The sequence below is a fragment of the Cuculus canorus genome, chromosome 1, assembly GCF_017976375.1.
Source record: "Cuculus canorus isolate bCucCan1 chromosome 1, bCucCan1.pri, whole genome shotgun sequence".
Taxonomy (NCBI): domain Eukaryota; kingdom Metazoa; phylum Chordata; class Aves; order Cuculiformes; family Cuculidae; genus Cuculus; species Cuculus canorus.
In genome coordinates, this window is record NC_071401.1 from 113708799 (window position 1) to 113830480 (window position 121682).

The window sequence follows — 121682 nt, forward strand, 5'->3', positions numbered from 1 at the left end:
TCTGTGGCAGAACGTGATTTTTTTTATTATTTTATTTTGTTGCTGTTTTTTAATATTACATTTTTGGACTAAAAGCCTTAGAGATTATGTTATTTCATAGCTCAGAAGTCACCAAATGCATGTGCTTGTTCAAGTTACTGGCAATTTTTGCAATTCCTGAATAGGAAGTGCCAATAATTCTATTATTGTTCTTCAAGTACAAAGCTCAGAGGTTCACATTGAAGTCTACTGTAGAAAAGCTAACAAATGTAAGTAAATCATATGAAAACTTAGCAAGCTATCACTCACATCTACAGGCATTCTGCCTACTTTTCATATTCTCCAAAATAATAATAATATTAAAATAATGACAATGTCATGATCAAGTTCACACTGACTAATCTTGGCTTTAATCCTTAAGCATTACTAGATGATGACTTAAGGAGTATACAATATACATGTTTTCAGGCGAAGACTGATTTTATCTTCTGCCGGTTTATTAAATTTTGGTTTATAATTCAATACATACAGGGTTTGGTTGAGTTTGTTTGTTTGTGTTAATTTTCTGAAATCTCCCTTCCCTCTTTATTCTCACCAAAAAGCAAGTAGCTTTTGCACTAAAGAAACCTGGGGAAAGAGACAGGTGTTAAATTCTAGGAAGGTCAAAAAGTCATTTTGTTATGAATCTGAAAGTAAGTCAGCATTTTTCTTTCATGCTGTATTGCGTGGCTGATACCTGAAGACAGCAAATTACACAGTAGCTATCCATTCAATATGTCCAAAAAGAAAAAAAAAATAGTTGCATACAGAAGTAAAGAGTTGGATCACCTAAGGAACCTGAATATATATTAGTCTATGGGACCTGATGAGACGCATCCCAGAGTCCTGAGGGAATGGGCAGATGTCATTGCCAAGCCACTGTCCATGATATTTGAACTGTCATGGCAGTCAGAAGAAGTCCCTGGTGACTGGAAGAAGGGTAACATTGTGCCCATTTTTAAAAAGGATAGAAAAGATGACCCTGAGAACTATTGACCTGTCAGCCTCACCTCTATGCCTGGGAAGATCATGGAACAGATCCCCCTAGAAGCTGTGCTAAAGCACATGGAGGGCAGGGAGGTGATTAACGGCAGCCAGCACAGCTTCACCGGGAACAAGTCCTGTATGACCAACTTAGTGGCTTTCTATGATGGGGTAACTGCAGCAGTGGACATGGGTAAACCAACGGATGTGATCTATCTAGACTTCTGTAAAGCCTTTGAAACGGTGCCGCACAACATCCTTCTCTCTAAATCGGAGAGATGTGGATTTGATGGATGGACGGTACAGTGGGTAAGAAACTTGTTGGATGATCATATTCAAAGAGGAGTGGTCAATGGTTCAAAGTCCATACAGAGGTCCATGATGAGTGGTGTCCCTCAGGGGTCTGTACAGGGACCGGTGCTGTTCAGTATCTCTATCGATGATATTGACAGAGAGACTGAGTGCACCCTCAGCAAGTCTGCGGATCACACCAAGCTGAGTTATGCAGTTGTCACACCGGAAGGATGGGATGTCATCCAGAGGGACCTGGACAGGCTGGAGAAGTGGGCCTGTGAGAACCTCATGAGGTTCAACAAAGCCAAGTGCAAGGTCCTGCACCTGGGTCATGGCGATCCCGATTTTCATTACACAATGAGGGATGATGTGATAGAGAGCAGCCCTGCAGAGAAGGACTTGGGGATGCTGGTCCATGAGAAGCTTGACATGAGCCGGCAATGTGCGCTCGCAGCCCAGAAGGCCAAACGTATCCTGGGCTGCATCAAAAGAAGTGTGGCCAGCAGGGCAAGGGAGGTGGTTCTGCCCCTCTATTCCTCTCTTGTGAGACCTCATCTGGAATACTGTGCCCAGTTCTGTAACTCTCAACGTAAGAAGGATATTTAACTGCTGGAACGGGTCCAGGGGAGGGCTACAAAGATGATCAGAGGGCTGGAGCACCTTACATATGAGGACAGGCTGAGAGAGTTGGGGTTGTTCAGCCCAGAGAAGAGAAGGCTCAGAGGAGATCTTATAGCAACCATCCAGCACCTGAAGGGGGCCCACAGGAAAGCTGCAGAGGGGCTATTCATAAAGGCCTGTAGTGATAGGACTAGGAGCAATGGCTATAAACTGGAGAGGGGCAGATTTAGACTAGACATTAGGAAGAATTTCTTCACGATGAGAGTGGTGAGGCACTGGCACAGGTTGCCCAGGGAAGTTGTGGGTGCCCCATCCCTGGAGGTGTTCAAGGCAGGTTGGATGGGGCCTTGGGCAGCCTGATCTAATGGGAGGTGTCCCTGCCGTGCCAGGGGGGTTTGAACCAGATGATCTTTAAAGTCCCTTCCAACCCTATCTATTCTATGATTCTGTGATTCAATGACATAAATATGTATAGTCAGTCATGCAAAAATCCTGATTAGCAGCTAAACATGCATATCCATTGGCTGTTAAAATATGTTCCAAGATCATGAAATTTTCCTAGACATTTGTATCTTGGCTGTATTTGTTAGCCCCAAAAAAACCTATCCTATACCAAATCCACCCAAAAATTTACTAGTAGAAATCAAAGTGCCCTAATCCCACAATAAATTTTTGAAGACTCTTGAGGCTGTGTTACCCAAACAATGCTTTAAAACCCTAGTAGAGGCCAACACAAAGACCCCACTACTGCTGAGTTGGGAATAAGTACATGAAATACACAGTAAATTTTAAGCTGAAGAATGAATCCAAGAAATCCACTAAATGCTTCACAAGTAGCAATTGCTGGCCTGCTCACTCTCTCTCTCTCTCTGGGTGCTATTATCTTTATTCTGCACCAGTCAAACTGTGCTAAAAGACACTAACCTTTTTGCTGCCCTGTATGGAAGAGATAGGATGAGTTACAAGATAGACTATGCAGATGGCCTGAAATAAGTGAAAGTGCACACCTAAGCTGACCAACGTTGTTGGAAGCGCAGACAGACAAAAGATCGGCTCCTTGGGTCACTTACAGACACTACAAAACAAGACTGATTTAGGTTTAAGTTATTTATTCATAGTTATGAAACAGTTCTTGATATCCATGCACTGAGTTTGATCCTGAAGTTGTTAGATTGGCACTGAAACCAAAATAATTTTGCTCCCTTCTTCCCTCAGTGGCTTACGGCAAGGAGAAACTTGAAGAGAGAATAGATATATCCAAAAGGAAATTCAATAACAACTTTTTTTGAAAGTTAGAGAAGAATTTGTGATGACAAGAAAAACCTCAAGGCTTATTTGAGGGAAAATCCTGGTCACAATTAAGATATTGGTGAAACTCTTAAGTACTCTATATATTTGCCCTTTCTGGTTTCTTGCACTCTTTCCCTCATTTTTAATTAACTGAGCATAAAAATGGTTAAAAGGAAAAAAAACTGAGGTTATTCTGTAAAATAACCCCCCCAAAACCACAAACACACATTCATTTTAAATTATATTTCCCAAAACCATAAAGCAATGGTTAAAAAATGTTCATGTGTATACTTTCAGGTGGACAAACTCTAGTGACATTTCCATTTTATAAATTAATCAGGATGAGTAGTTTCTATTAATAAATGTATATTTTGAGATGGAGATGAGAACAATCTTCTAGAAGACTGCAGACAGAACCTAAGTCAAAAGATGTTATTCCCAAGTGCAGCATCCAAACCACCTTCAAAGTCATTATGTACAGCTCTTACTAGTGCCTCAGTGCTTTTCTTTCATACAAAATAGTCGGAGAAGGAGTAGGAGGATGGTCAGAAGGAATAACATCCTTTTTTTTCCAACAGATAGCTGACATCTACCTTTGTAAGTACACTGTCTTAAAACATCTCAGTTAAGTCCTCACTAGGAAAGGACTGAGGGAGCTGCTTAAGGTCAGAAGTCATCCAGACTTCAGATCCAGAAATTGATACAAGCAACCTGCAAGACCTCAGCTCATCCCACCCTGAGACTCTCAGTAATACCCTGCTTGGCATCAGCCTCCCCAAGCAGGAAGCCCAGCTAGAGCTTTAAAGGGAAAAGCAAGGAAGAGCGGAGAGAGGATGCAGTAAGCAAAGAGAATGAAGCCTTACGTATTGTAATAGAATGCATCTTCCTTAAAAGAATCTTAAATCAACCTGAATTCCATTACAGTGAATGCAATCTGAACTATTACTTTTTGGTTTTTAAGTTGCCCCTCTAAGAACTGCAAGATCCTCTCCCTTCCCCAAAATAACCTTAACAGAACAGACATACCCTTTTTCCAGATAAACACAATTCATTGAAGGATCCATTTTTCTGCATTATATGTACAAGTGTGTATAATTACCTTCATTTAGCTTTTACTATATAGGTCATATTATGTAGGGCAAGTAACTCGTGAGCCAGATCACTGTGACTCCAGAGTTACTAGTAGGTGGTTTACCTGCAGCAATTCATTTTTCCAACAGCAAGCTCATCCCAAAGGTTTATCTGATAGATTGCTTAGGTTAAATTCCTGTACTTCATCTCATGTTAATGTACATGTTTGGGCATCAGTGTAGAAGGCCTCCCTATTTCCCATCAGCCCTGTCTTCTCAGTTTCCTTATGCCCTACATTGCCTTTGCTATGGAGGTAAAAAAATAGTGTCTTTCAAATACATTCATAGTGATTTTCAATTAGTGTGCCCTATTCTATCTCAGGCTTGGATATCAGCCACAGAAACTACAAGGGCTGACCTAGCGACCTTCAGCAGCTTTCCCATCAACACCAGCTAGGACAGGGATTTTGTCATTTTTTTTCTCCTGGAAGAAAAAAAATCTCAGAATACTACTATTAAACCCACAGAGCCTTGAATCGCTGTATAATAGAAGAATAATACAGGTATGTTGTGCTCATATTTTACCCTGTCACCACGTCAATGGGACTAAAATCATCAGTGAGCGTTTCCACTGCATCACAGTCAGAGAAAATCATTGGACATGTAAGAATTACATTTCACAGCCAATGATGAAGGAACTGTGTTCAGCTAATGTTTATTTGACAGACTCGCAGTTGAGGGTTCACCTCTGCAGTGCCTAACTACGCAGATTAGCAAGATACAAGTAAACATTTCTCTGCAGCTGCTCTTTATTTGCTGAGCAGGAACCACAGCAGGGTAAGGGTTTCTGGCATGACAGGCTATCTTGGGCTTTCAGTTTGACTCTCCACATGCCCTTCTTTGCCAGTGAACATGGAAACCTGAGGAGGCTGTGAGAAGAATGCTGTCCCCCGGTGAGGAGGCTTAGGAGGCTCCAAGTGTCCTTGCTCTGGTTGTCATTTAGGAGTTCTGTCTAATATTTCCAAAGACGAATATTTAATTTTTCTTCTCCGCTCCCTGGAAATTGTGTCAATCATCCACCTTTTCCCCCCCAAAGGAAAAACATCTCTGCCAGTTCTCTTCAGCGCTGAAAACTATGTTATCCACAGTTCATTGCTTTGCTTTGACACATTTAGGATTTTCCCCCAGAGAACTAGGTTTTCTTTAGGGGCAGAGGGAGAATCTCACTTATCATAATATCCAAACACAGCTTTCCTTTCACAGCTCCTTGGAAATACACAAGGAAGCAGCGCTGCTAGCATTACAGGCATTTACAAGTATGAAGAAAGTCTTAATAGGAAATTACAGACAGTAGCAAGGGTTTTTTTTTCCTCACCTAATTACCATTGAAGTGTTGATGAAGTTGTATGTCATTACCACCTTCCTCTACACTGACTCAGCTACTCTAGTACATCTTCAAAACACAAGTGTCCCAGTTACACTGTGTAAATGGCTTTGTTTAAATCTGTGTGCACTACAAACAGAAAACCATTTTCCTGTTACCACTTGTACGCCATCCATTTCCTGATTTCTACCTACACTACTAAAATTCACTTTTCCAGGCTACTAACACGATATCAGTAAAAACACCCAAAAACTGGCTAAGATGATAGGTCCCAAAATTCTCATGAACAACTGCTACTCTGATTAACATTTCACAACTTTCAGGCATGAATACAGAGTTATACACCATCTGTCGTAAAGATATGTGCATTTCAGCTGCTGTTTTCACAGCTTGTGCTTTAAACAGAAAAGCAATAAATGAAGGTCAGCATAGTTTTTAAGCGTCCTATAGGCATGCAAGTTTCAACTCTGATTTCTCTCACCTTCCTCACACACCAAGAAGTGATTCTCTGTCCTTTTTCAGTTTAGAAAGGAGAAGATTTTGATCTTGAGCGATACCATTTGTAATTAAAGTAACAAAGAGAGGAGACAAATAAAGGCACGTGAGCAGGAGAGAGAAAGACGGCACCAAGAGAGAGCATTTCCCATAGGTGGTACATAAGTTTTTTTCAGAAGAGTCAGTAGCACAAACATAAACAGGGACTATATTCATTTCCAAATAAAGCACATAAGCAAAAATGTCTCATGCTCAGCAATGCCACAGCAATTGCAGAAAACTCAACAGCCACTAGCTAACAAATCTGGAACTTAATTGCATTCAAAAGCACCACAGCAGCCTTTACTGTCATTACTTACAGGTATCTCTCACAGCACGTCCTCAGACCTCTCGAATTCAGAACACTTTAAAACACAATATTTCACAGTCATAATACAGCAGAATTAAGACTGCAAGATCAAGATTTATTTCTGTAATTTCAGAACAATTTCAGAATACCTTAGGTCAGTGCTACTAGCCACTTTTCAGGTTTGGGGGTTGTTTTGCAGAAAGAAGGAAAACAAAAGCTACTACAGCCGCTGACTGTCAAGCTTCTTCTCTTCAGGAAGAATATTAACAACAACAATGAAGACCAAGTCAGCAAGGAGGAAGTTCATAGTTCTATCCAGTATGGTCGTCAGCCTGTTGAGCTACGCTTCTAAGTTTCACTCCAATACCTCAGCACAAATGAGATCTAATTAGGATTTCTTTCCACCTCTAAAAATGACAAAACAGGATCCTTCTAGCAATAATCTCTTTCTATGGCCATTATTGCTGTCACCATATCAATTCTGGTTACCAGACCCACTAGACACCTGAAAAATCAATGAGCAAGTAGTGCAAGATGGCCAGTTCACACAGACTGCATTGGTAGCTATATGAGACACACAAAAACTTTCCTATCCATTGTTTTTTTTCCCAGTCTATGTACAATTCATATAAACCATGTAGGATGAGATTTTATACCACCTGAAGTGAGACTTGTGCCATGGGACAGGCTTTCGAGACTTCAGGCAGTGGTCATTCCTTACTTTTATTTTTATCCATGTCATCATATATTGCTATAAAACATTGCAAAAATAAGCCTTACATTCCTCTTCATCAGGAGGTCTCACCCACTTTTATCAACTCTCTCTGCGCCAGGGCAGGGGCCACGCTGGGGAATGACCAGGGCATCCTTCTGCTCAAAGAAAGGCTCACTCTATTCAAAAAGGTCATCGTCTGAAAAATTCAAAGCAAGCCTCAAGAAAATCCCCTTCCACTCTGGAAGACAGAAAGAGCTTGACCTTAATTATTGCTTAATTTTTGTATTACACTCCCATCATTCATTGCTATTGACAAGTCAGCTGTGATTAATCATACATGATTACATAAACTCAGACACTCCACAAAATAATAATTAGTAGATTAGCATATACATATAACTTTGCACTCTCAGAAACACTTTACAAACTAACTAATCAGTGTTTCTTAAACTCCTTTCACCTGCCTCTCACCTAGCTCCCTACTTTCACAATTTCCCCTCCTCTTTTGCTGAGCTCTTGTTTGCTTGTAGAGAAGCTCCTTTCTCTCCCAGCTGTAAAAAATCTGTATTCTGCCCTTTCAAACAACACCTTTCTCCCCATCTCACTCCCTCATCTTCTCTTTTCTTCTTTCACCCTCAGGCATCCTTGTTGCAATTAAAAAACCCAGCTGGAGCAGCTGGAAGAAGCCTAAATACCCTAATGAACAGTGAGGTGTAGCAAAAGAGATATTTATGACTTTATGTAGAGGTGAGCAACACAGGGAAAAGGAAATATGAATGATAATAGGGTAAAGTATGTTTGCCTAAAAATGAGGCCAGCAGAGAGATATGGAAAAGAAAGAACTAGGAGAAAAGAAAAAAAGGGCTATTCCCATTAACATTTGCCTTTTCTTATCAAGAAGGTTTCAGGTGTGGTGAGCTCTCTTGTTGCAAGCAGCTCACGGAGACACTGCATCATGTGAGCCCATAGCAAAGACCAGAAGCTGATTCTGACAGACATTTAAAATGCACACAAATTCAACCGCTCGGTTTCATTCTCTATAAAGTTCCAGACATCCACAGAATCTCAATGAGATGTGAATAAAATTCTGTTTGCATTGAAGAAGAAAGAAAGAGAAATTGTAAAGTAAATACCAAAGATTCAAAATAAGTCTTTTTTTTTATGTTCAGTATGAATTTTTTTAAAGAATTACAAAAATAGAAATTTCAAGGAGAGATAATCATTTAATTTTAAGGCAATACACACATAAAACAAGGCTGTTATAACTTACTTATTAATAAATTTTAAAGTAGCTATTTGGAAGTTTCTAAAAATCAGGAAAGTCAATTTGTCAAAAAGCCTGTCAAGCAACATGATAAGGAAGCTCTGTTGCACCAGCTCAGCTTTGATAACCTGATAGAAGTTATTGTACAACAGAGTAGAGATCCATAGGGAAAGAAAGTTCAGATGGTGATACCTGACCCCCAGTGCCTCCAAGGGGGTTCAGACAAAGTGGATCATTCTTGTTCGTGCTGCAATGGTTCTACATATCCAGGTGTGCTGTGGTCATGCACAGAGTACAGAATGGACTGTATTTCTTCCCTTGACAGATCTTTTTAGATGTAAAAGCTCGTCTTTTTAGAGAAAATTTCAGGGTTTCTGTGAGGTGTTGAAAACTGACCAGACACCTAAAGTAGGAATTTGCTTGTGCTTATACTACGTGCTTTTGATACCTAGTCCCTGACTGTCAGGTTTGAGGTAAGGAGTCTTCCCAAAGATGAGACTTAGTGGGGCCTTTTCCACAAGATACAGTATGATTTGATTTCCTAGGGTTGTCTGGGAATTTTACATAGGAAACCTTCCATTTTCCCAGGGACTAACAATATTAGTTGATGACATCCCTCTCCTCTGCTCTCATCCCATGGCAAAAGGCAGCTGTAGCTGTTGGTCCTTCCTATGATGCTTTGCATGTGTTATAGCATTTTGGAAAACATCTTGGAGCTCATGGAGAAGATACTCCACAGATGTTGTCAGAATAGGGAAAGAAAAAAAACAAGGGGTTAATATTTGTCAAGGGAAGGGAGACACTTTACAAATTCATTGCTATCTGTTGTTCCCAGGCATCAGGGTGATGTGCTTTGAACCTCTAGCATATTCGGCTCTGCTCATATCCTACTCACTTCTTGCCTTTTCAGAGGGCTCCCTTGGCGACACTGAAAGTCCCCAGCCCACTACGCTGTTCTTGCCCCTTGCCTTCTCAGGTAACTCCTCCAATGGCATTTGCTGCAGCTGGCTCATCACACATATCCCATCCAGCTGCCTGGAGGTCCTCAGACGTGGTTTAATGAGAAGGTGACCTGCTGCCTCATGACATCAGGGCAGCACGCCTGGTACCCTCCTGCTCTTCCACATGGGTCTTCGAGCTGGAGAAAAATCTTCAAAGACACGCACAGTGCAGACACGGACTGTACCATAGAGCACCATCTGCCTTGTTTGCCCAGTGTAATGCTGATCAAAAACTAACTTGTGGGATGGTCGTGCTAGGAATGACTTCTGTTTTGCTGGTGATGGGAAACAAAAAAACTATTGTGGTCAAACTGGCTCAATAAATTAAGTGCAGCAGAGCTAATGCAGGTGTGCTTTCTTGGCTAGGGCTTTACATGGGGCAGGCAAGGGACTCAAAGTGACTCTGAGGCAGGGATATTTGAGATTAGTGGTTTTACCTTCAGCAGAAAACTGATTATTTGGAATTAACGTTAATAAATCTAGCTCTCTTTTCCTATACTTAGTCTCCTTTCTCCCACCCCTTCCACAAAGACTCCCTGAACACCGCCGGCTGATTACAGCAGCCAGAAAGAAACAAACCTCTTTCCTTTTCTTTGTGTCACGTACATCCAGTGATACAAAACCTTTGTGTCTCTTGCCGTGGCTGACATGCCAGTCAGAGCTAGCAATCTTCACTTGGCAAGAATTTCCATGTGAAAGGAATATTTTGAAGAAAGCCTGTGGGCCAGAGCCAAGGTAAAAGCTCCTCACTCCCTCTAGCAAATGCTGCTTTTCCAGTGTGAAAGCGCAAGCCGCTGCCCTCTAAACCACTGTTCCCATGGATTTTCCCCAGGTTGGAGCCTGTCATCTTCACAGCAGGAGCAGGATGAGGGTTTTACAGCTGTATGGGGATCGCCAACAGCACAAACATTGTTTCTTCATGAAGGAAAACAGACTTCGGTCCAAGGTTTCAGGCAGCAACTTCTCTCTAATGTAAACAGTTCTCGGTCACTTTGCTCTACAGTATGTAAAGAGCCTTCAACGGGAGGAAATACCAGGTAGCAAGGGGTGACTTGGTCTAGCAGGGAGAAGTATAATCACATACAGTGGCTGGAAGTTAAATGCAGGTAATTCGAAATGAGAAGCAAGGTACACATTGTTAACAGTTACCCACTGAAATGAACTGCCAGGGGTGAAACTGGGCACTTTTTATTTGGTTTCTTTTGCTTAAATTTTTCATATCAAGGTTAGATGCCCTTCCCTGCATCAGAACTTATTGCACTTGGAAGAAAAGCAGACCTGAGTGAGACATGCCGACTTGCAAACAATCTTGCATGAGGTGAGCACTGCAAAAGAATGAAGCTTTGTGGAGCCAGGGTTTTAGAAGGAATATTAGAAATGACCGGTATTGGTACCACTACTCTTTCAACTTCAGCCATTAGTTGGATCTGGAGTCTTGCCAACAGCATCCCTCAGGAGGGGAAGCAGGCGATGGAGCTAGGAAAGTCTTTTTCCTAGCTTTTCCCTGAGCACAGGAGGAATCGCACAAGAGCAGGCACAGACTTTACTGGCAAGCCAAAGCCTTTCTCAGTCTTCTCAGCAACAAAAATCCTCCCTTGCCTTTCACTGCAAGTGTATGTCACAAGCATTACCATTAGCTTTCGTGCTGCTTCTTCAGTGCCTCAGACACTTGTTGCTCAAATATTCAATCACCTGTATCCCAGGCAACTCATCCCCAAGTTCGACTCCAGACTGCAGGGCAAAACTGCCTGGCTTTGGGGTCAGTAATTGTTGCTGTTTCAGTCATCTATTCCTTGAAGAATCGCAGTGGCTTCCTACTTTCACGTGGAGTGAGGAAAGGGAAGAGGGAATCATAGTCATCAGCTCCCGCAGGCTTTACCCACTGCAGCCAAACTGTGCACACGGTGCTGGTTTACAAGCTGGAGCGATGGCAGCTGGCAGGAGGTGGACAATTGCTATAAAAGCCTTGTGCATTTATTGAACTATGCGGGCAGGAGCAAACCCCACTAGGTGCCACTTCGACAAGCAGCTCTCTGCTAATGTCCCTGGAGGTGAGCTGTGCACACAAGAGAGCTGGGGAGGACTGTTCACAAAGGCTTGTAGTGATAGGGAGAGGGGGAACAGGTATAAACTGGAGAGGGGCTGATTTAGGCTTGACATAAGGAAGAATTTATTCACCATGAGAGTGGTGAGGCACTGGCACAGGTTGCCCAGGGAAGCTGTGGCTGCCCCATCCCTGGAGGTGTTCAAGGCCAGGTTGGATGGGGCCTTGGGCAGCCTGATCTGGTGGGAGGTGTCCCTGCCCATGGCAGGGGGGTTGGAACCGGATGATCTTTAAGGTCCCTTCCGACTCAAACAGCTGATTCTATGATCCTGGGCATAAGGTTGTCAGTGCTTTACTCTGTTTACTGGTTCTGTCACTCCGTGGCACATATCAGCTGGGAATCTTGCCCGTTCTTGCCTGGAGTTGACCTGATGCAGAAGGAGAGCGTCGGGCTGCTTTGGGCTGGGCTGATCACTGCAGAGAGGGCAGGCGGAGATGATGCTTACGCCTTCCAACGCTCTCTCCCATATCTGGGTCAAACAACGCCGCCAGCAGCAGCTTTAAGAGCAACAGCCCTTACACGGGGAATGAAAACACACATTACCGTTTCCTGCCCTTATTTACGGCATACAAGTTGGTTTAATCAATAAGCATAGGTGGCAGATGCTATAATTGTATCACAGACAAGGCTTTACTTGTAAACAAATACTTTATTTCCCAGGACCCGAGAGGAGGGACATGGCAGCGACCCCCCGGACCCCTTCGCGCCCAGCTCAAGCCTGCCCCTGCCAGGTCCAGCCCCACAGGGAGGCGGGGGGGGGGGTGCTGCCAGCGCCCATCCCCGCGGCATCGGGGCGCCGCTGAGCCTCCTGTCGCCGCCACCGTGGGGCAACAGCGCCGCGCCGCGGCCACCGCGCGCACTGCAGCGCACGGGGCGGGGGGGGTGCGGGATGGGGATCGCCCTAAAGCATCAGCCCTCGGGGAAGGTCGCTGCTGGAGTTTTAGAAAGCGAGCAGCCTTCACCAGGGCCGGGCAGCGGGAGGGAGCGATCCACCGTGTGCAGAGACAGGAGCTGGGACAGGGTGTATTTCCCACTGACATGCATATGGATACACTTACCTAGAAATTTTATGCATCTTCTGGTACTTTCCAAAGTCTAATTGTAATGTTATTACGTACCTCACAACAGTCAAAACTCTTGCTAACGTGGAGCTGGCTCCAGCTCTGACCTTGCATTTGAGATGGGGAAAGGCTGCAAACAGAGGTGATTGCAGAAGACAGGTCTGTTCAGCACAGATCACGCTAAACACAAGTTGTTCTCGTCTCCAAAGAATGAACAATGTCTGGGAAAACCATTTTAAAGCAAACACGCTATCAAAGGGAAATTCTGTCTAACTTTCAAAGAACACAATTACTTAGATGAAACTAAACTCTACTTTAGCTTAAATCAAAGTATTCCGCTTTTTGTAATAGTAACTACATCTTGTATCACTCCCTCTGCCTCGCTCCTCCTGCAAATCCTTCTTCTCATTCTCACTTCTTTGTTGGTTGGGGAAATGTGGAAGGGTCTTGTTTGCCAAGGGTTCACAGCTCTGACTGCAGCTTAACTACTGCAGCCTCTGGTTTTAGGGTAAACTTCAGTAAATTATAGTCATCAAAAAGTTGGGATAAGCTTCCCTTTTTCTAATTCACCGTCTGTTGAGAATGGGACTCTGAACTACCCCTCACTCCAAGGGGCATTTCTTTTCCTAACTTTAATGTTTCCATTGCAGTTTTGTAATACCGGTTGTTTTGTTGCAAATTATAGCTGAAAGGCTCTTTCCTGGAAAGAGATTCCCTTCTGTAGAGGAAATTTGGATTTGACAAGCTTTCTGCAGGCAATTACTTGGCCCATCCTCAAAGTGAACTTCTGCTGTGTGGTATGACATTGTTCTGTGCTGATGGTCATGAACTGTTAGTTCACTGGCCCTGAAAGAGATTATAAATTACCTTTAATATGTGTTATTGCTTGAATCAAGACTTCCATGCAGCGTCCTACCACTTGCGCTAAGGGATTCTTGCTTGTAGGGTTTTTTCTTACAGTCAAGTTAGCACAGATGTATACCATACAGAAACACTGCTGGCACACCACACATCGTGGTTTCTGTCTTCATAAAATTTGCCAGATAGAAGGCAATCACACACAAATACACACACCCCATTCAGGTATAACTCATTGCACGTACAAAAGCAGATTTCTCCGCTGTGATCCCTAGAAGCCCATGCCCTGTGCCTGTTCATGCCAGCATCGAGCCCAGCTCAGCGTGGTACCTGCCCTCCACCCTCTACCCTTCCCGCTCAGTTAGCAGATAAACAGGTACACCTCACCCTTCTAGTCCCTCTGCATCCTAGTCCCTTTACACTATCATCCAAAGTAATCATCACAGGCCTCCTTACCTCTGTGATGATCTCTTGAATTGCCTTTTGTCTCCAACAGCAAATCAACCTGCCCCTCACCTACTGAGGTCAGCTGCTTTCATATTGGGAAAAGAATAAAAAATGAACTCTTGGGAATAATAAAAAGTTCAGAAATCTTTCAAGCTCAAAAATAAATAACTAAAGGGAAGGAGGGAGGGAGAGTTTCATGCTTCTTTTGATTAATTCCCTTTCTTCCCACCCCCAAAGACAGTGTGGTAAATAAAATGAAGTACAGTCCTGACAGACACAAACCTTGACTGTCTGTTTATGAGTGCCAATATTCCAGCGGGACTATGCAAAATGAATCTGTCAGTGAATCAGAGCACATGTAACAGAGTGTGACGGTACATGCTTCACATTAAAAACAAATCCTTCAGAATGTGCAGAATACCCTAAATCTACATCTGCCACACTAGTTATTTCTATTATGTTCTTAAAATTCATCCTGAATTTTATTTTCCACATCTTGGAAGTGTTAGATCTGCAAAACAGTATTATAACTGCAGCTGTTGTGAAGTTCAGCTCTGCATAAGTATGTAGCTGAATGTTGGTTGGAATTCTGATTTTCACTTCTGAATATTTTTCCAACCATCCACTGGCAGCTACCCAGTCTGAGAAAACCACTGCTTTTGCCTACCATGATCACTGATACCTACCATATGTAAGGATGATCAGAAGATGCCATTTTATCATGCCTGACTCTCCGGAGCTCCATCATCATCTTTTCCTACTTTCCTCCTTCCAGTTCCTTAGCACCAACACCTTGTGATGCTGCTTCTACACCACCATTCCTTTGGCCTGAAGAGCCACATTCAATGCCACTGACACCATAGTCATTAAAATGAATTTCCAGCAGCAGAAAGAAGCCTAACACTGCCAGGCAAACGACAGTATTATTTTTTCATCTCTCTTGCTTCCATTACCACCTGCTGACAAAGGAAGAAGACTTGAAGAACGTTTATGCTGTACAGCGATTTACAGTTTAAATTTTGAGTAAGGTCTTTGATCATACCAGAATGCAGTCATCTGCATTACTGTGCAAATACAACACAAGCGAAACACATCCAATTTTAGGTTTAGTATCAGCTAATAACGCTACTGACTGATTTTTTTATTTTCATAATGAGTTGCAGCTACATTATACACAGTCACTTGCACTGGATTGCAGATTGATTTTCCAAGTGTCACTTTTCAATGTGAGAATTTTCTAAAAGCTCTCCTCACAGCAAAAGCCACATACTTTGTATCATCCTAATAGGATATTATCACAAATTTGTATTTACAATCCAAATATTAAAATATTTTCATTTTTCTTATCTGCACAAACATGAGTGCATGTTGAAGCACAACAAAAGCCAAACCCCTTTGCTGTTAAGAGCTACCTAATAAGACAGTTTTGTTCCCTCTGATCCCATTTTTACTTGGAAGTGGAGGAGAAAACGACTGAGCATTTCTTCTCTACTCCTACACATCAACAGAGCTGGAAGCTATCACCCTCCTCTGGTTGTACTGTGCCAATTGAAACAGAACAAAATGTTTTAGCTCAGCACTCCTGTTTTAGCTCAGCACTCCTAATTCTCAGCTCTTCCTACAGGACTTTGAAAAATCTGTTTTCTTGGAAAGCAGTTCAACCTTTTCCCACCCTCTCTTTGGAGCTAACAGAACCAGCCAAAGGCATCTGCACAACTTTGCCAGGTCTGAGCTGTGTTTCTGCAGAGCGTTCGAAGTCCTAACATAAAATAAAGCCTAAAAAAAAAGAAAATTAAAAAAAAAGAAGAAAAAAACCAAAACAAACCTACCCCTAACCTGTTGTTATGAATTCCAAAATCTTGGTTTATATAGCGATTAGAAATTATGAAAAAAGCTACATGGAAACAAATGCTGGAAAATACACTTTTCCCTGACTTCTCCGAAGCAAGGTCTCTAGTTCTTACTAATTTCATACATATATATTATATTTTTATATTACTGCAGTTTCTTCTCATGTATATATTAGAAGCAGGCAGACCTCCTTGGCCCCTACGGCTGCCCAGAGCTCAGAGCAGAGAGGACCATCCCCAGGGTCTCAGGCCCACTCTGGCTGGGTGGGTTACAGTAACCTCACAATTATGCTACCACTTTGTTCCCTTCAAGATATGTAGAGTGATCAACACCCTGACCAAGCAGCCTGCTTCCAGACAAAGCCTTGGGGTATATGGTATTCCAGCACCACCAGGAAAGGACACACGGGTTGCACTTATGTGCTCTTTCCTGCTATAGCAGCCGGGGAAGGAGGACTCCTTGCAATACCTATTGACAGTATCTGTACATTAACTATGAGAACAAGTGCAGTCAGACATAACCTTTGATCTAAAAACCAAGATAGCAATCACTAGTGCTATTGCAAGTGACAACATATTTCCCCCTCTACTTACCTCGAGTTTTGCAATATACCTCTGGATTTAAAACAAACAAACAAACAATAACAACAACAAAACAACCAAAAATCCCAAACACAAAACCAAAATAAAACCCTAATAAGCTTGCAATATTTAATCTGGCACTTTTCTTTTAGGACACCGCCTGGTGTGCACTCAGCAGCTGAGATATTCCACAGAGCACTAAATCTAGTGGATAGGAGAGTGTGTGATATGCAAGTCAATAAGAAAACCAGAGAGCAGGCCGTATATACATCCAAAGGAAAGAATGAATTGAAGAAAATGAGAATTTGAAATTAAAACATACTAAATACCATATCCTGAGGAGCACAAAGTTCATCTGATAACCTCCACCTGCAGAGATCAAACTACACTGTGAAAAGTAGTTACAACCAGAAATCCAACCTAGCAGCTGTACCCTTTTGGCCTGGGATCTGAAGGTGTACTTTTCTGACCCAATTTTCACTTCAAAAACTGTAAAACTACAAAAAGCATATTTCTATGGACACTCGTACATACAGCACTCACTTTTGTACCCGGCAGGTCTACTTAACCTAGTTTGGATTTTCTATATTAAAAATAGACATAAAAGATTTTATGTGTGACAGGTGACTTGAACAACCGCCATCTCCCACACAAAAGAATACTCCTGTATTATTATTTTTTTTCAAATGGATCCAGGACAGGTACGCAAGCTGTTTTCTTACCAGAGTGAACTTTGGTCCTTAGGGCAACAGAGGACTCTCCATGTTAATGATGTTGCACTATGCACCCAGTGCAGTGGGAGGAAGTACGGAGCCATCTTCCCTCTTAAGGGAACAGAAAGTTAGCTCAGAAAAGCAGAAACTTTCTTTAAACAACCACCGGGACTGGGACTACCATTTCCTCTCTGCACACTGAAAATGTCAGGAATTTGTCAACATGGACTGTATTACTAGCCTGTAGGGACACTGGAAGCAGAAGGGGTCTCTGTAAGTGAAGCAAAGAGCTCAGAATGTCAAGGTGAAAGGGTCAATCTGTCCTCCTTTGGTAGCTAAATCTTTCTTTTGTGTTGAGGAGAAAAAAACACCCATAGTAAGGGGAACTACCTGGATAAGTATCCACTATGAAAATTAAAGGGGTAAGAACTAGAAGAAAATAGAAGTAAAAGTAATCTTTTAAGCCTCTTCCCTAATTTTTAGGGCTTTAGTTACTGTAAGCGGATAGGAATTCTCTCCGGCCACAGGGTGTATGGGGCCAAGGGAAGCACACAATGGGATGGACCATGTGCTTTCTGATACAAAGCCCAGATTTATGGCACTCTGCCTACAAGTGAATTAGGCACAAGCAGCTGTCCCAGAACACTGCCCAGGTGACTGCACTACCTCCATGCAACTGCAACAGGGCATAGTTACTAATTAAACTTCCAAATGTGTAGAGTGCTTGTGCCTTCCAGGACACAAGAAATCACAACCTATTTCTCTGTGCAGCAGGAACAAATATATTAAAAGCAAGCTGCAGGATGCTTTTGCTTAGCAGCTTTCTACATGTGGAGTCACACATCCGAGAAATATGTTTCAGGATAACCAGACAGTCTTTCCTCTGCCCAGGGTTGTTAGAGGACAGGGTTGGTGGCATTTTCAAAGGAGCTGGAGAGCTGTTTCTTGTGCCACAGGACCACTGCAAGGAGTCATCTACAGACCAGTTTCTCCCTGTTGAGCTTTTAATTACTTGGAGCCTGCAGCCAGATATTTTCCATGGATTTAAAAAACTTACATACATGGTATTTAGCAGTGTCAGCTGGCTGCCAGAGTTTGTCAGCTATAGCTTGTGAGCATCCAACTTTCTTTAGGCTTGAATCAAAGCCCTCTGTTAGATATGTAAAAACATTAGCACAAACATGGTGTTCACACTCCCAGAGCAAAATTGCTCGTCGTTGGTTTTCCCTTATGCGAAAACTTCTAACAGTGTTATAACTAGAATGCTTTAGCAGAATATTTTTATGATCTAATTGTTTTATTGTCACCACTCTATGCCAGTGACACTGCTTATGCATGCTTGCCCTTGTTTACCAGCCAGCTGTAAACGGGTGTCACACAGGGCTGAAGCACGTGCTACATTGTCAGTCACTTTCTTCTCACTCAGTGCTGCAGCCCTCAGTGATCTCACGAGCCAGGCATCCTGGGCTCTGACTATAAAACATGAGAGAATCATAAGAAAATCCCAATTTGGGCCAATAATATGGGAGACTGACTAGCACTGAAATTCAGCTCACCTTGTGAAGAATTTGTTCCTCCAAAAGCCCTTGTCCTCACTATTAACCCTTCACTGACATCAAAGTAAATCTTATGTCACTCTCCTGCCCCCAGTAGAGTCCTTTTCCTTTATGTAAAGGGAAAGCAGCTGAAGACAGCTGAAAAGATGCTTTTGTGATTATTATAGTAGCTGCAAAGTCATATGCCCCATGGTAGCATTCAGCTCGATACCTACCAGTCTGTGTTGTGGGCTCAGCAGCACCAACACCTGTTTTAGTGTAGAAATAGGTTCGCAGGCAGCCAGGGGAGCTCACAGCACCTCAGCACAGACACATTTCAGAGAGTTGCAGCTGCAAGGGTCTGCAATGGGGGCAGCACCCTGGAAGACATGGGCGACCCATGGAAGGACACACATTGCTAGGGACATAGCTGGAGATATGCTTACAAGGAGATGCTCGATGCCAAAGGGAGTCACAGCTGAGGGGCACTTGCTGGGTAGGGACAACCCTGAGGGTACCAGAACCAGCATGCATGGGGGCAGAGACATCCTTGAGGCAACATGGCTCATTGGTCACCCATGCCAGGGAAGGGGTACCCCTCAGGGACTGAAGGTAACACATGGCAAAAGCAAGGGTAGGGGAGACCAGGAAGATGTTTGACTGAAGTTGACCCCGGAGAAGGGAAAGGAAATGGTTTTCTATAAATGTTCTTTTTTGTTTTCTTTCTTCTCAACCCTCAAATCAGCAATTAAATCTTTGTGTTAATTGGGAGCAAATTCAGTCACATAAAAATCCCTCAAGACAAATCCCCCAGTTTTGCCCTTGACACATAATCCCAAATTAAATTTGCCCTTACCTTAGAAGGCTTCCAGCTTATTTCATTGTATTGCATACAGATCTTTCACAGAGGTACAAATCTGACATACACAAAATAATAAACAAGGCCAGGCATCAACAGGGTAGGAGTATAAACCATTCCAACCTCACAATCCTTTATATTACCTTATTTGTCAGTAGCTAAGGTGCAATGGGTAAATTTAGTCCTTATAACCCCTCTAGCTGACGGCATAAAGGGCGCATACGTTTCATGGTGTCTGCCAAATGTGTAGCTAATAAGGATGCAAACACCACTATCTCCCATTGCAACAGGCCAGTACAGAGAACTTGTAGTTTGGTCACTGTCGTGCTGTCCCAGATGCAGTGCCACAGTGCTGTCCCAATACGTGCCACAGACAAAATGAAAATTGAATTGTAAATTGAAAATATTGAGATCCTTTTGGTGCCATAACAACTATTTCTAACAGCAGTGTTTAAAGTGTTGGCATCTCATAAGCTGAAGTTTCTAATTTCAGAAAAAAATGGCTATTTGTCTGTGCATTTCAGATGTATGTCAGCCAGCACGTAATCGAAGACAAGGTGTTTTTCTGTAACAAACCTCCATAATAAAAACACCAGGGTAAGATCCTAAAGTTCAACTCAATACATCACGCTAATCTTCGGAATGGGATTTTCTCGCCACTAATCTTGTTAGAGCTAGGGCACAGTGAAAAAATATCTAAACCCATAATTACTGAAGAGATATTAAAAGGATCCATTTATTTCAATTAAAAAATGCAAACTTTGAGAAGAACTCATTAATACTCAAAATCCAGCCATGCAATAAATAATACTAATGAACTGAGAAAAAGGAATGGATGAACAAGTACTGACATGGTGTCTTACACTTATTGCTGTTAAAGAGGAACTGACAATTATTCCATTCGAAATGTAATTTTAAGTAAGGGAAATGCTAGAAAGTGAGAGAAAGTCTAGTTAAAATATGTATGTACATATATACACACATTTTTAAAATGTATTACGATGAAAGCTAATTTAATTTAGTCCTGAGGAGGCTATAATACCATTTTCAACACCCTTAAGCTGTGTTTACATTAGCAAACAGTGCTGTGCAACAAGAGCGTGAAACAGCTGTTGCTGAGATGCTGCCAGCACACAAACTATCCATATGTTGAAGGCTTACTGCCAGGCTCGTCCTGAGGACTGCCTACCTCATGGTAAGCAGGATAACTTAGGTGCAGGGCTGGAGGATCTCTCTAGTTTGCTTTTGTCTCAAGGGAACTCAGCATGTTCCAAGGGTGCTTTGTAATGTGGATCAAAACACACTGAACATGTGTGTGGCAACAAACATGAAATTTTCTTTAAAAACAGCCTCCTGACTTGTACCAAAATGCTTCCTAAAATGGCAGCACTCAGAACACTATAGGCAGTTTATTCTAGGACAAAACCAGCTAGACACAGCAGAAATCAAGTGCAACACTCACTCACATTACCTAGATGATCTAATGACAACGAATCATAGAATCATAGAATAATTTGGGTTGGAAGGGACCTTAAAGATCATCTAGTTCCAACCCCCCTGCCATGGGAAGGGGTATGAGGGGTATCTAAACCAGCCTTTTTGGTACCAATGGGCTGTGATAGCTGTGAAGACAGAATACAAAAACATGGTTTTTTCCATATGCTTGTGAGCTTCTGCAGTTTGCTAAGAGGAAAAATCAAACACTTGGTTTGGTATTTTGGAATTACAATACAACTATTCAAATAGTGCACTTGCAGTTAGCCAGGCTCCTTCAATAATTTTCTTTAGGCTTCCAATGCAGACTGAGACAAAATCCACCACCACCACCACCTGTATGTTCACTGCTCCCCCTTAATTTCACTAGTATTTCACTGAAGGGAATTTCTGGTGCCTTAGTTGTGATACAAAGTGCAGATTCATGTCATGATGGGATCTGCACCAGTCACAGGACATGCTTTTTTTCAGCAGATTAAAGATTTTTATATTACAAGAGAAGACCTGGTCACACCCCGTTATCTCTTAAGAAGTAACTTGAGAGAGAGGAAGAAGCTGAAAATGCCAACATGCAAAAGAGATGGCATAAATAGAACAATTATCTACTATTATTTTTACCCAGGAGCTGCTTCCCATCCCCGTTTGTTTGTGTAGTTGAAAGGGTGTAGAATACCTAAGCCTCCTCAGACAAGTCACAATATATCTGAAGAATCAAAATGACTGTCCAGAAAGCTAAGATACTGTGATTCGATATGATAGATATGAAAGGCAAAGAGAACAAGTGGCAAAAACGTGGAAGATACTTTAAAAGAAAAGGAAAACTAGAAAACTCTTCTGTGACACAGCTAAATGGAAAGAAGCACCTCCTCACTGTTTTCCACCTGCTACGCACAAGTTTTACTTCATACTCCAGTTCTTACAGTAGAGCAAGCAGGAAGTTACTATTCCCTGGCTGCCACCTCTCCCGCTGGAGGATCCCTAGTCTGTTCACTCGTTCCTTGACTGAAAGTTGCTCCTGCCCATTATGAGGGACAGTAAGTGTATTCCTTCTATCTTTTGGGGTTCTCAGACACAAGCTATCAGGGTTATGGCAGAGTTTAGCAGCTCAGGAGGGAGAAAGCTCCGAGATAAAAGATGAACCTCTATTTTGTTTTGTTAAATCATGGTCAAGTTATTGAAAATCACCATTTCCTTTCTTTCAATAGTCTTGTGTGGGAAAATGCTGGCAAGTCACCAAAACTTCATCTAGATGAGAGGCTTCGGCTTTTACTAGTTTAAAAATGAGTGATTTACAGCAGTACATTACACAATGATGTTATTCCCATTGCAAGTATGCTCTCAGAGTGTAGAGAAGAGGATGGTGTGCATCAATTACATGTCCCTAACTCCTTCCAGCAGACACTTGCCTCTCCTAGAACCGGGGCCAACCAGACCAAAGAGCAGAAGGAAGGAACCGTCAGGCTCCACGTCATTGCCCTCTCCTTTCTAAATGCATAAACCTGCCTGGCAAGCTGCGCAACTTACCTGTATGAAAAACAACTACATTACTTCAACAGTTAATGACTTCTAGTGGCTTTCTCGATACATTTTACTGCAATTTTACAACTGAAGCCAGTACATATCGAACCGTTGCCTCTCTCCATAAATAAGATGGAAGTTTCTTACCACTCATTCTACTTTATGCAAAATGTGATAGGCTGGGCATGTCTAGCTTTTCTGTTCTACTATATTTATAATTTCTACTATATTTAATTTGGCTGTTTCATGGATATTTTCCATAAGGACTGAGAAACTTGGCTGAAAGGGAGGAAGGTACACTTGGAATACAACATGATGCAGAGGGGTATGGACTACCTCTGGATGAGGACAATCCTTCCCTCGTTGGGCCTGAGAGATGATTAAGATTTGCAGCTACAAAAAATACTGAGAAACAGCGACTGTGCTGTCTTCAGAATCCCAGCCACTGGAGCTAGGCATTCTGGATAAACAAACAGGGAAGCAGATGCCAAAAGAAAAGCATTTGTTAACAAATCAGCTGAAATTTTATTGCCAAGAAGTTGCCTTATCAGTGTAAAGTTTCCCTCTATGACTCTACTACAACAGGTTTCCTGAATATCACAGCTTGACATCACCGATGGACTGAAACATCCTTCAGATCCTTAGGATGGCTGTTCGATTGCCTTCAAGCCTTCCTTTTGATCAAGGCAAGGGAGCCATTGGCAATGTCAGGACATTTCATTGCCAGTAACGCTTTCTCCCATTTCCAGAGTTTCTCGAGTGCTTGTGCCTGCATCAGTGCAGTCTAATAAAGTGTGTGACTACAGACAAGCAATGAATCTGCCACCAGATGTCACCAAGAGGCCATTATGCCTGCTGAGACTAAACTCAGCCTCTGGATTTCCTGCAGACAGGACAGGGATGATGATAGCACTGTTATTACCCCTACAGTTACATGAGATCACTCCTTTCTACTACTAACAGCTGAAAATGAGTTTTAAAAAAGAGGACTCCTTGTAATCAGCTGGCATCACTGCGTATTCCAGGTTTACTCCCATGGCATACAGGCTAATTTACCTTTCCAGAGAGGAGTTAAATTTCACATCAGTCACAAACTGAAACTCAAAATGTCAGATTAAGGATTTTAACACCAATGCAAACGTTGTCAGTGCATATAAAATTCTACTATTTTAAAGTCTTCCCCTGCATGATTATCGAGGTGCTCCAACAAGCATTGCTGTAGTCACACCTATCAGTTGTCAGCTGCTTGTCCTCCAACTTTCATCTGTGTGGGCCACATAAATTGCCTTACTTATCCGTCTTTTATCATTTTTTCCTGATGGATAGACTAAATGAGTTTCTCTCTTTCCTGCCTTTGGCTACTCTATGTTCTATCTAGTACTAGTGTTTGCATTTCTAACTGCACTGTAAGTATGTCAGAGTTGTACAGAAATTAGGAGAGCCCTGTTTTCTGTGTTGGTGAATACCTCAGACTCTAAAACAGAGCCTGAAGGTTTGTAATGAAATACATCTGGAAAAATAGTTATTGACACCAGGTTCTGTTAATTCCAGGCTGTGGGAGAAAGGTAAAATTTAATTTAGGATTTCTACTTTGTTTCCTGAAAAAAATAGACTTTCAATGTGCATTAAGTCTTCAAAAACAAAATCCATTGAACACTGCAGTACACTGCGTGAGCTGAAAGTTGAAAGCTATGACTTTTGCTCTTTACTGAAGGCCTGTATTCCTCTTTTTACAGAACTTGATCACCTTGAAGAATTTACCCTTCTCAAACAGTTAGTGGAAAAAAAACCCCACAAGCTATCAAGATAGATATGGGATTGCAAGAAACAGCAAGCAATGCAAAAATAAGTGTTTCATGACAAGGGAACATGGAAAATTTCCTGCCATAATCAAAACAATTGGAAGAGTTAAAAAATAAAAGCAGAACAATAAAGAACTGCTGAAGTTCAGCACCTGGAATGGCCTATCTAGCTGCTTGCTTACACCATTCACGGCATTGGAAGTGACTCAACACTGCATTTCAAATAAGAGCATGTATTCAAGGAAACAACTAACAAGAACGTGGCATTACTTACCCATCTTTAGACTCCACTCTAATCTATGAATCTTCAAAACTAGTTTGTCAAAAGTACGTGACATTTGTCCAAAATAACTGGGAATTACAGAAAAATCAATATTCAAGCAAACATTCTTCTGCAGTTCTTCATACCTAACAGTTAAATCTGTGAAGTTGCCTCGGTTTAGTTTGAAGAGATCAAGAAATCAGTCACAAACTAGAAAAAATACTGCAGCAGGTGATGCCTGAAGACTGATACAAGAAAACACTGCAATTCCTAGTAATGTCATGCTGGCAAAGGAGCTGCATTTGCACATTTAATGTAGTATTAGATCTTCACATTTAATAAAAAATACAGTGACGTTAAAGATACAGTACTCTGCAATAATACTGTTGTCTGAAATGTCAGATTCCTCACCCAGCATGCAAAGAGCCAATCTCACATGCCAAGCTGGGACAGTGATTTTATTTCAGTATTGCGCAAAGCTGAGTGCTCAGTAGCTTTCTGCAAGTCAATCACCTCCAACCAGAGCCTCTGTGCTTAATTTATTACAGAAGTTGTGATGTGAATACATGCCAAGTACTTCCCTCTATAAATGATTGATTAGTGGTTTATATATAATTTTAATAAAGTTACATGTTTTGTACTGCGTATATTCAGTGAGTAGAGGTCTGCTTCTGGAGGCAGGCAGCCTTCTACCTGCAGGTGCGGTTTTGTATGTATAGGAGTATATAATGAGGTAGTTTGCCTAAGGAAACTTCACCTTTAAGTTTCCCTGCCAAGTCGGCAATCTCAATGACGAGGCCTGTAATATGTCCCCCTTTGGTCCAGATGTCCAAGATGTTCCTTATATCAGATCATGACTCCTTTGATCTTTTATAGTAGAAGTACAATTTCTACTGTTCTGTTTAATATAAACAAGTGTTAGTCCTTTACTAATTACTATCAACGTGTTCAGAGCAGTGCACGCTCTTTTGCAGCAATACAGTCTTGCTGCTGCAATAATTTTTCACATTTCCTAGCACTAGGATTTCTTCTGTCACCAGTTACTCCATGGCATCGCTCTGTAGGATGAACTTACTCTACTAGAGCATTGCATTACTATCTTTAAATCTGTTGCTCTCTTTAAACAATTATATAATTGATACAAAATCTGTTTCAACTACAGGCCACAAAACACATTTGACTTATGCAAATTATTTCAACCACCAAAAAAAGTTAGTAAAGATTTTAGAAATAAAGTCAAATTTATACTGTCTGAAAAGCATAAAATCCATGCCTATGAGGTGTACTGCGTTAAGAGTTTCCTACAGCCTTTTCTGAAAAAAAATACAGTACAAGCATCTGTAATGTAGTAATGTAGCAGAAGATGTGTTAGCATAGCTGGTTCTCCTGCAGACAACTGCCTAACCCCACCTCCTACAGCTGGTTTTACTTCTGATCCGCAAAGCCAAATATGACCAAAAATAGCTCTAAGAAGTGTCCTTGGCAGAATTTAGGTCCAACATACCGCTAGCTCCCCATTTCAAAATAACAGCTACTAATTAGGAGACTTATATACTTCTGAAGGCACCCAGACCCCCTAAGAGAACTAAAAGCTGCACTCACAGAGTGCTTAGCAGAGAAACTGTCATTTCTATCCTGCCTAATTTCCATTAAGATACACGAAGTGGACTGTAGATACACTGCAGCCAGTGTGAGAAACTCTACTGCTTGTGAACATTTGAGGTGAGAAAGCTATCACAATTCCGAACAAATTGTTTTTCTTCAATCCAGTGATTTAACAGCAGAGTTACTTCTGCAGCCACTACCAGAATATATTATAATAAATTTGTGAACTAATAAACTAAAGCTAATCTGAGATTTGAAACAGTCTTCCAGCAGCAATCAAGAATCCTCACCTTTTGAAATACTATCTGAAATAAGCATTGGGGTTTTTTTGTTCAGAGAACTGGATGTAGGACACAGTCAACCTGAGAGCTTGCTTAATGGTACATGCATTATGAAACATTAAGAAAAAGAGATAGTGAAGTCTGCAAAGACAATGTTCACCTACCTTTGCAATTTATGAGGAGAAAAAGATACAACCTGGCAAGTACTTTGATGATGACTAGTCATTAACCTTAAGATTCCCTCCTTAGATTACTAAGCAAGCAGGACCATAGATGAATAATATTAGACACCTCTTTTAAATTCCTAAATACAGTTAAAAATTTAATTTCATGGAGGAAGTGAGCATCCAAAGAAAACACACTTATTTGTTACTATGACAAGTTTTATAAGATAACATGAGGTTGAGCACTGATGGGTATATAGACCACAGACACAAGTCAGAACTTGTTTCATGCTCCATGAAAAGTAACCACAAGGGGACTTCACTACTTCTGCATAAGGAGTTAGCACAGAAAAGCAATACAGCATAACCTGCTGTAAGGTAACTGGCCTGCATGATCACAGAGGTTCTGCTCATATATTGCTTTAAGACAATCAAGCTTCCTACTTCAGAGAGAAAAAAATAAAATACATCCAGTGTGGTTGTTTAGAACAGAGGGTCACAATTTCCACTGTTTAACATTTATACAATTCTGCAAGTTCTGCCTGCTTTGTTGCAAGTCAGTATTTTACTTACTATCAAATTACTTGCCAGAGATCGATCTAGAAAATATAAATTTAGCTTTTCAGCTTAAGCAGTAGTGATAAGTATAAGAAATGTCACTGAAAATATTTGTCTTGAGCCTTGACTAAATAGTGATAGAGAGGAAAATTAACGAAAACAGTTTTAAATAACTTTTATTTTTGTTTAATTAATGCAACTAAAATAGACATTGTTTCCAAACAATGTAAACCAACTACAAGCTACTTCAGCTCTGAACAGCAGTGTCTAGAGGGAGTGATGAAATCAATTCCATCAATATTTCAAGTTTTTGGCTCTGCTCCGTTTAAACAAGTCCTAACTTTTTCCTTAAAGTCAAGGTTAAGCTAAAAGTATCTTCTCAAATTTACCTAGCACTTGGTGTTTTTCTTAAAAAAAAAAAAAATTAAAAAATTCTGAATGTGACAATTATTTGAAAACCAAATTCTGAATTTCCAGTAAGGATATATATTATAAACAATAATCAAAACACCTAAAACTTATCTGTGATATCCTATGGCACACTACTGCAGTGACGACCTCACAGCTCCCACGTGGCATAAAATGAACATGCTTTGCTAGATACACCACATATCAAGGAGCAGAAGCAGTGCCACCTCTCTGCCTCCCTTACAACCTGAGTGCAAACAGATCTGCTGGTGCTGACTGATCTGGCAGCAGCTTTCAAAACCCTGTTCTGCCTCCGTACAAGATGGAGAGATGTAAGAACCATTATGGAACTGGAATCCTTTTTTTCCAAGTGGAAATAAAATGCATTTAGAAGGGATGAATATGCTTTTTAAAGAGCGAATGCAGGCCTGGGAGAAAAAGAGGAAAATAGATCACAGGATAAAAAGTCATACCCATTAATAACTGCAAAACCACAGTTACTCACCATCAGCTGACCGTTGGTGCCTACCAAATACTCAGGTGGTGAGATTGTAAGTAGATACTGTCCCATTTCCTGCATTTAGCAGCAGCAGCCTGGGATAATTGCTGCGCAGCAGCTGCCATCAACTGCTCATCAACTGCTGGTACCACTTGCTCCTTAATAACTAGTTTGAAGTAACCCATAAGGACACATCAAAATTAGCTGCTGCAAAAGTCAATTATTCAACAGCTAATGATCAGTAATGGATGCAGATTCTTAACAAATTAACTGACAAATACCAACAGCAGCAACTGCACCAGCAGGTCAACAGTAAATCAAACAGCATCTACTCCAGTCTGCAGCTGAATAGGGATTTACACAGAGGTCACAAGGCTGTGACAATTTAACATCTTGTGTACTTTGTGTAGGAGATCTGAAGAAGTAAGAACAAGTTCTTAAGTACCAACCTTAGTAAAAAGCTGATTTGCCACAACACTCCTTGCAGACAATATTTTGAAGTGATCACACATAAACATTTTGAACGTAAGAATTAATGAAGGCTGTTATTTGATCATTTTCTTAATCCCACAGAAATCCAGTTTCTCACCAAAACAAGCAAATTTTCATCTTTCTTCCTCACATTGACACTAGCACTTGTGTGGCCAGCCTTCCGACAGAGCTGATCAGTCTGAAGCTTTTCTGACAAGTAGTTAGGTTTCATTGGGACCAGTCCCTCCTGTTCAGAGTTAGCAGAAGTAATAATGCTGACACAAGAAGGAAACCAGGACAGGTACCGAGTGGAGGGAGTGGACCACCCACACCACAGCAGCTTACAGGAGTAATGAAAACTACACCTTTAATTATGTTCATATTAAACACACTAACCAAAGTAATAGCTACGCTGCCAGTTAGAAAGTACAGTTCTGCAAATGACAAAATATTTAGTTGAATTACAGATGGTCATACTGAATGTTGAAAAGGTACCCATTCAGGCCTTCAGGTAGGCTTTTGTCCTCACCTGAACAGGAATGCAATTCTCAACACAACCAAGGAAACTGCTTCTTCCGAATTTGAAACTCAGACAGATTTTTATTTATTATACATGAGTAGCGTAAGAAGCTACAACTCAACTATTTATTGGGATAGAATATTCCAACACAGTATTTGAAATTTTGCTTAGAAATTATTTTAGAAATTTTTACAGTGAACTCAAGATGTAATGTCAATGTAATAAGCACTTCACCATAGATAAAATTCTTATTTTGAGAAAATATACAAAAATCACATCTTTTATATTAAAAACTCTGTTTTATGTACATACAAAATAATTATCAAAGCATTTGGTTCATACAGTGCTGCTGTAGCTCATGAAATCAACTACTTGATATAAGAGTCAGTGAGCCAGTGCTACAAATAGATGCCTGGGCAACCATCTCAAATTTGTCTACTTGAGGACACAAAACAACAGAGAATTTGTCTGTATTCATGACAAAGTTGGAACCATAAGGTAAAAGGAAAGGAAGCTATTAACCCAAAGACAAAGACTTCAACGATGCAAAGTTCCTTGCATTGTCCCCTTAAGCTACTTCTGTTATACAGTGAGGAACCACATTTAGAAGATAAATGGCAGCAGTTTGTATTTGTATTTGTATTATTATGTCTGTTCTCTCCAAAAACTCCCTACACTAGCAGATGGTTTTCTTGGGACTCACATGTCCATTTAGACACTTGCTAATCCCATTTCAAAAAGGCAGAAGAAATGACTTGGTGTTACAACTCAGATAAGAGTTTAAACTGATGAGGTGAAGAGAAGCAAGCTGAAAATTGTGAACTCCAAGTCATCTAGTTCATTACATACTGCTGCCAACCCATATTTAAATGTAACCACGTTTTAGGAAAGAATGATCAAACTAACTCCATTCACAATTACAGTACAAAATCTAAAGTCATTCTCTGAAATGTTTGTTGCTCTTGAAAGGGTACCCAAAAAGCATCACCTGTATTAACACTTTAGAATCTGTATCTCAGTTTGTCATCCAGCAGGTCTGGCTCAAAAAAGAGACATCACATGCCTCTAACTATTTCAATATTCAGCTATGCACTAAAAGAGGTGTGTTCCCCCAGTCACTCAGTTGTGAAAGAGTTGCTCAGAATTTCTGAGGTTCAAACAGTCAGTTCTTTCCCATCGTATAACGCTTGCAGTTGGTTTGCCTCGTATTTTAGGGACGGTTTTTCAATTTGCATCCCAGGACCCATAGCGTTCTGTCCAACTATTTTAAGATTCACAACTTTTATTTTCCAGGTATTCTCCCTAACAGGACAGCTAATAAGTCCAAAAATTTGTTCAAAGATGCCCAAACAAGTGTTGTCTCTATGTACTGTGCCAGCCACAGCCACCAGTACTAACCCATGGGGAGACATGGCACACTTCAGTCCATTGGAATGCAAATTAGGGTTGAATAGAATATATTCGTCTTTAACCAATGACAGCAGACGAAGGCTAACCATTTCTGCACCAACATATTCTTCCATGTTTTTTTCTAATGTGTTGTAACACAACTTCATTTTAGCATCCTCCCAGAAGTGCTGTGGTCCCCATCCTTCTTCAGATTTTACTCCCAAGGGATGTTGAGAATTCAGGAGTTCAAAGAACCATTGACAGAATTCTTCTCCTAGATTGTGAATGTGATCTTGTGGTGACTTTTGTCTCTCTCCATGACTCTGAAATCAAGCACATTTTTTTCTTAGAACTACTCAGCTTCAACATGCAAGATTACCACTTAGAACAATGTAATATCATGTAAATCCTTTATTTTTTTCAAACACTCTACACCTTCAAGTGTTCTGAGACACTGCCTGATGAAAAACTATAGAGTAAAATCTCATTTATTTTTAAGATCATGATTATCTAGAGAATCAGAGTAGGTTCTTTGAAATACAGTTAGAATAGTTCTTCAGTTTCATCTTGGTCTTCAAAACAAGAAGCATACAAATCCAACCTGAAAAGCTGATGTCACATTAAGGTATATGTCATGGCTTGGCCACTGCTGGCAACGAAGAACCAAATGGCTGCTCACTCATTGTACCCGCGCCAAGTGGGACAGGGAGTAGAATTAGGGGAAAAAAAAAGTAAAACTCATGGGTCAGGATAAGGACAGTTTAACAGGGCAGCAAAGAAAGAGAAAATACAACAATAATCTGCCCAAAATCCAACACCTGACATGCTACCAATCCAGAATTCCAAGCCATGCTCTGCAGCTGCACATCCAAACCTTGCTGTGAAACTCAGCCACAATTACTGCGTTGCCAACTGTGCCACAAACCGCATCATCTACCATGCCACGAATCATGTCGCAAACCCTGCCCCCCAGCCAACTACCCCCTTATAATCCCAGCATGATGTCATGGTATCCAATATCCCTTTGGCCAGTCTGGGTCAGTTGCCCAAGCTGTATCCCAGCTTCTTCTGAAAATTAACTCTATCCCAGCCAAACCCAGGACAATATATCAATTTACTAACAAGTGCTTATAAATAAGCAATTATGTTGACATGTGTCTGCTGCTTCGTGTTGCCTTCAGTCTCTTCTTTTTGGTAGCTTTTAATTTGGTGAATTGTATTGGTCTCCGCATCTTCATATAGCTGATAAGAACAAATAGGACTTGGTGGGAAGATATCTTTTGATTATGTACATTCCAATGCCCAAAGGTGACAGAATACTTCTGATTTATGGGGGTATTTTACCTGTGTCAGTGGAATATGCTAACAGAATGGACAACTAATCCAGGAAGAACTGAAATTCAAAGAATTAGTGTATTCCAGAACTTTTTCTCCCACATCACATGCCTGAATTTAGCCCTGGCAGTAGTAAGACTGCCAAAACCCATCCAAAAGTTGCTTGGTCACTTTTGTGAGTGATGTTTGTAGTCTTCACCATATTTCTAATAGGAAAAAAGCCCAAATCAAAGAAAATCATACCTTTGCTCCTCCAAACTAGACATAATCTCAGTTACTTTACTAATTGTATAACTGATCACTTAAAACGGACTGAGACAATAAGACATCAGGATAGGAGGGCTGCAGGGATTTTCACAGAGCAGCACAAGCTTACTCTGGGAATAAAGACAATGCCACTCAGTCTGCCAAAAAATCTTTCCTTCAAACTGTCATAATATCCTTTGTTCAACATTGACTCTGCTGAGAAAGTATTTTTAAGTAGTGAGACAAAGTACACATTGTTAGCAGACAGCCAAGCCTTCATAGAATAGTTTGAAAATGCTCAGTCAAAGTTTCTTGGACTTGTCTTAGAAGCCTTAGAGAAGAACAGACCAGTGAAAGAAAGCATGAAACTATCCATAACACTTCTTCCATTAATTGCTTATAGGTTATGGACAAGCCACTTGTGCCCTTTTTTTCCTTGTTTTACAGAAAATGACAAACACACACACTCCAAAAATACATCTAAGATGTAGGGGGATAAGAAATACTTCAAAGTAATTTTTAAGTTTAATGACTGGTTGCTGAAAATATGGTGGGTAAACAACAAAGTGGTGGGTATAAACTTCTGAAGCCAATTCACAGTAAGTAGCAAAAGCAAGTATTAGTGAGGAATCAGTAGTCGTGGTCTGAAAACCATATCAGAAGAGGGGACAAACTACTCCAAGTGCTATATCACTAAATATATAATGCAACAAAGTAAGCAGTTAAGATTTTTTTAGACACTATTATGGGTCTAGCTAAGAAAAAGATCTTTTCCTTGCAGCTGACTTCTTGGTATGTTTACAACTATGTGCAGAGAAAAGCAAAATTTAAGGACAAACATTTAGGGAACATGTTGCTTAGCAATTAGATATTTAAGACAGGTTTTAAAGTTGCTTATAAAAACACATTCGGTTTAGAGGACACTTCTGTGTCGCTGTAAAATGCAACAATCAGATGCTCAAGTAACAGTCCTGTGAGCCTACTTAACTTGTGCATACATAGTTTTTTTATCCTCTGCTTTCTTTTACAATAGGTAAGATTTTTCACTTAGGAAAAATAAACCAAACCTTCCAACGTAAAGATATATGACTTCCAGCTGTAAGGTGAAGCATTTTCTGAACAAGAACTAAACGTACAGTAATTGCATAGGGCTTCTCAGCATTTGGAACCTGACAACAAGACTTTTAGAAGTAAATTAAACATCACAAGTTTGCTAACAGTAAAGCCTAGTAAGTATTAAATTGAGTATGTATTACATAAATATTAAGTAATTAAGCGTGAAAAGTTTGGAGACTTTCAAGTAAAAATGTTCTATTTGTTTCACAATAAACTGTAATTAATTTCTAATTCTGTTACGTAGGTTCATGTTACCCATTTGTTCAAAACGGTAAGGGCCACCAGAATTAAGAGAAAACAAAGGCAAAGAAATATATAAGTGATAAATAAGCCAGTTGAATTTCTCACTCTTTGTGAATGTGTTTAAACTACTTTGGAGAATCTAATTTACTTACCTTCAATCATAAAACTTGGGGTAATATTTGGGAAGTGTCCCTTCTAGAGGAACCTTTTTCTTTTTTTCCCGAAGGATGCACACAAAAAAATTGTTTTGAAAACAATTCTCAGCTAAATTATAATTCTCATTCTATAATCCCCGAGAGAAAGCTCAACGCAACAGGTTATCAGCAGCTACAGAGCTCTAACAGTCCAGCTGGTGGGGCTGTTGCCCAGTAGGTCTCAGAAGTACAGCACTTAAGCAAGGTGGCTATTTAGAACTTCATGGTAAAGATCCAAGACTAATAAAACACTTGAAGTTCCTTACACCACAAGGATTTGCTAAATGGCAAGATTTTGAACTTCCAAATAACCTGTAATTGCCAAAATACATTTAGTTACACTGTATTAAGCGTAAAAGATATCAAGGAAAAAAATTACACAGACCTGGTGCTGCTATAAATGTTACATTTCAATATATATATAAAAATTCACTAAAATCCTTTCTGCACTCTAATTGCAAGAGTAAGAAGGAAACCAGTTTACAGAGAGTATTACTTTGATTGCACTGTCTCTAAATAGTGCAAGGCCACTTAATAAAGGCACTTTTCTCTCTGTTCCCTCCTTCCCACTCAACATTTTAGACCACAGTCCAACAAGCATTTTTACCCTATAATATACTATTGACAGATGTGCCATACCAATGGTATTGCTGATGTGGTTGAAGGATGACTATAAAACCCTGATTTATATCAAAAGTTTAAAAAATTACAAGGGGCTATGCAGGCTTTCTGTATTATTAACATTGTTTTCAGTTGTCCCTGAATCCACAGTATTAATTGTGCATAACTTCTATTTTAGCTTACAGTACAACTTGAAAACTAAAAGCGCAGGGAAGACCCCACACGTTAGAATTCGAATGCAGTAGGGTACTTCACAAGACAGAGCAGAAGATTGTGCTCTGCAAGTGATATGTTGGCACAGACACCTTTAAACGATGTACCTTTAAAAAAACAAACAAACAAAAAAACTCAAAAAAGGAAGCGTTAAAGACTTTCAGTACCTTCCTAAATACAGCTATCAGGCAGAATTTGGATGCACATTAGAGCATTTACACCGGTTATCTTGCAAAAGCAACACTAAGCATCCTCAAGTGTCTCAGAAAGCAGCACTCACCTCTGCATGCGTTTTTTTCTCTTCTGATTCTGAGGCACATGTTGGGAGCTTTCCACTCCAGTACAGCTTTACACAATCAATGAGTTGATGTTTCTCAGAGGAAGGAGGTACTGGAATTTCTTGTGCTGCCAAATACTTAAAAATTATCTCTCGATAGACTTTTCTGCGTTTCAAAAGTTCTTCTGCACTTTGGCTGTAAACCAAAATGGCATGAATGGCTTCTGCAAGCAAAGAAATTTAAGTTAGCAGTTGCTTCTCTCATGATTAAAACCCAAACCTACGCCATTTCTTGAGCTCCTGACCAGCACCACCAAATACAAAACAAAACAAACCTAAATGAAATGCAAAGACTTAATATGTTGTTTGCAAACTGAAATCCAACCTAATCATATTAGACACAACAAACACCCAAAGACTTGGGAACATATTTTTAAAAAGTACTGCTTTTACTGAAGACTTTGCTACCTTGTAATTCCTACTTCCAGCATCCATAACTGCTTAGAACTTATGTAATATTTCAGCTTGAAGAGAAGGATCCAACTTTTTTTTCCAAATGAAATTACTAATATTTTTCAAATATTTTCAAGCTGTTTAGTAACTCCGAGTACTTCAAGAAGTACAAAGATTCTTGCACACAACACATTTCACCAATACTTCCCGAGATGCAGCTAGCCTTAACTTCAACATAAGTTCATTTAACATTAAATCATTTAGGTCTTCCTGCTTCGTGTCACCACACAGCACTTTCACTTAGCAAAACCTGAGCTTGGTTTCATTTTCCATTTCAAAAGCTTTGGGATATTTCAAAATAAGCCATCCACGTCTCCTTGGAAGCAAGACTACACAGAGAAAGAAGAAACAGGCATATATTTTATAGTTCTTCTGAATATGGAATGTGGATTTTAATTTCTGTGTCAAATGGGTAGATCACACAATTCAGTCAGAGAACATACTGTTTGTTTGAAGAGCATGCAAGTTGTCAAAATTTTTCCATGAACAGAAAATTGACAGAAATGCAGACAGAGATAACTATGGTAATCTCTGATTCCTTGTATGATGAACAAGAACTCTAGTACCAGATGTCTGCAGTTTTTTTCAGAAAACACACAGTAGTGGAAGTGAGTTTCCATCTACGTTCCTGAAGACAGACAAAAATGGAATTAAATCTGTTTTATTTCCATGCCAATAAAATTACTACTCCCAGGTTTGTAAGAAAACACCATGTATCATCACACAACCATAGTGTGCACTGAAACGTAACATTAAAAAAAATCAGCTTCAAGGCTCTGTGACAAAATCAGGAAACAAAAAACTGAAATTCATTTCACTTTTAAAGTAGTTGCAGTAGCCAGTTCTCACCCGAACTAAGGTTGGGTACTTAACATGTTACCTATAAAAACTGTATGTTTAAAGAAGAAGAGGCTAATAACTGAACTAAAAATAAATAAATAAATAAATAAATAAATATTTAACATTTTAAATAAGCCTACAATCACTGTGAAAAGTAGATTAAAAAAGAAGCAAAAAGAAAAACTGCAGGCATAACACCTTTTTAAGAAATATGCTCAGCAAATCTTACAGGTTGGGCTTGTACCACACAAAACATGTTTTTGGATGAGTCTATTTCAGGGCAATATGCTGAGTGTCCTCAGGTAAGTCAGATACAAAATTAAGTTTTGTAAAACAAATCATAGAATCGTAGAATGCTTTAGATTGGAAGGGACCCTAAAGATCATCTAGTTCCAACCTCCCTACCATAGGCAGGGACACTTTCCCCTAGACCAGGCTGCTCAAAGTCTCATCCAACCTGGCCTTGAACAGCTCCAGGGATAGGGCATCCATGACTTCTCTGGTGCCACTGCCTCGCCACTCTCACAGTAAAAAATTTCTTTCTAATATCTAATCTAAATCTCCCCTCTTTCAGCTTAAACCGGTTCTCCCTCGTCCTGTTACGACACTCCTTGATAAAGAGCCGCTCCCCATCCTTCCTATAGCCCCCTTCAGGTACTGGAAGGTCGCTATAAGGTCTCCCAGGATTTTTCCCTTCTCCAGGCTTGACAACCCCAGCTTTCTCAGCCTGTCCTTGTTTGAGAGGTGCTCCAGCCCTCAGATCATCTTCGTGGCTCTCCTCTGGACCCGCTGTAACAGATCCATGTTCCTTCTGTGCTGGGGACCCTAGAATTGAACGCAGTACTCCAGGTGTGGTCCCACAACACAGTAGACAGGAAAAAAGTCAACTTCCTCTCCCTGCTGGTCTCAACACCTACAAACGATGGAGAATGGCGACATCTGAAAGTGCTGTGTTCTACAAAGAATATTTGATTTGTGGTTTAGCCTTTAAAAATCTGAAATTAAATGTCATTTAATGCAAACAGCAAGAGGCATGTGGATCTTAAATACAATTTTTAAACAATAACAGGGCATAGGAAACGCCATGACACTGCATGAAGCTCACCGGGACAGGGAGGGAAGGGGGGTGTACTTCCAGAGAAAAAGACCTGCTTGAGATCTGCCGGTTTGCTACAAGCTGTTAACAGCTGCAAGTTAGAAGGTCTGAGCACTTTAGGGTCACAGCCTGCACGGACAGGGAAGCTTTATAAGGCCTCCAACAGGACCCAGGAGTCCACAGCAGCCACCCTCGGGTCCTTGGGAACAGCTCAGTCATAAACAAAAGCTGAATAGAACCCTTCTAACATTAAACTGAAGTTATGATTCAAAAAGTCACTACAAGTGATTCCTCCATCCTGTCCCTCTCCCATATTCAGAATTTTATTTACTGCAAATTACACCCCTAAAAACCATCAACCATCCTTTTTTTTTTTTTTTTTTTCTGTGGAAAGTCAATGTTGATAGGCCTCAAGCTGTTGATAGTCAATGTCTGTGGAAGTCAATGTTGATAGGCCTCAAGCTGTCGCAACATCTACAGTGGTCACTTTAGCCTGACTGATCGACCTTCAAATATCTCAGGTGCAGCCTCCGTGGCATTGAGCAAATCTTCCGCTTGTGACAGAAGGAGCTGATGGATGCCTTGGGAACTAATGCCCAGCAAGTTACGTGTGTCCGCAAGAACACAGAAATGTCCTATAAGCCAAAGCTGCTTTTCTACTACATGCAAGGCTTGAAGCTGCTGCTCCACTTGGCAGTATTTTCTCAGTCAAGACCAGAACATTCAATGATGCTCATATTATAGGCCAGAGATACCTTAAGATACCTAAGTTACCTTAAACATCGTCCAGTTCCATCCCCCCTGCCATGGGCAGGGACATCTCCCACTAGACCAGACCGCTCAGAGCACCAACCAGCTTGGCCTTGAACACCTCCACGGATGGGGCATCCATAACTGTCCTGGGCAACCTGTGCCGGTGCCTCACCACCTTCACCATGAATTTTTTCCTAATGTCTAGTCTAAATCTAATTTGGTTGATGAGAAGCTTGCTGTGAGCCAGCAATGTGCGCTCACAGCCCAGAAGGCCAACCATAATGTGGCCTGCAGCAAAAGAAGCGTGGCCAGCAGGGCGAGGGAGGTCATTCTGCCCCCCTATTCCTCTCTTGTGAGACCTCACCTGGAGTACTGTGTCCAGTTCTGGAATCCTCAACATACACCTGGAGTACTGTGTCCAGTTCTGGAATCCTCAACATAAGAAAGATATGGAGCTGTTGGAATGGGTCCAGAGAAGGGCTACAAAGATGATCAGAGGAGCACCTCCCATCCGAGGACAGGCTGAGAAAGCTGTGCTTGTTCAGCCTGGAGAAGGCTCCAAGCAGATCTTACAGCGACCTTCCAGTACCTGAAGGGGCTACAAAAAAACTGGGGAGGGGCTGTTCACAAAGGCTTGTAGTGATAGGGAGAGGGGCAGATTTAAACTAGACATATAAGGAGGAAATTCTTCACCATGAGAGTGGTGAGGCACTGGCACAGGTTGCCCAGGGAAGCTGTGGCTGCCCCATCCCTGGAGGTGTTGAAGGCCAGGTTGGATGGGGCCTTGGGCAGCCTGATCTGGTGGGAGGTGTCCCTGCCCATGGCACGGGGGTTGGAACTGGGTGGTCTTTAAGGTCCCTTCCAACCCAAACTACACTATAATTCTGATTTAAGTTCCTTGGCCAAACCCCTCCCCGCAGCCAGCACCGAGGCAGCCGCGGCCCCAGGCACCACGGGCCGACAGCGCCGCGATCTCCGGGCGGCTGCAGCGCCCGCCGGGGCCGCCCCGCTCCCCTCCTCCGCCCGAGACCGAACCCGCCCGCAGCCCCGGGCAGCGACCGGGGAACGGCCATCTCCGCCGGCAGGGAGCGGGGAACAGGCTCCAGCCATGCCCGCCGGCACGGAACAGGTAGCAAGGAGCAACGGAGCAAGGAACAGACTCCAGCAATCCCCGCCCGCAGGGAACGGGGAGCAGGGAAGAGGCTGCAGCGATGCCGGCCAGCAGGAAGCAGCGAGGCTGCAGTGATCCCCGCGGCGGGAGCAGCCGCGCCCCGCGCACCTTGGCGGCTCTCCGGATGCACCATGCGGTTGGTGACGGTGTCCGTCAGCGCCAGCAACTCCTCGGTCCTGAGGAGCTCCAGCAGCTCCCGACAACCAGCTCGCTCCCGCTCGCTCAGCCCCGGCGACGCCATCGCCCGGCACCGCCGGAACCGGAGCCGCCGCAGCGCCGCCTTCCTGTTCTGCGCCCTGGGCGGGGCGGGGAGCCGAAACTGCCGGGAAATAAACCCTCTAGGGCTCGGTTTGGAGCTCTAGGAAGCGAGCAGCCTCTATCAGGGCTGGGCAAGGCGAGGGAGCGATCTCTGTGCATCGTGTGCGGAGGCAGGAGCTGGGACAGGAGGTACTGCCCGCTCACAGGCAGAAGGATACACTTACCTAGAAATTTTATGAGGGGGCTGGAGAACCAAGTCTTATGAGGAACGGCTGAGAGAGCTGGGGTTGTTTAGCCTGGAGAAGAGGAGGCTGAGGGGAGACCTTATTACTCTCTACAACTACCTGAAAGGAGGTTGTGGAGAGGAGGGAGCTGGCCTTTTCTCCCAAGTGACGGGACAGACAAGAGGGAATGGCTTCAAGCTCTGCCAGGGGAGGTTCAGGCTGGACATCAGGAAAAAAAATTTCACAGAAAGGGTCATCGGGCACTGTCAGAGGCTGCCCAGGGAGGTGGTTGAGTCACCTTCCCTGGAGGTGTTTAAGGGGCGGGTGGATGAGGTGCTGAGGGACATGGTTTAGGGAATGTTAGGAATGGTTGGACTCGATGACCCAGTGGGTCCCTTCCAACCTGGTGATTCTATGATTCTCTTATTTTCCAAGGTCCAATTGTAATGTTATTACGAACTTAACAGCAGTCAAAACTCTAATTTGGAGCTGGCTCCAGCTCTCTACTTGACCTTGCCTTTAAGATAAGAAAATGCTGCAAACAGATGCGGTGACAGCTGACATCTGTTCAGCACAGACCATTCATTCTTCACAGACCACTGAACACAAGCCATTCTTATCTCCCAAAAATGAGCAATGTCTGGAAAAATATCATTTTCAAAGTAAACATGCTATCAGAGGGATATTCTGTCTAACTTTCAATTACTTGGATGAAACTTTACTTTTGCTTAAATCAAAAATATTCCACTTTCTGTAATAGTAACTGCTCCTTGTATCAGCAGGAGGAACCCCCTGGGTCAGGCACCCTGGGGAAAGCAAGGGCCATGCAAAGCAGGACCCAAGGTGGGTGGGAAGCCACAAGGAAGGAATGTGGGCATTACATATATGTATATGAGGATTTTCTGATGTGGCCAGCAGAGCAATGGAGGTGATTCTACCCCATTACTCTGCTCTTGTGAGACATCACCTGGAGTATTGTGTCTAGTTCTGGAATCCCCAGCATAAGAATATGGAACGGTTGGAACAGGTTCAGAGGAGGCCACAAAGATGATCCAAGGGCAGGGGTACCTCTGCTATGAGGACAGGCTGAGACAGTTAAGATTGTGCAGCCTAGAGGAGGCTCTGAGGAGACCTTATAGCGACCTTCCAGTACCTGAAGGGGGCTACAAGAAAGCTAGGGTGGGACTTTTTACAAGGGCATGTAGTGATAGGAAGAGGAGGAATGGCTTTAAATTGGAGGGGGGGAGGGAAATTTAGATTAGATATTAGGAAGAAACTTAAGTGTCTTTGTTGCATGAATTGAAGATGAGAAGTCATCGATGTCCTTCTGCGATAGACAACAAGCAATTGAGGACCAGTATTGAAACAAGCATACACAAAACAACTTGAGAGGGTGCAGAAGAACTAAACATTGACCATTCAAACAGTTATTTGACATTTGCCCAAACTGGAAAAATCAAAAAGGCTCAGGAAAAGTGTGCCGCACAAACTGGATGAAAATGAAAAAAAAATTGCCATTACAAAGTCTGCTCTGTGCTTCCTTTGTGCAAACAAACAGATCCACTTCTTGATTGCATTGCAACGTATGACAGCAAATGGATTCTATCTGACAAGTGTTCTACACAGTGGCTGAACTAAGGTGAAACACCAAAACACTTCCGTGAACCAAAGCTTCACCAAATAAGGTGGCTATGGTCACTGTTTGGTGGGCAGAGAGCAGAAGCATCCACTACATTTTCTTGAATCCTGGTGAAAGCATCACAGCAAGAACTATTGCCAGGAAATTGACAAAATACATCAAGACCTGCAACATTTACATTTATCATTGGTCAATCAAAAAGGCCCAATTTGACTCCATGCCTGACTGCATGTCTCACAAAATAACTCCACAGAAGCTGCACAAACTGCTAGGAAATTCTACCTCACCTGGTTTACTCACCAGACCTCTCTCCCACTAATCACCTCATTTTTTAGCATCTCGACAACTTCCTGCAAGAGGTTTTCCACGACCAAGCAACAGCTCAAAATGCCTTCAAAGAATTCGTTGGTTTCAGAAGTCCAGAATTCTATGCTACCAGGACAGACTTTTTTCTTGTTGTCAAAAATGCCTAGATTCTAACCGTTCTTATCTCAATTAATAAGCTTTATTCTAAGCTGAGATCTACTGCTTTGAAGCTGATAGTTAAAAATGGTATTAATTTTTCCACCAACCTAATAAATCATTGTTTCCTCTTTAAAGTCTAAAAAACTGTCCATGCAGATCCCACAGATTTATCAGAAGGAAAAACCAATATATATTCTGCTAGAGTAATTACTATTCTCTTGAGCTATAGCATTGAATGCAAACCAAACCAGAAACAGCTGAACCAATTCGGCTTATGAAATTTAAGTCTAAATTTCAGGTGAGTATTCAGTCCTATAACATTTGGAAAGGTTCAACACCATGTTTGCTGACTGCTGAGCCACCTTTCCCCTCATGTGCAGCTAGAGTGCTATGTTACAGCTTCTACTGACAAGATAGATACGTGCCCTTGCCATACAGCTATTACACATTCCATAAAGTCAGTTACTCGTGTACTCTTCATGTTAAAGAAAGACTTCTCTACACAATCTACAGCACAGAATTCTACATATCCATATTAGTTTACAGAGCAAAAATTGGTTCCTCAAAAAATGGGACAACCTACATGCCACCAAGGTAATTTTGGTGCTGAAATCTTGAATTTCTTAAAATTAATCCTGCAAGCTTAAAATTAAGAAAATCTGAGAAATACAAATGACCTTTAACTTAAATTTTGCTTACAGTTCAATAGATCTATTTAGATTTGCAGCCTTCACTGGAGTAATATCCAACTGAATATTCTCCAACTCAAAGAAAAAAAAATCAAGATGCTATTCTTCAGATTAGATTATTTTGAGACATTTGCTGTGTTTTCAATGAAATTTTTTTTGGCAGGTGGCCTTAGAACAGTCACATTCTCATTAATCCTGAGAGAAGAAAAGTGCATTGTCATCACAGTGATTGGAGAGTCTCTTTAATGATCAAATCTGATTTTTTTTTTTCTTTTCTGGTTTTAAATGAAGGCCATCACTTTTAGTATGTTTACACCTGTACTTCCCTTTAGAGGTGGTGGTGGGAAAGAGGAAAATCTCAGAAATAGGTTTAATTATCTTGTCTTTCCCATAACTCAGAGTAACGTGTACAGTTTTTATTCAAACTTCCAAATTTACTTTGATCATTGTCAAGGAATGTAAATTGGTGTTCCTGAAGTGGAAGAAACAGGAAAACTATTAGCCTACATAAACAAAAGCTGAATAGAACCCTTGTAACATTAAACTGAAGTTATGATTCAAAAAGTCACTACAAGTGATTCCTCCATCCTGTCCCTCTCCCATATTCAGAATTTTATTTACTGCAAATTACACCCCTAAAAACCATCAACCATCCTTTTTTCTTTTTTTTTTTTTCTCCCCTCCCTATGAGGCAGTGCAGAAGTCAAGCACTGAGACAGAAATTACTGAATTTAATGATACATAGGCATACAGCTTCGCTTCAGGCAGTGCTAGATACTGCTCTCAAACCCCATAGGCACTGCTCCGGCACGAGCAAGACAGAGGTTATTTGGACTGACAGGAGCTAAACTTGACTGAAATACCAGTTACAGACATTTTTTTTCCCCCTTCCTTTGAAAGCTAAGCAAACTTCAGGTAATTCTATTGAGAATTTGTTCCTTCTGCCTGACTTGTTAGTATGTCAAGTGAATTACAACGAAGTCCAGGGCACCAAAGTTTACAGTTGGTATGTTAATACATTTCACAGTGAATTTATCAAATGGCTTATGTATACATCACAATTCCGGTAACTATTTCGCCTGCTACAGTACCAGAGATTTGAGAGCCCTTATCCTTATGCCCAAATTTAGTAACTTTCTTCAGCAAAGACCGTGTCAAAATTATACAAAGCAGAAAATAAATATGTTTGAAGTTACCTAAAAAAAATAAATCAAAATTTTGCAGAAGACAATAAAAATCTGAGATCAAAGGACATAAAGAATATACAGGACTGTGAATAATAAATCTAAATAACCCAACATTTTCAGATGACAGTATTTAACTTTTTGGAGCGAAAGAAAAAAAAACAATTGCACTCTCTTTATCTCTGAACTACAGCCTTCAATCAAGAGGACTAAAAGCAATGGAAAACACACTAGAGGTTACTATCTCTAAGAGGAGCATGACGAGAAACAAACAAAAGCTCATGAAGTGCAACAACTGAGGCTCAGCTCTGTGCATTTGTGCCAACCAATCTACCTGAGAGGTTTAGGCCAGCATTTGGTACTTGTAACACAGTGCCACTAAAAAGCTTTTAACAGCTTTATGATAAAATAAAAAAAACTAGAAGCAGGAGGTATCTTAAACCTGCTGCATCCAGACTTGTCTGTGGCCCAAAATTCAGCTTTCAAGCCCTACACAATAGCTTCAGAGTACTGAATCTCACCTGCATTTTTAAGCCATTGACCCCCAGGAATAAATACTATCCAAGACATTAAATCAAACACAGGTTTGCTGATTTCTTGAGATACCAGACACAACTTTTCCTTGCAAGCTTTAATATATTCCTCCCAAACGCTGCCAGCCTTACGCTGTTCTCCATATGCACATTAAAACCCACTCTTCATGAGCCCTTTCTCACCAGATCAGAAACTTCACAGGCCTGCCTTGCCCAGAGATCTGGGCTGAGCAGATTACCATTTCGCCTCGTGTTCTGATTGATTCTCTTTATCAGGGAGCATATCATCTGAATACTACATGATGCTTAGAAATTACTTGGGTATATTCGCTGATTGAGAAGTCTGGTTCAAATATTGATTGAAGCTTTTTCTGCATATAGGTGTGTTCTTCATAAATCTCAGACCGATGACCAAAAATGCTATTTCTCTCCCTCACACACAGACATGCTCTGCTCTTCAGCGGTCATCTATTTGTAAGCCATTTGTAATAATACTACTTCCTGAAGACTTATTTAACAAAGAGGTCCCAAATTTACCAGAGCAGGTAGTTAATTAGCTAGAAAGAAGGGTGAGGGGAGGAAAAGGCACAGGAGTTCCGTTTTAATTTTCTTGGTAATCTTAGGCATTCTTGGATATACTTGAATAGATTGTCTATTGAAATACAAATATCCAGGTGGAACATCAATACCAGATTAACACAGGTGCTGTGCAACAACCATATGCCTAAAATATCACGATAATGATAAACATTGCAGCAGTACTTTCAGAGTTATTCCCCAAAAGACAAGATCAATTTCTATCAACAACAAAGACAACGTTTTATTGAACAAATCTATGTACAGTACAAAAAAAGTTTTTAAAATGAAACACTACTGTTGATTTATTGCAGTTTGATGGCTCAGTTTTAATTTGTACTCTCATATAAAATGCAAAGTAAAATAATTTAACATTCAACAAGGAAGCACAAAGTTCCTTACTTGCTGAACCTGTAACAGCTTTTACAAATTAACAGAGTCCCAAAATGCATACACTGCATTTAATCAGAAAGGTGTTATACAGTACCAAATAAATTAAGAAAATAGTAACACTACCACCCCCTTTTGAGTCTTTTGTCCATACCACTGGTGTTAAACAATAAAAAAAATGAGTACAGCTGAACCTTCAATGTGATATTAAAATCACAAAGTTTAATGTTATAAATTATCCAAACTATACAATTTATAGAGTTTTAATGAATATGGCTAATTAACCAAAGTACCAGTGACCTTTCCCCACAGATACGACCACTTTCAACCTATTTTCAGTATTTCTTTTTTTGCGAAAGGTACCTGCCAAGCAGCAACTCTTTGAAAATAAGAGTTTACACAACCTTTACAGTGAACCATGATCAGGTTAGAAAAGACAGTCTTGCAAAGAAAGCCTAAATCCAAGTTAGAGCCACCTGGAGGAATGTTTTTGGGACATGATTATCATCAACGAAATGCACAAACTTTGATCCAAAAAAGCTCCTGCACTCGTGTAACTTCAGGCAGCTTTAAGATATTGGCATACTTACATTACACATGTACTTCAGCATTTCTTGAATCAAAGCAATACATCTTGAAGAAGTATTTCCAATTGTACCATACAATGCTTGATGCGCGGGCAAAAAACCCTTTCAATTCCACTCAATCCAATTCTAAACCTTTTTCAGCCCTAGAAGTTGCAGGGTTAGTGTAGGGTAATACTTAACATACTAAAGAATCCTTAAAAAGCATGTAGAATTATCCCACACACATTATAAGTATAGTTTTGCTCCTAATTAAAGTTGCTCAATAGTGCAACTAGCTGAGAATGCCAACAGGTATGAGAGAGTAGTTTAAAGAAAATGCAATGTCTTTGGAATTAAAAATTAGTACTTACTATTACCACCCATTTGCTACTTTAAGTCAATTTAGCATTATTTCTGATAGGTGTTGCTATATATAGGTTGTTCACCTATATAAGAATTCAGTTTTACAGTTCTCCAAAGTGTATATACTGAACACATGGTAAAAACAAATGGTGGTGTCCAAGAAAAGCATCTTTAAACAAAAATTAGTTTAATGCAGGTACAAAAAATTATGGTCACAGTTTATGCATGTACATAGATGCATTTATCTACACACTTTAAACCAAAGAAAATACAACTGTTTTTAAAGCATCTTCAAATACAGAGCTCCAGGAAAAGGCAAAAAAGCACCAAAGATTAAAGGTACATTTAAAAGACTTCACACAAACATTTTTGTTGTTATCATCTGAGTTTTCAGATTTTTAAAACTGTAGTACTTTAACCTTTTTTTTCCCAAATATATTTAAGCAAATTTAACGAGATTAACCATGTTAAGCAGAGAAAGGGAAGCCTGGGAACATTGAGGATCATAACTGAGTCCTTAAAAATTAGTTGGCAACTTGAAAGCAAAAAAATGTGAAAGTGCATTTGGCTAATAAGGTCCCCACTAATTTTATGTTTAAAAACTTTTAACGTATTTATATATATGTCAATAGATATAGTGTGTATATATATGTATATATAATGAACGGTGCATTTAAGTCAGTTTTTTTGCAACTGCAAAAAAAAATTCTTTGGTGCCTCAAATGTCATACAAATCTCTGGAAGTGGGCCAGTCATCATTATTAATGTAATGCACACATATCTGTGATCATAATTTTATAACCTTTTAATCCAACTCAAAGTTAAGGCAAAAAGTTTCTAGAATACAAAAAGAGTAGGATACTGATTTTGCATTCTTTTTACCTCCAGGAGGAGAAAAGGAAGCAAAACTAATGCAAATAGCTGTTAAATTTCACAGAGGATTATTAGCAGAGGCATTACTGAATAATTAAGTTGAAGTTCCAGAAATACTCAACAGCCTATTTCACAATGGAATCCTTAGGATTGCAAGTGTGAGCCACTGCTACAATAAACAGATCTTTTATGCCCTTCTTGGAATTTTACTCATTAGCTTTTAGGTATCCTTTGATTTAAGCAAGATGATCCTCTTATTATGCCGTACACACATTGTGATGAACTATTCAGCAAGCAACCTAGCTAGGCAGGAATAGTTGGTCTTTGCTGTCCAACAGTTCTGTGATTACTCCATCTGTACAAATCAGTTTTCACAACTATATTTTCTGTGCCTACGATAACATTAACATTTTCAGCTACCCGCACAGAACAGGATCCCAAATAAAGCATTTTTAGGTGGCAAGGCAGTATAAGGTAAATTAGAGGATAAATTAGCAGAGTAATTAGACAATGTGCATGTCCACCACACCTCTGGTTGGCGCAAGCAGACTGAAAACTACAACAGCCTATTTTGGTTTCCGAATGTCCAGTATTTCAGAGTTACATATAGAATTATAGAATGCTTTGGGTCGGAAGGGACCTTTACAGGTCATCTAGTCCACCCGCCTAGCAGGAGCTGAATGACTAAAATTTCACACAAATTTCTTCACATTCTGATTGTTTCTGTGAACAGTGAATTTTGGATAAAGTGCTCAACATTTAAGTCCAACTCCTTCACTAACTTCTGGGAAAGGCTAGCTTTTCAAGAGATACTACTAAATAGGGTTGTAATGTGTCTTAAAGTCAAGTCAATACATATTCTCTCCCTTTCTCTAGATAGTAAATAAGTAGTTACAGTACCGAGTTGTGACCTACCACCATTAAGCAATATCACATCTGTGAAATGTACTCTTCCTGATTTTTTTTCCAACTTGACATGCGCTCTGCTTTTGTCTGCCTTTTCTGAACTTGATTTTTAAAACATGAAGCCATCTGAAGTTCTTCTTCGTAACACCAAAAGACGAAGGACCTCTATTTGCATGAAATTAGTTTTAACTCTGCCCTGTAATGCAAACTTAACCCACTTCACATTCTGTATTTGCTTCAATCTGTTCCTGCTAACATCCACAAAATTATGTGTGTACTTCTTGCATTAGTTTTCCTGTACCTAAAACAGATGTTTTACAGAACATTTAATGTACACATTTACTATAGCCTTGAACAGGGCTTCTTGTGCATGCATTTGATTTCCATTGTGCGTAACATTCACACTTAATATTGCATCAACTCACTTTTCCTTGCATGCTCCATACTTCAGGTTTTGGCTATTTGAGCATTCCATCCATCTTAGATTTCTTTCTTACATTCCTCTTTTTGGATTCTGAGTATAAGTTTATTAAATGAGCTCCATGCTTTTTCAGCAGATAATGGAATCACATACTAAAACTTTGAAAGAAGAATGCATGGTTCCACTACACATTTCTTATCCACATTATAGTAATAACACCTTCTTAGAATGATTCCTTCCCAGCTGTGTAGATAGATATCCTTTAACCACACATTTTCCAACTAAAGTAGTTTTCAGAATTGGCTGGTTTAATTTCTGTAAGGCAATTAACACCTTTGCCTTCTCTGCTTGCTCAACTGTCTGCCTTATTTTCTTCAAACCTTCACGCTAGAAAGACTGTGCTGCTAAGCTTCAATCACATGTTTGGAATGAATGTGGCTTTTAGGATAACTGGTACTTTGGGGATTTTGTAGCAACCTTTCTGGACTCAAGACCTGCAGAGCTCCTATTATTCCTCTGTGAGTTTTGTCTAGAAAATGTGCTTTGTCTTTATCAAGGTCATGGTTTTCTTTAGTAATTTGAGACTGCTTTATGATTAAGGCCAACTGGGAAACGAACTGATAGCTTCTTCATGTAGTGTTTTCTTACACCACTCCTCATTCGATACAGTTTCCCACAACATTGAATCAGGCACCTGTAAAAGAGAATGCATTGTGATCAAAATGAAGACTATCCAATGTAAATAATCCTTTAATCTATAACACCACTTATGTTTTTCAACATATTTAGTTTCAAACACGCAAGGAAAGATAAATTACCCTTTTCTGATCTATAATAAGCCTTTTCCAGTAAAGCTGCCCACCAACTGTCCCCATCTCATTCTAGACAGTATGTCCACTTTATGTTCAACTTCCAATTTAGCACTGTATTGTGATTTAATTATCTAAATTCTGGCACACAACAATTGCTTACAAGTCACATCTGTCTTAGCTATCCCATTAGGTTGCCTGTTTCCAAAGACTATTTTCTGGTTGGTATTTACCTCCAAACAAACCAACCCAGAAGGTTTGTAAAACTTACTTTCATCATCTGAATCGAATCCAAAGAGCGTCTGACACTTCTTTTGTGCAAGGTGAGCCTCAAGTGCTTCTGAATTACAGTAGATGGTCAAGCATTTGCCACATCTAAGTCTTTCTGTTGATTTGCTACAAAGTTTATCTTGTTCAGAATCAGCATTTACTTCATCAGTCAAAATTTTTCTACGTTTTGGCATGCTAATGTATCGTTCATCAAGATAGCTTGGAGGCAATGGTCTAACATACGGTTTTGTTAAGATGACACCATATGAAGTAGTCTCTGTTGTCTGATTTGGTTTAGAAGGTAATTGTGAGGCAGCAGCATTATTTTGTGGTACATCATGACAGTTCTGTAAAACTGGTAACACTGACCCATTTTCTGTCCTTGTTTCCTCTGCCACTCTGTCCAAAGGTATTTCTGACGACTTTGATGACGTCTTATCTAGGTCACTGTGCCCGTTGACTAGTTGGTCGCTAACAACATTAGAGTTTTCAGAATTTGGCTGTAACATAGGTGTCTTTTGGTCTATCAAACTTAAAACTGTAGCACTACTCTCAGACAAACTTTCATTTCCATTGTGAATTACATTATTTGCTTTCTTCTCACCACTTTGAATATATGTCTTTGGTTCTGTAGAATCCTTCCTTGATTTCCAAGTTGGAACTGGTAAATCTACAGTTTCTTTTTCATTAATAGATTCATCATCATCTTGGTAACTACAAAGTTCTGAAGGATCATCTGAAGAATCTTTTTCGCTTGCATCTTCTGAACATTCTGATGTTTTATTTAAATAATGCTGAGCCTCATGTTCATACAGCAAAGGGAGCTCCTCAAATAGCTCACAGCACTCTGCAAAATTGCATTGAGCCTTAAAAACACTGTGACTTTTTGTATGTTCTGCAAGCTCAGTTGACAGCTTAAATCTCTGATTACAATTGAAGTGTAAACAAAAGTAAACATTTGGATACACATGTCTCTTCAGGTGGTCTATAAAATGTTGTGAATCAGCAAATTTTCTCTGGCAGAACCTACACTTTCCTTTATTCCATTTCATTATATGCTGCTGCACCTTCAAGTCAGTTGGATGAGCTTTTCTTGCATGTTTATTGAGGAATCTTATCTTTTTAAACACTCTAGCACAACCGCTAGCAGGGCACTTAAAGCTTCCTTCTTCATCCATAGAATCAACGTCTTTTTGAGGACAAAAAGCTCCATTCACTTTGTGCAGAACAGGTGATTCTTTACTAGAGCTCTCATCATCTTCGGGCAAACTTTCTGTACTTAAAGTATCAGGAACACTATTAAAACAGCTGTCACTACTATTTTCAGTAGCAGCATCATCCTGATCACTTAGACGGTTTTCCACTGCATCAAATACCTGTTCTACATTGTCCTCCTCTACTTGGACCACATGGTCAGCACTTGGAGCTACTGCAGTCTCTGGTTCATTATCTTTGGAACCATCAGAATTCCCATTTTCAAGAGACAGAGAAACTTCAGAACACTCTAGTTCATTAGGAGCAGGAGCCTGCTGACCAGCTTCAAGAACTGCAGCAAGATGTTGCCTTTCTATCTTCCTGACATGATTCCTTAAGTGCTTCAGCATAAGTCCTTTTTGCCTGAACTTTCTGGTGCAAAGTACACAGGAAAAACTGCCCTTTTTTTGGTGAACTTGTGCATGTTTCACAATGTGACCACCAAGAAATTCCTTGTTGCATATTACACAGCGGTGTATTGGTTCAGTTTTATCTAACATTTTAGATGTTTCAAGAGCTTCATGGTTCTTTTTGGTATTACCTTTGGACTGGGATTCAGAGAGATCTTCAGGGTCAAGCTCCCCATTGCTTACATCTGTTAAGCAGACACGTTCCTCAGTGAGAGTCCTGTACTCCATTATCTTCTCTGTATTTGCGGTAGCATTTTCCAGTGTACTTTCACCTAAGCCAATGAAGGCTTTATCCCCCAATAATGCTAAACAATTCTGCTTGATCATCAAGAAATTCCAAAACTCAGGATCAAAAAACAAACCTTTTTTCAAAATTGGAAGCAATTCAAAACGTACACGGTTTTGAACAGAACTAGTGCACTCGTTGTATTCTTCATCTGCACATTTATATAAATATTCAACAGTGTAGTAAGATTCCAAGGTGCGCTCAAGAAAAAAGATTGAAAGAGCACAAATTCTGAGGATTTCCAAGTCATTTGGCAGAAAATGTGCAATTGCTTTATAAATAAGACTTTTCATATTGGGATCTTCACGGAGATCCAACTGTAGGGCACATCCACATATCTCAACACATATCTGAAGACCATCTTCACCAACCTACAGAAAGGAAATTACAATATACATAATTATGGAGTATGCAGAATGGTATTTTCCTTATGGGCTTACAGAATTCTAGAGCTTGAAAGAAATTTATTTTTTTTTTAATCAGACCTACAGGGAAAAATAAATATGTATAAACAATACACAAACATCGACACCCCATTTATATTCAGCTACTTAAAAAATAATTAGGAGTTCACAAAGCATCCTGTTAACTTCACCTAAAGGCATGTACATTGTAAAACAATGTTCAAACAAAACTAAAATATAGATATACTCAAAAATAACATCTGGTTTGCACTGAAAGCCATACAGCTAACATCAACAAAGCTTCAGATACTTTTGCCACATGTAGTTCTATAGTTAAAGGCAATTTTTGGGGGATACAAAACGAGACTGCTCCAAATCATACATGATCTAGCAGTATCTTCTGTCTGCATCTTCATTACCTAGGCTGTTTCATACTATAATTGGACAGTTACTCTACATTTTGTCCTTGTTACAATTCATTTTATTTGCATTGGATTGAAATACATGCTATAAAATACTGTCCTCAATTTTAAACAATGATCACCAGTGAAACAATGACTCATGGCCAAGCATTCTTAAAGACTTAACAGAATTGACAAAGTATCTTTCCAATAAGAACTTCTATTCTATACTTCAGGCTGAGGGCCCTGCCCTGAATATGTAGTTCGGAGGTATATCAAACACGCAGATAAACAAGTGGTAAATTAAAGTAAAAAAGAGTTTCATGTAGTTTAGAAATCAGCAATACATGCCTGTATTTAAATGTGTTTTAAAAATTACATACAATGCTCCATAAGTAGTGGGTTATTAAAAAAAATGGCAAATACAATATATTCATGTCACAACAGGTATTTAAGAATACATACTGAGATAAAAATCTTGAACAGAGGACATCACTGCGTTTAGAATTATACAGCAGTACCCATAATTTATAATTAATTTAGAGCACAGAATATTAAGGAGCTCTGTTCAGTCAGGTTAATGATAAAAACCAACATTTGTTTGGAAACAACTTGCACTCCTGTGTCTGAAGCATTGCATATTAAATCTTTTGCAGATGTTTGTAAGGAACAGTATAAGACTAATATTTGAAGCATTAAACAGTGCACTTTTCTGCAGTAAAATTGTACCTTCTCTTATCTAAGTCTAGCATCTCCTTTACATTACATGAAGCACTTCAGACTTGCTTAGAATCAGTGAAAGGATTCAGAACTTAACAAGGATTAGCCAGGCTAAAAAAAAAACCCAAAACTATGCCCTTTCACATTTACTCCATATATTTATTATTAATTTCCCCATTTATTTATAGAAGATGGCATTCCTCAAACTTGCTGCAGACAAAACACACAACAGACCAATACTGAAGCATATTCTGGAACTTGACAAAACCTTTAAGTTCATATTGCGTCCTTGCCTACCCTCTCTTAACTGTCCACAAAAAGTGTCCATTACATAATAAAAACATCACTTCTCTCTAACTATTTACAAAAAGAATGAGGGGGGTGCGGGTAAAACAAACAAAACTTACTTCATCCTTAATGACTTTCATGAAAGGGAAAATTACTCTGACATTTGTAGCAATTCTTAAAAGTTGGTAGCAGTGGTCAACAAATACTTGTTTTGATGGGTTAGATTTAAGCTGTAGTTTACTCCAAATGAAGATCAGCTCCCTATAAGTACAGAACAAAATATTTTGATTAGATTGAGTTTTAGAACTCTATCGCTAAGCATGATGCATTACTAAGAACAGATATTTGCACATTCTGCAACTAAAATAACACTTGAGGGTATAATACCAATTTAAGTAACACCACAACTGTACACAATGAGCATAACAGAAAACGCAATTTAATTACTTTGTTAAAGCATTCAGGGTATCTCCTACCACTAAGCCCTAATAGTCAAGAAAATATTAATGTATTCAGCTTAGTACAGAATACTTCATAATAAAATCTGATGCTATAGCTTCTAGCCCTTAACACCACAGGCAATAAACGTCAGGCGGAACAGAAAGCTCTGTGTGCTTTTGAGATTAAGTTACTTCCAGTGCAAGGATGAGGAGTCCTTCAGGAAAAGAAGTGCCTGAATGTGAAAAATGGGAGTGTTGTAGAAAGCTAGCTTCTGATATGATCCATTGACAGGAAATATTGATGTTCTCCAGTTATGTGTATTACAACACAATTTTGTTTTTTACTGTTGTCATCACTGGTCTTTCTAGGCAACAGATGTTACATTAAAGCATCAGGCTCTACAGCTATTCAGACATCTCTATGATCTTCAGTCAAATAAGATTTCTGGCTGAGACAAGAAAACAGAAAAATAGATTGCTAACAGAACTCCTAAAAATGTAACTAGTTTAGTCTACAAAATACAGCTAATTGAAATTAGCCTGTAAGTTCTATGCAATTCAATTCAGAGACTTGGAAAGGCAACTTTTAGTTACAAGATTTGCCAGCACAAAGATTTTACACAGAAGTTGATACAGTTAGAGTGGGCAGAATTCCTACCATAACACTGTAATGAAAACAGGAGATCAGTCATCTTTCATTTTCTGAGGGAAGACATCTTTCTATTCCACTAGCCTCCTCCTTCAGAAAACACCAACCCAGTTACTAACATAACATTTGGCTGATCTTTCAGATTCTCTACTCTGTGCCAGATACAAACCAGACAAGATTATGCTCGTCTAGTGAAGTCAGTGCCTGCATGGAGGGAAGTGACAGAACTGCCTATAACAAAACACCAACTTCACTTTTAAATTTAGGACAACTTTACAATTCTGCTTGACATTTTAAGAGCTAGACAAGTGAGTTTGATTTTTTTCTTTCACTAAGTACCCAAGAAAACTGAAGTTGAAACATCTAGCTTACATAGAGGAAAGTGTGAGAAAGGAATTCTACAAGCAGCTCTACCCATAAAAATTTATTTTTACAGATTTTCTAAAAATACAAGCTGTTCACCTCTACCTTTATCAGGCTAGAAATCTGAATACTTTAAAGCCTTTGCAAACTTGACGCACATGCCTAAACCTAACCAGTGTCTTTGTGCACCAAACCATTCATAACAATTCAGCAAAAGCCTCAATCAGAAGTACAGAAGGAACATTTTTGCTGTTAAATATTAAGCAGGTAAGAAATACAACTTGTTTTCTGCTTCATCTCACACCACTTCAGAGCAAGCCATTTCAATACTAATCACAGAGAATTTGAGAAAACTCAAATTATTATTATGAGAGATTAGAGGTTAAAGTGGCTTGCCATGTGTTCAAACAAGTGTGACAGCTGGCACAAGGAAAGAGCTAAAAAAGTAATGGAGAAAACAGAAAGAAGGAGCAGCTCCATTGGTGAAGAACAAGCTGTTAAATCAGTTTAACTGCCATTTGACTAGACTGATTTGAAATATTTTACTCTGATTCCTCCATGGAGACAAGGTTCCTCAAGCTCATTTCTGATTCTGATAACCATTAAGGATTAAAGCATTCTTGAAGAGCCGTTTGACTCCATTTCAACCACTTAAATGCTCTGGATAACAACTTTAATGCTGAAATCAGCAGCACTTAAGATTCTGTGTCACTGACCCCAACACAGATAAACTTGAGATAATATAAGCAGGAGCAGTTCTATTTGCTCTATTATTATGGCATAGTAGTAATTAAAATACATTTACTTCTTGGATAGTAGAACTTAGTTCACACTGAGATCTGTGCTTATTGTGGACATGAATTGGGGAAATTTGAATTGTTGCTGTGGGATCACGGAACTCGGTACCTCTTTATCAGAGGTAATGTGGTATTCCAGCCTGTTAAATCCCCACAAAAAACCAAAACCATTGAGTGCCTCCATCAGCAATATAAGAGAATGGTTAAGTGTGTCCTGCCTTAGCTAGATCTAAAACTTTTACTAATGTTGACAACTAGAAGGCCTATCTTTCCTGGGGTATAGAGAGCACACTGTACCAAACTTTCATCAAATGGCCTAAGGCTGACTGAACATGCAGGGAAAAAAATCCTTGACTCTACTGAATTTACTGCACAGGAACCACTTGAAATCAGCCAAAACAGCATTTAGGAATTTCCTGGCAGAGAAGGCAAGCCATTCCACTACGCTTGTTCCATCAAACTTTTGCCTGTCTTCATGAAGAGATGTCTCTTTTTTGATATTAGAAAGTCATTAATCACATCATCATGGACTGATCTCTTACCAGTATCTTGTACACAAAAATTTCCAGTAAGATCATGCACAGCTTGCTCTGTGCTTAATAAGTGGGCTTTCACTTCAGAAAAATAACGCAGATCATCTTAATCTAGAATTCATTCTTAATGTCAATGAGAATGAGTTTTGTCACAGAGCTACTTAAAGTCCATCTTCCCCAGATGTAATATGAGAGCTAATGGTTTCAGTATGAAGATTTCATATAGGCTGCTTCACATGAAGCAACAGCAAACATCTGCTATTTACACCTTTCTAATCTATTCTGATCTTATCTTTGCTAGTAGTGTCTGATGATAGATCTTTGCAAGATCTGCAAGGTCCTCAATTCTAGATAAGGCAAGATGATTTAAGCTGTACTGAAGTCATTAAGATCTTCTATAGGTAAGAATACACGATGTGGGCTCCTACTTCAAAAATTTGAATTACAGTATAGTCATGCCCTCACAAGCTTTGTTCCAGTTTAGATTATCTATTAAGCATCACGCAGATTTCTCTTGTTGGTTACAAAATTGTTAAGGCTCAGCATCTGTAAAAAACAAAAGAGCTATTCTAGCTGCACAGACATAACCGCTCTCTCTGGGAATTTCATGTTTGACATCCTGTTTTGAACAGCAATTTTCAAAATGGAAGATGCAAGATTTGATTATCTGCTGGGTAAGAGCAAGGTTAACGTGTTACTACAGCAAAAGGTATAAAAAATAGGTTTAATATTTTTAAAAAGACTGAAGCCCCAAAACATAAAGCACTAACCACGTAACGGATACACGTAAGTCAGGAGATGTAGCATTTCAGCAGGAATCAGCAAAGCTAGATTCCATTCCAAAGCTGGTCACTGGGCTCACACAAACTATGTACCTTTTTGGTTAAACTTCTTAATCTGGCCTACGGGGACAGTCATGCTCATCTTTTTCTGAACAGACAATGAAAAATGCCACTAGGTATTGCCAATATGTTGTACAATAAATGTAATTCAGTCATAATTCGACAGGTTTTTATTCAACATCATAATTTACTTAGCCAATCATTAAGGAAAAATTTTATTAACAAACGAAGCATTACCATGCCTGACCTTCATTACTTCCTCAAGAAAAAAGAAAGGAGACGTCTTATTTTTCAATTCTCTGAAATCTGGGAATAGGGAAATCCTATGTAGATTCTAAACTCCGTTAAAATTAGTTACGTGGATTAACAAAGTAACCTATATTGACTGGAAAAAAATTCAAATCTTTTTTTAACCCTTTTTGCTTCAACTTCATAATCAAACAAACAAATTAAGCATACTTTATCAAGGAATGCAGATGTTAATTTAGGTACAAAACATATACAGGCTAAATAAAAGCATTATCTTCCCTAGCCATCTTTCAGTCCTCAGAATGATTGAATTTGTTTTGACAGCTCTTTAGAAACACTTCGTAGCCATAACAACATCCAACTATCAAGCTGATTCAGTGTGTATGTAACATTCTCTCTTAAATGTTTTCTAGAGGACCATCATTTATGATATGGCTCTGTTTATGAAGTTAAAGTTTGCATGATTCATAGCACATTTTCGGAACCACATATTCTCTTTTAAGACACATTGATGACATCCTACAGTTCTGTTATTAAAAGCAGTGTCATTTAACCAGCATAACAGCAAAACATCTGCATTGCCAGAGTTGACAGACTGTATATTGTTACACATAGCTAATAATAAATGACATATTTATAGATATTTAGAGCCTAAAGTATGTAAAGGCTCAACTTTCTGTTACTTTCAAACAGTTAATAAGTGTTATGTACTACACAGTCTGCCACTGAACATGAGGGTGTGTGAAAAGGCAACAGGCAGAACAGATGTAGCTAGGAACGTTTAAAAATCATGTTAGAATGTGTTTATCTGGTATTTTAAACTCAAGCTATATCTCAAAGTTAGATGTGTTTCATTTTGGCAATAAGCATTTATTATCTGCTAAGCTGCTTCACCAGAAATAAAGTATTTACCATATACAATACATGTCCCCATTTTGAAGCTGTGGGACTAGGAACGATTCACATAGCTGTAAGGCTAAGGTAGTCTTCCCTTCTTTTTCAGTGTTGCAGATGATCTCAATTCCACTCTTGCAATCAGTCCTCAACAAGTGCTATACAATTAAAATAAAATCAATTTAGATAAATTTGCTAGCATGAAATAAAAACCTATCAGACCTTGCTATATAAAAGAAGCTACTGAAAACTTCAGGAATTGCTATTAACATAGGACGACTGTTAAAAAGAACAGCTTTTGTGTAGATCAGTAAATTAGAGATTTTTGAGATATTTAGAGCTCTTCCATATTTCTCAGAGTAATAACAATCAATAATTGTCTGAGAAACTTAGTTTACACAAACGCACTTTTTTGCACCATGGCAACTTGTTCTTGTAAAGCAAGGTTAAGAAAACCATTGTTACCTAATAAGTGCTATCAGTGGTAAAAGTAAGGCCACATACAGCTAGAGTGTCATTTTACACACTTGAGGCATAATTAAAAAAACCTTCAAGGCTAACAAAACCATATAACACACAAAACACTGGACTGACATCATTTAGGCTCAACTGCTTTTGCTAAAATAATGGTGAATAGTAAAATAGCCAATATACTGAAGTTACAAATTATTAATGACTCGAGTTATTTAGGGACTATATCTACAAGTAAACGTGACCAAAAAATTCCATTTAGGTCAACAAGATTTGTAGGTGCTTAACATTTAACCTTTCAAAGCTTAAGCCAGCACTAAGTTAAGAAACACTGGCGTAGCTGTCTGATTTTATGACATTTGGTTCTACAAAAACAGAGTTCCATATGCTCCTCTTGACAACTTGTATACAGTAAGTATAATGTACCACTTCATTAAAAAAAAAAATGTATACTGACAAACAATACCTCCTGGAATAGCTGATCTTCTAATGGTGACATATAAAGACAGGTGAAAAGAGCTTGATGGAAATACAGATCTTTACTGATATCTGGATGGTTTATGCAAGATTTGATAAGAGCCATTGCCTCAGGGATGCGTTCACAGGCAATAAGGTATCTGGCACGTAGTTCAAAGAACAGTGGATTTTCAGAGCTTAAATATTTGTTAACTGTACAGAAAAGAAAGATTTAAAGGCAATTAGAATATGAAGTCCAAACAACAAATATATTTAAATGTAATGTTGTTTTTAATAGTGCAACGTCAACAAATGCTATAAAAAAGCCTCTGCTAAGGAAGCTATCATATTAAATTAAATACCATCAAGAATCTGTCCTTCTACTTGGAAACAGAAATTGTTAATTTTCTTACACCAGTAATCCAATTCAGCATTTTGTTTCTAATCAACACAAGGTGTTGTGAAGGCTTAGTAAAATACACACTATATAGAAGCAGATATGAGCATTTTCAAGAAAGAAAGCTCCCTCCTTTCTTACAACCTGGAATCCAGGTGATTGTCAGAAGTATAGGATCGACATCACTTCCAACGCTATATTTATTAATATTTAAAGCAACTAGGATACTCATTACCCATTAAAATGGAAGAGGTTCAGAGTGATGAAAAAGTTTAATACAATTCACATGCTGTTCCTTCAAGTAGTTTTGGACACCTCGATTTAGCTTGGAGAAGTGGAAAATATACTTCTTCCTCTAAAAGTGCTACTATGCACTATTCTAAATCCCGAAATACCTTTAAATTCTAGGCCCTGATTTCTGGAAATTCGTTTTTCAGATCTAAATGCTAATCTTAAAACTAAGATGTTTCAACTGAGATACTCAAAATACTTAACATAAGTAATTGAAAATTACAAAATAAAAAGAAGACTTGTTCTAGGTCTCTATTATAAAAGATCACACAGATCCTGGCGTTTCTTAGGATTAAAAGTTAACATATCACACAAGGATGCAAAATGCAGTATTGCTGCATTTATTTTGAGAATTGTTTGCATCTTGTCAAGTAAATGCACACTCTGAGGTGTTAATGGTGTGCCAACATTTATGTAATGTATTGGACAATATGGCCTGATTATCCTCATATATTTCCTCTTCTGCAACACGGGTTAACTTGTTATATTATTCTCACTTTCTGTGTAGGGAACTCTTAGGTCAGTATTCCCCTCTGCTCCATAAATAAGAATCACACTTTTGACAACACAAGTTCCCAGGGAAGAGGGTCTCCTACACCCTTGAACATCGATAGCACAAGTGCCTGGGGACAGAGGTCTCCTAGACCCTCCAACACTGTTTTTAAACAGACTGTGAGTTGCAACTACACCACTGGCAGGATTGTGCTCCCTCCCTGTAGCAGAATGCCTTCCTTTCCCAAGGAAGCATTTACAGCAATTCTAACTCCGCCAAGCAAAAGACAACTAGCTACAGAAGCATTTAGCCAAGTCTGGAATACATTAAAAATGGCTCGGAGAACACAACATCTATTCTTGTCCAGGCAGCATATGCAGTGCTTTGCTTTAATGATAGACACCAACCATCAGCTCAGAAACAAATTAACTGCTTACATCTAAGCGTTCCTCTGTCTAAAACACTGTTGTAGATGTTCACAGTAGGCTACCTTATTCTCTCTAATCTACTAAAAGTTTATTGCTTTTGTATTTCAATCCTATTATTTTTTCTTTACACTCAAAGACTGCCTTCCTTTCCAGCCCTCTCAAAACAGACTGCAATATCTTGGAGTACACTAAACTCATGTAAAGACAGACCCGGCAAGGTTTGTCTTGGCCCAAGCTTCTCTATGTAATTAATGAATCCAAGACACAATACGTAGTTCACACAGAGCATATTTATCAAACTGACTTTTGCAAGTAATGGCTGGTGACTTAGCAATAATAGGCAGTTTTCCTCATTTAAAATAGTGATCCCTGAGGAACTACATGGCCAAGTTTCAAGATATACACCAAAAACTGCCAGCCTATAAAGCAGCACATAATGTTTGCTCTGTTTAAGACTTCACAAGCATCAGATTTTAGAGGAAGTGAGACAAGAAAGGAAAAGCTTCCAAATACTAGAATAAAATATTTGTAATCACAAATGAGATCTGTCAAGGGTATGCATATGTGGGACATGAACAGATAAAAGGAGGACGAATACCTCAGTAGAGGGGAAGGAGAAGTGGCCTACAACAAAAGGAAGCAAAATGATCACGTAGTGGCAACAGGCAGTCACATTTATAAATCCTCAAAGTGTTACCCATCATATAGAGACTTCATGATGTTCAAGGGAATCACTAACGGAAAGGACTAAACTAATTCTTCGATAGAGAGATGGAGATTGAGGCCTAACTTCAGATTATAACCACCAAAAATTCTCGAGTTCATCATGCAATACAGAACAACAGGATTTTTCTTTTCATTTGGTTTCTGTAAGTCTTTGACTAGAAGTTTATCAGATATTGAATAAAAATCATGGGTAAACCATGTTGCTTGAGGGCCTGCTTCCCAAGAGAAACAAAACAACAAAGACTATCTATAATCAATCGTGTTAATATGTTATCAAATACTTTCTCCCGCAAAGGAGGCAGCTCTCTGAGCTGTTCTAACTTTATAGTCCTCTATCTCTCTCTAAAGAACCAACAAATTGTCCTAAACACAGTAACAAATTTGATTTCTACGTTACACCATAGTAACTAGAGAAATACTAGTATTTTCTATCACTATCAAATAGAAACAACTTTTAAGAGATCCTCTGTGAACACTGCCAACAAATACATCACATAAGATGTTAGTAAAGATTTTACTGTAGATCAGATAAAAACTTCCATTAACATTCTGGTAATGCTTGTTTCTACTCACTGTTAAAATTGCAGGTTTACTTTGCACCTGAACAGAAATCTTTCTCCTACTCCCAGCTCTAGGAATTACATACATATAAACAGAAAGCAGCTACCAGGTGTAGTCACAGCCCTCATTATAAACAGAGCCAAGAAAAGTCATAAGCATGAGTATTTACAATTTAAAATGAAAATCAAATGAGTCAGAGTACCATGAGACAGAAATGCAGATCAGGTTCTCCCTAATCATGTTACTTCAATAGCCTAAGTGAAGTCAAGTCACTCTCCATGCTCTTTCAGAGGTTGAATGCCTGGGTTTGGTAAATCCATTTTATAAGTAACTGCTCAGTAGTCTCTTATCTGAATAATTTCATCTCTACACTATAAAAGTAGACTTAAACCAGTAGCAAAAAAATTAGTTTTATTAAAAAAGGGCATAAGCACATTTTACTACAGAAAAAGTTAAATTGTGTGCAACACTTGCTGTCAACACCTGACCCTAATATCAAAAAAAGCATAATTTAACACATTTTTCAGTACTCTAAAAAGTTAATGCAGTGACGTACCTAATTCCTGTGATACAGGTTTTGCTTTAAGAATTGCTTGTAATACTGGATCCTCCCATGGTCCACCATCTCGGATGATGCGAGTTACTAGTTCCAGGTTCATATTTCTGTATCTACTTAGAAGGTTCTGACATTCCTACATGTAAAAAGAAAAACTATTAGAAAAAGAAAAAAATCATCTTAAGTTACACAATTCAAAAGTTAAGAAACAGGAAAACCTATGCATGTTTAAATATTTTTTCAGCCAATAATTCAAGCTACAAAGTCATTTATTGCTTAAGCCTACACAAAGCCCTAAAGCAACAACTTTTGTCCTCTGAAAACAGCAATACAGAACCATGGAAATCAGAATGCTCATGTTTTCTACAGGCAGCAGCAAGAGCCTGTCATTTGCATAACAATGCACAGATTTAGACACGTTGATGCTGGATTTGTGATCCAGTGATGGTGTCCCAATTCTACTAGAAAAAAAACAAATTAAGCCATGTGAGTCACCAGCCCTCAGGCAATAATTTTTCTCCAAATCTCCACATAACAGAAATTATGCTTGCCTAAAATAATCCAGAATGTTTTAGCCATCCACAATTTTCACATATGCCAAGTTCAACACTCTCCCTTATTACCTGCTGGTAAAACTGTCAATATTAATTAACAGTTGAATTTTCATCACAAGAAAAGGAGATCTAATTTTGAAACAAAAATATATAGCTGAAGAATGGCTTGTATGCACATACAATTTACTTCTTCACTAATGCTTCTTTGCTGTGAATTCTTTTAGTTTCAACTAAATATTTTTATTTTATATTCAGATGAATATGTGTGATGGTAAATGATTAGGTAACCAAAACAATGGTTTTCACTAACATTTTGAATGCACAACTGATTCAGAAATGATTCTCTAGAAAATTATGTAGAGGCATATTCAATATATTAAAACTCAAGGCAATAGATAGACTCTTTTTGAAAAACACTCAGTGCAAGACTGAAAAAAATCTCCCATTACTCTTATGCAAGAGACTCTACCCATTCCTGAGGCTAATCCACTCCTTGACCCCATTATTCCACCAATTCTAATCAAGCATGTAAGTGCTGCTGGTTTTGATTATTCAGGTAAGTAGCGCTGACACACTAATTTGCAGCAGCAGTAACAAACAGGTATCAACATAAAAATAACAGAGACAGCTATTTTTCAAACTACAGCTCCATTCTCAGTATTAACAGAAGAAACAATCCTGGTTTTCATCCTTTCTTTTCCCTACAACAAAGTTTCCTTTTCATGGTGGCACAAGTGGTTGTGTTCCCATTCAATGAACTCAACCCTCAAATCAGTTCAGGTCGGGTCAAAAAGACCTATCTGGCAAAAAAAGGTAAGTTTTTTAACCCAGGATGATTTATCTCATGCAGTTTTATTTATATAGGCAGACAAAACTTTGTCCCAGTCAAGCGAAGTCATAAGCACAAGTCATAAGCAATGCAAGTTCCTACAGATCCAAAGAGTTAATTAAAACAGAGCTTCAATTTCAATTTCACTGTTTAAAACTGCAGCAGGAAACTTTAGGTTTCTTGTCATGAACTGGTACGCAACACCGGATGACATGAAGTTTTAATTAGTTATAAGGAAGCTTCCCTCTACTATACAGGCAACACATAAAGTAAGTCTTTAAAAAGACTGGTATAACAAATACAGAGAAGGACTTTTCACTTACTCCACACAGATTCAAATAGCAGTACTAATGATAAACGTTAGAATAAATGTCTTTGCCTCCAAATATCCTTTTTTTCCCCCCCTTTTGGTTTTAAACGTAAGTAAAGCAGCTACCTCCTCTCACAACAATGGCATGTTTCCTCCAGGTTACATATCCACAAAAACTGTCTTTACATGTACTAAAATACTACTAAAGGTTTATATAAAAGTAGGCAACACTACCTGGATCGAACCTAAAATATCTTTCAAAGGATCTTCATAGAACTCATCCTTTCCAAAGAACAGCAGCAGTTCAAAAAAACTCCTAAAAAACAGAAGTAGTGACAAGTCAATCAAACTAAAAATGTTAATTCAAAAAATGAAACTACCACAAGTCTTAGTTTTCACAGCACTAAAACCAAAATTAGAACTTTCATAAATTCTAGATTAGTACCCATGGCAGAGACAGTCTAAAAAGTCTGGCTAATGCCAACACTCTCAAACATAACTCATTTCAAAACCTTTACATTGGTCTGATGTTTTGTGTTGGATTTTGGCAGTTACTTACACACACACACTGCAAACATTTTTCAGGAGGCATCGACTTGCAAATATAATACAGCTATAGATAAGCTAACTAGACCAAATCAAATATATTATACTTAAGCACAATTTAAAATTCCTTCTGCTGCACCCTTTTCATAAATTCAGGACATTTAGATCACAGAACCTGCCTGATCATCTCCCTCAAGAACTCCTGTGTCCTCCACACTCTGTCCCCCATTCGCCATTACCAAGGTGAACCTTAATCAAAAGCAGAAACATTTGTCCCATATACAGCAATTTTCAGGAAGAAAGAGGACAACTGTAAAGTTACTATACTATGCAGAGTTTATAAGAAGTTACATTCAAGGAATGGTAACTTCATGTCAATGCAGATTCCCAACAATTCATAATTTCAAGTATGATAAGAACATTCTACTCAACACATTTTACTTCATTTCAGCCTGTCACACCATAGCACCCCCTGAAGTCTCTTTATGAAAATGCAGGTTTAAGGATGCTATTAATTTAATATTTCCAAACAAAAGTTTTTTTGCTATTCATTTCAGATTTTTTTAAAAAAGCCTTTCAAGATTATTTTTAAATGGAAAGCTTTTGTGCTTAAATATGCAAATGGAACTACATTAATCTTCTGAGTGGTATTCAAACAAATGGATAAAACTTCAATTTTACCACAAATTGGGTCTATGTGTAGCAACATTAATTTACGACTGTTACCTCAAAAGAGGTAGCAGGTAAGGGAGGAGGCAGGACTGACCCCTTCAACAACAACCTAGATTCAGAGTGACCTGTGGCCTCCGTATTCTCCAACTTCTTGTAATACTTGTCCAGCACTTTTTTTTGTTTGTTTTAAATGCAGTGACTGAGACAAACAATCCTGATAGCAGTATCAGACAGGCTGTTAAAAAGCAGCTTTCCAGAGCTCAAGTCAATTTAGGTCTTCACTTACAGAAGCATTCTTCCAGATTAATACTTGCAACTCAGGCAATTCATTCAAAAACTAGGTAGTTGGATCTCCTGGATCTGCAGGCAACTCCAGTGTCCCTGCTATTGCTCTGCCTTAATATTGAGAAATTTAATTTCTGTTCAGAAAAGGTAACTACCAAGTACTGCACTAACAATCTGCAGCTGCTGGTTGAGAAAGTCATGGGCAGCAGGCAATAATTGAGTGATTCTCAGAGGGAAAGATAGTACTGAAAGAGTACTGAAAGAAATTGTGCGTTTTAGAAACAGGACTGAAAAGCAAAGGCTTTGGTCTTGTAACGAGAAAATATGAATAATTTTTCCTTAAGATTATTCTTGATATTTTTTCCAAACGAACTGGGACAATAAGGAGGCAGAGAGGGAGAAGGTGGAAGATGACTCCTGAAAGAGGTTCCAGCACCTTTCCAATCTACAGTTTTTTGCATCAAGGTCTTGCTGCTGGCAAATTTGCTATAGCATTTAGTCTTTTGTTGCAACAGCTCTTAAAACAAAAGGCAGATTTTCATGAACAGCTGGACAAGGAACTTTTTGCAGAACAATTCAATTCACTGCAGTTATCCGCAAATTTAATTCAATTACATTTAAATGTATTTGAAGTAAACACCCAAAGTATTCCTAACAAAATGTTTCCTTTTTAATAAAGCTAATTCAAAAGAAGCTAAAGTGGAGACTAAGGCATTTTTCCCCTCTATGTAACATTTCCATAAATACGGTGCATTAAAAGATCTTAACATTCATGTAAACAAAATGCAGCTTTCTATAGGAATAACACAAAAATAAAAAATATTAGATTTCCTTTAGATTATGCTGCAGTAAATTTTTTCCCTACCAGCTATAAGCTATGCCAAAAACAGACCTAGAAAATTTAAAATACACATACATTATGTTCAATGACAAAATTTTTCTCCAGATTAGGTCCTTGAATCTCAACTCAAATATGGAATTAAAAAAACCACCAGTACCCAAATAAGTACTTTGTTCTGAAAAACATTATCTCATTTCATGTTGATAAACAGAATTTTGCAGCACACCACTCTCAGGAAAGGTCAGACATGAGTCATGTCATGATCTGGAAGGCAGTCAAGCTGGAACTTAAATAAGACATCAAAACTAGTTATAGCAAATGAGGCATGCATTCATTTTTATTTGCTTTGACTGATCTAAAGAAAACAGGATCTTGACCAAAAAAATAGAATCCAGAAATTAACAGTGAACAAGTGTACACCACAGTTTTCTTCCCTGTCAATGCACCTGCTCCAGGCTTATCAGACTAATAAAGGAAGCTATCAAAATATAAATACTTACATTTTCTCATCACCAGTCTCCATTCAGTGAAAATTACTATAGTCAATTCCAGCTTGGCTCTGCTATGTTAAACCAATCTGCAGCATTGCACATCCCTATTTACATCCATCTGCTTATAATAATGGTGTTTCTGGATTTATCATATCGCTACTTTGATATTACTGACATCAGAAGATTGCCTGAGAACACTAGTATGCTAGCAACTTATTAAAATCCTGGCAATACAGATGCTGGTTCATTTGTGATGAATAGCAAGGCTAGCAAGTATAAGAAATGCAACAGTCATTACAGTTAATAGTTTATTGTCTGGTTACTAAGGAAATCTTATTCAAATATGACAATAGTCAAGCAGATTTTTGCTCTCCAAGAACTAAAGACTTGATATACACCAAATTTTCAAGAGTCACACAAGGTTTCCCAGGTAACTATAACTACTAAGCCCCAGGATCCCTTTATGGTATCACATGCAAAACTACAGTAGACAGGAACTCAGCAACCAATTCAATTCTAGATTATCGCAAAGTGACCACCTTACCTACAATAAATACCCACATTTCTACCTTTTTTCCTCCCACACAGACATTTACAAGTATACAAACATCATGATCTTCCTAATAATTAATGAAAAAACAACCCAAGGTAACCATGACTTGATGCAATTGCTGGTCATTCTTTGATATCCGAGGATTCCAGTTTCAAAAACATTTGTCTTAATATTCTATAAACAGTCCCATGTCAAATAGCTTCACACACACACACAGAAGAGTAAATCTCTTCTGCGAAGTTTCTCCAACACTTAAAGACAGCATATATTCTATCAGAATATATGAACAAAGCCTGGACTCCTATGTAATTAGTACCAACAGCTCAATAATGGTGGAAAAGAAAGCAACCCAGTCGTTCTGACCAAGTAAACTAAAAGAGGAAGACTAGGAAAATGTTCACTTCTGATAACTAGATGAAGCAGGAATGAGACGTTTCCTCACAAAATTCCAAACCAAGATACCAAGCTGTATTCAAAAGCACTGCTCAGCAACAAAGCAGTTCAACCAGATAGACAAATAAATCTGATTTACTCAAACCAAACTGGCAATAAAGCTAGCTTTTAGGTGTTTGTCCCCATATGCTGAGAGAAGATAAAGTATATTGCGTCTCGGCTAAGTATATCTAACTCACTTAAAGATCTTTTTTCCCTTCCTTTCCACAGTGAGGTTTTAAAATGTGAAAAGCAGGCTTTTAGAACAAGAAAAAAATATGACTCTTACTTATCTACTGATCATTACTCTGACACTCTCAGACTTCATATGGGAAAATCACCAACGCATCAAGAAACATCGAGATTATAGCACTATTTATGACGCAACATTCTGCATTTAAGTTGAATATGACTTTTGGTCAGTTGACTGTATAACAAGTCAGTTTTCTGAGGACTCAAACATAAAAATCCATTTTAAAATTGACTAATTTCTTAAACACTGCAAGAAATCTATCTTAACAAATACTTGGCTTATTACATCACTAGAGGCAGGACAGTAAAAACTTTAGATAAATTATTTACAATTATGTACTGCCAAAGACTGGTTTTCAAATACTTCAAAATAAGAGTTTCCAAAAAGAATTCTATATGGTGATCACTTATTTCTTTAGATTATTCATTTAGCCAGAAAACCCTTATGACGCAACATTGTAATGCCTGACTTGAATATTCAACTGACATAAAAAGACTAAATTCAAGTTTTTGTACCCTCAGTTAACAATTCTTCATTCCATGTATTTACGTCACTTGGTAAAATTACTATAAAAAGCTCTGAGGATCAGAGACCCTATTGCTATTATAAAAGTAACACTTTTATACATAGAGTAATAAAATAAATAAGATGTACTTACAAAGCTAGGCTACTCAATACGTATTGTACATGCTCACATTCAGCTGGGAATGATTCACAGGCTGATGTGAAACAACAGAGCGCCGTCTGAAGCACCTGAAGCTGAGGCAAAGGAACCTGCCACCTTCCAGCATAGTCTTCAACAACCTAATGATAAAAACATTTAAATATACATTACAAGGGAAAACATTCTCTTCAGTCAGAAATACTAAGTATTTAATACTCTACCTGCTTTACCTCCCCTCCTTCTCCCTCAGGTGTAGGGTTTGTAACCACAACAACTGACCTACATTATAAATGATACACCACAAAGGACCTTCAACTATTCTTTTCAGAGGCTAAGGCAGGAAATACTTTCTCCTTACATAGAATCACAGTACATATTACACTGTGCACTTAAACAGGTTTCCATTTCACAAAAGGATACAAGTTAGAGAGTCTATAACAATACGAAGATATTCCATTCTAAAAATTTCAAAGAGGGGAATGAGTAGAGTGCGCTCTTTGTGCCTTTCTTTGCTGACATAAGGTCTCAAATATTCTAGTCACTTTTTCTTACCAGAAAGTTAGTTTAGTCTTTTTTATCCATATGATGGAGCTAAGACTAGTTATGTCCTGATTGGAACTACATCACTATTTATAGGGAAATATGAAGGTGAAAAAATAGGTGTTTTCATGGAGAAAGGGGAGAAAAATCCTTTCCTGGTCATCTTGTCAATCTTGTTTGTATTAATAAATACAAATTTCTGGCAGTATGGCCACACTGGGAGGCTCAATAACCCAGCACCATCTGATATTTCTACACAAGTATCCCTACAGTGACGTCCTTTGAAAGGCTCCGTCCATGTAGAGCACTCCACGTATAAAACACAGCACTGAGCTCAGCACAAGTCACAGTAACAGAACAGACGTCTGTAAAAGCACCCACCAATTCTGTAACAGACCAGTTGTTGTGCTGCAGTGCCCCAGCAAGCAGAAGGCCAAGTGCTTTGAGTTCTCTCCTCCTTTAATGAGCAGCTAATATGTGGCTCATATACAGTACTCTAAGCCGAGACTGAAAACCATATATCTTCCATGCTCTGACACATGGCTTATCTCACTGCACTACAGCTGGGCTCCCTTTGCTCACTTACTCTTGCTTTATTTTTTTTCATCATAGCAGCACAGTTTCAATATAAGCAGAAAAGGACTAGCTGCACTTCAGAGCCTAGGGCGCTATTCTCCAACTAAGTAAACCTGAGATCTCCGACATGCTGAGAAAGTGAGAAGCAGGTTGGGAAACACAATGCCATCAGCCATGTTGTAGAGAGAAAGGTAAAGCACTCCACAGCATACAGAGACAAGTAAACTGGCTTCAAGAATGTTAATGAAGTGTCCATTCTAGTTATACACAGCCATCTATCTCAAAAGCCAGGCTGGCCAACAAACAAAGCACAGACTAAACAAAAAATCAGATACATCTCTGTTCAGGACTTCTTTTTGATTTAAAAGTCTGTGAATCTCACTTAGATTTGTCTAATTTCCCATGAACTAAATAAAGCCCTTGTAAGTCAGGTCAAGTGGCCTACATTTCTATTTTCAAAGCTGCATGCCTAACTTTGTTCAAGGCTCTGCAACATGAACAGGACAGTGTTGCCATTTCTGTCAGTTCGGTTATAGCTGCTCCAAAGCAAAGCAGTTACTTACAACCATACCAGCAATCTTTCTCCTCACCAACAGCTGAGATCGATTTATAAGTAGATTCTTACTTCCCACCATATTTTAATAATTCCTGTTTGAAAATCTGTTAGCTTAATGCAGCAAATACCTAGGTCAACATAATTACATTTGTAATTATTTCAACCAATGAGACAACATTTCATGATGGTACTGTTTTCGTATTTTTTCCTGTTAGCATAAAGTGCTAACTGTAAAAAAATAGAAAGGATTTATGACAGTGAGCAATGAAATTCAGCATAGACAAGTGTGCAGTGGTACTTGGGGAACAAAATCCAACCATGTAAAATGATGCCCTTCAAATTGGCAATTACCACCCAAGAGCAAGACTGCGTTATTATGGTAGATGTTTTAACGAAAATTTACCTCAATGTGCATCACAATTGCCAAGAAAGTGAATTAAATATTAGGAGAGTTAAAAGATAAAATAGATTGTTAACTGCTCAAAAATATAGCACATCCCCACATCTATAAAACTGCATGCTGGTTTGCTACCTACCCATTACTACCTCAAATGAGAATACCAAAGCCCTATAGCAAGCTTTGAAGCAAGGCAAAAAATGCCAAGTAGTGAAATAAATTTCACATAAGGATCCATACAGCTAACTAGAATGTTTTAGGTTGTAAAGAAATGAAAGTGCAGGGGGAGATACCAAACAAGCTTAGTAAGCAATATCAAAATAAATTACAGGGGTTAGCTTTTCGCTGTCCTGGTTTCACCTGGGTCAGAATCAGTTTTCTTCTCAGAAAGTTACATTTCTAAGTAACTATACTTTTCAGTAGCTAAGGTATTCCAAGTTCTGTGAGAATGAAGGTGGTAAGACATTATATTTTAGTTTTTGTGGTCAGACATGGAATGTCATTTCCGTGGGCACTTGCAGTTTCAAAGTAGCTAGGTACATAACACAGAGAAGCAGATCTTGGACAGCTGACCTAAACTGACCAAAGAGCATATTCCACACCATAAATGTCAGGCTCCTTATATAAGCGAGAAACCCTCTTGGGATGGCCGTTCTTGATGGCTGCCATGCTTCAAATCTGGCTGCTGTTCCAAGTCAGTTCCGTTTTCACAATCTCTCTGCAAGGGCTGTGAGATCGGCACTGTCTGGGATGGCTGTGTTTGGCATGTGCCTTCTGGTAACCATTGCTGGTAGTGCGCATTCCATGACTGTCTGAGTATTTATAGATTTGGGGTTTTAAATCTTTTATATCCGTTTTCTGTTTCAGTCTTCAGGTCTACATTGCCCTACCTGATTTCCCTGCCCAATTTGGGGTGGGGGAAGGAGTGAAATTAGTGCTCCTTCAGCTGCCAGCTGCTAAACTGGGACATTCACACAGTGTGCAGTTACACTGGAGCTCTTACCAAAGGGATGCTGTGGATGCTGAATGGCTACATGACTTGAAAGAGGCTGCATGAAGCCAAAAAAGACACCCACCAAAAGTTACTACCTACAACAAATTAGGTGAACTGAAAATAGTTAGAGAGGAAAAAGTTACTGTACTTCCTCATCTCACTCTTTGTTTAGGCATGTACGAACTTCTGATAAGTTCCTGGTCCTAACATCAGCGCATTGCTTCTGCAAATAATCAGCATTCAAAAAAATGCAACAAAGGTTTATGCTTATAATAGACATTGTAGTCTCTGAAACACGCAGTCCTACTGCGCATATTTTATAAAGGCTTATACAGTCCTACTAGTTGCCCTTACTGCACCCAGGGTAGTCATCTGAACCCAAAGCAACCTAGTTTGGAGACTAACCGGCTGAGAACATCCCCTCTCTCTAAAAAAGCCAACAGTCATTTTCTGCATCAGCTCTCTGAACTGGCCTGCCACAGAAGTATCAGAGGCAGCACACAAAGAAAGACACCACAACATTGCCTTAGCCTGTAACTCAAAAGATTCACAGCAACAGTCCTCCCCACCTCAAACTGGCCAGAAAGAATATGAATAATATACTTATTTTTCAGAGTATGGATACCTGAAACTATGCATTTGTAGGTCTTGGGAGATTTAAAAAAAAGAAAAGAAAAGGTCTAAAATTGGTTCAATTCTCAGCAGAAAAGCAGCTTACAGTAAGTACAAAATAAATTCCAAACCACTGCACACATTCTCATTCTGTATGGCAGGGAAAGTGGGGAAATAATGTTTTACAATTCTATGTATATTTTAATGTCTGTTTTTAAGTTATCTTAAGGAATAGCTTTTTCTATAATAGGCACTGATCCCTTTTTTGTTCAAAATACTCAACATACCATGCTTTCAAACAGAACCTTAAACCAGAACATAGCTAAGGGTTTGTACCAAAAAGAAAACCCAAAACAATTAAAAAAAAAAAACCCCAAACTTCACCACCTCTGACATTTTTCAAGGAAAACAGAAGTCGAAGGGACATGCATATGTCCATCATGTTGAGAAGTTGTACAATCACAGAACTTCTGAAAATCAGATAGATTATGCTACTTGAGTCTTAAATGCTTTATTTAAATGTGTTTATCAGACCACTTTTAAGGAGCATACTAATTTCAGTGTAATGAAGCCAGCCAAACAAGAAGCACAAAATTGTCAAAACAAAGTGGCCTGTTCCTTGTGCAATATACAGTGCAGAAAATCAGAAAAGGTGACATTTCAATGTGACTTTCTGCAACAACTTCCTTCAAGAATTCTGTCAGTGTGCAATTTTTATATACTTAAAGACTCTTCATGCATCATTCCCCAAACTGTCTTTACATTTTAAATTACTATTGTCCATGACAAGAATGTGGGGCCTTTTGTCTTCCCTTTCCCATTCAGTGCAGATACAGATACTAAAGGAAAGGATGAAACATCTTTCTGACACCCCCCCCATATAACTCCACACCAATATACTACTTTTTCTTTCACACATTTGAGTAACTCAGGAGGAAAATCCACGATTCAGATGTTTCCTATTAAGTGCAAAACCAAAACCAGTCTTATCAGTCTCCTACGAGAAGTTTCTAAGTGCACAACTAAAGCAGCTAACCCTGACAATAACAAGGCAGTAATTAAAGACCTGTGACCTGTAACAATGTAAAAAAAAAAACCAACAAAACCAGAATAATTTTGGAATATTATGTTTTAACTGATTAAATACAGACATATACGTTAAGTGATTAAACATATAAAGGGATTTGACTATATTCCAAACACTTCAGAGAAATAATATTGCAAGTAACTGGATTTGCAAATATGTAAGACAAGAAACAAATGTTTTGTGCAGCGATAAGCCTGAAGTTGCTAGAGCTTTTCCTGTCCCTCTCACAACAAAAAAAAAAAAAAGAAACTAAAACGGAACAAAACAAATCCACCAATTTCAAAGTTTTGTCCTGACTAGGATTCTAAATTAAACTATTCCCATAACTTTTTGTGAGACTTAACAGTAAAGGAAGTCATCTCAGGATTTTAGAACACACCGGGTTCCGAGTCGTTCTGTTTACAGTTTTCAGAAAAAGTAAGCTACTTCGCTTGTCATTTGCTACAATAAGCAAATGTAGTGGTTGTCACAGAATAAAGTGAATGAAAAAAGGTTTAAAATGCCAATCAAAAAAGTGGCATGTTTAAAAAAAAAAATCAGTTTCCTGAAAATTAAAAACCATAATTAAAAGCAACACAATGGCTGCCTGCTCAGCAGAAGTAGCAAGCCACCTTGGATCCCAAAGACAGTTCTAGAAAAGAACTTGAGTAATCCTAAATTTACTCTACCTGGCAACACCAGAAAAACTAATCACAACTTTTTAACTGTCCTTTCAGCTTATTTAGTGGGAGATGGTCGTTTTGCTGTTTCCGCACACAAACAAGCTTGAATGTCCTTACAAAAAAAGGATTTGATTATCCAATAAAGATTCGAAGAGGCCTTAAGATTCGAGATAACATATGGCCTAACAGATAGAAGTTTAAAATTATTTTATACGGTGGAACAACGAAAAAAAATAATTGTTTTACTGCAACTCACATATGAATATTACATAAGGGGTAACCAAACGTAATCACACTTCCAGCAAAAGAAAAAACATCACCCAGCAACAGCATGACACATCCTATGAGACAAGTTTCTGCTAAAGCTCTACCCTTGAAGCTAAATGCTCCCCCCTTCCCCTCCTAATCATGGAGATCTCGTTTGTTTCCTCAGCCTGCTTGAGGCAAGAATAATATTTAAGACTGAGTTTCATATACCCATTACATTCAACTACCAAAAGAGACATATCCGTACATATTTACAGTCTGTCACTTGCACAAGAGTGAAAACAATATATCAACTCTAGAAGTATAGTTTTGGCTACTTGTTATTATTTATCATAACTACTATGTTATTATTTATCATAATAAATGTGCCAGTGTAAGAATTTTTAAAAAACACAACTTAACATACATTTCAAGTAAAAAACACAATTACTTCTCCTCCTCATCTGAACAACTGCTACCTAAAAGGACAAACTATTTGATTTTTCCATTACCTACAGCTATACGTGTGCCTTTCCTAACTTAAAAAAGCTTGCATAGCAAGGCTACAAGACACTACGCTACAGAAGCATCATTCAATGGAGATCCTTTTTAGGTATAAAAACCTGAAGCCTCTTTACAACTTACAACCTTGATACCTATTTCCATGCAAAATTCAAAAGCTTATTTTCACACAAAACTTAAATTTCGAGTTAATGCATTAAAAACTGGAGAAGTAGCAATATCAAGGAGATAGAGAGTGAAACAGGTAAGTTCAAAGATGTGGAAGGAGAAAAACATTACAAAGATCAAAAGAAGTATACGATGTATTTGTACATTTCCTTTTTAAAATATTAACTCCATAATTCCACATACAGAAGAGGGAGATAATTTCTCAGGATAAACCTAAGAACAGCAGGCACAAAAGCTGAGGAGAAGCCAGTACAGAAGAGAGCAGTACGTGAATAAGAAAACACTTTATAATCTTCATGACAAGAGCAGAGCACTGAAGACTGACTCCTTCAGCCTACCAACCTACACATTAACCACTAATGTGAATTCTCCCAAGAAGCTGAGTGAACCCAGCCAAGCACACTGCATGTACCACAACTATTGCCTTGCATGACAGTGGCTTATGAGGTTTCCCACCAAGTGTCAAAGGAAAGAGGGCCACCACCTAACTCAGGACACCCTTCTTTACAGACAGATAATCCTCAACAGAACTGAATGCTTACACTTCACGTTCAGCTTGAGAGTAAACAATCTGGTGCTTGCTGCAACTATTTTGTAAGGTTTTCCTTTTAAACCTCAACTTCACTTCAATCTCAAGTGGCACGATACTGAACTACTAACCAGCAAACTGAATATCCTTATTCTCACCAGCCAAGAATGGAAAAAAAGACAGTAAATAGGGAACACAATAACAGGTTAAATTCTATATTTAAACAGTTTCAAATAGTTATGGTATTCTTTGATACACAGGTAAACATAGTTACTACAAGGTACAAGCTTTCATGTAACTAGCAACACCACTTTTAAAAACAACCAAAAAAAAGTCAATCAAATAAATGTGACTTGCAATGGTATAAGAATTTACTCACAAAGATACAAAAAAAACCCCACCAAGAACATTAAAAACCATCACAAGAAAAAGATTGCAGATTTTTATCTTCTCAGAGAGATAAGCTTGAAAGAAATTGATCACTTTCCACTACTACTACTCATGGCAAGCAAGATTTACCTCAAAATTTTTGGAGATCACATATGGATCCAGAGGCTCTAAAAGTAGTAAAATAAGGTCTAGCACAACCTAAATGGTTTTGGTTGTTGTGGTTTTTGGGGTTTTTTTTTAAACTAAATATAAACCCCAATTAACAACTATTTATTTGAAGTTCAAAGTAGAGTCAAAAAGAAAAAGTACTTTCAAATTTAGGCAAATCACAAAGTCACAAAGTATAAAAATGTATTAATCCCAAACTCAGAACAAGAAGACATTTTTCTATCTTCATTCCCCATAAAGCAAGGCAGACAAAAGTTGAGTCATACACCCCTGTACTTTTTTTGTCTACTAAAATAATCCAGGAAGCACTATCTTCTCTAGTGTGTTACTTAAATTTTACCTCTTAGCTTTCAAGTTTATAAACCCAAGAATTATGTTCCTAGCAGTGGACTCACGATACCATCCAACTAATGCAGGCAAACTAGGTAATCTTTATTTCAGGAAGTCAGATCATACTGGAAGCCCATAAGCTGATGCCACAAAAGAGCACATCAAATAGTGTTTATCCCTCCCAGAGTTAACTTTTACTTTAGATCAGAATTACTTAGTGTTTATTTCAGTCACTACTGAACAATGTAAAATAACATTTAGTACAGCTATGCAGCCATGTGGACAACTACAGAAATTGCTTGGAGTAACTTGATACATTTTGATAGTACTTAACGTCATTGAGAAAAATTCTGAAGACCAAATGCCAATTTCAAGCTAGTTTATAAAACTATACTCACTTCAAGTGCAATGAAGTAAGCTATATCTATTTTCAAGCTCGCTCTTCAGGCCTGTTTTCAAATCAAGTCACCATTCTAATTATAAAAGTAGTCCGCCTGGCCTCATACCGAAAAGCAACGATCTACACTCTTTTCTCTGCCCTTCATCATTGGTATTTCACTCACACAGATACCCTTCTCAAACGCTCTGGTCCCTTAGAAGTCTCATGAAAGGACTTCAAATTCTGCATATAATGAGTTGAATCTCATGAAGCTCTTCCAGTCATTTGGACTGAGGGGGGTTCTGCTAGGTACCACCTTTCAAATTTCCAAGTAGTTACCGACACCTTCTTCTTTAGCTTGTCAAAGCCAGAAACAGTAGATTTGCTTTTCCCAATGTGTAAGTGGTTTCAATACACAGTGAACAAACAAGAAGAAATGCCAGATCAGCAGCTTTGATAAAGTAACATAGAAACAGCTGATGAAACATGTAAGCTGGGCACTTATCTTCCAACTAACTCTTTTGATTCCAAACCACAGAAATCTTGACTTTTGTTTTAGCCACATCATCAATCTCAAAGAGCAATCTAAGAAAACATTTTATCCAGTTTGCCTTGGAAGATTCAGGCTGTAACGACTCTGTATGAAAAACGCACACCTTCAATACAAAAACAGATTCCAGAAAGTGCACATGGGTTTAGAGACTCCACATTCTGACTTCATCTCCTATCATTAAATTGTGATTACACATGTATTTAAGGAAAATGGTCTGATATCCAGTCATCTTTTATAAGTGTTACTTAACTATCTGAAAGTGAACTTCAGATACAATACTTCAGGCCTTGAGAGTACTGAACCTGACTGTTTACAGGGACGGTCTGCCTTTCCAACACGTTTCAAGGATGAAAGACATGTGCATGCCAATGCTTTTCAAGGTCTGAGCCACTCTCTAACATCAGTCAAGAATCTTTGCTTCCATCTACTGAAAAATGGCTCCACAAACCAAAAAGGCTTTTACACCTTGCTTCATTTTTCCCTTTAGCTCTTACTGAGAGAGGTGGATGTGCAAATACTTCACAGAGTACTATAACTACAAGCAATCTCAAGACGTTATTTTCAGCTGAGACCAAGCTTCATCACCGTGATAGATTCACAGCCATATATTTTAATAGATCGTTATTCTGGAAATAAAAATGTGGGGGTTTGGGTAGTTCAAACTCATGGTATTATCCCTAAACAATTATTTCTACAACTGCTGTTCACCTTTTTATGCAAAAACAGGAACAAAGAAGACAAAGCAGGACATGTAGAAGTGCCAAAAACGCATTAAGATAGTACTGCGTCATCAGTGCCATGTCATCAGTCCCGACTGGAATGAGATGGAGAGGATGACCTGCACAACAGTCAAACATGAACCTCAGAAGATAGGGATTTCAAAGCAGCAGGCTCTGACAAAAACTAGAGCCAAAGGGAAAAACTGTACTAAAAAAGACATATCTGGTATATGAAAAAAGAAAAAGGCAGCTAAAACTGGATTTAGCTAAAGTAATGCAATGTTTAAGTAAGAAGTTTTCTTTTATAACAAATGTTTTGATAAAGAGGTGACCTAAACTTCATGATACTTAATGAAGAAATACACATACACTTCATCAGTTATTAAATAGCCTGTGGGCCTATCCCCCCTCTGTATGTACAGGTATACATAGACCAGTGTAATTACACCACTGTCATACTCATGAGGGTATATGAACTAATGCAGAGCACGCACAACTTTGCTTGTCAAACTACAAACGTCACACAGCTACTAGTTTTTCATACCAGCACACTACGCTAGTTAAGAACTTGTATTTCTATAGGTAAGTCAATAGAAGAATCCATTACCAAAAAACATGCTCAAACAAAACATGGAAGATAATATTTTGAGTGAGCACATGACTGCTGATTACACCAGGCCAAATTTAAACAAAAAAAAAAAAAAAGAAAATCCCTGGGGACAAAATGATTTAATATATTAACTCACTTTCATCAGGATTGTTTAAGCTGAGCATTGTTAAAAAGAAAATTTAATATAAAAGAAACAGAGCCCTTTCTATACTCAGAACATTGGCTGCTCACGTGGAGAGTTCATAAACTCAAAGCAAAACAAAGTAGGGGAGAGGGCTTGGCAATCTTTCTACACTAAAGAAACTGCGGGAGGAGTCAAGGTCAAATGACTTAGGTACTCCACCAGTAATAACTGTGATACAAATGTTTTATAGGAAAATTCCTTCCCTGGTCTTGTCCCCTGCTGTTCCCTAGTAATTCCTAGCTTTGCCTGAAAAACAGGATACTGGCATTAGTATGCTATCACCTTGCTCACACCTCCTCCTTAACAAAACAAATTACATACGCGGTAAACATAGCTGGAAAAATTTATGATAAAACTCTCAGGTGTTCAGCAGAAGCAAATATCTTTCCAACCTGCCAACTTACAATTGTAGTTTATGCCATACTTCCAAAAACATTCCTTTCTCCTTTTACTGGCTTCACAGTTGTTTTTTTCTTTTTTTCACACATACCAAGTTTAGAACAATCGCTAAACAGAAGTAAATATAAAAGGATCAATAAAACCAGAAAGCAACCTCTGGACTTATTGAGCAGTATGCTACCCAAGATTATTTTAAACAGGCATTACACTAAATAATACTTGAAACAGATAACTCATTAAATGTTAAAATAGGAAAAGCAAAATAATAACACTGAAACACATATACTTAAATGGAAGAAAACTACTGTAGCAGTGAAGGAAGCAGCCAACAAGCTGGTGAAATGAAGTTATTCCATACAAAAAGCCTCTAGACTCTGTTTTGGGAAAACAGAACACAGTGTGGCTGAAATACACCCAGCATAACTGATATTTCAGGAACACCTGCTGATGAAAGCAACTAGGAGAAGCAACCTGTTGTTGCTTGTTACTTTGCAACACACACATGAAGAGACTGCAAAGCGCCTAAGAATTAGAGCCGCATGAAGAAACACTGCTTTTCAAAGAAAAAAAAAAAAAAAAGAAAAGAAAAAAATACCCTGGACTAATTCAGGCACCGTTACGAGAGCTGTTTCGAGACCCTCCCTCCGCCCCCTCTCCGGCGCAGGAAGAGCCACCCGAGATGCCCTGCCCGCAGCACCACTCCTGCCGGGCACCGCGGCGGCACAGCCCCCCCCCCCCCCCAGCTCTTCCTCGCCCGCTCCCGCCCCGCTGCCAGCAGCGCTTCCCCTCCCCCCCGGGAGCCTCCCCTACGGCTCCAGCCCCGTACCCGGCCTCCCCCACCCCCCGCGGCACCCAGCGCCTCCCATGGAAGGGCCGGGGGGAGGCTCTCCGCCTCCCGACCTGTGCCGGGCGCCCCCTCCCCGGCGCTGACCCACACCGCACCAAGGGCTGAGAGGCAGGCGGCCGTTGGCGGCACTCCCTCCCCCTGACCCCCACCCCGGGGGTGCCCGGGAGCCGCCCGCAGGGGGGGGGGTGCGAGCTCGGGGCCGGCGCGGCCCTCACCTGGCAGAAGCGGCGGCAGTAATACTGGCTGTCGAGGAGGGCCGGCAGCCCGGCGGGGAGGCCCGGCGCCACCAGCGCCTCCAGCTCCTCGCTAAGCCGCTCCGACTCTGGTCGCTCTCGTCTTCCGCCATGCTGCTCCGGCCGCCCTGCGCGTACCGAGCGCGCCCCCGCCCCGCCGGAAGGGGCGGGGCCTCCCACGAGGAATAACTTCCGGTCACGCCCACCCTGCCGCGTTCCGATTGGCCTGGGCGCTGCGCCCGTCAACAGCCCCGCTGCGCGAACGCTCCCTCGCGACCTCTCACCTCCGGCCCCTCCCCCCACCCGCCCGGCTCCGCCCAAAGCGCCCTTCGATTGGGTGGGAAGTCTTCTCGTTCCTTTGCCCCTGCCTCGCCATTGGCTGCCTGCCCGCCCCCGTCATGCTGAGCGCGACCATTGGCCAAAGCCCCCGCCCTCCCCTGCCAGCCGTGCGCTCTGATTGGCCCGGAGCGCGCCGCTACGACTCCCTTCTCATTGGGCGGAAGACCCGCCCATCTCCTCTCGCCAACCAATCCGCGAGGGGCTGCCCCCGCGCGGCGGGCGGTTGCTAGGCGGGTCGCTAGGCCCGGCCTCCAGGCTGGGCCGGGTCTGTGCGGCGGCGGCGGCGGGCGGGGCGCGGGGAGGCCTGACCCGGTAACGGCGCGCGGGGATGGGAGGGTGGGGAGGCGGCGGGGGCTCCTCCAGGCTCGGCCGCGGCAGCGGCCGCTGGGCCGTGCAGCGGGAGGGAGGAGGGCGGACCCGCACCTGCGGGTGCGGTCGCGGGATGCGGGGCCCGGGGCGCTCCCTCAGCCCCGCGGGAACGGGAGGGAGAGGGGCCTGTGGGGCCCTCACGAGTGGGACGACGCTGTCCATCGCTAGACAAGCTGCCGGGAATAAATGCATCGAGTGTCGGCGGCCGGGCTCAGGGTGGGGAGCAGCGAAACCTGTTTTGTGGGGAAATTCAATGTTTTTTTTTCCTGCATACACGGGTGTCTCCCGCGCTCCTGGCGCTTACCTGGTTTGCCAGCGTCACAGGGGTAGGATCGGGTTCCGTCCTGGATGCCCTCTCTGCATCACCACCTTGCTCTGCACTTGCGAACCCGGAGGAGTTCGGGCATACTAATCCGTTGCAAAGCTTAAGACAGAGAAAATCCCACCAAAAAAACCCTGTGTTTTGGCGGTTGTACTGCTCACAAAATTCCTGCGGGTTTTGATAAAATGTAACTGACATAAGTAAAACTTGTCATAAGGAAGAATTTTTTCACCATGAGAGCGGTGAGACACTGCAACAGGTTGCCCAGGAAAGTTGTGGCTGCCCCATCCCTGGAGGTGTTCAAGGCCAGGTTGGATGGGCCTTGGGCAGCCTGATCCAGTGGGATGACCCTGCCTGTGGCAGAGGGGTTGGAACTAGATCATCTTTAAGGTCACTTCCAACCCTAACTATTCTATGATTCTACAACTGCAAAAACCTAGTTGGGTAGGGGATTTGTTTTGACAGTTCAGAAGCCTAGGAAACGAGTTTTTGTTAGGTTAAGATTTGTTTTCTGCTTGATTTCAGGGAAGTCACAGGGATAATTTGCACAAAGCAACAACAAGAATGAAAAAGGTGGTTTATCTTGGTCTGTGTTGTTGTGCACTATCAGTCAGGACTCTGGTTCTGGAAAGTGGCATGTAGTGTGAAAAATTAACTAGGAAATTAGCTAATAGCAAGGTCTTTGTCCTCTTTTTTCAGAAGATTGTAATCACTTAGTGTAGCCATGGTTCAAGAAAAGGCACAGTTTTGAAGACTGAATTAGCTATTCATTTAGTTTATTTTCAGAGCAAGCAAAGGGCATTCTGCACAGCAGAAATTCCATTCAGTCCTCAAAGCTGGACAAGCTCAACTTAAAGTTGGAAATTCTGTTTGTTGCAACAGCAAACTCTGTATGCGTGACAAAATAGTTACAGAGATTACTACACCTAGAGGTAGTCCAATCACTCAGTCTGCCTTGTAAGCACAGGCCATGCAAAATTATCCAATGTTCACAGTCATAAGTAAGTGCCCAAGTGGCCTATTATATTTCCTCAAAGTATTTGCTAAAATAGATTTTTTAATAAACACCCTCTTCCCTTATTTTCCATAAGGAAATGGGCAGCTAGTGTAATGAGCGATAATTTTGCTCAGAAAACCTCAAACCTGAATAGAGCTGTTTCTTGACTTCAGCTTTACTTTGAAAGCAATCTAAAGTGTCTTGGCTAAGATTTGCACCAAGTACTCTATTTGCCAACAAAAAAAAAAATAAATAGGTCTTGTTTGATTTTAGTACACTTGACTGGGTTATTGTTGGCTTTGGTAGCGTAGTATAGTTTAAAGTGATGTTAGAAAGCGTCCAGCTCTCTTAGTTGTCAGTTATCTTCTGCAAGGAGTTGTCATCTTTGAAAACAGAGTTTCTTATTTTTCACTGAAATGTATGCAGTTTTCTGTTTGCGTTAGGCTGTCTCACCAGTCTCTAGTTGCAATGACAAAATTATTTGCTGATTTGCTTTTGACTCGGAGTTAACATTAAATCTAATAATTGTGGTTTGTGCTAGGAAAAAGTGAGTGTTCCCAAATGAGTGCTGTCAAAGCTCAGGTTTGGGTTTTTTTTGGTTTGGTTGTGGTTTTTTTTTCCTGTTTGTTTTTTGTTTGTTTGTTTTTACTGGCTTTTATAAGTGACAGTAATGGCCTTTTGCCCAATATTTGGACAATTAAGTTTTGGTAGCAGAACAGATACACATTTTCAGGAAATAAACAGAAAAAACACTGTCTCTACATCACTAAGAAACTGCCAGATATGTTGAAAATACTAAGAAAAAAGCACTCTCTACCACAAAGAATAAATAATAAAAACTTTTCAAGAAAACAAAAAGAAACATCTGTTAGACTTTCAATGACAAACAGACTGAGTTTTGAGGGTTCTGTTGAGCTTTGTAGCTGTAGAAACCAAAATGTATTTTATTCTGCCCCCTGAGGAACTTTAGAATCCTATGTTCTCTGGTATTCAAGATGAAAAACCTTTCAATTATAGCTTCACACATGTATCTTGCATGTAATTATCTTTTAGATGTCAGTAAGTGCTAGATTGAAGAGGCTGCATCCGGAACTGTTTGGTTGAAATCATTAGCACACTTTAACAGTACTTTTTTTCATCTTTCAGGTAAAGTTTGTTGAAGGCAACAATGGAACGATTTGGCGTGAAGTCTGCTCCATCACGTAACCGCTCAAAGACTGCTTTGTATGTAACACCTCAGGATCGTGTAACTGAGTTTGGCAGTGAGCTGCATGAAGATGGAGGAAAACTCTTCTGTACTTCCTGCAATGTGGTTCTGAATCATGTTCGCAAGTCTGCAATCAACGACCACCTCAAGTCTAAAACACACACAAAGCGAAAGGCAGAGTTTGAAGAACAAAATGTGAGGAAGAAGCAAAGGACTCTGACAGCCTCCCTTCAGTGCAATAGTACTGCCCAGACAGAGAAAACAAGCGTTATCCAGGACTTTGTGAAAATGTGCCTGGAAGCTAATATTCCACTTGAGAAGGCTGATCATCCAGCTGTGCGAGCCTTCCTGTCCCGCTATGTCAAGAATGGCAGTTTGATACCGAAGTCAGACCAGCTAAGGAAAGCATACCTGCCTGATGGGTATGACAATGAGAACCAACTCATCAATACTGAAGACCGTTGAGGAGAAAACAGCTTTCATCATTGTTGTGAAGTTTTACACATTGATGGTGTGGTTTATTTTTATATTCATGCATATATACAGTGTTACATATTGGTTTTACAAGCTATTTTGTATTATTGTAGAAATGACAATCTGTCTGTGAACTTAGTGGTATGCCACAGACTGTTGCTAACCCTGCTGTAAACTGCAGAGCTACGTTGACGTAGAACTCATGATGAATGTAGGGAATGTACCTGGCATACATCTTATCTGCTCTCAGTCCAGCTGTAAGTGATGCTAAGAAAAAAGCACTTGGATGGAGGACCTCACTTACCTAAACTGTGCATCTAAATGTACGAGGAAGATGATGATAGGTATTGTTACTCATGTCAGTGGATTGCTTTGTTTAGTATTCTGTCCATGAGTGAACAAGAAGATGTGCTGCACATTCAAAATGCAAGAAGCTGTGTAATGGTTAGTTAAATATAATTGCTGTGTTGGAGGATTACTATTGGAAATTCCTATTCAAGTTCTGTTAACATTCTAACACAGGAAACATTTTTCTTCTAAAATGCTCTTATCCTATTTGCTGCAACTGTGGATGCCCACTTTTTAAAAAAACTACTCTTTCATTGTCTTGGTTTAACATGTCCCCTTCAGTTTCAGTGTCGATACTTGAAAGTTGAGTAGACAAACCAGTAACTGTGGTTTGCTGGCAAGTGAAACTTATACAGGACCAAGATCTTGATAGAGACCATTAATGCCTTTTTCTTACTAGCAGGACAAAGGACGCTAAATTTAAATTGGGGATGGGGGAGGCACTAAATTGTGGAGTTGAGAAAGCTTTTTTACAGTGCACAGAAGAGGCTTCTCTCTCTTTCTCTGAAGGTCCTCTGTATCTCCGTGTTTGTCCTTTTAGTCAAAGGAGGAAAAGTGATTAAAATAGTTCTCAAAATAGTTACTGCAAAGGCTATTCAATACCTGCAAGCACAAATAGGAAACCATGTATACTTTGAAGCTATACTGGGTTTACAGTCCTAGGCTGTATTTCTTACTCTGTGCCAAAGTGACATCTGTTGGACTGATAAAACTGAAGTGGGAAATTGAAAAATTTTGATAATGTTACCCTCTCCAAAATCTAGCACACTGTTACTAAGCTATCCCAAATTATGCCAAATAGTTCATTTACATCAAGTGCTCTATGAAGTTTTTTAATGGAATGAGGGAGCATTGTGCGAAGTGCTGGAATATGACCAACTTCTCCCTGTTCTGTTCCCCTGAGATGCTCTGGGTTCAGGGAGGTGCCAAGCGTCTTCTAGCAGCATAGAAATCCTCCAGTCAGGGGATACAGTGGTGTAAGCATGCTTTTATTCCCTCAAGGGGAGCGAGCTGTTCTGTTCATGCTTCCTTTCTCCAGGAGAGTTTCACAGTATCCATTTCTCAGTATTTCTTTATTCCAGACATGTACAGTAGTACTAAGTAATTGCTAAAAAGAGTCAAAATAACTTGGGGTTTTTTTTGTTTCTGTAGCTATTTCCCTAGCTATTTCTATTGCAGTCTCATTTGCTGGACTGAGAGAAACTCACGTACTTGGCAACAACCGGGTTTTGTGCAGTTAGGTTCTGTAGAAATGCACTTGCATTACATTCTAACATATCTTCTGCTATGAGACCTGTTTGAATAAATGAACGAAACTGAAAAGCAGAAGACTGCCTTTCTGTGTGTACCAGTACACAGGTACTTGGTATACTGCTGCACCTTTGGTCCCTGTTGAGGCTAGTGCAGTCATAGCAATTTTGTGAATGATATTGGTTACTGGTTTTAAACTTCAGACAGAAATGACAGTAGTAATTTTTTCTCTAATCGTAGATAACAAAATACGCCTTCCAAGATACAGTTTGCTATTGCACAAGCTTGGGCTTAGCTTAAGATCATGAACTGCCTTGGGCTAGAACTGTTTTATATGTCTTCTTAAGCCAAGTGAAAGGTACATTGCCAATAGCCTTTTCTGTCCTGACAGTAATTGAAAGAGTTCTTTTACAGCTGCAGTTCTATTACAATGAAACAACATCCTTGCTTTAATTTATTTTTTTTACCTTATGAATGCTATCTTACAATTCAAGCAAATACAAAACAATGGAATACTGAGAAAATGGGCTTCCATTAAAGAAAAGCATCTAGAGAAGATGGTATGATTAAAAGTTATGAATTTGTGCTAGTTAGCTCAGGTTTTTGCTAACATAGGATCTCACAGCCTGCAACCCATAACTGTTTTATATAGGATTCAATGCTGTATGTTTTTCCTTTGACTAGCACTGACAGACATTTTTTAAAAGCTTAATGGTAACATTAAATAGGCTCTTGCAGAACTGAAAGAAAATCAAGTTACTTTGGCTTATACAGTTTTACATAAAAATAAAAGCAGCATTGATGGCTTTTGTTAAAAAAGCCATTCATTTTCAGTAAGGCAAAGCAATATTAGAACACTTAGTTTCTCAAAAACTTATTCTGCTTATAAAGCACGCTGTGTACAGAGCCCTAATTTACAGAATAAATACAATTCTGTTAGTATTTTCTGTAATTATGTTAGTACTAATTTATTTTTAATGCATGGGTTATGAGCCTGGAAAGAACTTTTATCAGTGTAGCTATAGGCTACCAACTTGTAACAATTTGGAAGCAAGAATTGGTCATCAGGCTTTTGGATGGAACTGACTTAATTCCAATGCACAGCAGTTTGTAGGATGCTAGTGTCTTAATAATAGGATATTTTTTTTGTTAGGGAGAAAAAAAGCCACAACAATTTTCAAGCTTTTGAAAGTCAAGATGTTGATCCATTTCAACAAAAGTTCATAATGGAGTAAAACAATGAAAATTAAAGCACTTCCAGATAATCTGGAAAGAATAATGATTAAGTAAGTTTATGTTTATGGCCATAACCCAGATCATCAAGAAGACAGTTACGCTTATTTTCTTTAAAAGTAAATATGGTTCCACTCAGTCTTGGAACAGAGCCCTGCAAACACTCAAGTTCAGAACATAATTCTGCCAGTGTAGCTGTAGTTGGATAAAGCATAACCTTGTTTTAATTGCTGTTGATCTTGGGGAATATTTACAGTGAAAGTTTTCGGGTCTGTTTAAATCTAAGTAATAACTAATTCCTAGAACAGAGGCTGTGGTTAAGTTGTTTAAACCTCCATGGGGTTTTCTTTTTTCTGCAAGAATACTGCATTATTTTGCCATGTATTTCCTGTAAAGAGTAGTCTCAGAAGGAAAGAGGATAATAACGATGTCTGCTTTTCATTTTACACTCATACGTAGGGACAAGGTATAAGGGATACTTTTTGCTAGGTGGTTTTATTAATATATTTGAAGCTCTAAATGTAATACAAGGAAAAAAAGAAAAATAAGAAATACTTTCTTCTCTGACCATGAACTTGCTTTATTTTAGCCAACTCACAACTAAAATTGCTCTGAAGTGCTTTTCTGGGAACAATACTTCCAAAGACTGAAATACAAATGGGAGCATTCTCTTTTGTGACTACTCATGTGTATGCACCATGTTAGTTTCAGCTTGCATGTTCTTGAAAAAACATGAGCAAGTTCTAATACTTTTAAGCATTTTAAAGCCCGTAATTTAGCAGGTTCCTAGAGGAGGTGAAACATTCGCCAAAATGAAAGGAAAAGCTGTTTTTCAATTGAGAGAGAAACTTGGTTCTGCAAAGTATGGGATATTCTCATGACAGAAGGACTACTTTTAGCCAGAGCTCCTTTTAGCAATTCTGTTGAACTGAACAGTGAACTGCTCCCTGCTAGGTTTTGCAGCATAATGAGCTAGTTTTCAGGGGAAAAAAAAAATATGCTGAAGGTTTGGCAAGGATAATCTCTATTTATATTTACATATACAGAGAGGCAAGACTCACTGTTGCTTTGTTCACATTGTACTCAATGCTAACTTTGTGTAATTTGAGTGCTTGTTGTCTTTGTACAGTTTGAAGGTTGTGTCTAACTTTCAAAATAGGGGTTTTTTTAACTAAGCTTCTCATTGTAATAATGCTGTAAGAGTTTAGTCTCTTTTTGGGCTAGTGAAGACGCTTTATTTTTGGTTTGGTGGTAAGAAAGTTTTACTGATGGTAAGTGGCCACAGAAATGGTTTTATTTAAACAAGTGATGAACTTACAATTAGATATTAGAGGGAAAATACCAGGGTTATGCAGTGCCACAAGACTTCCTGTTAGACAAGTAAGACCAGAGTAAGTGATTTAAGTTTTTATATTAAAATATTATTGTAAGAAAACTACTTTACTTTGTAAAGTTTTCACTTGGAATGGAAAAAATGGTCCTTTTTTAAAAAAATAAAGGAAATTCTTTTTCATATAATTTACTCATGATCTCTTATTTTGCCAAGAAAGTGGCTAAAGAACACAGTAGTTCACATATATGATAATGTAATATAGTAGAAAGAGATGCTGTCAGGAAAAATTAAAGAATGTAAAATTTTTTTTGTTCTGACTTAAAGTAATATCAAGCTATATGTTGAAGCAGTTTGTTGATGTCATTAAACTGAAGTCTGTTTTAGAATGGTTATACAGAACTGTTTCCTGTCAAGTATGTGACTTTCTCCTTCGTGTCAGAAAGTGCCTAATTATGCCTTCTGTTGCAAGTGAACACCAAATAAAGTAATTCTTACGTGTTTTGATACTGCAATAGAAGATTTGTAGGAATAGGATCTTGCAGCTGTCTAATACTTCAGGTCTGTTCAGGAAGAGCTTTTGTAATGTGGAAGAATTGGGTCTTTCCAAACTATCTGCAAAAAGGTCCCAGTTTGATCTGTCTCCCTTAGGGACTGCATAAAAATTTAGCAAATAACATCAGCCCACCAAAATTATCAAGCATAGGTTCAATTGTTTACATGTTCCATTTCCTCAGTTCTTATCTGGCTTGACATCTCGTGATGTACCAGTGATAAGCTCATGCAACCTCTCAACTCTTGAATTTATCAGTCATTACTTCTTTTTCAGGTCACAGCACATTAAGTTGCTTTTGTTGTCTTTATACCAACTGGAAAAACAGAATAGAAATAAACATAACCTACCCTTTTGTAAAGTTTTCTTGTGTGGACAATTGCTCTTTAAAACAGTATCTGTATACTTGCAACATCATCACATTGGAAAGGATTTGTGTGGAAGCTGATGCAGAATCAGGTGAAGAATATATTTAAAGTTTAGTAATTAGGCCATGCTAAATTCTTACAATGACATTTTACTTTGCTAAGTGAAATGTACTGTTTAACCCACATCCAAGATGCAGTAGGATGCATTATACATAATAGCTTTTAGGCCACATTTATAACTGATAATTAGGTTTGAGATTTGTCATTTACATAGGCTGGACAGCAGAAACTGGAGGACAGTTTTACAGTGAGTTTGGAATTTGTGAGTCTACTGGTGGTAGACACCACCTCTTTTATATTCAAAAGCAGATAGCACGTGCCACAAGTAAAAGTGCAAGGTGCAGGCTCCGGAATAGGATAGAGTGAGCTACTCTCAAGTAGTACTTGAGAGTACTCTCAAGTGAGCTACTCTCAACAGTCTCAAGATCAGTGTTGCCCCTGAAGCTAAATGTTAATATATTAAGTATACTTATTGCAGTTCTATTCTGTAAAATAGAAAGTTAAGTATAGAATAGAAATCATAAGCAATAGGTGAAATCAGTTTCTTTTGAGCGTCCCAACTCTATGTTCGCTTTAGGTTTCAAAAAACAAAAGCATTTGAAGATTTAATCTTGCAAAAGAATGTCTGTTTTGCTAGAAGATTTCTGCTAGACCTGCAGGACCCAAGAAAGGTTAAGTAGTGTCAGTTGGCATGTGAAGCCTGTGTTCAGCTGAGCCAAACAAGCACAAGAAATTTAAGTTTATTCATGTTGTACATGTATCCAAGTACTTAGCTCTGTGTCTTTCCTGTCTAGTACTGCACAGAAAGGAGAGGTAAAAGCAGAGGACTGCTCAAGGGCAGTGAAGTGGCCAGTATTCTCATATGTGCTCCATGAACATGCTAAAACAAGATTACACATTCATTAGGAAGTTCTTACTGTCTTGCAGTGGATACTGTTTTCTCCTCTATCTGATTCTTCTGTTCAGTAAGAGCTATTGTGTTCCTGAGGAAAATAAGGAAATCTTCCTTTTTCTCCTAACCGGTAGAGTAGCTTACAGCAATGTAGTGGAGAGGGGGTATCATTCAGCAGGTTTTTCTGGAAGTTGGAGTAAAATTAGAAGTTCTTGAGGTTCTTAGCGGGGTTTTGTATATTGGTTTGCCTCAAGTGTGTTTTCAGTCCATTGTTCAGTGTATAGAATAGCTCCCAAATTCAGTATTAGATTTCACTGCAGTAAATGAGACCTCCTTACCTTAATTCTTTTCTAATTATGTTTAAATTGCTTCCTTCCTCCCCTTATACCTGAAGCCTGTCACTACTGTAAGACAAATCCAATGAGAAGAATACCCATGCTTACACTTAATGAAGTGCTTTACATACAGAAAAACCCAGACTAGGTTCTTAATAAACTTCATATTTAATGAACTGATACCCATTGTGAGAGCATCCAGGCACATGATCAGTCTGCATTTTAGAACAGAGTGCAAGATGTGTTTGTTGATTTAGCAAAGCTTAGCTCATTACATTAAACCAATATTGCTTAAGAAAAAGCAGGAAGATGCAGAGAACTTCATGTTGTGGAGAAAGGAAATAACTTGCATAGAAATGAAGTAATTGATCTCTCCTTTAACAGGGAGCTACAGCAGTAAGACATGCGAACAGCTCACAGGGGACATCCATAGCTCATACAGCAACACATACTTTTGTAAACTGCGTGATCACTAGTGACAGGCAAGGAGCTGCATATGAGACTAAACTATTTTTGTTCCTTGAAGATACTGGAGTTACATATAGTGTAATCAAAGTAATTTTCAGCAAACTTACTAGACCTTGATATCGAAATGCCAAATCTGTCTGTGTGGTTGGAGGCCACTACCTAACCACCTTCAAACAGGGCAAATGCAACCCTAAAATATGGCCTTGTTTTATCAGAAAAAAACTGAGGTGGAACAGAAGGAGCATTACATAGTGGGGTGGAGCTTCCAACTTGCTTTCAATAAAGCAGCAGCAGACATGACAAAAACATCTGAATCAAGTGAAGAAAGTTTCTATTAGTAGCAATCCTCAAGTGTTTAATGCTATCCACATTTTACTCCATGCTTTTGAGCCTTTTCTGGAAAACAATATGCAGTGTCCATAAAACTGTGCTAATCGTTGTGTTTTAATGGCATTGAATTCTCTTAGTTCTTTAAATAGTTGGTATTCATTAGGATTCAGCTGATGTCTGATTTGCATAAAGCAAAGTTACTGAGTTACTGCAGATTGTTGAAATCAGTGCCATGTAGTCTCATCTTTTTCTACCGTCTTTAAATGATATCTAGTCTTAAATTAAATATATACACCTATCCTAGTTTTAGATAAAGTCTCATTCCTTTTTTTTGTAAGCAGTTATTTTATATTTACCTGGTGTTCACAATCCTTTGAAACATGCTTTTGAAGCCGAATTCATAGAATCATTATGTTGGAAAGACCTTTGAGATCATCAATTCCAACTGTACCTGTCCACTACTAAATCATATCCCTAAGCACTTAATCTACCTGCCTTCTAAACACCTCCAGGGATGGTGACTCTACCACCTCCATGGGCAGCCTGTTCCAGGGCTTGATGACCCCTTCTGTGAAGAAATTTTTCCTAATGTCCAATCTAAACTTCCCCTGATGCAGTTTAAGGCCATTCCCTCTTGTCCTGTCACCTTTCACTTGGGAGAAGAGACTAACACTAACATCTCTGCAACCTCCTTTTAGGTAGTTGTGGACAGTGATGTCACCCCTTAGCCTCCTCTTCTCCAGGCTAAACAACCCCAGTTGCCTCAGCTGCTCCTCATAAGACTTGTTCTCCAGTCCCTTCACCAGCTTCATTGCCCTTCTCTGGACGCGCTCCAGAATATCAATGGCTTTCTTGTAGTGAGGGACCCAAAACTGAACACAACATTCAGGATGTGGCCTCACCAGTGCTGAGTATTGAGGAGAATCACTTCCCTGCTCCTGCTGGCCACACCATTTCTGATACAAGCCAAGATGCTACTGGCTTTCTTGGCCCCCTGGGCACACTGTTGGCTCATGTTCATCTAGCTGTCAGCAAGCACCTCCAGCTCCTTCTCTGCCAAGCAGCTTTCCAGCCACTCTTCCCCAAGCCTGTAGAGTTGCACCGGGTTGTTTTGTCCCAAGTGCAGGACTCTGCACTTGGCCTTGTCAAACCACATCGCACTGGCCAAAGCCCATTGATCCAGCCTGTTCAGTTCTCTCCATAGAGCTTTCCTGTAGCAGATCAACACTTCCTCCCAGTTTCGTGTCATCTGCAAACTTGTTAAGGGTGCACTCGATCCTCTCATTCAAATCATTGATAAAGATATTGAAGAGGATTGGACCCAATACTGAGCCCTGGGGAACACCACTATTGGCCAGTCTCCAACTGGATTTAACCCCATTCACCACCACTCTTTGGGTCTGGCCATCCAGCCAGTTTTTAACCCAGCAGAGGATTTGCCTGTCCAGGCCAGTGATAGCCAGTTTCTCAAGTAGAATACTGTGAGAATACGGTGTCAAAGGCTTTACTGAAGTCCAGGTAATCCACAATTATTAAAAGCCAAACAATCCTTTAGCGTCTCAAATTTGGGAATGATTTTCTCAAAAAACTAGAATGTAATATACCATTTGGAGATCTGAAAGATCTCATTTATAACTTAATAATATCACAAAAATAAAAAAACCTTCTAGGAATATGTCAAGGATGTAATAAAGTCTTAATGAGAAAACATGAAAAATTCAGATTCTTTGCCATCTTCTGGCAGATTCTCAAACAATTCCACAACCCTGCTCTTAAGCAGAAAGAAGATAAAGGAAATAGTGAAGTGTCAGCAGTGATAGTAGAAGTCACATTTGCCAAAGCCTTTTTAAGAAAAGGGCTCCGAAAACAGAGATGAATGTCCAAGATATTTGCTACTCAAAGTACAAAGTAAAGAATCCTCACAAGCCACACACAATATGCAGTACAGGAAATACACGCTCCTTCTGCTACTCTGACCCACCTCACCTCTCCTGACATATGACAGTAGCTGTCTTACAGTTCAGAACACTTTTATGAAGTTACCAACAAGGAACTGTCCTAGAAAACCAATCTCAAAGCACGGTAGAGAACAGACAAAATCTTGTCTTTTTAAAAAGCATCAGTCAGTAGCAAAGGACTCGGCCCAAAGCAGTTCTTCTAATAAGAATGACAGAGATTAAGTACTGGCCACTAATATTACATTCCTAGCACAAACCTTTGATAACTCAACATTAAGAGAAGCGGAAATTTCACTGCCGGGAAATGCATTCCTTAGTGTCCCATGTTACTATCTAAACTAGCTCTGGATTCAGCCACTAGATGTCTTCACTATACAGAAAGACAGTCTACGGTACCAGCATTCTGTCTCAAGTGGGAGTAGGCTGAGTGTGCAGTATACTCAAGAGTTTTCTTCATAAGTGTTTTCAGTTTTGGTTGGTTGCATTTTTTTTTTTTTAATACTATTGCAGTATATTAGTATATAAACATCAGTATCATTCTCCTGATAATCTGGCTTCAGGAGGTCCAGTGGTTTAGAAATATTTAGGGGAAAAAGGTATCAAGGACATGCTGAAAAAGGTATCAAGGACATGCTGAAAAAGAACCCACAAAATCCAAGCCCCAATTACTCGGCATTGTCTTATGAAGATGCTAGGGCTTAATAGTGGAAGGAATCATCTAATGCAAATTAAGTCTATTCAGACACACCATTCTGTCATCTACCAACTTGTGAATAGTGAATTTGTTCAGCTTTTTGATTTGTTAATGTTGAGCTAGAGTAATACACAAGTACTGAATAAGTTTAAAATACTACTGTGCATACCTCTCTCTGCTACATTGCTGCTTCTAAAATCAAAACCACGTTGCAGGAGCATCTTTCAAAAAAAGCCCCAAAACCTGCACCGATGTTTTTTTACACTGAAAGGGGAGCTGGAGAAGGGTGAAACATGTTTTGCCTTGAATTGCAGAGGAGTTCTGAGATGATGTGAAATGATCACCCTGCCCTTTTCTGCACTGTCTTGACAGAAGAACTAGAATAGAATATTGGCTCAGACATATGCCTTGGGGTAAACCTAGCAGGATGCAAGAGGCCACCTGAGCTGCACTTTTAAACCTGCAGAAATCTCTTCTCTCTGCCATGCCCAGAGAATGAAGGCTTCTCCAGTCATGTTGATGAAAAGGATCTTACTGTACATCCTTCTAGTAATACAGGCTTAGAGCAACCATCAAGTTTACAGTAAGATAGGGTCTTGTAATTTAACCTGTCTGTTATTCTTAAACATTGCAGGGGGAGAACAGAAAGTAAGAGTGTTTGGTGTACCTTGGATATAATCTGTGTCTTATTTTATTATCATATCACAGACTTCTAATTCAATTAAAGGCAATGATGATGACAATAACTGAGAAATATTAGGTAACAGTCTAGACCATAAGTCTAGTATTTGGGGACCAAACACATCTTGCTTTGTGGCCAAAGGCTCTGCCTTCAAGGGGTTTGGCAACATTCAAGCCTCTGGTTGAAACCTAAGAATCCTACTAGCTCTAAACTGAATTCATAAATTGTCCTTGCCAGATAATTAAGTACACCTTCAATTAGTTAGCTTAAGTCTATCTAATTTTCATGCCACTTTCAACTTCGAACCTCCACAGTTTTTAACTAGAGAAGTTCTCCTAATTTGGACTGATGTGAAAACTACACTGTGCCCAATATATTCTCAGTATTTTTTACTAGAGATTATTTTGTTTGAATTTCTTACCTGCTAATGTCTTATAGGAGACATATTTTAGTATTAAAAGGAAGGCAGTCATGCAGAAAGGATAATAGCTACTGTAATGGATGCACTCAGATAGATACATTTCAGATGTAACAACTGGTAAATTGAGTAAGTAATATTGGTTATAAGGCACTGCTAAAATTACACAAACAAATTGGCTGTGTGAAGCCTAGTTGACATGCGTGACTAACTCTGCAAATCTGTAGCATCTTTTGACACTCCTTGGTTTTACAGATAAAACGCATTATTAATAGGAAAACTTAAACAAGCATTCAGATCATCTTCCTGGGAAGGGAAATCCAAACATTTAGCTTAAAAGACACTAATTACCAGGTTAGTTAGATATAGCCATTTCTTAGTCAGGGTGTGATCTGAGCTTGGGGAAGCCACTGAATTGCTTTACATTTGATTTTCAAATGAATAAACTAAAATGCTTCTGAAGGGGGTATATCTAGAGCTGATAACCTCCTTTATACTCTAAATGGAAATATCCTCTTTTCTTGTAAGGGTTAACTACTAGTTTTATTCACTTCTTTAAGTCTGCCTGTGTTATTAGTCCCTCACACAATCACTTCTCCGCATCGTTCTTTATAGTTCACTAATATACGGATGAACCCTTCATATTAATTTGCCAGGTTCCAAGATACTGTTTTTAAAACAGAATGCAACTTCTGTTATGCTGCTTATAGCACATATCTTGTTCACATCGAATTTTACTAGGTTTTATTTTTGGCTTTACACCAAAACTGTTTGAGGTACTTGGAGAACAATACTATTTCTCTCTATACACCTACGTTACTGCACACATCAGAATAATGTTTACAAGAGCATCACAGAGATAAGAGTTTTGCAAGTCAGTCTACAATGATGTATTTTTTTTTTACTGTACTTATGTTTTATCCATAACTTTTCCAAGCTTGTTTGTTTTTTAATTTAGTTTGAAGTAAGCTGAAAATTGAAGCCAACTTCTTGAAGCTTTGTACGTTGTAAATCTATCCAAATTTTCTCTTACTCCTATCAAAAATAAAGTCGACCACTTGGATTTCATATACAAAGCCAATAATGAGTAAACCTTTTCTAAAATAAGAAAAGAGAAGCAAGCTTGTTTCTGATAAGTCTCAATAAGAAGGACCTTTTCCCCTCTTACCCCAATAATTTTTGTCCAGTTAGACCCTGTCTGTTTTGTAACACCAAAGTACAGGTTGTTCCCATTGAGTCTCATGAAGACTAGTTGTTGCATACACAAAGTAAACAAAGCAGTTCAACCTGATGAGAATAAAACCTAGCAAGCCTCTCCTCACTCAAGAAGCCCCAGCCAGTAATTAAGTACATGCACACAATGCCCACTAATGACAGACATGGTTCTCAGCTCGAATGACACCTTGCTGTTAGACCTTTTTGTGGGATAGCCTGCACATAGTAACATTCAGCTAGATGGAAATGTTCCATCTTCAAGTTTCAATCATCAAAATATGAACATATGTTCTCTGCACTTATACAGCTTTCATCAAGGAATGGTTAAAAAATGATGCAACTCTCCATCAGCTACCTCAGCAAGCAGGTCAATTTTACATATACTGCCACAGCCAGAAGAAAAATCTGTCAGAAAAACAAGAAACTCAGAAAAATCCTGCATTGTACACCAAATAAAAAGTACATTGCTGTATCTGTAAGATCACACAAGAAAAATGAAATTAAAAGGACTAAAATTAAATTTGTATTAGAAAAATGATATTCTTAAAAAAATCCAAATTGTGAAATAAATATGTAAAATGACTGAAATAAAATTTTATATCAGCTCTTGATAAGCCTTCTGTGAAGCTGGGAGAAGTCTGAAAAAGGCCTATCTACATGTCACTTAATAAGCCTTCTGAAGTGTTTATCTTTCTAAGTGCACCTCACCTAAATTCAGGAAGGGTGCATATTTTTCCATGAGTCCACCTCAAAGCCCATTTCCTTTTTTGTTGTTAAAATTAATGGTCATGAAGATGTCAGTGTTAAACGTGAAACCACAACAAATCAATACGCTTTCTGGCATAGGTTTTGTTCTATAGCCCTAATCAGGAACTTCTCAGAACATTGGACCTGAGTTAAAACCATTACTAGTGCTTTGCTGTGTTCACAGAAAGACCCAAACATAGAATGCAAAACTAACTGTAAAAATCTATTTTCCATGCATAATTGACGTTTTCTACTTCAGCCATTATCTGCCTTGGGGAATGATATGAATGAGTTGTATTCTATGCCATCCCTTGTTCCCACTTTTCAAGGGAGGAGAGAGGGGAAAAACAAAGTAAAGATAAATCCTTTTGAAAACAAATACCTCAGAAACATTGATTAATAGGTCCTAGTTTAGCAGAAGTTTTTCCGAGCTCTTAGATGATAAAGTACGAAGGACACCTTGATAATTCAAAGATTAGAAGGCTCAATTTTTATTATTTTTCTACTAACGGGTTGAGTCAGAAAAATGGAAAGCCATCTCCATTAAACTTATTTTGTTTGCTTAACGAGGCATGTCATGACTACGTTTTCTCAAACATAACAATGAGAAATAAAAATATTTTTTTTTTTGTAAAGAAAGTATTTTTATGGATATTTCCTTATTGTACAAGTTATGGAATACATGCTCTCATTTGAAATCCTTGTCATGTTAGTACACTGTACAGAACATTTTCCTTGACTGTGCAAATCAGTTCTTGGTGCAATAGAGCCTTGCTCACTGCAATATGCTCAGAAACACACTCAAGTGATCCAAAAGAAAATGCGTTTTTAGTTGATCTGAATTTTACTGAGAATGGTAAGTTGGAAGCAGATATATAAAGCTTCCATATGTTACAGGTTCTTTTACCCTCTTGAAAGCTGCACATTGAGATATTCATCATGACCACTCATATATGTGACTGAAAAATTAACACTTGGTATAAGACTGGTTTCAATGCTCAGCTCGTAACAGTGTTAAAAAAAGGGTAATTAAATTTATCTTGGAAAGTGCTTGCACTTTCTATACTTTTATATAGACTATATTCTTATCTAGAATATAATTGGCAGACAGTGTCTCTACCACTGACCCCTCATAAGCCACAGGAGGCAGCAAACAGAAAAAAGTTAAGATACACTGCCAAAGGAAAAGTATGCCAAGCCATGCCTGTACTCATTGTTTATTTAAAGTTTATTTTGCATTTGTTTTTCTAATGAAAACCAATGAATAGAAAAGGTTCTCTCTCATTATGTGTGGTGATTTTATTTCCCATTACAAAAAAAAAAATATTCCTGATTCTCTAGTATATTATGGTTTATATTGCTGTTTAATCCTAAGTCTTCACTGACACCTGTTCCTGCCAAGTGGTCTTTTCAGGAAATCTGTGGAAAATATTGCAAGAGTTTGTCTTAAATATTTTATCCTCTATAACAGCTTCCCAAAGCTTTTTTTTTTTTTTTTTTTTAAAAAGGATATTCTCCCCCACTTTTTATCTACTTAAAGTTTCTTACCAGGTGAGATGTGATTTGAGAGATAGGAAAGGTTAATGAGAGATTTCAGGGTATGTGCATTATGAATTCCCACACTTAATTAGTAGAGAAAAAAAAGCTCGGTTATAGGAAAAGGCTCTCTCTAGCCCAGATTTTTAGTTACTGAAGTTCAAAGAGTTCAAACTAAAAACTTCCCAAAGCCTGAAAACGACATTTAATCTCTTATTCACTCATCTCTTCTGATGATATTGTTCTACAAAGTCCCCAAATTGATGACTAATAACATTTGCCAAACACTAGGCTTCTTTCTGAGCAAAAAAATGAAAAACTAAACCCCAGTCGTTCAGTCATCAGTCATTAACAAGTTTCAGTAATATACAAAAGCATTTGTGATTATTTTTCATGCACCAAACATCATCTCAGAACAATTAAAAAAGTAATTAAAGGCAGTCCAAATTTCTATTGTTTTAAGCCTCTGAAAGGAAAGCTCTTTTACAGGCTCTGAGAAGAGTCTACAAGTTTAATACACACTGAAACCCAAGCAGTACCTTGTAAAGCTCCTGATTAGGAAGTCCAAAACGTTGCTCTATTTGACTGATGGGGGAAAACCCATTGAATAAAATAATAGCGTTTACCGGCACACACAGGCTTTTTCCAAGGGATTCACAATTTATAACTAAGGAAATTAAATCAACTTCCAGTAAACTAATTTTTTTCTACCCAATCTATAACTACAATGGAATAAATAATAATAAAAAAGGCACAACAAACTAGAGGAAATAGAAGACCAAGTGAAAGCCAGTATCCTCAACACCCCGCTTATTTTAAGGACAAAGAGGATTTGTACACAAGTGTTAATCAACAGCAGGCTACCAAAGACTTTCACCTGCATCAGCAGAGAGAAATGATGGCTGAGACCCAACAGGTGTGTGTAGATTGGTCTCATGCAAACTTCTACCTGAAAATGTCTCTAAGGGTCAGTGGGACAAGAGGGTTCTGCTGCTCAGAAATCATGAGCAGGCAGTGATGCTGTTGGGCTGGGTAGCAAGTGTAGTACAAGTTTTCCCATGTGCTGTTCCCAAAGCTCAGTGGTGTATTCCATAGGTAACTGTCTGGAGAAAGCAAGGGTGTTGGAATCAGGCCTGCTGGATGGCAGGGAATTTTGCTCTGGAAACATAATTTAGCCGTAACTGATTATGTTGGAATTCTACTAGCAAGTGAATGATCACCACCGGAAGATGAAGGAGCAAAACTATGGCGCATGTTGGCATAGGCAACTGGGAAAAAAAGGAGAAATACTATTCAAGCTCACTGGACTTAGAGATGTACAGCATATTTTATTTGAACTCTCTTAAAAATACACTATATGAGCGAAAGTAGTACAAGTAATGTCAATGTCAGTGGAACTTTTTTTTCAAAAAACCAAACTGTAACCAAGTAAATCCTTTGTTAGCGGTGGAATAGCTCCTTAGGACTTAATTGGTAATAGTGCAGGAAGTTGTATGGCGGAAGTTTCTTGTAATATCAGTGCAAGCATGTAACACTTAAACTGCTTATAGCTTTCACCTACAGAGCAAGGGTTGCACAAAAACTACTCTAGAAATATATCCAGAACTCAGGAAGGCTTCTGCTTAGGAAATTTCTATATTCCCACTCAGGATGGGGCTGGAGGGTAATCCTAAACTTTCTGTGCACTCATTATTACCCCTGTTCTCTCTCTCTGAGAGGTTCTGTCACTGAGTATTACTCTAGGTTACACTGAGCAGTGCAAAACAGTCATTTCCTTAGAGCAATATTTAACATTGATAAGATATTTTCCTTTCCAACTACCTACAAAACTAGTGCTCATCTGAAACCACAGGGATTAGGAGCCCTGTCCCAGGTGAATGCTGTTGGATGCACCTAATTTGCTCAGTGCTAATCAGGTGATTATTCTAGAAGTGGCAGTGGGCAATGATGTATGCTTTGTTGTAAAAGCACCTAAAGATTCAAAATCAGGGAAAATATGATATTCCTGCACTGGAAACAGATAAGAATCAAAGAAATAAATATGACAATTCCTACTCTTCTCCTTGGTTAATAATAATGCTGAATGAGACAGTGTCCCTGAAATCTGCTTTAAAACTTTGAGAGAAATAGGACTATTTGGGCCTTACAGAAAAGTTTTGGGTTTTTGGGGGGACTTTTCTAGTTGTTTGTTTTGTTTTGTTTAGCCAAAAAAGAGAATTTTGAAAAAGATAAAACTATATAATAAAATTATTAGATGGAAGACATCAGAAAATATCTGTTCTGACCTGCACATCTTTCTGGAAATACCTGCTATGTACAATTATATCAGAAAGAAAGATGCTATCAGGGCACAATGTGAGCTTTACAGATACTTCCTGAAGCGTTATCTTCCATGGCAATCATCGGTCAGACATTTGAAACCTCTACTTTCTAATTTAAGCTTTTAGTTTCCATTTTCAGGCTATTGATAAACACGTGCTGCCACTGTGCTATGACCAAAGTAGGTATGACCAAAGTGAATATGACCTACTTGCCTGACACCAAATCATGCTTTCTTTTAATCACACATGAAAGAGTCTAAGTGAAAGGTAAGTGATCCTGTTTCACAACTAAGATATGCCTTTCAAAGTGGTGCAATCCAGGGGAGCAGAAATGACTGAATGACTGGACAGGGCATGCTTACCTGACACCTAAATGCTACCTTGTGAACACGGCCAGGCTCTGCATATTAAAGATGTTGCTATTGCAATGTATTTGCCACATCATATACTTTGCAATAAAATATGTATATATTATATACATAATCTTAAATACTACATTACATTATTTTATTAACATTAAATATAATACAGTATGTTAAATGTTATATTAAATATGTTGCTGTTGTTACCACATAAAGATGGATAGTCCCCGGGAGAATATTTTTTCCTGTACACTGCTTATTTATTTATAATCAGGAGCTACTATTGAGGAAATGCTGTGGCAGAAAGTGGATCATGGTGTTGTATATCAGTGGAGACCACAGAAGAAATACCAGACTGCCTAAGACCAGTGCTCTGTCTCTGGCAGGAGCAAGAAGAAAGGCTGTTCAGGGAGAACACATGAGCATGACCACTTTCTATGATCCGTTCCCCTGCTGTTTCTCTGCTAATGGAACAGTTGCACAGGAGCATGTACATCTTTCCCACGTCCTTTCTGTATTCAATTATGGACCTAATGTCCATGAACTTGTTTGCATGGCTACGTACACTGACAGTTTAGAAGGGAAAACCAGCTATATTATCCTGATAAATGTAGTCTAGGTTAGTCCTCGGGGCCACCAGTGATTCAAACTCTACAAGATTCCACAGAAACCAGTTTCAGTATTACTTTTTCCACAGTTAAGAAGTTTTTCAAAGTGTGTAATCAACCTCCCTTACTTCACTTTTAGCCCATTATTTCTCCTAATGCCTAACAGAAACATGAAAAAGTGGGTCTTTTCATTCTTCTTTTATGTCTTTACATTATTTTATTATGTCTTTTCCTCTCATTGCTTTTCTGAAGTTGAAACAACCCAAATAATTTCAGTCTTCTATTTATGGTATTCTTATCACATTCATGGTATTTGCTGACTTATTTGCAACTTGGAGGCACTCCAAGCATCACCTCCTTCCACCTTCTTTCCTGAAGAGCAGTGTGAATGACTGGATGAGACCTAGGTACGCTTCCTAGTCCTTAGCAGAACACAGAGGTTATTTCATGTCCCATGTATATCTTCTCTAACTAGGCCTGCCTTTTTACAAACAATTTACCTGGTTTATCTGGTAAATCTAATTTACTGCTGGCAATTCATTGATAGCTTTCTCTCTCCACTAACTAGTGAACTAATATTTTCCTAGTTTTACAGTCAATATACTTATACTTGATGTATTTTCCTAAGTGCATCTGTGAATAACCTCTTCTTAATTATCAAGCAAGATCAGGCACATTTAGTAAAGCAAAATGGGACCGATATGAAAGATTTAGATTTAGAGGCAGAGGAGCGGCACCTAATTTTTAAATGCCCATTCCCAAAGTCACCTTACAGACAGCGCACCAAGAAAATCAACACCAGTAAATGTTACCTCTGTTATAATGAAGGCTGTGAGCATGCTTTTGCTCAAAACTCAGTACTACTGAGTGCTTTACAATTTATTCATGGTATGGAGCAGTTTGAGATTTGTAAAGAAAAGCCTTGCAAATTAGAGGTCATAAATGAAAACTGTTAATCTGGACATCTCAGGCTCTTGAATGTACTATCCAGATATTCACAAGGACAACTGTATCCTGCGCATAAGAAATCTTCACAGTGGAGGTGAGGTGATAGGTATTGCAGTTATGTGCACTGGCTGCCCAGGGACCCAGAGTCCCTGTCCCTTGATACGGCACTGCCTGTTAAGAGACAGACCCTGCTCCTATCCACACTGCTGTCTTCTCCTCTATACATTTGTCCTCTCTATAAAACTTACCTTCAACATACGTTACCATTTCTTCTACTCTTCTCTATCAACCAGAAGACACAGATATGTTTAAGATGTCTTTCTCTGGACTTATGAGCAATCACACTCTTCAGTTCATAAGGACTGTACTGTAAAACAGGATAGGGAAGTTGGGAGCACACGGGTATCACAGAGTTTTTATCACTTTGACTTAGCCAGAGAAATAAAACACCACGAGAGACATGAATCTTTAATAAAAGGTCAGGACATTCAATACCAAGACCCGGGGTTAAGGTGGCATACCATAGCTGAGTTTAACAAAACATAACAAAAATTTAAAAATAGAGGTAAGTTATATTTGCATTAAATATACGTATATTAAATATATTCTTTTCAATAGTACAATTATAGAAGTCTCTACCAAAGAAAAGCCTTCACTTCTTCAAGTTAACAAGAATTGTGAAGTAAACAATAAACTGAAGTAAATCTAAAAATAATAGATCTGTGAGAAAGATGATACATAAAAAATTGCAATGCATATTTTATGTATTTTCTTTCTAAACTACAAAATTTCTAACTTGACTGAGCTATAGAAAGAAGGGAAAAATCATATAAGAAGGAGAATGTGCCTTTTAACAATTCTCTTAAAAATGAAAGAATCTGTAGTCTTGATGTTATCTGCTATCACTGTCCCATATAGAGATCAGATCTGCTGCAAGCAGACAGGGGAAGCCTTGAGTAATGAGAGAGAAAAGAAACTGTGATTAGTGTTATGGGGAGTATATAGTAGACTTCCACTACCATAATTTTTGTTATGTTTTTATTCTCTTCCAAGATTTGATGCTGCTACATGTACAGTTGATATTCAAGTTAAAAGACAATCCCAGTACAAAACTAACATTCGGAGCTCTTTAATTATAGAGTGTCCAGTTCATTACTGCAAGAAAAAGCCAGACATGCTGTGGTGCAAGATAGAAGATGACACATGCATCTGGCTGAAGAAGGGCAAATAAGAATGGAAGTCTAACGTGTTTACTCTCAATCCTTCCTCCGTTCATCAGAATGATAGTGGACTTTATCGTTGTCAAGCAATAGTGGACAACCTTTCCAGTGAGAGCCATGGAATAAAGGTTATTGTTGAAGGTGAGGTTTCCTATGTTACGAAAGAGCCCTTTTAAACAGAAGGATACCACATACAGAAGATCTCATGCATGCCACATGGTGGCTTCTCCCAATATTTTTGGCACTTACTGCCTTCTTCATGCTTCTATCCTGCCTCTTGGTAGGATTGAAACAAAAAGAAATGACAAAACTTTTTAGAAATAACATTTCTAAAATTTTAAATTTCTAAATTTTATAGAAATAACATTTAAATTTTTTTTAGAAATAAAATTTTTTTTTTCTCAATAGGACACTACAGACACACAGATCACTTTCTAGCTGCAGAACAACACTTCACTAATGGCTGTTTGGTGTTGTCAGCTTTGCTTTTCTCCTTCAGAACTCTCCTGTTATTCTGATCCTTTCTTTGCTCCTACCAGCCTTCTGCCAGGCATTGTGCATCAATTACACTGCCCTGTGCACTTTTCCTTCCAGTACAAGGAAATTCTACCATATACCAATTCTACCATAATTGGTAGAATGCCTATGGAGGCGGTTATCTTGTGACATGACTGTACCAAGATGCAGAATATTTAAGTACATTGACAAGCCAGTTGCATCAGAAAGACCTAATGCTAAAAAACCCTCACCAGACAAGTATTACTTTAAGCTAATAGATATTAATGCAATTTTAGATACCACTAGTATCTCAGAAGAGTCCCAAGAATCTGGAAACTGCAAGATACTGCACATTATTTATGCTTCAACATCCTTGGGTCTGTGTTGTCCATTCAACATCATATGCATGTTTTGGTGTCTAAGGAGACACCACAGTAAGTAGTTTTACCTTTTTGTCTAGTATGTATTTGATTCCACTCCTTTTCACAGCTTCACAGAAGTCTAATTCAAAGCTCTGTGAAAATCCCCTAATAATTACCCCAAAAGATTGCTGAGATGTCCTTGCTGAGTGTGCCAGTTAGGACACCGAGTTTTTAAGAATTTATTGTATGTATTGTTCCCTTCCAGAGAGATAGGGGTAGAAATAAAGTAGGAACAAATCAAAATCTCGGATTTTCATAATAGATGGAAATTTTTCTCCTGTTTTGCAAATAATCACGTTAGAAATAAAAAGGAGTTTTAGCCATGCAAATACAGACAAGGTCTATTCAGTTGCATTTTATATTCCTAGTTTTTCCTCTAGACCATCACATAGCTATGGTATTAATCTATCCTGCTTTACAGGAACTCTTACACAGCCACCACATCCTAAGTCAAGAATGGAACTTGTAGTTTCCCATGTTTTAATTTAGGTGATCTCTCATTTCCCTATTATAATGCCATGGATTTTTTTTTATATTAGGAAAACAAAATTATTTCATCTTCCCATGAAATTTAACATGTTTGCTCATAGGATGGCTTGAGGATTTTCAAAGCCTTTTTCTCCCCACGCAATTTACTGAACATAGTGAAAACTGACCCCAAGTACACCAGGAATTCTTTTTGCTCCTATTCAGAGGAGCTCTGAGGAACACAAAAACTTATTCTGTAGATATACCATTCTTTGTGGGTTAGCTTTTGTCAGAATAGCTATTCCAAAATCCAGTTTGGAAATAGGTTTTTATACTTTGAGGTCCATTCGTAAGGCAAGGACTCCTTTAGTAAGTAACACTCCCTCCATAAGAAGCATAATAAGACAGACGCCTTCTAATGCTGATTTATTAAAACAGCCATTTTTTTTCCCCTTCTCTTTTCCTAGCAAAGCAAAAAGAGAAGTCCATTAACTCCACGGAGACAAGAGAGCCTGGTATGTTTAAATTCTTGCATCATCAAAACCTGACTATGTAGTGCGTAATTATTTACTGAGAATAAATCTTTGTGTAGTACAAAACATGGAATAGGATCAGAGACAGATTAATGACCCTCTTGGTGTCTGGACAGCTTGGCTTGCCTGCTGTGATATATCACCATGGCAGAGGGAAAGAACTAAGGGTCTTAGCCACAAAGGTACTTTAGTCATCTAAAATCCTAATTGAATGTATTAATTTGCAAGCTCTGTTCCAATAAGAGTTTATGCACCTAAACCTCCTCTGCTGATCTGGTTCCGACTGTCTGCCTAAGACAAAAAATGACCTACAGAGTGAGGAAAATTATTGAAAAGAAATACTTTCGTGTGTAGCAAGCATGAATTCATAGAGGTCTTGCAATCAATTCCAGGGAAATTAGAAGAGCAGAAGACAGAATGCAAAAGATGCAACAGGAAGTGACAGCTATCAGTTACAGGGGAAGTGTTGGCAGGGATAAAAGGGCACCAGACAGGTTGCCAACTTGCTCTCAAAGGGCAAGTTGTAGGAAAGAAAACTAAACCCAGTATATTCTAAGTGGCTAGAAAAATGTGTGTCTAAGGATGACTTCATTAGAAAGAAATAAATTTATAGAGGACTTTTCAGATTTTGGAGGAGGAAGATCTATTTGGAAAATAATAAGACAAAGAGGATAAGAAACAAGAAATCAGGGGGTGGGAGAACAGAGGCAATGAGGATAAGATATTCTGGGGTTTGGAAGTGAAAATGAGAAATATTTCACAGACTGAGAAAGGAAAGCCTTGAATGAGTGGCATAGAAGAGCTCTCACAAAATGATAAATGACGTTTGCCTTAAGTTGGGATTTTGCAAGAAAAGACAGTTTGGGAAGTGAAATGGAGAAAGGCAGGAAATACAAGAATGATTTCTAACTTTACTTCAAAGATCAATATGAAATACAGTGGCCAAGGGAATCCACCTGTGCTCAAAAGCAGTTTCAAAAGGGTAAAGCAACTCGAACAAGATCTTACACACCTCTTACCTGGGCAGATATGCACAGACCTGTACCCTGTTCTGTTTCTGCAGGTCAGAAATCCAGCAGCTGCTCCATCCCCCAATGCTGGGACAACTCAAGCCTCAGAAGAAAGCTCCTCAGGTGACTATTGTTCCATGATTAGCCTGATGCAGACCTTTCCTGGGAACACAATTTATGACAATGATGTTCTTCCCTGGAATGTGCAGAGGACAGCATCTAACGCACCTCACAATGATACTGCTACTCCTTCCACCCCAGTTTTACTTGAAAGCCAAGATGTACTCACATAAGCTGCACTAAACGTGCTGCTTCTGCAGAAAGATGCCAGAAAAGGGAACTAACTGTAGAAAAAGATTTTACAGAATATGCCTGCATTAATATACATAAATGAATGTGGCAAGGACTTCTCCAGACAACTATTTGGCATGCAGTCCCAGTTCTAGCTTCCTTCCAGGATGTTGTTCCTTTCTCTTTTGAGAAAACTCTTTTTTTTTTTTTTTTGAAAATCCTATGGATGCTCCCCTGTTCATGTTGGAATTCAAAACACAGCCAATGTTGATGGGTGGATACTTGCACTGTGTGTTTGTAAGGAAATAAAAACGGTCAGCTTCATTATCTACATATTTTTTTTTCAAGTTTCTGTTTCTCATCTAACTTTGTTTTGGTTATGGTTTGAATATAGACAAAGTGGAGGAGAAGGATTTCCTAGGATATAAACATGTAAAATGAATCTAGAAGGAAGATGATACACAGCCAGATTAATTTTTCCCGAGTAAAAGCTAAGGATGTTTGCTGAAGACTTTTTCTCTGGCTTTCTAAGATCATCATTCCAAGGATTCAGTTTTTCATTCCATTTTATTCTATCTCCTCACAAAGTTCTTTGAACACCATGAATATCTAATCCTATTACTAAGCAAAATTAAGTGAATACTTATGTGTATGTGAATGTTTTGTGGAAAGCATGGATTGAGGAGAGTGTTGTTTTCCTTTTACAAAACATTCTCACAAGTAATGTGTGAGAAAATATTGAAATATAGTGCACTCTATTTTTCTCCTAGTGAGATGATTGGTTAGCTGTTATTGCATATTGCTTTTGTTCATGATGAATTGATGGAAATAACAAATGATAAGCAGTGACTGCCCTTCGTCAAAAGCAAAAATTTTGGTTCACAAGTAACTATATATAACTGTGTCATGCTAAGTTTTCTTCCCAACACTGGCACAAAAAAAGTGATTATGCTTCATGTACAGGTTTGTGGGAAAGAAGATAAAAAATAGATAAAACCAAAGTGCCATTTGAAGTTTGAAAAGAATGCTCACACCCTTGTTCTGCACCACTTATTCAACTCTAGCTTGCATACCATGCATCTGCATTTGCAAAATCATGGTCTTAAAAATTACTCTTAGCAGTGTTTGCACCAGAGGAGCAACAAGCAAGGAGTCTTTAACTTGGTTAAAAATTTGCAGTACAGTTGAAAAGGAAGGATGCACCAAGTCTCAGGCACATAACACAGCAGATGATTTGGACTTAAGTTAATGGATGGAAGTCAGGCTTCTGTGTCTTCATATTCTATCTTGGTATGAGTTCAGCTAACACCAAACCTGTGAAGCACATATGCATTCACCCTGCTATTTTGGTAAGTTAGATGATTTGTTATGCTTATGGTATACTTGTACTCCCTACTACTTTGTACTCAATCATAATATCTGTGTGGAGGAAAATCCATAATGATTGTTTCTGCACTAGATTTCTGCACTAGGATGTTAGTTCAGCCCATTAGATATGTTGATATTTTGGTGGGTTTTTAAAAAATATATGTTATGAATCTAGTAAATCATAGATAATGTTCATTATAAAAGAGAGAAAACTGCTAGGAAAAAAAAAATCATTGTGCTCTGTTTTAGTGGGCCAGTCTTTGTAAAATAAGAAAAAACCTGTTTCTCTGAAAGAGATTATACATCAGTGGTCTTAAACTGAAAAACAAGACAGACATTCAATGGAGAGCCTAAATGAACTTGAATGAAAAGGACCAAACTTCTTTAATTGCTTTCCATGACCTGGATACAGGCCTTGATTTCAGAAGGGAAAGAGCAAAAAGGCCATCCTTCTAGAGAACAAGAACATGTGAAATGGTTTTCAAGCATGCTTTGCCAATACTCTGCACATACTATGGTATGTATAGGGAAGAGTCCGAAGAGCCTCAGGAAAGCGAGGAGGTGTACTGGGGAGAGGCACTTTGCTCGATTGAGTTTCCAGTCAGCTCTGATGTGCATTCATCAGTGAGTGCACAGCTTTCCCTCTGTCACCCCAGCTAGACGAAAGCACCAGCAAGTCTGTCCAGAGCAGCCCCAGAAAGATGCACTAGCAACTGGGACCTAGAATGAACACACATGGAAGAAGTATTGCACTATCAGGAGATGCAAAGGCTAGTGAAATCTTAATGTGGTTTGTTTTACGTGTACAGGAAGACTGAACTCTGGCTTAATGATGTCCCCAGAGACCAAAGTTTATTTCGGAAGATGAGATTTTTGTAGATAAACAGGAAGTACCTTACCACCCTACCATCAAACGTGCTAGTGTAGAAAAGCAAAGTGCAGGAGCCTGCAGTAGGTTCTTTTCAAAGCAAACAAGTTGAAAGACTGTGCCTTTTGAAGCAGGGAAACAAAGGATGCTGACTGAAACCACCTGCCTTTTAAAGTGCAAATAATCCATTCAGATAAAGTACATCATTGCTTGGTGTTCACAGCCTTTTGAAAGAAAAGAAAAAAGTTATTTCCACCACGCATTGGCTGTAAAACTGGCCAGTGGATGGAAGGACTGTATGTTATTTCACTTATGGTGCTACATATTCATGTCAATCATCTAGTGCACCTCTCGAGAACATATTGTCATATTTGAGACATCATACACAATGTCAGTTGTATTAACTGTCAGTGGATGGACTTCAAAATTTAGAGTAGAATCATACTGAAGGGGCAGGACACCAGTGGTAGCAGAGCAGTCTTACAATGTACCCTGTGTGCTCAGTGTATGACTGAAAGGAGGCAGTACTGGGTTAAACCATGCAGTGAAATCACACAATCACAACAGTGCACTAAAGGAAAGAAATAAGCCTGGGACCCAATCTGTGGGAGATATATGGCACCTGTGCAGCCTCTCTAAGACATGGTCCAAGGGCCTCTGATTTATAGTACATAACTTTCTACTTCTTCCCATTGGTATTTTTGCACCAAATATGTTGCACAGGTATAGTCACACAGGCAGCCCGAAGAACAGAAACAAAGCTCTACCACTCTTGGTTACACCCACAAACCCACATGGAAGGAAAATAATGAAGTCTGTGCAGCTGAAGCATGTTAATGCCAGCAAAGCATGTTATTCCTCTTCATTGCAATCACTTCTTGCCAGGGAGGGACACATAACTGGTTACTCCCTTTCGAGCAATCTGCATATCACACAAGCCTCTTACAAACTTAGATATGATGAGCGGGTTCTTAGACAGTAAAACACACCAGCCACCGTAGTTTCACTTTATCCAGTTATCCCACACAGAACCCCAAGAGAGTAGGCAGGTCTGTAAAATGCCCCGTAAGGTGTTCCGAGAAACGAAGAATTATGGCGTACAGATAGTGTTTGTTCCTCAGTTCACCTGAGCTGCTATAGCTGCAGTACCTGCACCATTAAGACAGTGGACTTAGGGAAAAAAAAAAGGGACAGCACAGACAAATGGAAACATAGGATAGTTCGTGACTCAAGGAGATTGATGATAACTGACTCCGAGTGCAAATCGAAGACCTTTATTGCTCTTAGCGAGCTCCTTATATACACAATGTTATGCTGCATCTAAAACTTGGCATCATTTGATTGGTTACAAAGAACTGTTTACATGTATAAGTTTATGCTACTATTGGTTAGTCGCTACTGTCCACGCGCCTGGATCAAATGCTTACTTGGTTAATTAGCTTCACATATTTTACATACCTTTCCCCTAAGTTATCATGATTTCTACTTTTCTAACTTACACCTCCCTCTCAGCTTCTGGGCATACAGCCATAGCTTACTGTTGCTATCAGTTGTTTCCTCTTACTGCACCGTTCATGGTCCTTTGAGGGCATCTGGCCTTCGTTAATATAAAATGTTTCTACAGGGACTCAGTAACCACACTCCACACCAAAGCTTTGCTCCCTGCACCTGAGCCGTTCCCTGTGCTGCCAGCTTGGATCTTTCTAATCTCCAGGCAAGTGCTAACATTCCTTGGGTCTACCTACATCCCATGCTGTCCCTGAGGGACAGAGGATGCAAACCCTGAGCTGAGCCCTGGGACAAGACCACAGCATCTGCCCTGCACAGGCAGATTGCGGGAAGAGACAAATGTCCATTTCCTTGACTAGGCTGCTCCCCATCCTGCTCCTTGCACAAGATTCCTCATTCTGCAGTCTCCATAGCTCTGCTTCCTTTCCCCTTTTAATATCATTAGCAAATGTCAACACAGGCAAATGGGAATCAGAAACAGGAAGAGACACACGGACAGTGGTCAGGGAAGAGAGAGGAGCATATTTCAGGGGGAGACAGAGAAAAGGAGAGGGAGACCCGAATGGGCATCCAGGAAAGGATCACCAAGTGTCTCAGTTTAGCTCTCCCAGCCAGCAGCTAAACAATGGACAGCAGTTCCTTCCCCTTCTTTCCCTACTCCCCACTCCAGTTTGGAGAGGAGTCAGGAAAGGGGAAGAAGACCTGAAGGCTGAAATATAAAAACAGTTTCAAAAAAACTTATAAAACTATTATGATGATGATGAATAATAATACTCATAATATGCAAATCATGAAAACCAAAATACTGAGGCAGTCATGGAACATGCATCAGAAGCAGTGGTCACCAGGCGACACACAGCCAAGCACAGCAATCCCACTTGGCATGGATGTCACGGATCTCACAGAGAGATTACAAAACCAGGAACTGGACTCAAACAAGGATGGTTAACGGATCCTTGAGGGATGGCAGTCATCATGAAGGGCCACCTCGAGGGAAACTCTTGTTTGTACAGGGAATGTGACATTTATGGTATGGAACACATTGCTTGGTGAGTTTAGGTCAGCTGTCCAAGATTTTTACCTCCCAGCATCATGCACCTGGTTAAGTTGAAACTGCAAAAGCCCTTAGGTTCCACAGAAATGACATTCCATGGCTGACCACAAAATTAAAACATAACGTCTTATCACCTTTATTCCCACACTTAATATAATGGTACTGAAATGTGCAATTACTTAGAAATGTATCTTTCTGAGAAGAAAACTGATTCTGTCCCAGCTGAAAGCAGGACACCAAGGAAGACCGAGAGACTATAGAGGACAGCAGAGTTAGCGATGAAAATGACCCCATGTCCCTCAATACAGACAAAGTGGAGAAATCTCATTTTTCTGTGCGTTTTAAATGCAACTGCTATTTTGCATTAAAAAAGCTTACAGTGAACCAGGCCTGCTCATGCACAATTCCTTGTCACCTAATGGAAAGCAAAATGATTAAGAATCATGTAAGGCCACATTTCCATCCACACAGGTCAGTGGCATATGTCAGACACATGAATCAACCACACTCATACTCCCTCAGTTTCACACAGGTGACCTTACCATCCCCTTCACATTCCTAGCCACAGCCATTACATAGCTAGGCTAAAGATTTCAAACTCCCATTCTCCTCTTTGCTTTCTTATATGCACATACACACCTCTGAGGACCCATCGATGGAATACTACTGCCATAGTTACTGAAATATAACAAAAGCAACATTGGATAATTGGTATTGGAAGCACTGTTAAGAGGCTGACCTTCTAGCTATTAACCTTAAGAATAGTGGCCTGTGATATAGAGGAGTTCATGTTACAGTAATCTTGTTCAATTAATTATGTGTCTTGTATAATTGATTTTAGCCAGGAGATGTGATCAATCAGCTGGTTTGGAGTAAAGAATATGTTTGATATGAGATGTAATCTGACAATGGAGAACAGGAGTGTGAACGTTTTGCATGACTGAGGAGTAAAACTTTGTTTGCTGTAAGCTAGTGATATGACAGCTGAGTTTTCATCCAAGTGGTATTTATTCTCAGGTAAACCAACGTGAATTCTCTTTTCAAAGGAGACTTTCTAGACAAGGTTCTAGTCACCACACATCTGCATGTGGCGTTATAAAGATTCCACCCAGGGGCAGTGCTGTGGTGTTTGCTGCAGCTCAGCCACATCTGCTGCTGAGACACACACTCATTTTTCACACTGCGGCTTCAGAAAGGGGAAAAGTGTTCAGAAGCAGGCATATTCAACAAGCACACTAACAGTATACAAAAAGGAACCTTATGATACTGCAGTTAGAAACCAACAGCAACTAACAGAAAATCTCTCCCGTCCATCTCAGCAAGACTTGCGCTGGAACATAATGCTTCCTAAAATGAAGCTGCCTTGGCTAATAAGGATGTCTTAAACTTATTAATTACCATCTCTCTATGTCTCACCATCTGAAATTGTGGCCTACAATAATTTCTGTGAGTGACTTGCCCCTGCGTTGGGGTAGTATCTCGAAAAACACATGCCTACTACATAAGCAGCATTTCTGCACATAGACAGATGCAGCAACACGTTGACTAAGACCTGGAACTGATATCGTGTGTCTTCAGGTCTCTGCACTGTTTGCTTTGTGGTCACAAAAAGTTAGCTTTTCGTGTAACAGAAAGGGTTTCATCATCATCAAAACCTGCAGAGCTGTTTCACCTAACAACAGCTGATGCGTAAGTGTTAAGGTTTTACAGACAACAGTTCTTCAAACAAGAGGTCAAGGTAATCCATAAAGTCATTATTCACGGATTCCTGTCTGCAGTCTCAGAGGCTACATTTATTTTCTGTCATGTAGCTTGTTCCAAAACAGTGCCTCAGTAAAAGAGATGGGATTGTTGACCTTTAGTGTACACTAAAAACTTGCCTATTTTCTAGTATTTCTGGGTTATGGGAAGGATGGTGAAGCAAGGTGGATTCTGTTGAATTTCTTTTGTCCTTTTTAAATTTATTAATACTATCTAACTTTACATCAAGGATTTAGCCTCATTTGGCTGCATTTTCACAGATTCTGCAGAGGCTCAGAACCTTCGAGAAATTGCATTTCAAATGCATTTAATAAAAAGAAAGAAGTATTAAATATCTTACATCTCTCTTTGTCCATGCCTTGGTCACTGACAGTTGTCGTTTTCTGGAAGAAGTGGTAGCTTCAATAGACCCTCCATTTTCTCAGGAAAATTGTATTTAAAAGGTTAACTACAGTAACAACCTCTGTCATGGTAGGAAAGCAAGACTCACAAACCCACCTTATGTAATCTGTGGTTACAGTACCACTACAAGCTCCCCAGCTGGGGAACTCACAGATGCACGTGAAGGACTACTACCCCAATCAGAGGCTGAAAACCCTTGTGATTTGTCAGCTTCTTTTTCTCTGCAGTCTGGGAACAGACTTTGCTAGAACAGAGGTCTTGCAATGTAAGCAAGTGGTGGGAAGTAATAAACACACTTTGATTTTGGACACCAACTAGTCATGATGAAAAAAATGTTGAGTGAAAATGGCTTACAACACCCATGCAAGGGTCTCATCTACCAGTGTCGTTTCTTCTTTTCTTTCATGGAGGAGCTTCAGAGCTCTTGGCCTACACAAAAGAAGTTAAAGATAAACCAGAGGTAAATCAGAAGTCTTAAAGTACTCTAGCTGACCTGAAATTATGGAAGTGAGCACCAGGAAACAAGCTCAGAGAATGAGTGAAAAAAAATAAGAGCAAAAACTCTCCCTAGCATCCTGGAGAACCTCAAATTTATTTGCAACAGTCCTCAAGGGGTGCAGCCCTTGCTGAAGTGCAGATTTTGACTGAGATATGCAAGTTTACAAGTGCTCAGAGAGATATTTTAGCTAGGTCAGGTGAATGTGCAAGGCTTCATTTCCTCATCTTCTGAAGGTCTGCAGCACCTGCTTGTTGGCCAGAGAGTATCTGGTTTCAGAATTGCAGCACATGTCACCAGCACAGAAGGCCCTGGGAAATTTTTTCCCTAGTAAAAAAGAGAAGAAAAGTAAGTCATTCCCAAAGTAGCCTTTGTAACATGTTTCTCGTTATGTTTTGCAAAAATCCATGCATTTCACATCCAGGAAATGTGAGTGTTAACTGCTTGGAAATGAGAAAATTTCTGGCTATCAGTTCCAATAATGAAATGGAACGGCCTTCCGGAAAGCCATATGCACACTTTTTGGCTAAATATGATGTGTCTCTTCTTGGTAAAGCCGCCTAGGGCTGTGCTTAAGATCACAGAAGATCCCACTGGATTGGGGCATTTTGGCCACCCCTTTGTCCAGCCTACACTGTAACTAGGGTCAACTTTGAAGATACACTAAGTTGCTAGGGTTCTTTTCAACAGTCTACCTTTCCTATCTGTACAATTAATGAAGTGATCTTGTGATTACAGAATAAAAGGCAGGACAAAGAAGGCTGGAAAGGACAACACAATCCAGTGTTTACAATACCAAAGCCATCCCAAGTAGGCTTTTCTCCAACTAGATTCTAAAGTCCTTTACTGATTGTCACTCAAGACCACATATTCTAGCATCTTATAATCACTACCAATAGAGGCTTTTCCTAATTTTTAGCCTGAAAATCCTTTCCTAGACTTGAAGCCATTAATTCTTATTCTATTTGAAGTGGACATGGAGAACGTTTACTCTTATCCTCTTTACAACTTTACATTTATGTATTTGCAGGCATCACATTTAGTAGACTAAATGCAAGTTTTTCTTTCAGCCCTTCCCCAGACTAGCAGCCTTGTTGCTGTTGTCTCTGCTCTCTCAAATCCATTGACAGCTTTTGCCATCCAGAGGGGCCTTGACAGGATTGAGAATTGAGCCTGTGGGAACCTCATGAAGTTCAAGAATGCCAAGTGCAAAGTCCTGTACCTGAGTTGGGGCAATCCCAAGCACAACTACACGCTGTGCAGAGAATGGATTGAGAGCAGCCCTGAAGAGAAGGCTCCAGGGAGACTTTATAGAAAGAAAAGCTTTAAGTACTGGAAGGCTGCTATAAGGTCTCCCTGGAGCTTGTCCTACAAGAAAGCTTGGGAGGGGCTCTTTATCAGGGAGTAAAGGGATAGGATATGGGGTCATGGTTTTAAGCTGAAAGAGGGGAGATTTTTACAAGATATTAGGAAAACTTTCCTTCTGTGAAGGTGGTGAGGCACTGGAACAAGTTGTACAGAGAAACTGTGGATGCCCCATCCCTGGAGGAGTTCAAGGCCAGGCTGGATCTAGTGGAAAGTGTCCCTGTCCATGTCAGGGGGGTTGGAACTGGGTGATCTTTTAGGTCCCTTCCAACACAAACCATTCTATGATTTTATGATTCTTGAAGCGCAATGCCTGAAAAATCAGACTTGCTACCTTCTGACATCTTATTTATCTGAATTAACAAATACAGTTCTCAAGTAATTCTTTAGTTGCTTTGCAGGGGAGAAGAAAATCAATCTGTGCCATATGCTAGAGAGAAGACTGTGAACTCATAGATCTGGAAACACCATTCTTGTTCCAGAAAACAGTTACATATTGCATAATAAGCTTTCACCCTGACATTGTAAAAATAAAATCCTAAAACGATAATGTCAAGGGAAACATGGATTGTGAAAACTCTTTATACAGCTGAAAGTTAATTTTGAAATTACATACCCTTTTTTTGCCAGGAATTGTGGCAGTCCTGAGCCTGGGCACATCTGCCAACACCTCCTGCAAAGACTGTGGAAAGAGGAGCTAAGAGCATAACTTATTTCATCCTACACCTGCAGAGATGACATAATATCCTTTTACCTTAGAAACCAGAGAAATGCACGCTGATTAGCTCTAATGCATAACCAGGCTCCTTCAGTTGTGAGTTTGCACACAAATAGCTCATTATTGTGTCATTGAGGATCACAAGAATTCTTTTCAATCCCCATTGTGGGCAAAGGTGATTAAGTCATTGTTCTGACATCTCACTTGTGTGAGACAGGGCCTGAGGACATTCTAGAAAGAGAAGTTAGCTTAGATCTTTTGAAAACTTAGCTAAAAATCTGTAAAAGCTATCTAACAAACGTGCTACTAGTTACACAGGATGAGCATCCTTACCACAAAAGCATAGCTGGGAGAGAGTCATGCATGCTGGGGAGGCTGCACTGTTTGGCTGAAGACTGCCGACCAGAGCCACCATGGCCACTTGGTAGGTGAGAGGAAGATGGCTCTTATTCTCTTGGTCCAAAACAACCACTGTCAACAGAAAGAGCACATCTCTGCCAAAAAAAGAAGGCTAAGGAGCATAACTTCTAACGCACAAAGAGTACGTGCTGTTGGGACCACAGTCAAGAAGCCCTTATTTTGGCCACAATTATGTACATCTTCTCCGTGTCCTGGAGGTTGTGTCAATCATGCATGTCTCGAACAGTTTGGTTGCAGACTCCATTTGAGGGCTGATGTTCTATCCCTGCGCCCCATGAGGTTTAGGACTGGGGCTGCCCCCAGTATTCCCTGGCTGTCCAGCTCCTGGGTGGATACTGGGACAGTTCCCGGCTGCCAGACCCTGTCCTGATGCTCCAGGGAGCTCCCAGCCGACTGCACCCGAACATGGGCAGAGAAACCACCTGCCATCCCGCTCCAAGATACACTCTGATTTCTCTGGGGTATGGGGGAGAGCATATAAATAATAAAGATAAAGCAATCTTCTGTTTTTACTTTATCTCATTACCACAAAGGGTAAGGTGAAAAGTACCAGACTTGTAAAGCATGTTATTATCTTTCATTTTCTACATAATTAGAAATTTTGGACAAAGTGTCAAAGCATCTTACTTCCTCTGGGAACTAGTTTTACTGAAACCCATGATAATCTCAACCTCTTTGCAAAAACAATGTCCCAAAAGTTAGATTTGGTCCTGATGACTTTCTATTTATAAAGTGTTCAGTGAGTCAAAAGTGTAGGGTCACTGCCTGCATAAAAAGCTGAATGCAACTCAAAGTCCTTCCAGAGCAAAAAAGTAATACACTTAAAATTTATTCAACATACAAAAAGTGTTTGCAGAGAGAAACTTTTATAGTTCCCCTGAGAGGCTAAATAGGAGTGACTGAACTGTCAGACCAACTGAATCAACTTCATTTGCAAATCCCTTTTTATCTTCTAATAGACATGAGCATCTGAATTAACCATCCTAATCTAATAGTTATTCAAAAATACTTAAGTGATGGTAAAGTCTTACAAAAAGAGCAGATGCTACATGTCAAATATCAAGGAAAACTACAGGGGGCATTTGCTTACATCGGTGGATTTTTTTCCCAGTGTTTGTCAGTATTTTACCCATCCATTGATATGAGGGAATGCCTGGTAGCAATGCTGGGAGCAAACTTGTGGCCAAATCAGGGTATTCAAGCCTGGAGGATGCTGCTTCACCCACACCCGGTAACACCAAGGACCAAAACACCCGTGCTGTGATACCACCACCCTCCACTTCAGTGCTGGCGAAACCCCACATAGTGATTCAGCAATCACCAAAGGTAAAACCTTGAAGCCCTTTCCAGCCTAGACAAGGTCAGAATGAGTGACCAAAAACCTCTGCCACCTGTCCATCTTCTTCCTCCTCGTCTTAAAATCGTTGGACAGAAGACTACTGCTTTGATGGACCACTAGATGGCAGAAACCGGCAGGACTCGAGCATCAGCTGCGTTCTCCCACCCTGCGAGCAGGACCGCTGGTTCCTTACCCTCCAGCCCCAACCTGCGAGCCAAGCCTGCAGTCCCTCCTGAATCGAAGGAGTGCATCGGAGCACAAGCACAAACCCTCTACACCAAAACAACTTCAAATCTTGGCTCACAGTGCTGGAAGGAGACATGGAACCTGCTTTGAGATGCCACTGAACTGTGCACAGTGACACTGCATCAACAGAGCCTGGTCGTTATAGGGAACAGCCCGTACTTTTCTGCAGTTCTTTGGAAGACAGGATGACATGCCACCAGCCAAAGGTGATTTTCATCGATTAAGAACTAAACAAAACACTTATACCTCAAATTATACCTTTAATACCTCACCCTTTTGCTCTTTCACCTGGAGTGTTATGCACCCAGAGAGAAAATCCCACCAAAATGTTGAAATTTCAGGGCTAAACAGGTTTACTCTGAGCAGTTTCAGCACTACCAGCTGGGGGATCATATTTATTTGCATTTTTTGCCACAATAATTCTCATTGCTTAAAAAAGGACACCAAAGCCATCTTACAATACTTGCTCAGTTTCAAGTCTCTTCTGTAAGTCCATGCTTTTTAATCACTCTGGTGTCAGTGAAAGACTGTATCATCCAGAAAGTTATATCTCAAATAGAAACAGCACCAGATTCTTCTAATCAATACATCTCTCGCCAGCTGTCTTTCTTGAGCCAGAGGATCCCCTAAAAGGATGAAAGTTGCCCCCTGTCCCAAAAGTCCCTCCCTTGAGTCCCAGCTGTGCCTGGCCATACAAAGCCAAGGCAGCGAGATGAACATCCTTCATTTTGATGACTCTCCGATTGCCACAGCTCCCAATCCCCATCTACAACCTGCTAAAAGGCTGTCTCATCTGCAGTTTACTTCTACTTGGCTATCCCAAAGTAACTGCTAAAATAATTGACTTCTTTTGATTTTCTTAAAATAATGTTTCTATTAAGTTTACTTTCTCTGCATTTTCTACTCCCATCCAGCTTTGTCTGTGACAGATACAGTACTTCAAAACATGCTCATCTTTCCTCAGACTTTCTTTCTTCTTCAGAATATCCCAAATGTAAAATAAAACTTTATTTGCCACATGAGATATGGTCAAGTATCCCAAAACTGACCTTGTCATTTTCCCCCTGGACTCAGATTCTGGTGTGGGATTCATGTCACCTGTGCAGACAGCTACAGTGGACCATTGTAGCTGAGCTTACTATCACCAGCCTCCCTGAAGACTCATGGGGCAAAACTGTAACATATCTCTCAATTTGTGTATATTATAGTTAAGTGGACATTGGGTGAATCACCATTAAAAGGCTGATTCATTCCTTGATTGTGAAGAAAGGCTTCCCATCAACAGGGTAGGGACTCTGTGACTTTGCTATGAGCTTCACCAAGGAGAACTTGACTTTCTTCAGTCTGCTGCAGTACACCTATTTTTCTTTACCCACAAGCCTTCTTTCCAGCTGCAGTAAAGTTCATCCACCTGGATCAACTAAGGTAGGTCTAGGAATAAAATCTGGATAGGTCTGACATTACAGTTTTCATATCAGGTAAAGCAAGTACCTGCAGGTTAGTGGTAGTGAGAGATTGAATCCCAGCTTTCTCCTCCGTCACACAGAACAATTTGGTTACAGCTTGTCCCAACCATACTCTGGGTAAACACCTTCTGAGTCTCTTGGCAGATGAACCAGAAGGAAGAAAATTAATAATAAAAGAAGAGAGTATTTTTATATTTGGGTGTTTGAAGAGAGTATTTTATAGTTTGGTAAGAAGAGAGTATTTGAGGGGAGCAGAGGTATCAAGCAAGCTGTTGCAGCTGCAGTTAACCTCTTTCCATCACGGAAGAGGACAAACTTTTTACAATACGTGGGGGCAGGGATGTTAAATACCCTGCTGTGATTTACTGTCAGAGCAGCTCTATTAAAATAATTGAAAGATAACTCCTAGAAATACTCATCAAGCATCACTGTAAAAGGTAGAGGAAAACCAAAACTTAAATCCTAAATTAGTGCTTCTGCCCTTCTTCCCTAGCCAAAGACCTCCTGGAAGAGCCATCAGAAAGTGACATCCATGGAGTCAGTAGAATACCAAGTCAGCCATTTAGCATAACCCCTCTGTCATGAATTACGAAAGTGGAGGAGAGGGGGACAAAAGAAAGGAGATTTACTCAACGTCTACCCAGCAGCTCAGTGCCAGCACAGGAAAAGCAGCCAAACCTGTGGCTGACAGTGTGCACTTGGGATCAGTAGTAGAGTTGTGAAAATTTCCTCCTTGCTTTTACTATTCTGAACCTTGTGAAATGCCTTACCCAAAGAGCTTTCCAGAGCCAGAAAATACAATTGTTGCACTTAACTATCACTTATCTCTCAAAGAACAAAACCCAAACAAACTATTACAAGGCCCCAGAGAACTATAATTTGAAAATTTTAACAAGATGTCTAAAATTAGTCTCCCTACCATTCTCATGATTCTTTTTCCATAAATAAATATCTTTTTGCTAGCTACTTTTTTTTCCCCCTAGAATAAGGGCTATATTACCAGAACATATACCTTTGATTACTAGTTGTACAGGATTAGATTATCTTTGAGGTTAAATCATTCTTGCTTTGCTTTGACATTCTGAAGCACTAGATACGCTTTCTAGTAGCTTAGTCTATTAAACACAGATAGACTTGGTTTAACATAGGCAGTGTTTTGAGATGTTTCCCACTTTTGAAGTACACACAACGTAAATTCCTACCAGTACTCCCACCACTTTAAAACGACCACTACAGCAACAGTCCCATTGTAGGAACTGTTTGATGCCACTTAGCAAATTGCATATGCTGAGAGGATACTGTGACCTTTGGGTATTTTTCTTTCTTATAGAGCTTCGGTCATTGGTGAGGGCAATTGAGACATCTGCATCAAACAGTCAGAAAAATCCACATAGACATGACTTTTGCAATCAGCCAAACTAAAAATACTTGTGACCCACCCATACATGCAAGATTTGTGCTTCGCTAGCTGAGGCACACTGGCTGTTAGAAGGCAAAAGTAGTAGTGTTTTATGTGGCCACCTAAGGCAGGGCCCCCGAAGTTAACAACAGGTGAAGCTCACAGGAAGACTCA

The 121682-nt window shown here is 39.4% G+C and overlaps 4 protein-coding genes across 7 annotated transcripts; 2 read left to right on the forward strand and 2 right to left on the reverse strand.

The window, feature by feature from the left end:
* Positions 1 to 27465: 27465 nt before the first annotated feature.
* Positions 27466 to 39394, reverse strand: C1H3orf38 (chromosome 1 C3orf38 homolog). The gene is made up of 3 exons (XM_054055783.1): positions 39193 to 39394; positions 34715 to 34935; positions 27466 to 30789 (listed from the first exon to the last, which is right to left on the reverse strand). The coding sequence occupies exons 1-3, from the start codon at positions 39323 to 39325 to the stop codon at positions 30232 to 30234; spliced, it is 912 nt and encodes a 303-aa protein (XP_053911758.1). The 5' UTR covers positions 39326 to 39394; the 3' UTR covers positions 27466 to 30231.
* Positions 39395 to 48572: 9178 nt separating this feature from the next.
* Positions 48573 to 80457, reverse strand: ZNF654 (zinc finger protein 654). 2 transcript variants are annotated; one of them, XM_054052125.1, is made up of 9 exons: positions 80273 to 80457; positions 68584 to 68729; positions 64087 to 64168; positions 62160 to 62295; positions 58718 to 58920; positions 57799 to 57938; positions 53133 to 53274; positions 49252 to 51571; positions 48573 to 48865 (listed from the first exon to the last, which is right to left on the reverse strand). In XM_054052125.1, exons 4-9 carry the CDS (start codon positions 62260 to 62262, stop codon positions 48858 to 48860), a joined length of 2916 nt encoding a protein of 971 aa, XP_053908100.1. In that variant the 5' UTR covers positions 62263 to 62295; positions 64087 to 64168; positions 68584 to 68729; positions 80273 to 80457; the 3' UTR covers positions 48573 to 48857. The 2 variants fall into 2 exon arrangements, with proteins under 2 accessions (XP_053908100.1, XP_009555458.1); XM_009557163.2 differs by lacking the exons at positions 57799 to 57938; positions 58718 to 58920; positions 64087 to 64168; positions 68584 to 68729; positions 80273 to 80457 and having other exon boundaries at positions 62160 to 62296.
* A 373-nt stretch (positions 80458 to 80830) lies between these two features.
* CGGBP1 (CGG triplet repeat binding protein 1) lies at positions 80831 to 89303 on the forward strand. 3 transcript variants are annotated; one of them, XM_054056112.1, is made up of 2 exons: positions 80831 to 80941; positions 83464 to 89303. In XM_054056112.1, the coding sequence occupies exon 2, from the start codon at positions 83486 to 83488 to the stop codon at positions 83987 to 83989; it is 504 nt and encodes a 167-aa protein (XP_053912087.1). In that variant the 5' UTR covers positions 80831 to 80941; positions 83464 to 83485; the 3' UTR covers positions 83990 to 89303. The 3 variants fall into 3 exon arrangements, with proteins under 3 accessions (XP_053912087.1, XP_053912090.1, XP_053912091.1); XM_054056115.1 differs by lacking the exon at positions 80831 to 80941 and adding an exon at positions 81049 to 81214; XM_054056116.1 differs by lacking the exon at positions 80831 to 80941 and adding an exon at positions 81227 to 81324.
* A 5010-nt stretch (positions 89304 to 94313) lies between these two features.
* BTLA (B and T lymphocyte associated) lies at positions 94314 to 107200 on the forward strand. The gene is given in 6 exon segments (XM_054056336.1): positions 94314 to 94411; positions 103709 to 104016; positions 104598 to 104811; positions 105736 to 105778; positions 106860 to 107109; positions 107112 to 107200. Coding segments are annotated over 6 exon segments (1002 nt in total).
* Positions 107201 to 121682: the final 14482 nt, after the last annotated feature.

What these genes read in the sequence shown, in the direction of transcription:
- C1H3orf38 (XM_054055783.1), bottom strand. Translation starts at nt 39,325, where the DNA reads ATGGCGTCGCCGGGGCTGAGCGAGCGGGAGCGAGCTGGTTGTCGGGAG. An exon ending in GCATCCGGAGAGCCGCCAAG is followed by an intron (nt 34,936 to 39,192) that starts GTGCGCGGGGCG and finishes CTTTGCTTGCAG; the next exon opens with AAGCCATTCATGCCATTTTG. An exon ending in AGAAAAAAACGCATGCAGAG is followed by an intron (nt 30,790 to 34,714) that starts GTGAGTGCTGCT and finishes GCTTGATTTCAG; the next exon opens with AGTCATGGAGAGAGACAAAA.
- ZNF654 (XM_054052125.1), bottom strand. Translation starts at nt 62,262, where the DNA reads ATGAACCTGGAACTAGTAACTCGCATCATCCGAGATGGTGGACCATGG. An exon ending in ACCTGTATCACAGGAATTAG is followed by an intron (nt 58,921 to 62,159) that starts GTACGTCACTGC and finishes TTTTCTGTACAG; the next exon opens with TTAACAAATATTTAAGCTCT. An exon ending in GGGGACATGTATTGTATATG is followed by an intron (nt 53,275 to 57,798) that starts GTAAATACTTTA and finishes CTGTACTTATAG; the next exon opens with GGAGCTGATCTTCATTTGGA.
- CGGBP1 (XM_054056112.1), top strand. Translation starts at nt 83,486, where the DNA reads ATGGAACGATTTGGCGTGAAGTCTGCTCCATCACGTAACCGCTCAAAG.